The sequence below is a fragment of the Colias eurytheme genome, chromosome 6 (assembly GCF_061535395.1).
Source record: "Colias eurytheme isolate Ceu_HAF_F1 chromosome 6, ilColEury1 Martin Lab GWU primary, whole genome shotgun sequence".
NCBI lineage: Eukaryota > Metazoa > Arthropoda > Insecta > Lepidoptera > Pieridae > Colias > Colias eurytheme.
Genome location: NC_142985.1, coordinates 6,215,766 through 6,359,944, shown reverse-complemented (window position 1 = coordinate 6,359,944; position 144,179 = coordinate 6,215,766). Strand labels below are relative to the sequence as shown.

General features: G+C 32.5%; 3 protein-coding genes and 1 long non-coding RNA gene across 5 annotated transcripts; all 4 read right to left on the bottom strand.

The window, feature by feature from the left end:
• Positions 1 to 40,264: 40,264 nt before the first annotated feature.
• On the bottom strand, positions 40,265 to 42,212 carry LOC149907700 (secretory phospholipase A2 receptor-like). The gene is made up of 4 exons (XM_090102448.1): positions 41,924 to 42,212; positions 41,440 to 41,640; positions 40,685 to 40,933; positions 40,265 to 40,437 (listed from the first exon to the last, which is right to left on the bottom strand). The coding sequence occupies exons 1-4, from the start codon at positions 42,210 to 42,212 to the stop codon at positions 40,265 to 40,267; spliced, it is 912 nt and encodes a 303-aa protein (XP_089958574.1).
• A 6,104-nt stretch (positions 42,213 to 48,316) lies between these two features.
• Positions 48,317 to 102,830, bottom strand: LOC149907699 (lachesin-like). 2 transcript variants are annotated; one of them, XM_090102741.1, is made up of 9 exons: positions 102,550 to 102,830; positions 83,199 to 83,365; positions 68,913 to 69,046; positions 66,423 to 66,608; positions 65,923 to 66,115; positions 60,761 to 60,889; positions 54,981 to 55,100; positions 49,809 to 49,979; positions 48,317 to 49,587 (listed from the first exon to the last, which is right to left on the bottom strand). In XM_090102741.1, the coding sequence occupies exons 2-9, from the start codon at positions 83,266 to 83,268 to the stop codon at positions 49,370 to 49,372; spliced, it is 1,221 nt and encodes a 406-aa protein (XP_089958867.1). In that variant the 5' UTR covers positions 83,269 to 83,365; positions 102,550 to 102,830; the 3' UTR covers positions 48,317 to 49,369. The 2 variants fall into 2 exon arrangements, with proteins under 2 accessions (XP_089958867.1, XP_089958868.1); XM_090102742.1 differs by having other exon boundaries at positions 68,940 to 69,046.
• A 2,769-nt stretch (positions 102,831 to 105,599) lies between these two features.
• LOC149907698 (uncharacterized) lies at positions 105,600 to 106,137 on the bottom strand. Its single transcript, XR_016456843.1, has 2 exons — positions 105,869 to 106,137; positions 105,600 to 105,760 (listed from the first exon to the last, which is right to left on the bottom strand). It is a non-coding gene; the product is annotated as an uncharacterized LOC149907698 (long non-coding RNA).
• A 16,852-nt stretch (positions 106,138 to 122,989) lies between these two features.
• On the bottom strand, positions 122,990 to 142,023 carry LOC149907697 (lachesin-like). The gene is made up of 9 exons (XM_090103384.1): positions 141,863 to 142,023; positions 138,185 to 138,293; positions 137,741 to 137,847; positions 137,271 to 137,456; positions 134,339 to 134,531; positions 133,964 to 134,092; positions 132,999 to 133,118; positions 126,704 to 126,874; positions 122,990 to 124,341 (listed from the first exon to the last, which is right to left on the bottom strand). The coding sequence occupies exons 2-9, from the start codon at positions 138,252 to 138,254 to the stop codon at positions 123,998 to 124,000; spliced, it is 1,320 nt and encodes a 439-aa protein (XP_089959510.1). The 5' UTR covers positions 138,255 to 138,293; positions 141,863 to 142,023; the 3' UTR covers positions 122,990 to 123,997.
• Between the last annotated feature and the right edge of the window lie 2,156 nt (positions 142,024 to 144,179).

The following is a 144,179-nucleotide window of genomic DNA, read 5'->3' as shown; positions in this document are numbered from 1 at the left end:
CGTTTTTCTGCTTAACTGTACAAAACATCGGTTACCAAGCTGCTAATTTGCGAAGATTACCCGTACGTACGGTGCAGTCGCTTTTACGTGACCTTTTCAATTTGGTCGGCTTATTAGAGAATTGCTGACATATTCTTGTTTTTGAGATAACTTTCATTAGAGCCGTAATTCAAGGCTGAAATTAACAGGAAAGAATTTTCATGAATCATTTTAATTTGTTTAAAGTATGCCATGTTTCTTAATGTTATGGGAACTGCGTATTCGATCGCTAAAGTACGACCAGTCTAAAATAAATCAAATTTGTTTTTATCTTCTTAACGTGTAAAGTATGAAATCTAAAATGTCTGCTGTAAACAAGCGTCGAACCACGGGTATTTTTTACAGCTGTTTATTTGGTTATAAGTGTATTGGTTTACATGTAAACCCGCTTCTTCTGATTTTTGAAACCATTTAATTACATTGGTTTACGTCAACCAAATCAAAAACTAATGATTAAACAAATTTAAACAAATTAAGGTCTTTTATTGGTATTTTTTTCAAACTTCTGCGTTGAGCCGTTTTCGAGATCTGGGAAATCCCAAAACGTTACCGCAGCAAAATCTTAAATAACTAAAGAACTATACCACACACAAATTTTGCTATTTATAAACATTTACTACTCAACAAAAGCTATCTATTCATGTATTTGGTTCCGTGCTGAAACTAATTTTTGAAAGACGATTTTGCCTGGGTAACGTTTCAAACGTTACTCCAGCAAAATTTGTTTTTCTTAAATAACTTAAAAACTACAATTCAAACAAATTTTGCTATTAGTAAACAAATTGCTCCTCATGATACACTAATTATTTGTTTAAGTCTCATCTCTCTAAAGCAAAACATTTTGCCTGGGTAACGCACACATCTTGGAAATGTACGCGATCCCACTTTGTCGTGACGACAGATAATCGTGTAGTTGTAAGTGGCTTATATTATTTTAATGGAGGTGTTCACGTCATATAGAACGATACGACTTATTGTCGTCTACGACATTTTTTGCATTAACCACACACGATTGTCGTCGCGATCTAATAGGAACACCTAGATACGATAGAATTTTCTATACGATAAAGAATTCTCACGACGGTCGAGTAGTCCACAAACAATCGTTATAATGGGAACAGCAGCTCGAGCCTCGAGACGACAGTCGTCCAACGATAAATTAATCGCTACGACAATGAGAATGTGCCTTAATTAGAGCACTACAAGGTATGAGAAATTCAAAGAGTAGGTATATATATTATCTATCTATATTAATTAAATTATAATAATTATCGGTAGGTAAGCATTTTGTTCCCATTTGTATCCCATTTTGCTAGAAGCAGGGTATTATTTTCATTTAAATAGCATGTTTGTATAATAGTTCGTTGGATTAATTGATGACCATTCAATGGAAACGAAGAATAAGTGCGTTTTAAAGGAAAAGTACGACATGATCACAATTTTACGACAGTTTACAATATCCAGATTAAACGGGTTTTTAACAATCTTGTGTGATGAGATTGTGTGTTAGAGAGAAATCTCTCTCCACATCAAGATGAAAATCATTATGAATAGATCGTAAAAAAAAAAATGAATCATTTTCCCGTCTAATTTGCACATGCTCAAGATGTTTTAAATAATTGAAATAGTTATTGAATAATGTATAGTAAATTTTTTATATCACAATTAACTATGTATAAGCAAATATCTTATTATTAGACAAAATCAGCATTTAAGTAACTAGTTATATTTTGAAATATACTTCAGTAAATAAAGTGGTTAATATAATATGTATGTTATAAATACGTAAAGAGCATATCCGTAAACGCGTCTTTCCAAACTATACAAGGCCAGTACGCAACGGTGTGAAACTAATCACGTATAAATTGGAAATAACTTTTTTACAAAGTTCTTCCAATCTATACAACAGCAGTACGCAAATACTCGCGTATACTTTGTAGTGAAGTAAGTAAGAATAGCGCTCCAAAATATACAGCGCCAGTACGAATGCGGACTAATCGTGTATGTTTCGGAGTAAGCGTAGCGTCTTTCCATTGCTCGCGTTTATATGTATTATTGTATTGCTGTTTTGAAATCTATTATTAAAATGCATGTGTATTGTGTATATAATGTTGCGAACTGATCGTATATTTTTTGTATCGAGGATGCTTGTGTCTTCGTTCCCGACTATACTGCACGAGTGAGTGCACGACTTACAATTGACAATAGTGCTAAAATGTAAGAATCTAATAAGTCCAGAAGAAGACGGTTGCGAGGCGACGGAGCCCCGCGAACCGGGGCTCCTATTTTTGTGTAGTTAAAAAAAAACACGAACCTAACCTAACCCATAGGTAACATCTGTTACCTATTTATTTTTCTATGCTTACCTAATAATATTAATATTATTTCATATTTTACTGAATCAATCAAGAAGAATAAAAGTAGATAGATATAGCTGTACATTGTACAAGTCTTTGATTGTCTTTATATTTATTATTTCGCTCAAGCGTAAGTGGTGTAGACGTGTAGTAGCTATATTTAGTTATACATATTTTGCGTACTGATCGTGTATAGTTTGGAACGTAGAAGTAAGCATCCGCGTTACAAAGTATACACGATCAGTACGCAAAATTCGTGTATATATTGTAATAACAAACTTAAAAACAGCATTACAAAGTATACACGAGCAGTTTCCTATGGTTGCGTTCTGGCTATGTATAGTTTGGAAATACGCTCCGTAAACAAAACTCGTATATTATTTTATTTAAAGTTGGCCGAATACTATTTCTTCTTACTTTTTACTCCGGGCTCTTGTAAATCATAAACAATTGAAACCACAAATCTTTTTATTTACATTATCAACGGTTTAGTTTAACATCATTTTTATAAGTTTTAAGACCGATATTAAAGATAATAATATAATGTAGTTATAAAGATTATTAATAAACAGTAATTTAAAAATATCTATAAAAATAATATAGGTACCCATGCTTTTGAAACAATCTTGCAACTGTGTCACGTATCTCGAAATATATACATATAAGTAAGACGAATGGACTAATTCACAAGATTCTAAAAGGAGACGAGACAGTACAGCAATCAGCATTACTGTCTCATGAGAAGGCTGACCTAAAAAATGTATTGTAAAGTTTACGTGGGATTGCATGCAGTAGGCGTCAAGCGTAGGAGGTTGTAGAATTTTTGAAACAACGGTTTGGCTTCACAATGTATGCACGTAGTTGTAATTCGGAAACTGGGAGACTTGTCTCGTAAATATTTTGTAGATGCAATTTACGGCAATGGCAATCCTCTTAACGGAATTGTCGGGCAGTTAGTATGGCTCGGATGTTTATATAATTTTAGCAGTGTATAAGCCGTATTTTGTGGGGATTATATTTGGATGCACAAGTATTAACAAAATCCTTAACGGTTTAGTGTTTGTTCGTATAGTTTGAATCTTTTAATATAGGTATAAGATCACAGATAAAAGTTCTACGAAATAATTAATAAATATAATACTTATTGTTGGTCAAATTAATTACGTTGTGTAAATTTATACTCCACAAACTTTCCTGACCTCTGCGCTGCTCACTCCGCAGCCAGCTTAAATTTCAAGATGTTAGTTTTGTCTGGCAACAAAATGTTCCATATTATTGTCGTGTTATACTTTTCTACTTAACGTCGAGAGTCGCAAGTGTCTCCAAGTAACATTGCTTCCGTTGTTTCCCAAACTTTTAACGAGTTTGTCGGACACGAGTGGAGGGCCGAAGTGCGACTACCGATGGATCCTACTGCACATAACACATGTTACACATAAACAATCTTAGAAATATAAAACCGACATAACTTTGCCCCTACGTAGAAGATATTACTGTTTTCGCTTCCTAATTTTAAGTTTCTAAGTGTATTGTACGTCTTGATTACAGAAGACATTTAATATTGTACAGCGCACAACTTTTATCAACAAACAGCGCTGAAATGTAATTTTATCGTGCTTTATTAAGTATTCAACGAAATAACTTTACCGAAAGGACTAATGTTTCTGTTACCTGTACAAATTTATACAAGTTGAAAATGTAATTCATTTTTATAATGAGCGGGACCCATTTGTTATTTTTTAGTAAGCGCCGAGATTGCGCATTCACAGAATTTTATTGCCTCAACACTTTAAGTCACAGTCTAATAGCTACTTGTTCGTAGTTATCGATTTAAATTATTAACTATCTATTCATACCTTTTTTTTGCAAATTTCATATCTGTTATTTTTATTTAATTTGTAGATCTGTGTTATTAAAGCTTGTAGACTGGCTGCGCTGTCTTCTTTAGGCATTCCGCATCAAATGTACGACAACTTATCTAGAACTACCATTGGAACTACCACAATGAGCAAAGTTGCATCCTCTCCCCCACTGAACGGTTGATTGTAATTGATTACGATAAGTAAGTGTTAAGTCGTAAAATAAACAATTACAATTTTTTATATAAATTTACTTTCATCTCTGTGAATTCATTCGTCGTGTTATTACTCGCGGTTGGTTAGTAACTTGTACTGAGTACATGAGCGATCAACAATCCTGGCTGGACCGCCACGGGTAGCACTTAAAAGTGCCGTTAAAAGGGGCATGGCTTCAAAAGCATCGTATAAATAACGCAGGCTCCGGCGTTTACCGTTGTGACGATATTTTACGATTACCTTTCATTTCCTCTTCCTGCTTCGTGAACAATATAATTTTATTGCAATATTTTTATCATTCCCAATTTGTATAATTTAAATCTTTGCTATGATTGCTGATGGGCTTTATGCTGATCTAAATTAAAAAGGCAGCTTTAAAAATAAAAATGCACAAATTTCGTAATTAATAATTATTTTCAAATTGTGTGAGCGTAACTACCTAATAGGTATAAGTCATAAGTATTGTATTTTATTTCTCTCTACTCCTACTGGATCCACAATGAAGAATGTTACTAGGTATGCCAAATCCCTTGAAATTGTGTCTCAGTAAAGCCTGTATGTATACAAATACACTAGTTTTTGTCGTAGTCAAAAATACCAAGTAGTTTTGATTTTATACGCATTCAAAGTTTCGAAAAATATCGAGTCCCGCTAATAGTCACGTGACCGCTTGTGACGTCACGTCACAACGCGCCGCGCGGCCGCGCCCCCGCGCTTAGTATCAAGTCGGCAGCGCTGTAGTAGGTGTTATAGCTTGCGCAGTATTTTGATGGGTTTTCATCCGCGAAATTCGTTAATAGTCCAATAATAGTAATTACTAATTATTATTCGTCATGCCAAAGTTTCATCTTTATTTAATAGTTTCTCAAAATATTCTATACGATTGCGTTTTTGCACTGCTGATCTCTGAGGTTTATATTCATTTTCCTGTTGACATTTGAATTTGTGTGGAACTAAACCCTGTTTTTGTTTAATTCTTCTCCCGACCAACTTATATTTTAGTATAGTTTTCCATATCATTCTCAACTTAAAACAAGAAAAAATCTTACTAGCCATCTACCTATACTTAGCCCATACGAGCAGAGCAGAAGCACAATCTAGTATAGATTAAAACTTGTATAGAAAACAAAGGATAACGCAAAACAGCTGCAATGTTCTCAAAATATTATAATATGTAGTACTAGCTTAGCGCCCGCGGCTTCGCCCGCTTTGTCTAAAACCTAATAAATTATATACTAAAACCTTCCTCTTGAATCACTCTATCTATTAAAAAAACCGCACCAAAATCCGTTGCGTAGTTTTAAATATTTAAGCATACAAAGGGACATAGGGACAGAGAAAGCGACTTTGTTTTATACTATGTAGTGACTATGTAAGAACACGGAAAATTCTGACACCAAAGGTTTTGCACCTCTGACCATTTTTTGTTTACGTCCTTTGCAACTATAAAATAGTTTGGAAAATCCAAAAGTGCACGCCTCATAATTTTTTGTTAATAATTATTTATTAATTATTATTTTTGTTTATTTAATAACAATTAAACCACATCGAATCAGACCCTGAAAAATGAAAGGGTTCTATTCCTGAGCATACTCAAGCGTAAGAGAAAAAAAAGACTCGATTAGTAAAGTATTTCGGTCGCTATCGTGTTAACAAGAAAATCCTCCGCACATACAGACACACGGACGTCCAAGACAGAACTTTTTTAAACTGTTTTTTAACTAGTTTAAATAACAAAAATGACATCAAAAATATCATGAATGTTAAAAATAGTGTTTTTTCTTAATATGTGTGTGTATGTATTATCTTACAAGTGCAATGTATGATACATAAAGACATTTTAAGTTTGAAAAATCAGATGTTTTGCGCGAAGTGACAGTAGTACCCACCTCAACGCTTCGCTTATGAGGCGTGCAAAACAACTTATCCGGCGAATTGGTAGTTGTATTTTTATATTTAGGAACAACACATGATTTTCTGGTATTTAGATTGGACATTTTTAAAAGTATTTAATTATAATTTCGACGGCACGGGCGCGCGATCGCTAGCGGACTGAGTGAGCCAGATTGAGCGTGTTGTGGTGTGACGTCACACCATCACCGGGCGTTTACAACTTGTTTTACTTCTAAATCGGAAACTAATTGACGTATCGAAGTAATTTTTTCACTAGTATTATTTATTTTTGACAGAGAATATGGATTGCTAATAATCAAAATTAGTGAACATTCTCCATTATTGGAAACTAAGCGACCGTGGTTTTCTTCTCTTTTTTAGTCTATTGTAGCACTTCCCGAACGAGCATAATATAGGGTAAAAGTGGGATAGATGCCGCACTAGGATAGATGCCCCATTTTCAAAAAACCTCACTTCCCAGAGTCCTGACTACGAATTAATGATTTAAATAGGAGCTCCTATCACCCCGCACCTCGTGTACGCATGAGCTGTTGTTTGGTGAAGACGTGTTTCGCTAGTGCGTGTTATAATATCGGCGGCGAACTTCACGAACACGTTAAAATTTAAAAAGGTTGATATTTGCCTTTGCATAACTTTATAAGTATTAATAAATTTCACTATATTTCTTATTATGTCTATACACTGGTTCATTAAGTACAAATCTAAGTGAAAATAGTGGCTCTTTTGTTTTTATTTAATAAAAAAACTACTGGGGCAGCTATCCTTATCAAAAAGGATAGTTGCCCCTTTTTTTTCGAGGGATAGATGCCCTTAGGGGCCTCTAAGGGCATCTATCCCTCAATACATATGTACATGTTAGTATCGATAATCACAGGTACTGTTTATATTTTTACCTGATTGCGTCAGAGGTTTTCTCTATGTTAACCGATTTTACTCGTTTAATTTGCTTTTTTTTTGTTATGTTTACTTACTTATTAATGATCTGCCCTTATACTGATTGTAGGAGAACCACGCCACGAAAATACAAAAGAAAAGAAGGAGTGCGAGCGCAAGTATATTCTTGGACAACAGAACAACTATGTGAACTTGACATTTGCTGGTTTATCATATTAATTTTATTAGATTTCGCGTTTATAGAGTATGTCAGGCATCTATCCCACTCTGCAGGCATCTATCCTCCTTAGTATTTTCATGGTGGGGCAACTATCCAACTAGGTAGGCATCTATCCTCAAAAAAGGTGTTCTACAAAAATATTTATTACACATTATCTATAAATGATAGGATTAAAAATATATATAGTAATTCAAAACAGATAATTAACCTAGCTATATTCATACAAAGTGTTCGTATAAGATTCATGTTTTTTAAATTATGAGGCTATTTCAAAAAGTGGGGCATCTATCCCACTTTTACCCTATTCGCTGACATGATTCCCAACCGTTACGACGTAATAAATATTTTTAGTAATAAATCACTAAATCACTATGAATTCTCAGTAAAGTATGAATTCTTTACTATAAAGTCAATATATTATGATTGATAAATGTCATCATTCAAAATAGGGTTTTACGTTAAGCTATTATTTTTAAGCTAATATATTTCATTCTCTTGTAACTACTACGAGCTCATGATGAAGCATTAAAATCAAAGTGTACCAAGTTATATCCTTTCACAGTGAATTATTATATAAATGAGCAATAAGAGCACTAACGTCAAGTTGATGTACGTCGTTGAAGGTTAGACACGGCTTCAGGGTGAGAGGGTCCCGTAAAAAGCGCTCAAACGGTGCGAATTATTGTCGATGTGCGTCTCGCTTGTTCTAGTGACATGAGCTGCCATTCAACGTCGATGCTATGATGCTAGTCGATTTCAATTTTGAACTATTTGATTTGCATTTTGGTTCCTTTTGGTTCTATGAACGTAACGTTTTCAATGCAGAGAGAGAGACTTACACAAGTTTTTGCGCTGTGTTTATGTAAACAATAATAATTAATTAATTGGTGTAGCGTAATCATTCAAAAGTTTTCATTGATTTAATAATTATCTAGTAGTTAATATATGGATTTAATAACATAAAAAATAATTATCTATTTAATGTAAGCTCTTTATGGTTATAAAAAATAAGCAACACCACCAATTAAAGAATGCCACTTTTAAACATTTAAATGTTTTTTCTACACACATAAATGAGAATCAATTTACAAAAGAGAGATAAATGAATATTATCTTACGCACTTAGCGGCTATAATAGTGTGCTTGACCAACCCATCTCATATCGTAAACAGAGACGAGAGATTTACGACGTGTTATCCATAAATTGTCTTCGTAGGGCTCTTCTGCAAAATTCGCGTCAGCATGGGCCTGGGCAGGGTCGGCTGATTGCTCCATCCATCTGGATCGCCGGGTTAAGGGTCCAGAAATAAAATAACTGCCAATAATCTCCGCCTTGGCTGATATAGATGTTCGAAAACAGCACAATTGATCTAGGTAAATGAAAGCCATTTTCGTGTTTTGTTTATTATTTTAACTCCTTATTTTCACACTTGTAAATGTTTGTATTGAATAACTAATAATGTATGTGAGAAATATGGAAATATACAGATTTATATTTTTAAATATTTTTTTGTACCTAGTTACTGGGCCTTGATAATATTAAGTAAAATATGAGTTAGGTACAACAATGCTCACAAATTCAGCACTGTGCTAGAATGTTATAATTTTTTGCTCATTAAACTTTTAAACTGACACAATAATAGACAAGTGCGTTTTCCACGCAAAAGACAATGCTAAAAGCTGTGCGCCATGTTTAAGCTGTCAATGGTATATACAATTTAAAATTATGAGCACTCTTGTGTGTATCCATTAGCTGAGAATATTGAAAGCTGAACAAGGAAAGTCGATAGGCTTCCACCATTGCGATAGCTACTTAAATAGCAAGGTTTTCAAAATCGCTTTCAGTTTAATGTCAGCTTTACGTGCGAGTGCATCAACAATGGGCAATTTTATAGCTGCTCCCACGTGCATTGAGCTCTGACGTAGCTATACTATGAATTGATTGTGAAATAATAGTACCTGTACAGACGGCTCAGTACTGAGTGAACATGGCTTTAGGCGTGCTTGCGTTCAGTCGAGAGAATGAGAATCTAAAAAGAAAAGAAAACTATTCGATGCTATCTTTTCTGTTTGGTTACTGGGTTATTTGTTATTTATGATACTTGGTTAAAAATGTATGTGTTATAGCGAAGAGCTTTTTTTGAAATAAATCATTTCGAAATATTGTATCGAATTTTTTAAGTTGTACATTGTTTGCTATGAAATCTATGACAGCTTAATAAAAGGAAAAATATGTATAAAATATATTACTTTATCAATTGTTAGATACGAGAGCTCTGCGGGACGTCTACGACGCTTGCTGAATCCGATCCGTTTCCGTTAGTGTCCTCTAGTCTTTATTATTATTTCGCTATATCAGTAAAATATATTAGGCGGTGAAAAGAAGCAATGATATTTGACTGTAATTAAATTTAGCAACTCAGTAGCTCTACATTATTTGGTGAAAATAAATATTAAGTGCCGTGTAGCTCTTTTATTTTAAATAGGATTTAAGATTGAACAGCAAATCCATTAATTTGAAGAAGACAATTTAACAAATCATCTGTTAAGTAGATATTTTCACCAAGATTTAAAATCTTTACCCGATACATAAATATTTATTAACTCAACAGTTTAACAAAGTGCTATGAATTCTCGTTTATCTTCCACATAACGACTAAAATGGCGCGGATGACGTTGAGGCGCGTGGCTAACTGCCACTTTTTCACTTCTTTTGCCCGTTGCATAGACGGAATGGGCTGAATTTTTATGACAGCTGAAGAGCAATAGAATAATTAAAAAATGACCATCAATTATCAATAATAACTAATCTTCTTAATAAATGCCAATTTTAATAAAGATCAAACAAACGGCACTAAAAATAGACCGTTGGGCTATCAATATTATAATATAGGTAACTTATTGAAGGTGTGTCATTGAGTTTGCATTACTCACATAATTTTTAATATTTTTAAAAGTGTACCTAATTGTATAATTATTTCTTGAAAAATCTTACCAACCTACAAAAAAAATATAGCAGTACTCTCTCGTTGTTGGCCCTACAGGTTAAAAAACATTGTTTTAAAGTTAAGACAGTGATACCATTTGTCTCCAAATTTCTATAAACTATGCTGAAAGTTCTTGTGAAACGAAAAGTACATGTCCTACTGGCTCAACATTAATACTTTTCACGTTGCAAATTAAACTTGCTCTACCGAGCGCACAGTAACGTAAAGCAGTTTATTTTCTAATGAAATGGCGTCTATGCGCTTCTATTTACAGTTTGCAACTAATAATGTACCTACGTTATGGATTCCTTTGTATGTAGTGACCTTATTTTAGATTTGTTGTTAATGTAAAAATATTTCTTTGGAGATTCAGTTCGTTAAGGTAAGTTTCCGTATATCAGAATTTTGACGCTTATTGTTATCAATTGATAATTGACAAAAATAGAAAATACCTCTAAAGATTTTTAAGTGGTGAGATTGAGCACGAGATATATTTATATAAAAATTTGTCTTTTAGACAAGTTCTAATAAAATACATGAGATTTAAATGTTTTTATCGTGTTTTCTACTTTAAAATAAGACGTTATAATACGAATAGAAATCGGAGGGTTAGTCTATTTAAAAGGAAGTATGTAGGAAGACTGTTTTGCTCAAGTATGAAGTTGAAGCATTATTCAAACAGCTTGGAACTTTTGTCGCAAATGAAGCGTTACAAAAATAAGAGAAAACTATCTAGAAAATATATGCATAGCGTAAAAAATTCTACTACAGTTCAACAACCTCAATTCAGATATATGTACCTAATTCCTTTGGGTGTAGGTAACTGTATTCGGTTTTACTTAAATTTGATCAGGATGTAACTTATCCTATCATCTATTATAACATACTTATATTATACATCATGTAAGTATTACAACGAGTATGTACGATAATATTTGGTATATTAATAAAAGAAAAATAATTAATAAACACAGTAATCGATGGAAAAGCCAAGTCACAATGTTTAAGGTCTCCAGTCTCCACTCGCCAGTAGGAATCCGGAAGACGAGAATTCCAGAAGCCACAGGCAATTTCTTACCCGCTTTTCAGTTTCGTTTTTCTTTGAAAAAAAAAACGATAGTACAAAACAGGCAAGACTAACTTTCGGGCAATCAGCAAGCCTAACTTTGGGCAGGGTTAAATCAAAGGGTTCCGGTTTTATGAAGACTTATTTTAGACTTACCTTCAAGTTGAAATTAGATTTAATCTGACTCGAAGCTTTAGGATTGAATTTTGTAAACAAATTCGAATACCTCTACAACTTCCAGGCTTTGTTAAAATGCCAATGGGAACTCGGGATACTGTTGTTTAGAAATTCCGCTAAAATGAATTCGTAAGTACTTATATGAGGTTTGGGTTTTGTGAGTGCGTCGGTTTTGTAAATTGGAAATGCCTATTTAATTGTGAATATTTTTGTAGCATATTTACTCAAGTACGAAACGGTTGATTCCCACGAGAATAAGGCAGGTTTGTATAAATTGAAGGCAATAAAGGAACAATTATTAAATTTTAATCAAATACATTTTGAATTTAATGACTATTTTATTTATAGCCTAAATTTAAATGAAGTAGGTATGATATTATGCAAGAGCGAAAATATTTTTTTCATTTGTCTAGTTGAATTAGGATATTAATAGATATATAAGTGTACTATAATATTTTCAATCCGATACAATCAATAACTTTAAATCACGTTGGAATTATCGGAGTAAATAATAATTTCATCAAAATATACGTCTTTTTATGACAATGGAATTACGACATAAAATGCCATCTTGTTGTTAAAAAAGGTTTTGAAGAACACAATTTTGGTGTTCATAAAAGTATGAAACTATCGTATGCCACTCACGAAAACTGCCATATCGACACAATAGTGCGGGCCGGATGTATGTTTCTCTTTTGTGCGGAGGCTTTTAACACCGAAGCGATCACTAAACCTTCAAAAGGCAATAGTGAAATCAGAAAATTCTTCTCGTTTCTATTTTTGCTTTTTATGTAAAGTTTCGTAGCTGTAAAGGTTGTACATTTTTAAGACATTATAAATTAAAATAGAAATCATAAGCTTATACTCTTATTTAATTGTTACCGTGTTTTTTGGGCATTATGCAAGACAATCAACTGTAAGGCAGTTCAGTATCACCATCCACAGCTAAAAACCTCTGTCTAATATAGGTAATTAGTAAAAAATAGACAAAATAACGGAAACGAACGTAATAATATAAAAATTAAAACGTGATCTAATGATCTACGTAATTAGTTTATTACACAAATGAGTGGGATGCATTTACTCGCTGAATATTCTACTATTGCAATAAAAAGCTCTCTTGGATATAATGATCGTTAGATGAACAGGCATACAGTATGGGATCCCATATACAGATATAAAAAAGCTTTACAAACCGGGCACGTAGCAGCTAATTATCCCTTCGAAATCGTCTATCAAGTGTTTTGCTATAAAAGCACATGAATCGCTCGCTTGTATTTATGAGAGGAGGAGGGGTAACGACGTGCTGAATTAAGCCAACATTTTTTCTGAGTGGGTATAAACGTTCTGCTTTCACCCGTATATATTGAAGTGTCGTATATTTTACGATCTATCCCGCTCGAGGGCACTTCCAGGGGGTGAGCATCCACGTCGAGTGGACAAAATTACCTTACTCATGTTTTACAAACTGGATCACTTTGTTTTAAGATATTTGCCTTGAGAACATTTATGCGCATGGGTCGTTTTCGCTTTGTAGTACCGGATATTTACATGGGGTAGTAAAAATGAATTCTTTTAATAATTATTTTCCAGATATCAATTTAAACCTTCGTCTAAAAATGTAGTTATTCATAGATGAAGAGATAAGGAGAAATATTTTATTAACACCTATTTATAAAATGTAAGCTCTGTAGAAATATTGTTTTAAATAGTAGATAATAGTTATTCAAATTGTTTAAAGAAATGAACATGACTACATGGTCCCATACGGAGTTAAAATTTTAATGAAATTAAATTTAAATTCGGAATTTTTAACAAAAGTTCATTGTGGTCAGTCGGTTGAAAATTGTACACTGTTAATAAATTACACTAGTTCTGCTAATTGTCACACTAACAATACAACGGAATTCACTGAAAACAAATACAATTGCGGCATACTAGCGAATGTTTTATGTTTGTTTATTTTATAGTTAAATGTTTGGGAAACTGTAGACCTTCAAACATGCAAACGATTAATTAGCAAGGTTATTAATGGGGGACATTAGTCAGGGCTGGTCGTGTCAGCGGTTTGAGCTACGAGCCTCCCTCATCTTACAGAATATTAAAATTTCCCTCGCAACCCTGTTGCTTTATCTACATGATTATCATATGTGAATATGTTTTATTTAATGACACGTGCTTTTCATAACTGTGATTATTTTAATGAATACCTTACAATTTTTTTGGTTACAATTTTTCTTGATTTATCTGATCATTCAAGTTTGTTTTTACAATAAAAGGAAATAAAGAATAGCGGACAGTTACTTTATATTATGATATATCACCAGAAATTCTAATAACTATGATTTTATGGAACTATCCCGCTAATTGATAAGTAATGTTTATCGAATAGAAAAGAAAGAAAGAATGTTATGTTTATCCCAGCATCTATAAGCATTAAGTAACTGACTGTGATGAAAATATTTGATGCTATAAGAGTTAATTAACCATCGATGGTCGAAGCGTGTACAGGCTAGCGTTGATAACGTATATAATCCGATAAAATATATCTTCTAGCGCTCCGCACTGCTCGTTAGTTGTAATTACTCTATGGAATTGTACCGCAACAGAAATGGTAAAGCGCATCTCGATCGCTCTTTAATTAAGTGTGTTTTTTGATATACATGCCAGCATTCGTTAGTCATATTTGTGTATCAAACGGAGAAGAATATTTCGTTGTTTTTGCTTTGATTTATAAATAGCGTAGTTAGGGATACCTTTGTTATTGTTATATTTTTTAATTCAGATCGAAAAGCTTCGATAAAGCTTATGCGTGAGACACATAGGTGCTAATTAGAAAAACATACATAATATTAAGATTATTGAGGTTGTAGAGAATCGACAGCCACATTAAAAATATACAGACGTATATAATGTATAGATAGTATTCCATAATTATGTTATCCATAAGATCTTAGTAAAGTGCTTCCAAATACACTATGTCGTAACGTATAATGAGTGATTGGGTAATATACCCTGAACCTTGCCCATTCCCGTCCTATAATCCATATCCCAAATCTTATTGGAAATTGGGAACTAATTGCAGTGGATGCCAGGTCCCACGTGTATCTTGTACATAAAGTGTTGTGGCGTGGCCATTGTAGTAAAATAAAAATGGCAAGGATGCCTTAGAAATGTCAAAATGGGACTTGAACATGTTGATTTTATTTTATTGTTGTTATTTAAATTACGTTGCCTGCAACAAAAGTAATAAAACTAAAAAAGAGTTGTTAGTTATCTACTCAAAAATAAATATCTGACTACAATTGATATGAATAATGATACATGGTACGTGATTGTTGAAATAGTCATGTAATATGTGTCGCGAGAGAACCCGTAGGTTGCATCTACTTCAAAATAAACGTTTCCAATGCTTATCAAATTTAACGATCCATAAAGTAAGTTTACTTTTATTAAGCACGTAATTGCATAAGGATATTCGGGTCTACATTGCAACTTAGTAATAAAGACGAGAGGGGAAGCACTTAGGTCTCTATCCGGACTATCATGCCCCTCATTTATACGACCCGGGAAGTTGTTACAGTAAACGTATATCAAAGTAACCTAGCACATAGACGCGATCCAAATCCGTAAGTATTTTTGGAAATACATTTAAGTAAGTGAAAATTTTCGGAAAATAATTGAAAACATTTTTTTAACCAAAATTAGACAGGGTAGTGGGTAATTGATATAATACATACAAATGGCTTCAAAATTGGCATAAAAACGACTTATGTTTTTTTAAGCCTACGTAGTTACGTACTTGTGCCTCTACACTTCGCCTCTACGCTATATGGGTTATATTTGTGTTTATTTTATTACGTTTTTATTTAATTTATTAACAGAAAACAGACCTTATATAACTAATTTCAATGCTATTTTAAAGAAATATAAACTTGGCAGAAACATACGTAAATGGCTAACTGTCCTAGCCCATTCTCGCACGGGCTGCGGCCTGCGAGTCAGCGCTTTGTCGCGGCTTCAATTTCACTCCGTTTGATGTGTTTAATTACTTTGTTTGTTCTTGTTCGGCTGATGCTTGCTGCGGTAGCCCGAAGTCGAAAACGTTACCAAAACACTGTTCCGAAATTAAATGTAACCCACGTCAAACTAAGCGAATAGTTTTATGTTGAAACGAAATAATTAAAGCGGAATTGAAGATTAAAGTAATATGGCTTACGAAGTTTCCAGAATTGATACATTTGATATGAATTTTGTAGACTGGATTGCGTTATGTTTGTTTTTTTTAATCAGCATTAATTAATGAATTTCCATGTTAAAAGCTATATTATAAACATTTCTCGGTAATCTTTGTTTTCGCGGAAAGAATAAGCAATTGCATGGTTTCATTCATATTATATAAACAGATATTAATTAAACGGATAATTTTAAATGAACGTGGGATTGTTTCGGTAGGACCATCCTAGGGTCTACAATACATCTTGTGGGCAGGCAACCGCGATTTGACTGACGGAAAGCTCTGAAAGGACATTTATCAGCCTCACTAGCGGGTTACACTAAACCAAATAACAATGAATCCTCATTGACAAATTATCCCGCCATTTCTCATTCTTGCTCCTTTCTTTTGAGCAACCAATGTTAATGATTCAAACGTTTATTTACATAGTAAACGTTATATTTGATTAATGAAATATATCAATAAATCAACTTAATACTATTTGTATTTATAATATATTTTTTTATCTCACTTGTATCTGTATACGAAAAAGTTATTGTCTGTGAGTTCATCCGTCTTAGTAAAGATTTAAAATATTATGTACTATGAAATGTTTATGTACATAATATTATCATTCCTTGTTTAATAATATTTAGAAAGCTCTCCTTCAACACATATAATTTGATTGAATGTTGATGAAGTTTCTGAGGACAATGATAATAATGGATAGATGGATGTTATTCTTTCATGCAGAAATGGCTAATTGGACGGAAAATTTATATCCGAGTGGGAATTTATACTACGCGTGCAAAGTCACGGAGTGAAGCATCCTGAATAATTAGGTAATTGATCTTTAATTAACTGTACTTAATTATTGTAAATATATTAAGTATAATAATTTAACGACGGCCAACATACACATTTACTAAACACATCTCTATAAAAGTAATATTATTTTTAGATACTCGATTTAAAGATACTCGCGATATAGGTAATATTATAAATCAAATTCAGAAGGATAACATTATGATTAGCTTTGACATTGGAAACGTTAAGAACTTCTGACACCGAGACATCAATGAAGGCAAACGTAAAACAGAGGATAAACCAAAGCTCATTTTCCGCGTGAAGTAAAGCGGGCGGTTACAAATTGCTTTGGGCAAAGCGTAAATTTTAATTTTATCTCTAATACCCAAATGAGCACCGTGACTCGACATAATAAATGTACTCTTCTCACGTTACCAGCTCACTCGATTCAGTTACATTGTACGCGACTTGCGAGTGCAATCGCGAATTTCATTCATATATTCGCCCGTTATTACTTGTACAAAGTAACGTAAAGAAAAATGTTCGATGGCATTCTTTTGTGTGTATTTTATTTAATTATGTGCGATTGGATTAGATTTTTCTTTCTGAGGAAATTATTTAGGGAACTAAGAGTCTAAACTTCAATACTTTCACTAAATAATTGTTAATAAATAATTCTTAAATTTGTGACGTGATTCCGATTATGCTAATGCTTACGGATCTTCTTTTGTTAGAATTGAAAGTTCTCGATCTATTTCTTCGCCCAAATCAATAAAGTGTGTAAATATCGATTTACACGCATGGATGAGTCCGATTGGTGTGCGAGTCACGACAAAACAGTTTATTTCAACTTCTCGACTTAGCCGGGAGCGTTCGAATGGCGCATAATTTTCATAAGAAGCGCGTTACTTCGGTTCGACGCAAAAATTAGATTCATCAGCCTCGCAGGCACATTTGCTCGAAACATTCTCCTTGGTACAAATTCAATTCCGACCTATAACGAGAGTGTGAACAGTACAATAACTTCTGCTGCTTAACATTCCCTTTATTAAATAAGGCTCGTTCACATGATCAATGTATTGTACGTTGTAAATGTAATTTTTTTCGATCGCATAATGTAATATCTAACTAATAATTTGAATATTTTATAAACATCTGATGAATTCGGTGGATTAGTTAGTAGAAAAAAGATTGAAGCTTAATGAAAAAGATTGAAATTAAATAAAAACATTACTCACCTACTTATTCTCCGTATATTTTTGTATTATTTTTTTTGGTTTTTAATTTAATACATTCCCAAAAATCTTTTGTTCTTTAAGACAATTCAAAAACAACGATAAAGTAAAAATAAATTAGAGTGCTGAAAAACTTGAAATAATGGCGGCTGTAATAGATTGGAAAATTATTCTAAAGCGGAATTATTTCATAATTCGTTTAGGAGAATAAAAGGAATGATCATAAAATACTGTAAGTCTTTATGCCGGTATAATTTTGCAATCTGCCCTATATATTATGTTTTATGAAAGACTCGTGCGTTTCTCCAGGCCAATAAACATCGGTCCGCGTCCATGCATTATTACATTGAAATAAAAATGAAAAATTGTTTCGTATACTGTATGCGTGGGGGCGTTCAAGGCATAAACATAATTTACTTATCTCACTTGAGACCAGAAAGTTGTTCAAACAAATAATATAGGTTTCCATCGGTGCGGGGAGCACCTGGGCGGCGCTACGATCGGTGTGTCCCTGGGGAAATAAAAACTTTGTCGCACGTCGCTTGTCCTAAAGCCTTCCTGCAGTCGCTCAGCTACATGACACGTTCGCCGATTTGCTAACATACACTTCACGGCACTGATTCAGGCATTTAGTTTTGAATAAATAACATATATTTTTGATTCTATGTTTAACAGGTTTTTAGGGTAGGAGATTATATCAGCAAGCCTATTATTATAGAGCCCATAAGTTTCAGATTAAAAAGGTAGAGAAGCAGAATACATAACAATATTGACTATAACTGATATACTAGTCCCGAAGCCAAATTATATCATTAAAGAAATCTCTCGTGCTTTACAGCACTCTATCACTAATGTCACTTATTAGCACCCTAACTGCAACGGGTGAGAGGACATCCTTGGTGTATGTATTAAAAGTGACAATGTATGTACCTCTTCGTATCTAAATAATAAAACGAAGAACATACTTACGAGTTGTAATGTTACATTGAAATGCAACATATAATAACACTAAAACGTCGCGCTCTTCCCCTTTAAAAAGTTTAAAATTCTTCATTATTACGAAGAATTTAGATGAAGTTAAATTGAAATTAACACTCCTACATTCTTAACGTCAGAATTTCTTGGAATGACATCTCTAATATTACTACAGCACTGAAAGTTTCCGACGTACCGAGTTCGATAACTGCCTGGATCTTTGCTGGATTTCTTAAATTAATTCAAGAGAAAAATAAAATTAGCAAAGTTCGTAAAGCTCTAACTATAGTGACATAATTTGTGTCCAGAAACTTACAGAAAATTAAATTCTTCGTCCGTTTTTGTCATATGCGAGTTTTACAAAAAAATATTCACATTAGGAATTTACTTCATCTTCTTAGTTTTATATTAAGTTTAAAGAGTTACATAATATGGTTACTTTGGTAACTTAATACAATTTACCCAAAGTCTCCAAGTTGACTTGAAAGTTAATAAGTTCGTAAAGGATTTCTTTTTATTTTTCCGTCGTATACAATCTATGAACCTTTAAATAAACATTTACCTTCTTCGCAATCGTAAAAGGGATCTCAAAGTTCGCCCAAAACTTATTTAAATTTTTCTCTAGAAAATCCTTTTGGAGCACTTCAAACGTACAATAGAATATGTATTAGGTAACGAGTTGCGTTAACTCTTTAATAATAGTAAATCCGAGTATAAAAATCAATCATGGGAATTTTATATGCAATTTTCTATCTATGAAATATATACACTTACAAATTTTAGTTAAAAGCTTATTACTTGTATGAACGTTAAAATCAGAGTGGTCCTGGGTTCGAATCCCGGTGGCAATTAATAAAAAGAAGATTTGACAGGGAACATTATATTAATTGCTTAGTTTCTCTTTATGCTACTCACTTGTTGCTCAAAAGAAGCATATGCAAATTGTAGGAATGGAAGGGTCTTAATTTGCTTTTAATTTATAATTTACTTATTATATAAATGTGCTTTTAAATTATGAGTGCTTTTCTTACCAGCTTAATCGTTCTTTTAAATAATAGCACAAACTAATGAATCGTATAAAATCAAATCAAATTCAAGTAGTTCATTGATTATAAATAATAACATAGCCTAACGGAACGATCAAAATCATAAAGTTTATTTGACTTTGAATGTTGTTCTAATGCCGGTACCGTAAAATAACAACTCCTGAAATGTTAGTCAATATAGTTACGACAAGGGTTCTCAAAAGCCGTCGATAACCTGTATCATATCATACTATTTTCAAAGGGCCCAAACTTAGTTTGCCCCAGGGTATTTCTTGATGCGGCAAGCCGTTTTCCAATTTTAACTTTCAAAAGCTTAGCTGGCGGTTTTACTCGTCTCCGTGCTGACAACCTCATCAAATTATGTTCGTGTATTAGAAGCTGCTTTTGGGAATTATCGCAGATTTATTTGTAAAAAAATATATTATGTCCAAAAAAGGATTTTAAAATGGCGCTAACTGCTAAGTCAAAAACATGTGTAAAATATTATCAAATGTATATGTTTATTGATGTGGCGTGTTTATTAAGTTCTGTATTTTGAAAACAAATTCTATCGAATATTATTTGAATACTAGCGGTCCGCCCCGGCTTCGCCCGTGGTACATATTTACGTTTTCTCTACGTAAAAACCATCCTCGTACTTCAAGGAATATAATAAAAAAAGAATTATCGAAATCGGTTCAGCCGTTCTCGAGTTATGCGCTTACCAACACATTTTGCGATTCATTTTTATATGTAAGATTATTTTACAAATTAAACTCATGTGCATATATTCCATTTTACCACGAATTGTCTAAAAAATGCAAACCGCGCTACGAAAATGTAACACTCCGTGCATGTAGTGAATTTTATTTTTAAAATAAAAGTGTGGATTCTAAATTTGGTGCAAGGAAACTGGAAGTCAGTGGCAGCATGGCAGTGTGTGTCATTGTTTAGAGATCTCGGGAACGTCGCTGGAGTCAATATGCGGAACATTTCCTATTACACGCCCACTTCTTCCCGTGAGCGTGGATTTATATAGAACGATTAATTGATTGTTAGATATGTTATTAGAACTTGATAACGACTGGAATGTAATAAAGTAAGTTCTGTATTTTACTATAGATTATTTACCTTGTTAAAAGTTCAACATGTTTTAGTCATTACGTAGGTACATATTACACTAATCGAGAACGAAAACGGGCTAAATATTTTTTAACATTCTTGCCATTTAAAATAAATATAATTTTCCATATTATTTTCCAATTTTAGGTATGTTAAAAATAGCTAAAATTATTTTCTAAGTAACATAATACCAGAATTTCATGTATCTCCTCAATATATATTAAGCAGCTATTTCTATTATTCGGTTGTACTCAAGATCATTACAAATATATTTTTATAGGCATCTACACATAACTACAATTCTTTTATAAGTTAAATACCAACAGAATTCCATGTATCTCCTCAATTAATATAGATTTGCAATTTATATTACCTATTCGGTTGTTACAACTCGAGATCATTACAAATATATTTTTATTCCAACACAATTTGTAATGGAAGCGAAACGCGGAGACAAGAGAGCAAGACGAGGGCGGGAGGGCATCGGGTCGATGTAGGCGACAAAATTACTTGCAAATTCCATTTACCAACCCGACAGACGCCGTCAAAAGAAACGGTTGAAATGGCCACCTTCTGTACAGTCCTAACATAACCATTACACATCAAAGAAAAATAAACAATAACACATAATTATCCCTCAGGTAATTAAAATGTTAATACGCCGTGTGTTAAGAAAAATAGCCATTGCAATCAACGAATTGTTGAATTCGCTCTGAAGGATTAGGTACAAAATGTTCTCTTTTATATTGCTCCGTAATAAATGTAATAAAAACATAATAATCAAGTACATTGAAGTTTTCCAAAAAAGTATTTCACAATGTGTATGTATAATTTATATTTACGTACTCATCAACAATCTATATATATATTATATATATGTATTTACTAATGTATGAACCTTTTTCTATTTTTTTTTAATTTAGTTATTATTTATTTTCTTATTAGTGTACTTATAAACTTTGCCCAATTGGAATTACAATCTTCCCCATGTCTATCTTATTAGATAGAGATGATAGAGCAACTTGTATTCTTGTCGCTCTCACCAATAATTTAATCAGTAGCAGGAATCACTTTCATTTTCCCGATTATTATTCTTCAAGTTTAAAAACTTATGGAATAATCCAATAAGTTCACCGTCCTTTGGGGTACAAACATGATTAGAAGTTTTCTGTTTTCAATGTTTGTGGCATGATTACCAATGGCTGTGAGAAAAGTAAAGTTGGAGTCCGATTGGTATGTAAGTTACGAGATGTTACCGTGAACTTAGCTCATTACCCGTGTTACGTTACCGGCATGATAATGGAACAATTTTTTACTTTATTCTTATCGAGTTCTTGCTCAACGGGTCGGTTCATTTGTATTGAAATAACTCGTTTGACTAGTTCTTTTTGTCTTCTATTGTTCTTTTGGTTAATTATCTATCACCTTGACCTGGGTACAAGTTTGATTTAAATTCAGTGCTCTGATGAATTGTTGATTATGATGATATAATATGACTAACTTCATATTATGATGTTTCTAATTTGCTTAGAAAGCTTATGAATAATTATCTTGTCAATTAATATAATATGCTAGTACATAATATTAACTTAAACCATCCAAGTGTCAATATGTATTTATAAAAATCGTAGCAGTTTACATATAAAAATATTATTCTGCGCCCATTGAGATGGTTATTGTCAAAACACGCTTGATTTCACATCAAAACTGCGGTCTCGTGTGGAATAAAACACCTAGATTTTCCTCTCAATCTCCAGAGATATGTCTGCGAATTTGACGTAAAGAAAAAGGTTACATGTATGAAATATATATATGCGAATTTGAATTATATTGCAAAAGTCATAGGTTGAATCTCTTATTGGTTTTGAACATCTTTAGGGTCGCTTGCTTGTAAAGTCGTATTTAGTAACAGAACCGCATATCTCGTCGTGAAAAGTTTGCAATTTGATCACGAATAGAGAAGGAAATAAGGTTGATATTGTAGTAGCAATATTTGGGTGTTCGAGTTCGAATTGAAGAAAGGCGGCAGTAAATAACAAGTGAGATCGGATTATTTCGATAAGATCGTAAAATGAAACAAGGCGCGCCTTGGCGGGACGTTTGCCTTTTGAATATGTTGTACTGGTAATCGGCTAGCCGTATTATGCCATAAAATATGTATTTTCATATTAAGATAAGAAATTACTTTCAAACTATTGCAAAATTAATGAAGTGCTGAAAATATTACAAAATATAAATAGCGGCTAAGTTAACTATATCAAAATCAGAAGATACTTCTTAAGGATTAGTTAAGTAGAGAAAGGATTAGTTAAGTAGAGAAAGAAAAACGAAATCGTTCGTGATTTCAAAATAATCTTATTTCCAAGCATATTTTAATCTCTACTGTACTCGCTGCTTAGTAGGTACTCAGACGGTGTGTCGTGCAATCGTATATCAGAGCACGCACGGGAGGTCGCAGCATCCGAGTGTGATCTTATTTTTCGAGCGGCCTGCCGGCGCTATGCCAGCGGCTTATTGCCTACGTGCCGGCCGACCGGTCGCGCTCCTGTCATATTATTCTATCGAGCGGCTATCGGCTGCTCCCACACGACCGATATTAGTATACCCACCGCTGCCTTCTTCAGATATTGCTCCCGCCGTAAATAAAACTGGTGCCGCGCAGTAAACTATTCGTTCTAGAAAAGCTCTCGCTACTTATCACCTTGAGACGTCTTAGGTCAAGCGGGAAAATTGCTTCGGTATCGACTATCGGAATTATTCGAATGCAGGCCAGAATTTATGTGTTTGCTGCTGAATTCATTTAACCGCTCTTTATAGCACTGCATAATTTGTATTCTTACAACTACGACCTTTTATAAAGAATCACTTTTTACAAAAGAACGCTGATTCTTTTATGTTAATTTCGCTAATTTTATAAGAACGATAATCCGAGACATGTATATCCTCAGTGAATTCAGGATGTTGTCGCTATAAAATGAAATAGAGACATTGCTTGTGTTGCCTCAAATGTGACCGCAGAGAAACGCGAAAAAAGTGAAAGTTTTATCTTTAGTCGGTCCCTGGCCGCCCGTTCTCATTTTCACGGAGTCACTGTTGATCGCAATCGCTCGTAGTAGGGTTGAACCACGCCGTTGCTTAATTGCTGATCTAACGATACACGATGTACCTATTGTATCTAGACTGCAACTTTAGTAGCATTTTATTTGGAAAATGTCGATATTGTTCGAGAGAAATAAGAAATTTCTACGGTATGTTATGACATGTGGAAGTTTATGATGTTTTTTACCACTGCCGATGATTGCATTTATATCTGTCCCATGGAAATATAAATATTACATTCCAATCGTCTATAGTACAAACTCTATAGTACATACTCTGTTGTTGTACGTTAATGTTAGAATTTTGTGTTATTCTTCCTACGCGACAACCCTAGAATAATAAGGTAAGGAGAACAAAGAAAAATATGTACACCCCAGGGCACTATAAGTCAAAAATTGTAAGCACGGAGTACTTTATATGATTTTATAGGAGAGACTAAGCTAGTTTATGATGTCTTTTTAAACAGTTTATTTATTATCAATTAATTTAATTTACGCATTTTAGCTCTCTTGCAACAAGAAGTGGAATTAAATGAGAAGAAAATTGTCGTTTTGGAAATTGTCGTTTTGATTGAAATAGCCTGAAAATAGATATTTCTCTGACCAAATATTTTGACCTGTTTTGATTGATGTTTGTAAAAAGTGTAAAAGTTTGAAAAGCTATTATTTATCAAGACCAAAAACAAGCCTCTTAGTTCCTAAAACCAAAAAAGTCTTTTCCACTACGAAGGGTCATCAAGTTTATTACGTTCCATCTAGTGTAGTAATAATAAATATCAACAAAATGACATCGATTGATGCAGTGTAGGACAAGCGTGCGGTTTGAAACGATCTACTTAGGTCATCAGCACTAATCCCTGAAACTGTCGTGTACGCTACCGTATTAAGTACACTGTTATTGTTTGCGAATAATACGATAAATGAGAATCTAAATGCTTCTCATAGTACGTAACCTACACAATGTTTAAAGTAGTATTGTAGTTTTACAAATATATCTTTAAGCTCTCACTCAATTTGTCTATCGCACCTATTGTTTGTAAAGTGTTTACAAAAAGTCTGATCGAATCAAAATAATGTTATTATCGTCTATCGTAAATCTAACTGTGCTACAATGTGGTATATTTTCATTTGTCGCTCGTAGTTCAGCGTTACAGCCAGCATAGCTAGAAAAATTTTGAAATCATATTAGCATATCGCGTTAGTGGTTAGCGGCACATCGGACCCCTAATAAAATAAGCCGAGGTAACGGCGTGTTTGCGAGCGAGATGATAGATACGGCACGCCGCTCCACAGAGCTAGCTCGTTCTTATGAACTATACGCCGCGAGTATCGGCCACAGAGTAGATGTATTATATTTGAGTGTTCTTTTACAGCCAGTTAGTACTTTAATAATAATAACAACTTTAAATTCATATACATTATTTATCTGTATAAAAATACGTGGTGTACGAAGGTATTGATTGAGTTCTATATTGAATAAGCAGATTGTATTCAAGTACTGCTAAAGATTTCAATTAATACTGTGAATAAAGAGTTTAATTATTTCATATTGGACATCACAATGAATTTTATAATTATAGCACGGGGCTTTGAAGTTATTCAGGCCGTCTGACCACGCGTTGCACGTTAGTACTTTCTTTCTTTGTTATGATACGGCGGATGAGATTGTTGTATTTATATTTAATTGTTAAATTTATGCTGCGAATGCCTCCGTTTTAAATTATATTTATTCAATAAATCAGACATTTCGAATACCGAAAAACAACTTCAGTCACGAAACGTTTATTTTAATAATGATGGAAGATGAGTGTGTCAAAACAAGGTCAAAACACATTTTATACATTTATCTTGATCAGTTTTCCATATTTATTTTATATTTACTGTTGTAGCCAATATTTGTCCAATGTATTCCACCTTTATAGACGTTTTCCTCATACTAGGCTAGTTACTATAATTTATAATTAGGACATTATATGCAGGACTTTATTTTAATGAAATATTTTAACTTTTGCAACATTTATCATGTAAATATTAATGTTAACACTCACCTAGTAACTCTCATTACGTGAGTATTTAATAAAATATAAGACATCTGTTATAAAGGAAATTGTACAGAGTTCCCACCCAACACCTCGTGTATATAAATCAGCAGTTTATTAACATTAAGCGACTGCGCCCAAAGTGCGCTTTAAACTTCTTACTTTTAATTTGCGAGATTTTAATTTAGCGTAAGCCTGTTCCAAGAACTTGATATAATGCATTCATAATATTAAACAATGAACGTTTGTTATATTGGAACGGTAATTTATTAACGTAGTTTGATTCATGTTTAACTTATTTTAACTAGACAGGTGAGAAATTAAATCCAACAAAAGTGGGCTCAAATACGTAATGGAATTTCGCAAAGAACCAGCAAACATATCCGATTTCAGTAAGAGTTTCTACCTAGCAAATTAAGTTAGATTTATATTACTCATTAGCCTATAGTAAAGGGCTAGATCGTAATTTTCAATAATGATACCTTAGGTTCATTATTTTAGGTAAAAAAAAAAAAAAAAAGTAAGAGTTTGAATTAGTTTTAAATTTGCGGTCGGAACGAATCGTGCTCTAAAAGAAAACATTATTTTACACTGCATGACTGCAGGGACATTTTTCTTTACGAACTCCTCGCCTCGTTTTCATTAATTCCTTTTCCCTCGAAATAAAAGCTAAAGCTACGTTTTCATACTTTAAATACCTACACAGACGGATATGTTGGCTAGCAACCAGGAAAAATACGAAACGCTTAGCTAAAAGGATTAAAAATACACCTAAGTGCATTCTGAATAGTCTCAACGTGTGGAATTTTATATGGGTCGCGTTATAAAGGCTTAGTTGACAAAAACAAGTCTGCGTCTAATACCTAACGTTGTATAGGATTACAAAATATTACAGTTTATTTTATTTATCAAGATTGTTGCGTAAGTGTTGTATATACATACATCCCTCACAAAAAGATGTAAATTTAAAGTCAATATGAACTTTAGAGAACATTTATATAATAATTGGATATGGCATACGTCCTGTTCTATTTGCCGACACCGTTTTAGTTCGAGCAATTTCAGTGCTCACGACGAATTGATTCGACATTTTAACGACTCATTCAAGAAGTCATAAAGTTGGCGCTGTCTCACTGCTTAATATACCCGCGTTGCAAGAAACAATTAGACAGGGGTACGCTCATAGGTACGACAGTTTCACATTGATGTTATAATACTTGGAGTTGGATGAGGCAATCTTGTGTAATTTATAAGTATTATATGAAATTAAAACACTCGAATGCATAACAATTGAACATACTAATCTTTACAATAATAGCTACAGCCAATGGTTGGCCTTATGAAGTATTTTTTCAGTTACCTAATTTAACATTTCCCAGATAACATATTGTGTAATTAGTTAAGAGTATTTAGTATTTACGTATAATTAAATTTAATAATCCTGTTTGTTTTTTCTCGTTAATTATCATGTGCATTGACCGATGTAGGCGCGCGTAGCATTGCGTAGAGCTACGTAGAGCGCGTAGTATTCTACGAGATATAGGTAAATAAAGAAAACATGTTTCGATTATTCTGTTATGTACAGCGAACACATTTTCGAAAATTCTTTAGTTTAAATATAGTAGCATAAACATAATATTTATATAAATACAAATACAAACCTTTTATGGGTGATAATTATTTGAAGTACTGTTCCATTTCTTATTGAGAGTATCTTGGGAATTTCGTAGCTCCATGACAAAGGTACAGTAACATGTCGAATGACATGTAATACGCGAGTATAAATCGTGTAGACACGGTGACAAGAGGCGCACTTACACCCAGAATGGGAGAGCTCCACGCTTAACCCGCGTTCTTCTCGACGAAATTTCCTTTTAATTGCTCCCTCGAACATACGACATTTTCCATTATTGCAATACAGCTACTACTAAAAATTGCCTAGCATTTTCTATATCAATTAACACTATTTCCATATTAATGTTTAAGATACTACTTTTATGAGCACTTTGTATTTAAAGTGCTCAGTTAGAACGATAACGCGGGATAACAGTCGACTTGCACAATATTCAAATGAAATTGCATCTTTGCCAAAACTAGCGAGGGAATGGCGTCGCTAACATTAATATATAATTGTATATCAGACCCTCTTTGTACCGTGGCAGGCTCTTTGTTTTTATAGGTCGTTGGATACCTAAGTATCACCTGAGTAATTACAGGGACAGGTAAAAATTACACGTTCTACTTTAGCTGGTATAAACGTTAAAACATTTATATTACTTTGTATTATTAAGTTTAGTGGATAACTAGATACCAAGGTACTTGTTTAATCACGTGATTGTGCCGACGTTTAGTTTATATTATTTCAATTTATTTCACTACATTTTACCACTTCATTGAAACAATATTTCAGGTTATATTTATTAAATTTAAAACATATATCTAATATTCTAGTTGTTATGATTTTATTAATTATAATAATAATAAATAGTCTTAATTTGATTAAACTTTTTACATAAGATATGACTTTTAAACTTCTTTTAACAGATTTTTTGCAGCGTTTCAATGTTAGTACAGAAGGGAGACGCAAAATGTGTAAAAATAAAATATATTGGTGTTGGCACCGAAACCTTGTACAAAAGGAATTTGAACTATTTGGAAAGTGGGCGCAAATTAAAAAAAATATGTGTATTTGTCGCCACTTCCACTGTGAGCTTCATATTTTATTATCTTTACGATATTGTATGTACGTATTGATATTACTCGTGTTGGTATTAATTTATTATGTATATTTTTTAAAATATATACTAATTATTTTTCATGTTTTCGATGGTAGAGTTCTGAGTATTTGAATATTTTCAAATCTGATAAGTCGAAAAAGGTTTTGGAATCATTGGTTTTGGATAGAATTCTTTAAGACTTCATAGTGTAAACATGACCCAATTTTTAAACCCGCTGAAATTCAAAGCAATTGTTGAGCGAGGATTATTGTGCGATCGTGGTTTACTTATTTATCCACAAACGTAGTCGAATTGGCTATGTATTGTATTACTGAATATCACCCGATCGTATTAGTCCGATTAGAATAATCACAAATAATTTGCTAATGTAGGCTCATCGCTGTGAGGATTCATTGACCCCGCGTATAAGTTAGCATCAATGGCGAATGCAATTAGTTGAAGTGCATCGTTTTTGATGTAGTGCCGTGTGCCGACAGCGCTGGGACGCATGTGAATCGAGAGCAATCCAATATAACTAGGTTTTACCACTGACCCCGCATATTGCATTTGCTAAATATATTAAAAGGGAAATGTACATTATTGCCTTTTTGTATAACTATGGCATAGGGCAAAGACAATTGATAAAGATATTATATACATACTTAATTATCAATAGTAATTGAACATAATAAATAGTTAGAGCACTAGGGAAAAACATAAAAACTTACTTAAGTGTTTTTGTACATATTTGTAGTTTTCATATTATGTACTAGCTTTCCGCCCGCGGCTTCGCCCGCATTTTCAAAGATAAACCCGCATAGTTCCCGCTCCGTGGGATTTCCGGGATAAAACCTATCCTATGTGTTAATCCAAGTTACCCTCTATATGTGTGCTAAAATTCATTGTAATCGGTTTTGTAGTTCTTGCGTGAAAGAGTAACAAACATCCATACAAACTTTCACATTTATAATATTAAAATAGGATGTTTCATTAGTTGTTTTAACATGCGTATTATGCAAGTTTTTCCTTACAATGCAATGTTTTAAATACGCTTCATTTGTACAGGGTATTCTTCATAATGAACAATTGTCCTATCGCGTTAAATTTATGAAAAGGCTTGATGATGCCAGGCAGATGCTATTATTCATTATTTACTTAATAATAAAATAATAAAGTAGCCTTGAACATTTTGAAGAAGACCTAACTAGCCTAACCCTCATCGCGGCTAGAGAGTCATCATCAGCATCGTTGGTTTTATAATTCTTATCCATATTTTTTAAGCCATGACCCATGACTCCAATCGGGAACCTTTCTAAACATGCAAAAATGTTAAGCACTGCACCAACGAGACAGGCAAACTAGGTCACATGATATATGGACATTCATTACATAAGTGGTGGAAAGGAAGAGAGCTGATGCTATTAGCAAAATGAGTAAAGATAAAATATTATTCAAATCATTAAATGGTTTCAAAAGACATAATAACATTGTTGAATCAAATTAGATACGATGAGGGTTAAAATCTTAACGCGGTCAACAGTTATTTAAATAATTAATTAAAGCGAGATAAAGGCTCTCCATTTCTAAACATCGTAATTCACATAATTTAACCTTTATTTTTAATACATTAACAGAGATTCCGTACTTCAAACCGCTTTGATATAATTGAATGCTCGGCTTTCTATATTCTATTTTAAATATTTTACTAAAAATAGAATATGCGGTAGTTAGCTATTAATAAGTTTATTGAATAGGCAGCGTTTATGAACGATTTTAAAATAGTTATCATACGGTAGAGACTTGTCGGTACGTTTTAATTTCATTTATTATAAAATAGGCACTCGGAAACATACGGCATTTGAGGGCAAAATATTTTCCAGCTGAAAATCTGTCGATATGTGTTCAGCACTGTTGATTTACGATTTCATTAGTTGGAACTTGACGAGACGGGGCGCTAGGTGCTTATGTAGCAACTATATCTGGTCTCGATGTTGACCAATCAAAATGCAACATGAAACTGTCGGGATGTAGGAAAATAAAGGCTATTTCGCGATTGTTAGTGCTGTATGTAGTAATTAGGAATGAACATTCTGTTTGTCTCTTTTAAGTTGGGGATCTTTAACGTTATCGGAATTAGCTTGTTATACATTCTACTTGCTACTTTCTATTCTGCCTTTGAGTTCATTTGGTTCTTGAAATACTTTAAAATGTTGTATTACTTTGCAATAAGCTGATTCGCTGCATGCGTTTCTTTTGTAACATAATTTGACTACATTATAAAAATGGTAAAGAACGACACATAATATAATTATATTAGGGAACTGTTCTCGCTACGAGGGCTTACGGAATTAACTTACACAAATTGATGTCTTTGTTAAAAGGCTCATAATTAGTTTCCGTACAGCCAGTAAAAATGGTGTTTACGAACGGTAAGATTATAGCCGCTATCACTGTACTATCACGAAGATTAAAAAGTAAGCGGCTTAGGGAACGTAAGCGTGGATCGATATTAATTATTCAGTGGGTTTTAAATATATCAATTATACCTATAACATATTATCGGTTTAACTTGGGTAAGCGTTAGCATCGGTCATTGACGTTGTGTAATGAAACAAGTGTCTTCTATAAGGATTAAATAAAGGTTTTGTCTTTGAAAGCAAATCACAGATAATCGAGCACTCTTAATTCCTATGACAAATTGGTTACTAAATAAACGTGTGATGTATGTTTTAAAAATACAAATGTTTGACCACAATGCAATCGAATAAAAGGATGTAGGATATTGCATTTAAACCAATAGGTATAAGTATTCATCATCCGTCATATTATTTGTCAACGAGCCGTCATCGGCAGGCGCTACCGGCCGTCGAGTGCGAGCGACGCATAGCGTATCCAATTACGCATTCGCAATATTTTCTATGCTATGACGCCTGTGGAAAATGCAATCAATCTATTGAAAGCCTAAAAATATACAGCGAATTGTCGACGCGATATATTTGTATCATTTTAGATGGAAATGGAAAACAAATCCTAATTTATTTGCGTTACGGCATTGGATTTTACATCGACATCTATTAAATAATATAAGTTATATATATATGTGATATTTTTTTTATTGTTTATAAAAAAAAAATTCTTAATGTTTTCAATGAAAACACTGTACATAAAAGTATGAATAGAGTATTCCAAGAATTGAACAAACCACAATGCCACTAAAGCTAAAATAGAGGATATAAAAATTTCCATACATTCTTTTTTAACAACAGTTTTATTTTGTTTCGTGTTTCATTCTATTTCTGACCATTCAGTATGTCCCCAATGTGCTATGGTAAAAATATTCACAAACACTTAAGCTGAGGTGGGTCTATTGAATCCAATATTCTGTTCACTGTTGTAGTATGGCCCTGAGTAGTTTCGAGTTCAAGCTGACTTAAGATTCAATTTCTGATTATTCGAGAGCTCATGGTATATTGATAAAGCATGAGTAAAATAATATAGAACTTTACAATACAATTATTATATGAACAATGTGATCGTTTTCATATATAATTTCTACACATAATTGAATAACGATAGTCATTTATAATAAACTAGCTGCTCCGCGCGGTTTCACCCCCGTGGCTCCACCCCTGTTGGTCGTAGCGTGATGATATATAGCCTCTTCCTCGATAAATGGGCTATCTAACACCGAAAGAATTTTTCAAATAGGACCAGTAGTTCCCGAGATTAGCGCGTTCAAACAAACAAACAAACAAACAAACAAACAAACAAACTCTTCAGCTTTATAATATTAGTATAGATAACATACATGCAACAAAATTTGTTCTAGGTATTACATAGTACTGATTTCGATATCCGTAATATTGTGTTCATTAATCATGCTGTTTATCTCGTTGGGATCATTCGAGTAATGATTAATATTTGGATTAAAATTGTATGCGCAATGTTAAATGTTAAGCGATAAGCAATGAAGACTACAAAGGCTTCGGCGGTTATTTAAAACAACAGTCGACCCGAGGACGGTTGTGAGAGCGGTACCGGTATTTTTCAAACTCACATAGAAATGTTTTGAAAGGACCGATTTTTACTTTATGTCTGTAGGTCCCCGGCTCCCACATGTCTCGGCGCCGAGTCGTATTGTAAAGGCAACTACAATCGCACATTATTGTTTCGACGGTATACCCTTTTTATTTCAGTTTTCATGAAAAACCGTACCTTTAAACATTTCAGTAATGGAAATTAAATTAAACAGAGTTTTATGTTTTGTTTTTACATCGTGCGAATTTTAACATGCGTTAATATAGTCCTTTTTCCAAAGGCATGTAAACTGTTTTGGAGAATTATTCAAACATGATCTCATTCCATCTTTATTCCTCTTAATTAAGAAGCTTTTACAAAAGCATATTACCAGTATAATATTACGAGTTGTTTACGTTGTTGTAATTGATGACATGTTATATTGTCATATTACAAACTCAAACCTCAAACTCAAAAATTCATTTATTCAATTAGACTACTATTTAGTAGCACTTTCGAATCGTCATTACATATAGGCCAGTAGAAATCGACACTAAAAAACCCTAAATTCGCAAAGCACGATGTAGATTTGAATTTTTGGTATGTTGTTTGGATCAGTTAGGGTGATGTAAATCCCAATTTGCAACTTCGAAAAAGTTGTGCTCGCTGCGCACCACGTGATAAACTGCGAAAATTTTGGACTTTTTTCACTTTTTGCTCTAAAAGTCATAAACTATGCGTTTCCGACAAGTATGATTCAAAACATAAATTAAGGTTATTAAATTTGCAACGATTTAAGCCTAACCGCAGCTCTCTAAACCTTATAACGACTAAACTGTAGCCATTCGAAGATGGTTCATTTTTCCGGAAATATTGAAATTTTTAGTTTTGCTCCCGTTTGAACCAAAATATTGGCAAAAACCGCTCTTTCTATGAGAAAGTCGTATAATAAAGTTGTAGTGCATTTAATTTTCTTTCATTAGAGCATAGAACAAAGTCTGTGAGACAAATAGTTCACTCACAATATCTGAAAAACAAAAAGAAGGTAGAAATAGATTTTTAAATAATTGAAACTGAGGGCATATAAAATCATAAAAAGGATAATACTTTTTCATTTGCAGGATAGGTAATTAACAAAATTACAAAGATAATTAAATTTGCAACAATTTAAGCCTAACCGCAGCTCTCTAAACCTTATAACAACTAAGCTGTGGCCTTTCAAAGATAGTCAGTTTTTCCCGAAATTTTCAAATTTTTAGTTTTGCTCCCGTTTGAACCAAAATATTGGCAATACCGCTCGTTCTATGAGAAGGTCATAAAATAAAGTTGTAGAAAATTTAATTTTGTTAATTACCTATCCTGCAAATGAAAAAGTATTATCCTTTTTATGATTTTATATGCCCTCAGTTTCAATTCTTTAAAAATCTATTTCTACCTTCTTTTTGTTTTTCAGATATTGTGAGTGAACTATTTGTCTCACAGACTTTGTTCTATGCTCTAATGAAAGAAAATTAATTGCACTACAACTTTATTATACAACTTTCTCATAGAACGAGCGGTTTTTGCCAATATTTTGGTTCAAACGGGAGCAAAACTAAAAATTTGTAATTTTCGGGAAAAACTGACTATCTTTGAAAGGCCACAGCTTAGTTGTTATAAGGTTTAGAGAGCTGCGGTTTAGCTTAAATTGTTGCAAATTTAATTAGCTTTGTAATTTTGTTAATTACCTATACTGCAAATGAAAAAGTATTATCCTTTTTATGATTTTATATGCCCTCAGATTCAATTCTTTAAAAATGTATTTCTACCTTCTTTTTGTTTTTCAGATATTGTGAGTGAACTATTTGTCTCACAGACTTTGTTCTATGCTCTAATGAAAGAAAATTAAATGCACTACAACTTTATTATACGACCTTCTCATAGAACGAGCGGTTTTTGCCAATATTTTGCTTCAAACGGGAGCAAAACTAAAAATTTCAATATTTCGGGAAAAATGAACCATCTTCAAATGGCCACAGTTTAGTCGCTATAAGATTTAGAGAGCTTTAATTAAGCTTAAATTGTTGCAAATTTAATAACCTTAATTTATGTACTGAATGATACTTGTCGGAAACGCATAGTTTATGACTTTTAGAGCAAAAAGTGAAAAAAGTCCAAAATTTTCGCAGTTTATTATTTGCGTATAATCTTTTTTCCTACTTTCCCAAATTTTGTAATTTTGTTAATTACCTATACTGCAAATGAAAAAGTATTATCCTTTTTATGATTTTATATGCCCTCAGTTTCAATTTTTTAAAAATCTATTTCTACCTTCTTTTTGTTTTTCAGATATTGTGTGTGAAATATTTGTCTCACAGACTTTGTTCTATGCTCTTATGAAAGAAAATTAAATGCACTACAACTTCATTATACGAACTTCTCATAGAACGAGCGGTTTTTGCCAATATTTTGCTTCAAACGGGAGCAAAACTAAAAATTTCAATATTTCGGGAAAAATGAACCATCTTCGAATGGCCACAGTTTAGTCGTTATAAGGTTTAGAGAGCTGCGGTTAGGCTTAAATTGTTGCAAATTTAATAACCTTAATTTATGTACTGAATCATACTTGTCGGAAACGCATAGTTTATGACTTTTAGAGCAAAAAGTGAAAAAAGTCCAAAATTTTCGCAGTTTATCACGTGGTGCGCAGCGAGCACAACTTTTTCGAAGTTGCAAATTGGGATTTACATCACCCTAACTGATCCAAACAACATACCAAAAATTCAAATCTACATCGTGCTTTGCGAGTTTAATGTTAATTTCCACTGGCCTAATAGTATTTTTAACATTTACAAAAGACTATAATTGCTTTATTGTTTTCTGTACAATTATTTAAATCTTAAAAAGTCAAGTTGCTTCGTGTTTCTATTCTCTGTATATAATATTATGTACCTAGATACAGTTTATGCGATTTGAATATGCTGTAAAAATGATACCTTAGTTTAGGATGGTCGATTGTCTAGCGCGTTTGTTCAGCTCCACTGCAAATCATTAGCTGGATAGAGATGGCTGCGGCGGACCACACTCTCTGTTTGCATTTGTAATTAATACACTGTTTGCACTTCTGATTTACGATAGCGTTTGTTGTGCTCCTAATGTGTTAATGGTTTTGAAAATTAACACCATTGTTCTTAGCATGACGACACACATCGTATTTATTTATCTTTACTCAAACAGTCGTAGGTTATTAAAACAAAATGAAATTTCTTGAGTGAGTTCCATTGCTCGCAATCAACATGCGTGTTATGAACATAATATTATTGTTCAAATATTTTTTTGCTTTATTGTAATATCCCTAGTAGGCGGTATTTAAATTACCTTGAATGATGTTTTTTTTTAATTATAAAAAAGTAAACGCTGAGGAGTTCAGGGTGTGGTTTGACGTTTTGGTTCCGTGAAAAATTATCTTCCCGCCCTTCGTTCCGTCAGCTTGGCGCGACTCCGTATAGACTAAGGGCGTGGTGTCAGATCGACAGAATTTGCATTTTTAGCGAAAGTACAAAGACGCACGTCCCGCGCAGACAGATTGTGTTGGAGACGAATGATCCCGCGAACGATGAACGAGTTTCCTCTGTGAAAATTCTTACGAGATTTCTCCATAAATTATGCAGATTTGAGAAAATCTAAAACTTTTATGATTTAACATCGAATCCCTTAAATTGTTGGAATACAAAATGTATTTACAATATTTCATATATTTTGTATCTATAATAACAAATAAAAACAAGTTTGTTAAAGAATTGCAAAGAATCTTTCCCTATTGATTTTTGTCCAAAAATATGGTATGTATTTTCAAACGTTTGTTCAAGTTTGGGGCTGTAATCATAAACTCATACACGTAGTGAAATTTTAATATTATTGCGTCTCACGTCCTCTAAAAGCAATAAAAATCCAGAAGTAAGTTTTGCGTGGAAAGTTTGGCTTTGCTTTAGCGAGGCGAGACGAGTGGAACGCAACCCGCGCTCCCAAGCCCTACAAGGAATAGGCGTGTGTGGAATGTATAATAAACAGGGAGATTAAAAACTAGAAACCTTGTCAAGTGCAGTGTCACATCACCTCCGACAGCTACTCGATCTAGTTAAAGATTATCGAATCTTTAAAAAGCTCAACTTATTTTCCAAATTCTTGTTCCTTTTATATGAAAGTAGATTCTGATTATAATACACCAGAATAGTTATGCTCAAAATTATTTGCAGGCTTATTATCGATCTCGAATGTAATTTAAGATTTATATGAGCACACACATAGGTACTAGAAACGTTTTGTTATTTGTAGATAGATACAAAATTTTCTATAAACACAAAGTATAAAATTTAAGCAAACAACGTTACTGTGCTGTTTAAGTACCTCTACAGTATAATTAATAAGTAAAATGTGTAAATTGTCATAATTAGTGAAATACGTACTCCTATGACTTTTTTTTTGGAAAACGAACGACGATGCCATTTTTAGTTAAGAAAACCATCCCAGTAAGTGCATGTTACACTGTCCTGATACAACCTTCTGTTTGAAGTCAGTTTTAATTTTAGATTGTTATTTTGAAAGTCAACTAATATTGTTTCATCGTGAACATTCTTTTTGTTTTTAAGTGCTGGATTTTAAAATCTGTTCAGTCGTTTGTGTATAAATTGCTAAGTCCTGTATTTATCATCAATTAAATTGTATTAGATAACTTTGTAGCATAGTTTACAATAATAACATATAGGTATTTTTATATTACTTGATAGTTGATACTAACTAGCTAAATATTGCAAACTCGATACTTAACATATCCAAACAACTCCTGGTAATATTATGAGACTAAAAAATATTCCAAAAACACTTCCAAGTTAATTGGATCGTTATGAATATGTTCACGAAATAAAATGTGTTTTCATTTACGAGAAGGCAATATAATAAGCATTTTTCAAGCGAGATGCGATGTCTCAGGTGCTGGCCCGTATCTGAATATTGGAACGAGTGTGATCAGAATTGAGATGCATTTTTATTGTCACCTAGTGCCAATGAAGCTATGAAATGTTATTGATTCCATCGACATTCCTTATGAATGTGAAGGTACGCTTGGTTACTTGAATAAAGACCGAGGTCGAAAGATGATTGCGTAAATGTGTATAGAATATGAAAAGTCAGAAACATAACACAATTCTAACGTTAAATCAATACATTTATAAATTTCAATGTCAAAATATTAAATAAATTGACGAAAATTACGCCAAAGTAGGACTTTTTCTATTTTAAATTGTTCTGAATTATTTCTTAATAACGTTCACCGGACAAGTAACAACTGTTTTTAAAATTTACTGAAAATATTAAAATCTGTTCATCGATTGTTGTGAGACACTAAATTACAAACAATTTTGTTACCGCACATAGGTATAAAAAATTGCTTAGAGTTAATTATTCCGACTATTAATAGTTGTATTATTTGCTCGTGCCGTCACGGGAAATGAGAGCCTGTATCTTAGGATTCACACGCGACTGAACTGTGCAGATTGTCACGAAATGTGGCGTCACTAATGTACTTAATGTCGTATGAAAGGGCGTTATTGCTTTATCTGTGTCGTGTCATTTCATGTGAGCAACTTAATCGTGATCTATTATTAGGATTTTTAAATTTGTATTTATTTTTTGAACTGAATGATTTTTGTGAAACTCAATATAGGTACGTATTTATTTGATAGGATTTAACTACGTAATTAATGTAATTGTAAAAATTATGATCAGTACGAATACACACTTAAATTTAATAACCTTCACAACGCTAATTAATTATATGGTCCAAAATACAACGATTCCAATATAGCAAGATAGACATGGACTTGTATAAATTGATTTATTACATAAAAAGATTCCAATCATCTCCAATTCCACGGAACAAACGAAATAAATATCAAGTGAAAAGAAACTAATTTGGAATTTCCTTCGCAATATGTAAAGAGACCATGAGCGGCTTCATCATATTTTAAATGAAAATTGGTAATTTAATTACGTACGCTTTTCATAGTAGTATAATCTTTGACGGCAGCCCGCGTATGGCAATACATCAATCAGCTGTTGTCAGCGTGACGGGAGGTTCGCAATCAAATAAAATTTAACTCGAAACCGTTAAGCCCTCCCATAAGCTGTTTATTGCAGTTGCCGCCGTACACTACTATACGGAATACTAATTGCATTATTATCCCGGAATGCATTTGCAAATTGTGCTTGATTAATAATTGACCGTTGAAGGTGATGCGAAATTTCATGTCCCGTTGTGATTTGTGTTACAATTATTAAAGATAGCTCGAAAGAGTATTATGTAGTACCTATTTAGTAATATGTGATATTATTATGTGTTTAGATTTTATCTCTACAATAATTGGCGTTAAATATACTTATAAATATATAAAAATATTTCTATGAGTAGTGTTTATTGTATAGTGTTTATTTGATTGTGATTGGGATTACTGCTAAATACATATTATTATTTGATTAATATTTTCAAAAAATATTTTAAGGAAAGCTGTGATAAACTTCGTTATATTATTTCATAGATAATTATATTTCAACTAGTGGTCCGCTACGGGTTCGTAGGAATTACTTATAAAATGTCCAGCGATTTTTTTTTAGTCGGTCCAGTAGTTCCTGAGTTTAGCGCATTCAAACAAATAAACACTTCAGATTTACATTATTTCTACATAAGTATGTGGCGCTATATTTAGACTGAGTCTTGCAATTATGTAAAATTACATTACAATCTAAATAACGACGTGAAGGCGGAACCGTATGTTGGGAAAATTTCGGAAAGTCGCCGCAAGCGAGGATAGCGGACATCCTTCTAATCATGGACAGCTTCTCTCGAAAACTTACCTCAATAATTATTGTACACGTGCTTAAAATTTTATCAACCGATATTATAATAAGTTATATTTGAAATAAATTACATTAAAACCAATCTTATTCCTGAATAACATCAATTGAATGGCAAGTGATAATAAGCTAGATAGAATCTGTTTCAAACTCTGAGATAAATTGTCATTAAGAAATGAAGATAGGATAGACGCTTCTTGAGAAGATAATAATGTAAAGGTATAATCTTGGTATAAGGGAATTTAAATATAAATAATCAATTGTACTGTCTCATGATTTATTTAATACAAAATTTCTACATCTGTTACATATATTTTATCCAAGCGCAATTTTATAGAAACTTCTAACCTCGCAAATCTCGTATTTTCTTATTGTAAAAAAGTTAGGTAATCTGCTTCAACTGGTTGAGTTAAGAAGTTTTTCACACAAGAACATAGCCGGACGGTCACAGTACGTCACTTCAAGAAAACCAGTTCTGGAGATGGCACCACAACGCTTATCTGTTGAAGTTTGTAAACTCTCTTTTAGTGGACTCCATGATGCGTATCCAGCTTCTTCAAGAGTTTCACCTAAAATTTAATGGCTTTTGTATTATAATGTTAAATGATTCGTACATGTTGGTTTTATATTCATTATTTTATTTACTGAATTAGGGTCGATTTTCTTGTAGAAAAAAATAAGAACACATGCCATTAATATAGTTCTTTCGTAATTGACAAAAATACCGATATTTGCAATGCATAATATCAATATATACACCAAAAAGATAAAAAGTGGTGTGATGGTAATAGTTTTAAAAAAGACGTGACTACGTACCTGTTATAGTTCGATATTGATATGGAAACATCAAATCACTGAAACCTATATACAAGATATTAGGATCCGGAGTGTTACTGTTCAGATGTTCGCCCAGGAAACTGACAAAGACATTAGCTTCTTTCGGCGAGTTAACGATAGCCAAGCGACCTTCTTCCAATTTGCACGCAAGATATGCGTCGTGCCAAGATAACGGTTCTGAATGGAATTTATAGCATTTATTCGTAATGACACCGTGCGGTGAATAGCCTGAAATATTAAATGTTTTATAGAGCAATACGACTAGCTAATTATATCAAGTGAATAAAATATAATGATATGTTAAATTGAAATACGTATTTCGTATACGTATCTATACTAATATTATAAAGCTGAAGAGTTTGTTTGTTTGTTTGAACGCGCTAATCTCAGGAAGCTAATAAAATAAAATTTGAAAAAAAAGTGCTTTCGGTGTTAGATAGCCATATGCTATTTGCTATATACCATTAAGCTAAGACCACCAGGAGCGGAGCCACGCGGGTGAAACCGCGAAGCGCAGCTATAGTATTAAATTAATGAAGGAATATATTTAAATTGTGTAAAATACATTGAAAAACAAAAATAAAAACAGAAAAATAATTTGCGTTTACATTTGCACTTTATCTCGGAACGCTCTCCTAATATTAATATTCTGTCTAACAGCTCTAGCCTAGATCAGTTTTTATGCAATTGTTAGTGAAAGATAATATGTAAATGAGTTTGCATATCTAACTTACCCAAATCAAAACCATCACACGCTTCATTATATTGCGTATCATTTGCTAATATTTTGCACACGAATGGAAATATACTATCACAGGGTCGGTCGTCGAACAAGCCCTCTCTAGACATGACGACACAGTGCTCCGTGCCATTGAAGTTATCCGGTCGACCTTCTGCCCACAAAAGTTCTAACACTGTCCCGGTTATTGGCTCGCCTAAAATATGATTAATTTGGTCACATTTTTAAAGGTCCTTGAAGTGTTTATGGAGGCGTTTTTTTGATATAAATTACATGAGATTTTATTGGTAGTGGGTGAAAGTTCCTACTTTCAATTTAATTTCTAAATTTGTTCCTACAAATTTAGAAATTAAATTTCATATTACCTAATAATTTTGCATTTTTCAAGGGTCACGAGTAAAATTATAATTAAAATCTATCTAGTATAGATAACTTGTTGATTGCATAAGTGCTTTCAAATGATTATTTGTATAACAAACCTTTGACAGTGACATAGTGGCCATCAGCGAATTGGTCATGGATGCCTATAAAAACAGCCGTATAATATGCTTTCATGTTGCTCATTAGCAATTTAAGGTTCTCAATTTCTTCCAAACTAGAAGGTATTAAAAGTGTTGTTCCTTCAGCTTCACACATTTGTCTTGCTTGGTCCCAGTCAGTGGCTAGGTCATGGAGTCGATAAAAAGTCTGAAACGCATGAGCCCACATGTAGTCCATGCGAAATTTCTGGGCTAGAATAATAACACATTTATAATAACTATCAAACATTCATTTCAAATTTGAGGTCTATAAAGTGAAAAATAAAATTTGAATATTTCTTACCACTTATTTTGTTTTTTAAACATATTTGCATGTATAATAAAATCGAAAATAGTAACATAGTAAACGTCAAAGTAATGAAAAATTTACGGTTGGTGAATATTATAATTGGAGGAAAATGAAATTGTATTTCCCTTTGCAATTCATTGGTTAGTAACTCAGTTTGCGATTTAATATCATTCCGTAAAACATGCTTTCTGATTACCTGTAAAATAGAAATGTTTTGGGCAAACAACCGAGACAAATTCAATTGTCTGATGCTCGGTTCCAGACGATCTAATCCTCAGATATTGGGTATCAGTTATTTTTACCGCGATAAAGCCACGGGCCGACCGCCTCACTTGGTCCTCGTGAACGCTTATTTGAATCTCTTTTCTAAGTGACTTCCTTTTCTGTGAGTGTCAGGTAATTATCTATGTGGCATTCCAATTTTCCGATCGAACGGCTAATTCACTTTAAATCTCTTCGTATTATCTAATCCTGGTCCCTCAGAACCAGTCAGAGTTGAGAAGCGATTTCGGCCAAAACATATATTGATTGTGGACTTTTTTCACTCGAATATACTAATGAATCGGACTTAATATCTGAAATTGGAATTGGTAATTAAAACTTTGCTTTAATTTAATATTGGCATAACTTTTATGGTATTCAATATTGTTACAACTTTTATGGTTTCAAAAACGAGGCGTAGAACTTGGTGTACTTTACATTTATTCTGGTTAATTGAGGAACAATGAACGGAAATAAAGGGGTTTCCTTATTTATTATATTACCTATGATGATATTTTAAATACTCGCCATTTGTTGTCTATTTTGTTAGCTTAACATTTATGCTGCATTTTATATTTCTGTGATTGAAAAATGAGGTAAAATGTTTTTTAAATTAGCTTAGATTTTGTTTATTTAGAGGTGACAATATATGAATGATGAAATGTAGAATTGATGTTTATTTGTTACGTTCCTTTATCTACAGTCAATTCAAATGTTTATCCCGTTTGTTATTTAAGAAAATTTTAAAATTTTTAATTGTTAAGGAGAATAGTGTGTTCGTCATACCAAAAAGTTAGGTTCTCTACAATTTTCTGCTGAATAAAGTGAATCATTTAAGGATTTAGTGCTATCTAGATGTATGTAGAGTTATAGTAAAAATGGCATACAATTTCGTTGTAGAATCTCTCGCAAAATGGCCATTATTTTAAATCGAAATTCATTTTCATGTCAAATGATGCGAATGAAAGGATTCTAAAGTTTTTATTGAACGATCGAAAGAGTAAATAACTACGAACACTTTCAACGTTTTCAGTCGGGTTAACCCGTAAACCATCTCAGTTTAAGGAGGCATTAAATCGCAACTCAAACAAGAACCGTTACACTGAAGTTAACTCACATATTGCTTTGTGTCACGAACGCTGAAGCGAGCGCACGGACGTCGGCTAACCTTTGCGAGAGAGAGACGCCTGCTTCGGATTCGAGAATACGAGTGAAGGGTGTAAAAGGAGAAAAACTACGTCGCTAAAAGTGAATGCGGTCGAAAGCCACGCTTATTTCATCGTTAAGTGCATGGATTTTTTTCGAGTACTGTGAGTGCTTTAAGAAGTGGAAACAACGGGCTGCAAGGTAATTAAAGTATTCCCTTGATCGTAATAATCAAATGTAGCTAGGGGAACTCCTGATCAGATTTCGGCCAATGCTTTTTTAATGAATAATATGAATTTGATTCAATCAGTTAATCAATTGAGTTTTTTTTAATTAAGCTGTACTTTTGTTGGATAGAGATATTTTTTACGGTTAATATTTTTTTTTAGTTTATCGAAACTATATTTTCAATGTTTTGTAGAACTCTACATATTTTGTCTATATGAACTAAATTATATTTTTCCACTTATCTATACTTAATATTATAAAGCTAAAGAGTTTGTTTGGTTGTTTGTTTGAACGTGCTAATCTCAGGAACTACTAGGCCGATTTGAAAAATTCTTTCGGTGTTCTTTCGGTAGCCCATTTAGCGAAGAAGGCTAGGCTATAATATCATTACGCTAAGACCAACAGGAGCCCCGCGGGTGAATCCGCGAAGCGCAGCTTGTTATTACTTATAAAAAGCTTACCCGTCAAAAATACATCACACAGTAAATGAAATTAAAACCAATAATGTAACATGTACACAAGTGTTTTTGTCATGTTATTACTTATAAACGAGTTTACACAACATCTGGTTAATTACGGACAATGTAGTGTGTGGTCGATGGGCTGTGACATCAGTAATTATGCTTTTAAAGTTGAATCAGATACCTAATTGATCAGACATTAAAATTCGTGGCTTGTGTTCGTATTATGAGGCTGACGTTCGATTGCGTCGCTCAAATAATTCAATTTGTTTATAATTAAACCGTGATACTCGAAGGAAATTCAATTATTAACCTTTGAACTACCTACTTTATGATTAAAAATAATTTTTGAATGTGTGAATAATAACTGGCATTTTTATTTAAAAATAATTTAACGTATGTTATCAAGATATTAAAGTCATATTTTCATAAAAATATTGCTAAAAATAAATGCGTTAACTTCGGTATGAAAATGATGGAGTGTCAGCAAACATCGACTCCGTTGTATCGTTCAATGATTGTTTCCTGAAAATCTTTTATTCAACCATTTTATCGGTAACGGTACGAGGTAAATAGAGGTGTATTTTTACATTTATAAGGTTATTGTAAGCGAGTGGATAAGGGCTGGCACAGCTGCCGCCTCGATCCGCAAGGCTCCCACACAATTCCCTTACACTGATCTGAACACTTTATATTACATTTCTAAGTTATTTATGTAACACGTTTGCATGCAGGGAGTATTTTTAAATATGTATTTTTTTGTAAACTAAGTATATCTAATACTTACTAATATTATAAAGCTTAAGAGAAAGTGTTTGTTGAAGTGAAACTTCTTTATCGGGGTTGGAAAAAAAATTTAGTGTGACATTTTTTCGTTACGCGCCATCTTTTTCTTATCCCTACGTGATTCGACGTATTTCTGTAAAGTTGCATATACTAAATTATTTTTTGAAAAATAAGCTCAAAAAGAAGCTTCACTTCTTACGTGTGTACACTAGTACACGCACACACTTTTTGTTTGAACGCACTAATTTCGTTAACTACTGGTCCGATTTGAAAAATTATTTCGGTGTTAGATCGCTCATTTATCGAGAAAGGCTATAATATATCATCACGCTAAGACCAACAGGAGCGGAGCCACGTGGGTCACTGGGTGAAACCGCGGAGCGCAGCTAGTGTAATATATTTGTAGAAACAATGCATACATAAATGGAAACTTTAATATTGTAGAGTCAAGATAATTTCGTCTAATGTATTTAATATGATTTAAATCACAATCAATATCATTTCCTCCTCCTTAGCACACTTGAAATAGGGTTAAAATTAAAAAATAAAACTTTCGCAATCTCAACTCCAAGTATCTAAATGTTTAATAAAAAAAAGTTCATTTATTTGCCTTCACAACTTAAACTATTGCAAAGGAAATAAATATGTAAACGTGTTTAAATTAAAGTTTTTATTATAAAACTATCCAGGTATAATAACAAAAGTTATATATTTCTCGTGTAAATGATTAAAATAATGTGAATCGCTATTCACCTTTACCACCTTAAGTCAAATATAGGACACATTCTATATTTAGCAGGTGAGAACTGAGATAAAGAATGTGTGAAAGTCTATTTTTAAGGACAGTGTTGAAAATGTCTATGTCTATATTTATTTTTTCATTGCGCTAACAAAATATTCATATTTTTACTAGAAGAATAATGTACCAAATATTGAATAGCTGAAGTTCACGGCGCAAAATTGTTTAAATTGTTTTAATTGTTTAAATTGTTCAAAATGATCGAGAATATTCGTGTCCCTCATTAAGACATGAATTATGAATGGCAGGCATTATCATCCATCTGTGGAGAAGGAAACAACCACGATTGTTATGCAGATTGTAGCCGGACGTCCACGCTAAGGGTATTCCCACGATAGCTTGTAAACAAATATGCGATGCCAGTAACTGCGTTCTCTTTGCTTTGCATACGATTATATTTTGTTTGTGCTTTTAAGCTTGTTTTTGAGAGTTATTTTCAGATAAGATATTAAGAAATAACTTGAATATTTGATGATTTTATTTATTTAAGTACTGTAAGATATTCTTAACTTACTCTTATCTGCACCAACTTAGAGTTTTTAAATTTAATAGAAATTTATATGTTGAATGCATTGAAAGACATTAGTATATAGAAATTACATGTTAAAAGTAAATGTTGAATTCCCAATATTTTCCAAAACCGAGACGAGATAGTTTCCCCGTAGTATTTAGAAGGTGTCAACGATAAATCCATCTGTGCTGTCACTGGACGCACGAGCACGGCAAATATAAATGTATCTATAGAGTAATTTCCAACGATTTCCTTTGAGTATTTGTATAGTGAGCACTTGAGATGCAAACTGTGACATCGAAGCTGTAACACTCTTGGGACACTCGGATGTGTACACACGCCTATATTAGGTTATCGTGGCTCTATCCCAGCTCGTTCGTAACAGTCTCTTTGACAAATATCCGATTTTATTCTTCGAATATCCCGTTGGTGACATTTTTGCGACACACATTTTAGTGTCTTTAAGATCTATTTGTTTTTAAGGGGAATCGTGTAATAAATATAATTTGCTGTTTGATTTTGCGTCGCGAATTCGCACAATGTTTGAATTGATTTCAGCTCTTTGTTAAAGTTTTGTTTGGCAAATATTTAGTATGTAGTTACAGTTACTGTTAAGTAAGTAATGAATGTTGAATATGTAGTTACTGTTTTTGTATTTGTTATGTTTGATTAACGGTATTTTAATGACCACTTATATAAATAGTATTGTAACCTGCATACACATAATGTTACAAACATAATAATCAAATATTATCGGCGATGATATAATATATCGACTGGACCCGAATATTTTCTTTCATTATCCCTGTAATAAAACTTAGCCTGTCTCAATGAAAATAATAAAGCGTCGGGTAATTTCGCTAATGCATGCGGTTACACACTATCTAGATCGTGCTTGTATACTCTGTGTCCGAAGGTACCAATTACGTGGGACAGACAATATTGCCAGACCTTTCGAGAATTGTATGCGCCAGTGTTACATTAATGTGACATTGATGAACAATGAGGAAGGTGTTATGTGTTGCCATTTAACAAAATATTAAGTACCTAAACTTATATTGTTTCATAATGGGAATAAATTTCGGTTACATGAATCTGTTCGAACTGCTATTGATTGTGACATGAAGGTCACAATTTGAAAGTGAATGAATACCATAGGTAGGTGTTCAAATTATTTATTGATTTCCACAAGGTAGGTGAATGATCAATTATTGACTGTGTCTATAACTTATTATATACGTGTATTCGTATAATTTTTTAAACGAATATTGAATCTTATGTTGTTCCTTAGTTCAATTTAACACTAATTAATATAGAAGGTTATATTTTGATGTATAGACAAAACATTTTTTTAAAATTTCAGTTACATGACGGGGCACGCATAACTTTTTGCCAAAATTTATGTAAAACCATCACAGCAAAAATGCACATCAAGTGTGACTATGATTTATCGTCATGTCACTCCTCATACATTCAACGATAAATAAAACACATTTTGTACGTATGTATATCATTTATATTTTATACTTCGCAGGCATTATTATACACTCGTTACAAGGTCGTTATGCAAAGTGGCTGATGACATTAAATAAATAGAAAAGGAATGTATAGACAGGTAGGTACATAACAGACATCTATAATAAGAGTCCTAAATTATTAAAGGAAACACAAAAAGAAACATACTGAAAAAAATTGGTTGTCTGTAAAGTCGGTTTACTGACGATAGTTGAACGTGACAACGTCCGATTGTGCTTCTTTGTGGCTCGTTCCGCGCTCTCGCTTACACTTCAAGCCTTACATGGAACGCCTCAGAGCGAGGTAACGCCGCATGAGTATGTTTTTTCGCGCGTGCAGCCGGCTCTATCGAATTAAAAGACGTTGTCACGTCAAAATAATATTAAATAGTCCACTGTGTGAAAAATCTATCACAATAATATGATCTTGCTTGTTAATTAGTAAAATTTTAATCAAATTAGGCAAATGAATGTCAAAAATATACACATATTTTTAAAACTGACTGGATATTTTTTGTGGGACTATTTTCGTTAAATTAATAAATTAGGACTCTCGTTTCAACTAAATCTACTAACGGTAAGGTTTTTGTTTACTGGTGACGGTTCATCATTCAACAACATTAACTATAACAATAAAATACATGTTGCTCTATTATTTGATTTATCATATTCAATATACAGTATTAAATATATATACCTATAGGTACATGCAAAATCTATTTTAAAACTTAATATTGTTCCAAATGTAACTTGATTTATAATTAATTAGGCATTTATTAAACATAGTTTACACAATATTAACGTGACTCTACATAATTATTTACAAGCACGATAATAAATTAATTCGAAGAAACAAATATTTAAATAATATCATTTGCGAATATATTAACATTAATCAACTTATAATTTTTCAATTAAATAAATATGCAAGCATGTTGAAATTACATATAATATGTTATGGATTTGATCTGTTCAGGGCATTCTATGCGCCTAACGATATTGTTCTTAGTCACACAATTATTATTTTATCGACTCTAGTAATACAGGTTCCTTTTTAAACTGCACAACATATACTAAGCATTTTACATTGCTAACAGCTCCTTTCTTAAATGTTTCAATGTCTGTATTGTTTATATTAAATTTAACCATTTACACTGGCACATTTTATTTTTACAAGCACACGAGCTTAGTCATAATTATATTGTACATCACACATACATAAACGGCTATGCACGATTACTTTATATTTATACAGTTAAACAAGAAGATGTTTTAAATTCGTTACGTGTCGCGTATGAAAAACATTTGGTTTTACGCAAAGAGCGACGAAAATAAGTTTGGGATATATGCTGAAATTTCGTTCGATGTAGCATTAAGTTGTTTAGAAAAGTTTAGCACACAAAGGCTACGGCAGATATTAAAAAGATTGCATGTGGAGTGGCGCGGTACGAGGCGGCGGGCGAGGGGCGGCCGCCCAAGAAGTCCGCGTCTTCGGCCCGGTGACCGCCTTCCCGCAGCGGGCCTTGGAGACTGGACCGAACGTCGTTTGTCTCTACGTAATTTGTTTCTGTGTCTTCTACTCTTGACTTGAGATATGGTAGTTCCATTTCTAGAATAAAACATTTTTTATTTTATTCAAGGTAAATTTTGCTTTGTTATTTTTACAATCATCTGCTTCTTCTTCTCTATAAAAAGCCAATTGAAATACTTGTATCTTTTAATGTAGAACTAAACCTAAAGTGTAATGTACTACTCATGTACTACTATTGTCACGCGACATTTTGGAAGACACGACGTTTAGAAGACTTAGAAGAAATAAGGTTTACTTACTATATAACCTGATAGTTCCTTCTGCGTCTCCTATGGAGTTCTTGGAAATGCACTTGTAGCCGCCCATATCGGTGTCTTGTATGTTGCGAACTATGAGTCGCATCTGCACGCTGTACGCTGAACTGTTGATCTCGCTCATTTGATATTTATCGTTTGTTATGATCATCTCACCTGTAGATGGGATAGACGTATATTAGTTTATTTGCTGTCTGGATACTGTTAAAGTATTTATAAGTGATTGCTCTTTGGTTGGACAAAATACCATTTTAAGTTTATTTTTTATATATGTATTACAGTCAACCTTTCAATCAAGCATTACTGACTCGTTACTATGAGACTTTAAAATTGTATCAGTTTGCAGTTTTAGTTTGGTATTTTAATATTAATTAATTTGAATTTTTAATATAATTAATTATCACATTTATTAACTACAATAGAGTAGGATCTGTACTCAATGTGTTAAATATTAATACATTATGTTGTGTCCTCTAATATATTCATTGATACTTATTCGGTATCTAGACATTTGATATAGTCGTTTCCTCACCCTTATTCGATAGGACCTTTCCGATCATTTATATTCGGCCACATCCGAGCATTGTTCCGATATCGTATGAAATATGTTGTTTCGACATGTCATATGAACTATAATGAATTACTGCATAAATATATTTGCAATTCAGTACTTTGTAACCATTTATTCTATTATAATCGTTAATAAAACAATGGTCGGTGAAAAGTTAACGAATTTTATGCGCAATTAAAAAAAGTATATTTTAACGATCTCCTAATTATGAAAATTAAGTGGAATATTATTCTAGTTTTCATTTAATAGGCACAAAAGAGAACAATAACTTATTTTGATGTTTTTTTTTTAAATCGTAAAATATACATACTTAAATAGAAAGGTTTTCATTAAGATATTACTATAGAAAGATCTCCTTCGAAAAGTGTACAGCGCTGAACGAATATAAAATATAAGCATTGGAATAAAAAATTAATCACAATGAGTACAATAAATCAACTTATCTATAGGAAACCCGCTTAAAATGTGTAAAGAGTGTGCCGGTTGGGAGGTTCGCTGTAGTCGCTGGCTACATTATAACCGCGGTCGAGGGTCATGGTACTCGCTCTACATTAAAAATTGCTTGCATTCTTCTTGTCCCGTTTATTTTTGCGGACGAGTTTTATTTTTCGTTTCCACCGAGCCACCGAGCCACCGAGGCTTATTTTATTACAACGGCATTTAATTGGAATTTCTCGTTTTTAGGCAATATCCGTTTCATAACGGAATTCTTGACAATTTTTTTCGAGTCATTTTTTAAGATGATGTTAATTTCATATAATAATATGTGTTTTGTTACACGTGTTTAGGATATAGGTCACATTATATTATGATGGTAAATGAGAATGGGCTAATAATACTTTTGTATGCTCGAATTACATAGTCAGGAAGTATCATATTACATATTTTATTTTCTGAGAATTGTTTGAGGAATATTATTTTGCGTCTTTCGAATATAAAATGACAATTTTCTAGTACAAAATAAATACAAAGATAAATAGAATATAAAAAGGAATACTGTTACAGATATCCTGTTTGCTAATGAATTATCGTTTTCGAAACCTTCTAACTCCATTTCAGCGTTTCCCCTATTTAAAAATGTTCACTTAAAAACGCAACCCGTAATTTATAGTCAAACAACACCACTCGGAGCAACTTTAGCAGATACCCGATGCATTAAAAGCACATTCGTGTTTTTGTCAACTATAAAAATGCTTGCCTTTGTTAGCTACAGTTGGTGAAATCATTTTCTAATGCACATGTACAATTTGGCCTTTTGTGGATAATTTTCACACACGAGACATTTATCATATTTATATGTCTATTTATTAATAATCACTGCATGAAAACTTAAAACAGTGTATTTTTGATTTTAAGGTCTTCAGTGTAATTGAAAAATTAATAAGCTTTTAACATTCAAACGCATTAGTTAATATTATTATGAATGTCAAATATTAATCAGGACCTAAAGATGATTAATTAGTAAGTCAAATACATCAAGTGAGGCCAGTAACCGGGGAGGTTTCGGCTTGAATTGACCACAAATCTGTGGCGCGTTCTGTGCAAGTGACACGTTGACGCTGCCCGCTTGCGACAGGCACGCCCTCTTTTGTTTATTACCATACAAATATATTAATATTCTCGTCAATGTGGCAAACTATATCAATAACTTTCAGAAAAACAAATTATTATTACTCCGAAAAACTTTTGGAGACACAAAAGCCTTGCCCCAAAAATTTATAAAAGGATCAAATAATTAATACAAGACCAATAGATATGGACGTTGAGGAGCGTTCAAGTTTTTACATAAATTACATTAAAGTCCCCCATTAAAGTTGGAACAAAAGCACATCAGAAGTCCGGTTGCGACATCGGAGACGGGCCCACCCATTCCGTGTCCGTCGTAGCCGCCCTATAGCTTGTCCCATCTCGTCACAGCTATGTATTACCTAATTTAATTTGTAACTCACCACAATTTATAGCCCACAGAAGAGCCAGCCGGCCGCCCGACCGTATACCTATTTACATGCGACTATACACGGCATAAATGGCTTTTAAATAAACTGTGACCGAGCAAGTGCAACCTATCAAACGTTTCCCGTTATTGAAAAGTGAATATAAAATTGAATTTTATTTGTTCGAATATTGTGGTATGTGAGAGTAAATATCGCGACTGTAGCCTAAAGCAATTTGAAGCGGGGCGGGCCAGCGGTCTTTGTTGCATATCGGGCGGTAATAGAATTTGGTTCGCTTTTTGCGCGGTCGGTCGCTCTACCCACGTAATGGCTAGCTCGGTTGCCTTTGTAACTGCATCTAAATCCTGTACTGCGTATCTGTCTGGTTATGTTTTATTATTACATTAGACGGTATGCATCAATGACTGGATTTTGCTGGTACTCCTACGTGAAAATTGAATAAGACAAGTTTTTGGTAAGGCAAATGCAAATGCTACCTTGTCAAAATATGAGTATCTATATCTAACTGTAACACATTTGCAAGTAAAAAATAAATATACGAAGAGAACGTTTTGACGGGTTTGGATCTCACAGAAGCAATTTGAAACTGTGTCAAAGAATTCGTTGTGGCAAGTTTTATTCGTTTTGTCGGCTAGCTCGGGCAGCTGCGGTGTCGGGGCACACATGTCGCGGCTGCTGCGAGCAAGTAACGTAAATCCATTCGTAACTCGACTTTAGTGGGCTAGGCGCGTTCCCGCTCAACGCATTATCCGGTAATATCGGTACTTGCAACATTTACATGTTTGCATTAACCGTATCTGAAAATGTCCTTCCACATTCCGAACGTGGCTCTTTTCGCATTGCGAGAACAATTTACTTAATACGAGTGCCGACCAGCGCATACAATTACGCGTAACGTAATTAAGTACGGTATTGATCGCGTTTCATTTTTGGTTCGAGTATATAATTGTGTATAAATTTTAATTGCGGGGACGGTAATCTTCTTATGCTGGAATGGCTGTATTTACTCTTAATGTTAGTACAAAGTCTAGTATCTTTTCCTTTTAGAAATACTAAGGATTACAGTTATAGAATTCCGACCAGTTCTGTGTTTCCACATTGAAGCTTTTCTTTAATAAATTATTTCATTTCATTCATCTTTTATGTAATATAACGTTCTTTATCCTGCGCATTACACAAAAATGAAAACGTATGCAAGTGAAAAGAAATAAATCTTGTAAGTAGGTTTAGTAGGTCATGTCTTTCTTCAACTGCATCATTTATTTTAAAATTTTTACATAATAAAAGCAATTAATACAAGATCTTAGCACTTCATTTTCCCATCAAGGTTTCGTGTACATCTGTCACCTGGACACCAAACAAACAACTTCCATCCTAAGGGTGTCGTTATAATGAAAAGTAATGCCTCCGACCTTCCAACGTTTTGTTAGGTTAAGTGCCTTATTTGTATTAGTTAGCACGTATTTTTACAGGACGGCAATTGTTTTACTTTTTCTATTATTTTTTGTAATTAGAAATGTGTCGTATTAATTTTGTTCATTATTCTTTGATCTTTTCAACATAATTACCTTACTTTATGCCATTGTTTCAAAATATAATACGACACTCTGACGACCTATATATAGGTCAACGACATATCGTATATGCATCCTTCCACATTATCACTATCACTGATATAAAACTAAAATTGCTATTAAGTAGTGAGAAAGCTTTTTTAATTTCAATTTTCATACATTTCAAAGATCTTTTCTACTAAAACTTATTTTACTGCGTTATCTGAATTCATCTTTAAAATTTTCTTCAAAGCAAAATCCAGGAATTCAAAGGATAACCAACATTCATTTTCTGATCTTGGTAACTAATTAGTATTAGTTGCTAAATGTAGAGCACAAAGAGATAAGTAAATACACTTTTCAACGGAAAAATAACTTCAACTCCTACCTATCTATAATTTAAAATCATCTTTATTAATATAAATTTAATTTCATATTTTCGTATTAAAATTCACAAACTGAATTCCATTGCCGGAACTTATTATAAATTCAGGTAGGAAAATATTCAATACTTATAATTAGCATAATCGTATCCAAGTAAAATATCTTTTTGTTTTTTAATTAACCAGAGCACAGCTATATTTCACTCTGTCCCTTAATAATTACACAGCCGTTAATAACGTAACATTGACGCTGCATAATCAATGTCTGTATAAATCTTGTAGAATCTAAATGAAAAGCGAACACGAAAACATTTCATATTTTTCTCTTTAAATACGGCGATAAAAACGCTGTAACTTGTATAAGGCACTAGCCCTGTCAAAGAAGGATAGTAGAAATATGAAAAACGACTCATTTAATGACTACTTTAACGCTTTCAATGTGCTTTATGAATAATGAAATTAGTTGCTTATTCCGTTCTTGAGTTCCGTGCCTGAGACTTAATAAGCTTTATGAGTTACGACTCGTTCGTAAAATATCTCGCTGGCCTTTCCGTTAAATATAATCACAGATTGTAAACCATTGCCTGTTTAATATTTTTTATGTATTTTTATTTGTTATGCAGAACGATAAGGAATAGGCGTGAAGGTGGAAAAGGAAGTTTTGGAAGGTTGGGGAAGTATAAAGGAAATCTTACCGTTTTCTCTTGTCCAATAATTGATAGCTTTTGGTGAGGCTTCGACGTGGCACTGCAGTGTTACATCCGTGCCCGTGGGAGCTCCCACCAGCTGATTTGGTACTTGCACCAATGGATGGACTGAAAAAAAGTACTAGTTTAAAATCTACCTTACCTATCGTCATATTTAAAATTGAAATAAAAACTGCAGCAGTTAAGTGTCACGTAAAAAATTGTATTGATTCGACGTTTAGCGAAACTTAAAATTTTAAAGCCTTTTAAAGCTTTTAATGATAGACGTCGGCATATTAATAGTTTTAGGTACATTAATTTTAGTACACAAATAGCAAAATATAAACATAAGTGAGTGGTTTGCGGCACAGCACAAAGTACAATTAACCGCGTACTACTATTAATAAAATTTGCGCACGCAGTTTTGATGTTTACATGAATAAAATACGGTACATTCTGGCGTGGACCGTTTTGATACATTTTAACCGAGTGCGGTGCCGCGATTCCCATATGCTGAGGTTTGAGTAGCATTTTTGTTTACACAACTTTCCATTTGCAGTTGAAATGTTTGTGTGCGTGTGTTACTATGCAGATACTGCAAAAGGTTTTGCATTTCATATAACTGAACATTTCCGTGCTTGCCGCAAAATATTTTAGCTGTGTGTGTTTTATAGTAATATATGTATCTAGTAGGTATTTAATTGTTTATTAGGTATCTAGAAATAAAACACTCGGATAAGTTCTTATAGGAATTTAAATAAAATTATAATTTATATTATGAAACATAATTTCATTTAAATTCAAATTAATATTTCTTAAATAATATTTTTTCACACACCGTCGAATGTAGTCAATGAATTTCTATTTTAAACATAGTTATGTAACTGTTTCAAATTCTCTACGTGAAAAGTTGAAAACAACCAACTAAAAATCCGGCGCATTGGAACCTATTTCATCAACAAATTAGGCGGTAGACCGGCAACTCGTGTCAATCCAGCCTACAATCGTCACTGCATAAAAGATTGCGCCTAGTAAAGTAGAGGAGGGAATTTGCGTAATAACCGGCAAGTGTGCACATTAGCCGCGCCGCTCGCGCATCGTGTTTGCACAGTTCCGCTACAGCACTTCGCGGGAACTCGTGCCTGTGTCAGGTATTTACTTTGAATATTATCTGAGAACTGGCTGCATTACAAATGTTTGTACTGAGTTGAGTTTTATTTGAGTAGTTTCGTAATAGTTTGTTCTCAATTAAATTCAAGTTTTCATGGTTTTAGTGTTTGCGGTAGGACTCGGTTATTCTCGAGTTTGCTCATATAAGTAAGTTTCTGAATGAAAGTTTTATTTTTATAAGTTGTGTTAAATTTTATTATTTTAAATGAGGTTGGGAAGTTTAAAGCGAATGTAATGTTTGTTTTAAATTTGTTTGGTATCGTTTTTACCTTAATAATTACTATTTAAATTTTAGTAATAATTTTACCTAACAACTTTAATATTAAAATTTTGGTATAGTTAAATACGAGAATATAGATAAGATAAAATATTATTTTATTAAAATAGAGCGATATACTGCAGATACGTTTTAATACTAATAATAATAATATGCATAAATAAATAAATCATCCAATTTTCTGCAAGAATAACGATATCAAGAAAGAGCAAGTTTAATAAAAGCGGTGAAAAGTTAGGCGACGAAAGAAACGGATTATTGTACAAATGTAAGCAGTGGTACCGACATCCCTTAAAGCCTGTTTAGAGTGAATTAAGGAAAAAGGAATTTTCTCCATCGGCCTTAGATCGCAGCTTATTTGCGGTTATTCTCTTTGACCGTCGTTAAGTTCCTTTGGACGGCTTTTACGAGTTCGAGTGGCCAATTTAGCGAACAAAATCTGAACGATCAGAATTTTTGTTCTAATTAATAACTCGACCCAAAGAGCGCCATTAAGTAAACCAGACTAATCAGCTAAGACTTAACTTGTTTCGGTATCTATTAGCTATGTATAACGAGAGTTGGCTAAAATTGGGGACCGACTATTAACAAAATTTCTTATGTAAGTAGATTGGAATTCTCTACAGCAATCAAAAGTTAGGGCGAGTTTTCCTCGGGAAGGATTTTGCGCGGAATTCTTGAAGTGACAGTTTGATTAACCGAACAGTGCACACGCTTTCCGATTCCTTGCTGTTTTGTAGACCTGCCTTAGATAGCTATTACAAGAATTCGTTACTGAATTCCTCCTACTCAGGTATTTTATTTGAATAGTGTGTTTACTTATGTTGGTATCGGAATAAATAACAAAATATAAATATTTGGGAATTAATGTAATATTATTTTTGTGATCAATTGATTGATACATTATTATAAAAAAAATGTGTGCGTGTACTAGTGTACACACGTAAGAAGTGAAACTTCTTTATGACCTTATTTTTCAAAAAATAATTTACTATATGCAACTTTACAGAAATACGTCGACGCGTGGTAGGGATAAGAAAAAGATGGCGCGTAACGGAAGAATGTCACGCGTAACGAAAAAATGTTACACTAAATTTTTTTCCAACCCCGATAAAGAAGTTTCACTTCAAAAATATAAGACATACCTAGATTGAACACGAAACTAAATATTACCGCATATAAATATAACAAGTTTAATTAAAGCCTTTATTTATAACGTAAAATAATTACACACAAAGTTTATACTCTAGAAAAATCCAATTAAACAGAAGCGTAAAAAATGAAAACGAGTACCTAAACACAATTTAACGTACCGTTAATTAATCTAAACAAGACGTATGCAAATTGTTAACGATTTGTTCACTTCGTTCTCGCAGTTTCTTTTTCTCCAACTAATTCAGCGCTCTTTTAAGGAGCCAGTGAATAAACTAAAAGAAATTTACCGCGTTACAAATTACTTAATATTACAAATGAAACTCCCGGTGGATGTGCGAGGTGTTTCAGACCTCGAAGGTCCGCGCGATGAGCTGTTATCATTCGTTTTGGGGAAAGGAAATTTAAATTAAATATTTGAGGGCGTTAATTTTGTCTCCTCATCGGGCGAACGCAACGCATTCTTTGTAAAGTAATTAAGCGGAGAGGAAGGGTTACAGTAGTTTGTTTGTTCGGTTCAAATTACGTTTTCTATGAGCTAAGTTTTCGTATAACATTTGGTTTAATTTTTCATTAACAAATTTATTAGTAGGCAAGGTCGGTTACATTTGTTGTAGTGGGTTTTAGTTTTGCTTTGAATAAAATAAGGATGTAAATCAACATCAGTTTTGATGAAGCCTTTAGAATCATATTTATCCTTGGTCTTATTGGATAGCGAGATAACTTAATTTTTTATTTAAACTGCTAGGTTCTTTATTTTCTCTACTCTCATAGAGCATTAAAACGATTATTAAAAAAAACCCTAGAATATAGTAATATTCTAAGTCATCCACAAACAAATTCAAATCATACTAATGTATTTCCCAAAGCGAGTAAACTCTCTATACATTATAACGCGACATTCTCATAGAGCTTTTAAATTTTAGATAAAATGTGCACGTTTTAATCCGTGTAACACATTACTTAAAAGCAAATCTTTGTGTACTCGGACCCGGGTTTAACTGTTACAGTTGCATAAATATTAGGATACACATAAATGTATTACCATAATGCAACTTTGTTTCATTTTACATAGTAAACAGAACAAAGGCTACGTGCGCAACATTTCTTAGCGTAAATAGAAAAGTCACGTTTGCACGGCTTACTTTTAAATCCATCTGTTTCTATATGCAAGCTGTATTTCTCATTTCTATTAACTATATTCAAGCTGCTCTTTTCATCGCACTACTGGTATAGCGGTAGATAGCGTACAATCCAATCAGACGAGTGTTTACATCGGAAATGCCAATAACAGAATGCAAATACCTACTGGACAACACGTTCGAGCGTCCGCTGGTCACCAGCAGCTACGAAAAACTTTTAATACATATTGAACTAAAACCACAGGCGGACGGAACCAATTCATGAATTTAGATCGATTAATTAATGCTGTTAATTGAAACGTTGCGCTACCATATTAGGAGCAAACATAAAATCTGTACGTTTATTGAAACAATGTTACAAAAATAAAACTCATCATACAGATTTGATTCATAAAACATATCAAATTATGAATAGTAGAAAATTGAGGTACAGCGCACGTGTTCGCATGGAGATGATTGAAAGCTTTGTCGATGTATAAAACAAAAATTGAATTTTACTCACATTGATTGATTACGTTAACATAGTACATCGAATACAACCCATGAAATGCTTTTAATTTTAATAAATTTAATTTAATATCCAAATGAAATGCTACAATATCTTTGTGTGATTGTTTTTTAATATTTCAAACTAACTGATTGTCTGTTAACAAGCACTTAGCAGCGGCATTATCGCTGCATCATGTAATCCACCTGAAACCTGATTAAAACAAATATTGTAGTAGGTTATTACGTCAAAATAATGGGGAATAATGTTGAGTACAGCTGTGGTTCGATGCACCTAATCACAGTTTCAAATTTGGGTAATGTTGTTACTATATCGTCATAGTGAAGCACCATCCATGCAAATGGAAAGCGTACCTGAATCTAGCACACTATTCAGCTTCCAACTCAACGTGTAAATGAGAATTGATCGTGAAAGATAATATTCTATCGCACACTGCCAAAAGAGAACATATTTTGGATTTAGTGTCAGTTAGATGCTGTTAGGAGGTAATAGGGAACTTGGTATTAATTTCGCTTCTGTGTTAACATTGTTAGTTTAATGTTATATTATTTGAGCGCTTGGTGTTTTATTAATTTCTAATTTCTTTCTTTCGTTAATAGAACTAGTCATGTCTGAACATAATTCACATAAAAATAATTTAAATCGAGTTCTTTTTCGTTTATAATGTATATCTACATTTTCCTTGTATTTTTTGGAAGAATATATACCCTCTCCATTAAGTCGACGTAACTAAGATTTTCACACAAAACCCAACATCAAAGTCGTAGAAAACCTCTCCGTGATACATCAAACAATCCGCTGGAATTCAATAATGCTGAACATCGCTGCACGAGGATATCTTTAGCAAACTGATAGTCAACAGGGCACTAAACACAGGGACGAATACAAACGTCCCAGATCCGATTCAGATGCAAGACACGCGTCGAAGATGATACGTGATAACACGAAAATCTCCCAATTGCTTACGTGTTTGAGATGTCGGGCCCAACAGTGTTTCCCGACCAACCGAGCATTGAATAGCTCCAATATAAATTACGCCGGGAGATCAGGCGATAAGCTCGCTCGGTACTAGCTTTTTGCTCATCGGTACACGCAGGTGAGTTGATTTTATCTATAGATGAATTGATTCATGTTTTGAATTCGTAATGTAACGATTTAGTTCATCTCTCATCGTTTTCACTTATTGAGATTGAAATGTAATTGGTCGTGTGGAGGGTCGAAATGAAATTGTTTTTTGCTATTTGTTTCGTATCTATTATTTCAATCTACAAGTGGCTTAACGATATGAACAGCGAAATGGTTTGCTACAGATTTAAAAGTGTTTTACCAGTCAGTGTCAGTGTATAAAATTATAATTGATATTTCTATTTTTTATTAATAAATTACGACAAAAATAAAACTGTTCATAAAAATGAAGAACAATTACAGTTAAAGTAGACGCAAGAACTTAAAATCTAAAGCATGTGCTAGGCCTCAGACGATAATTACTTTACAAGGAGGCTCGCGCTCTTAACATAAAAAGAAACGGTAATTTACTTACAGTGCACGTGGAGCATTATCCTCTTGCTAACGGACGGCGGCACGCCATTTGCCGCGATGCATAGATACGCTCCCATCTCCGAGCGAGTCACTTTCGTCAGGTTCACAATCTCGCCCTCCAGCGACATTACTGGGGAAATATGCGCATGTTAATTTTCATTTTTATGGAGGACTGTAGGTGCGACGTAATAAACACTGTCCGTTACATTTGCGGCAATTACGTCAAGCTGAACGCTGAAGGGATTTATGGAATAGGCATGAATTAGATGATCGTGAATTTCATAAATGTGGGACTCGTTGGGAAAATATTTAACAATAACAATGCACACATTATTAAAGGTATACAATATTATGATTTTTTACTGAAGTATACAATTAATTGATTAATACAACCAGTACAAATGAGTTAAATTTCTAATTAGAGCATGCTTAACAGTTTCTAAGAAGACAATTGAAGTTTTATAAGTAAACGCTACATCAAATTTAAAAGTTTATAAACACTAAAAAAATAACAGCTTTGTCTCTTTTGTGTCTCGCCATTGAAAATTTTGTTGATATCTTGTATAAATCGAAGTAAAGCAGTAATCGTAATATTTATTTTGATACTAGAAGCAGTTCATAACTGACTCTAACTCCAATTTTTATCAATATAAAACGTTGAGCGTTCTCAAATGCGACGATAAACATTTATACGCCATCAACAGTAGTGCTTACTTTACATTCCGCCGAGGAGCCTCTGAAAACACTTCCGAACACTAGTAGACATTCTATAAACAAATGCGGTTACTGGTTCAAATTCGAACCACTTCCCTGACACCTTGCCACCCTAGTACATTTACAACCATTATTCAAACAAGAGCATAAAAAGCTAGGACAATATTTTCAAAGGGAACTGAAGGGATGGAAGTTGATGGTTTAAAGTGTAGAGCTTTTGGCCGTTCGACGATGTCGCTTCGTTAGCAAACAACTTGAACAGCGACCTACTGTGGAGTGTCTACTTAATTGAAATAATTATAAAAGTTAGAGCATACTTTAAATATTCCAAGAGTTGTGAGAAATGAATTTATACGTAAATGACTAATTTTGGTAGACTTCGTGGTGGCTTTAAAAAATTGACTATTCATAAATGCTTTAAAAAGTTTGCATGAATAACGTTTTCAGTTCGATATTAAAAATCTAAGGAGTCTTTTAAGTCCAATTAACTATGAATAGAATTAAATATAAATATGAATAAAGTAATGGTTTTATTACAGTTATAATAATAATCAAGTCATTTAAAAAACTTATTTTAGTGATACTTACAATAAAAGCAATGCGACTCCAATGCATTTATGTCTCTTCGCAGGTCGTTGTATAAACTTGGCCTGTCGATGTGTCATAAGTCAAGTGACACTTGAGCTCTAGTGCTTTCTTGCGTATAAATGTTTAAGTTCTTCATTAAAAATACTTTTAGAATTATAATTACTTAAATAAATTATGTAAAAATACACGTTATTCCTCCAAGCACATACTTCTTCATTGTCGTATACATTATAAGTTGTAATATTATGTATTTCCTTTTTGTTAGTGTTTTCCTTATTTTCTGTTATAAGATTTCGTTACTCAATTTTATTGAAATGATTTCATTAATTAAAGTTGGCAATATACATAAATTACAATAAAGTTTGTTTTCCTAGAATCTAATAAGGTATTCATATTATCTGTATCTAACTTTGTTCAGTAGATGAAAAGCATCGAATGGAAGGATGGCGGAGTTAATTTGCATCAGTCTTCGAGTAAGTTTCCTCCATTCATTCGCTTATCTACATAATTTACGCTAGAACATTAAAAGCGACACGTTGTTGTCATCGAAATATGTTTTATATGGGGTGTTAAGGGACATTTCGCGACGAAACCTTTTGTACTGTTATAATGATTTAAGAGTTACTACAATGCGTATGTATTCAAATTCAGAAATGTGTAGTGTTTCATAACGGAAGAAATTACAATAAATTATTTGAAGGAATACTCAAAAAGTTTTGAGTTTGTCAATAGTTGGACGTAACCAAATTGGTTAAGTCTGACAACGTTCGGGAATATTTGTTAAGAAACATTGGCGCATGTAATAGATAGCCTGTATTGTTTTCCGCTCAGATTTATGGAGGTAACTTGTAACGGCTTCTTTAATTACAGTTCTTCACTCAAATTGATGATTGTTACTGACGTCAGGTAATTTAAAATTGGTCGGCAAAGGGTTTCAACTTGATACTCAATTATGGAGTATTTGAAAAGTGTTCCGGGAAATACTGATAGCTTGAACTACGAGTATACTCGCAGATAAATTAATAACTGCCGTGTTATTCTATAGAGTTTCCGGGTAAACGCTTCTTATAGGCGAGGAGAGCAATGGCAGCGTTTTAATCTCAAAGCCTGTGTGCCTGTATACATTCTGTGAAAGTCATTACCAGCAGTACTTTGTTAACTTAATGAATTGACTGATGGCAGACGGCGCTCGAACAGTGGTGGGGTTAAGTAGGACCTACCGATTAATCACCCTGTCACTACAGTTTCCAATTGCTACTCGTCACGAATCCCCTTTACTTATAACTATAATTAGTATTTCTACAAAGTATCGATTACCTTTCAAACGATATATTTTTCCATACGTCGTTATAACGTTAAGTATAAATAGATGAAATTCAAATCATACTCGATATAGGCCGATCATTTTAGCTCAAATGAAAATCTGATCAACAATATTTGAAATTATTAAACTCGCTCGCAATGACTGCTACTAAAATTTATGACTCAACAGTCGATATCTGACATTTATACATGATTAATATATTAAAGTAATTTTGGTCCATCGAAACATGATAATTATCGTGTATTAAAATTTCCACTGTAATTTATCAGAATAATTAAAAATTTCAAATTTGAGCACGATAATTTGTATACGATTGCCGTTGCTGTTTAATTTTATGAGAAGTTTAAATTAAAATTAGAGTTGAACTGTTTTTGAATTATTTCGTCGGCTCATGAAAAATTTGTGGGTTCGGAAACGATCTCATAGATATTTAATTGGACGATCGCAAGATAACCCTTATCTGGGTATTTATTTGACCGAATGCAGAGATGAGTAGGTAAGTAATTATTCCCGGACGGTCTCGAGATTGTAATCCCGTGGGATTAGAAAGGGCGGTGTGAATGGTAATAGGAGCTCTGAGGCAGTGCGGTCTGATTTACTGCTAAGATTCAATAGTGAATATTTTAAGCACTGATTTATACACCGACGTTTCTTAAACTTCTGCGCTGTCTATCGGCACTAACTCTATGATAAATGGCAAATGAATACGGTATGAAATTGTGTATTCATCTGAAATTGCAGTTTTATTTATTGCATGAACACTAGTCTGTGATTGTTCATAAATATATCATTCTACGTAAACTAAGAAATTGAATATTTTTGTAGAAAAGTTAGGAAAAGGTGAATTTTTTTACACTTGACAAAGCAATTATTTTAATGTTGGTTTATTAAATGTCTTAAGTTTTGTGCTGTACACGATGAACTTTTAAATATCTTTAATTTTTAATCTTGATAAATCTAATGTCTACAGGTGGACCAATTTAATAGTACGTAATAACTTTTCTTCGAACTACTATTCAACGAATAATCTTACATATTAATCAATGACTCAAATCAAATTCACAATTACCCAGTACGTACATCGACTATATCAAGAACGATTTAGTAATTTCGATATTCAGTATAGATAATGTTATATTTTATATTAGATCAGGCCACAAAGTTTTAATACAACTCCATGAAAAATAAATACAATAAATAATTTTAATACGTAAATATGGAGACTTAATAACCGAGAGTTCGTTTACACAAGTAACACAAACTTAATCAATTAATTTGATATACGACACACTGCATTTAGTAATCTTTTGCTATGCAAATACAATTATGTGACTAATTCAATTAAGTATCCCAATAATACGGCCATAGCACGCAAACGTTCAGTCATAAAATTTGCATGATATCCCAGACCTATAAATTTTACGTTATTTCATGATTTATTTGAAAATGACTACATTAGTTCCGTTCTGCATTAACTAGTGTACTATCTTTTGGAAAGGAAATATTCCCGTGTATTCAAAATATTGCTGTTGTGCTGGTATCAAAAAATATAACAAGGAACGTGTAGTATAATAATTTAAATGTATTCAATACACACAAGGGGTCCTTATGGTATTTGCAAGAAACAGGGAAGATTTCCTCTTTGCCCATATCCTTATCTCAAATGTAGAGGACTGTATTGAAATGGTTTTCGAAATGATTTTTTTATAAGTTAAATATTTATTAAACATTTAACTCTATTAACCAAAATAATGACATCCGAAGCAATACTTTCCATTGTTACTTATGTTTTTCATATATTATTATATTATAAAATACGCGTATATTATATTACGAATATCAAGTACCTAGCCTGAGCTACGAACATCGACCATTATATCGATATCGCTTATCGATAATACGTAGTTTGCATTAATTGTTTATTGAAGCGCTTGGACATTATTTTATAATGGAATCTAATCAGCACTTACGTTAATGATGTCATTTTAAAACCAAATTTTATTATTTTTCTGGGTTTTTTACAAACCTAGTATACGATTGAAATCATACATGAAATTACTCAAATATGAATCTAATTATTTAGTATCAATACTATTAAGAAGTTTAAATAGTTCTAAAAAAATAAATACAATTCAGGTAAATTTTTGTAATAACATTTTAACAAAAAACACAAAGAAGTTCCGGCTACGAGGGGAGAGAATCGCCTTCATGTCCGGTGAAAATTATATTTTGTTATTTTTTCGTTATTCGTGTTTTTTTTTCTTTCAATTATATGTGTTTATTCAGTAAGGTGGAAAAAGATTATTCAATGATATGATTATGAAGGTTGACAACAAGCTTAGCGCGTAACTTAACAATAGTTGTTAACTTCTTCAACTTAATGAAAAATATCACGACATTGCCATTCATATTTTTTGATAGATACATCTAAGTCAGATACATAGTGTATATTCTGCAATACAGATATCTTCAATTCTAATTCCAAATCTATCGGAAATAATTTAACATCTAATAATCAAAGTACATTAAAAAGTTACCTTTAGTTTTTCCTTGCGGTCCACCTCTAGAAATGAGATCGCCTCCATCTTCTCTCCGCCATACTATCTTTGGTGGGGGATATCCTCTGGCCTTACACACTAACTTAGCAGAACCGCCCTCAGGCACCATCATGTCTCCAGACGTCTCCTCATAAATGATGTCGGGCGGTATTACTACTTCTAGAAATGCTGTCTGCACAGAACAAATAGTTTAAGACACATAATACCGTTTCAAGACAATCATAGTACATACGTTATGTACATATGTATTCTGTTAACATTATAGTTACTTGTTTAATTTGCTAATTGCTTTTAAATACTTGTTTCATGACATAGCCCGAAAATGAGATTACTGTTGGCATATTACTAGTTGATATATGGTACCTTGAAACGTTTATTCAAATTCAATATTATAAAGATAATTAATTCGTACAATTAATTATATATAATGAAATTCAATATGTCGAAATTAATAGAACGGCATACATTATAATAATTACCTGCATTTTCATTGGATCTGTATTAACTTGGCACATGTATTGTCCCCTGTCCTCCCGCTTCACTCCGCGAATGTTGAGTGTCCAGGTATTGTAGTCGTTGTGGGTGACGCTCAGCCTCGCATTGTTCGTGATCACGTGCTCGTGTATAGCTAAAATTGCCTTTGTATCCGCCTTGATCCACGCTACCTGTCTCGGGAAATGTATCCAACAATCCGTCATATACATAAACTTTCGAACAACAAAGCAGTCGGACAGAAAGTTCCGAGTAAAAAGATTGGAACGGAACGGGCTCAGTCCTGCATATTCGATTATTCAACGATACAATAAAATTTATACTACTGTCGGATATCTGAGCGCTGAATTTTTGTAAGAACAAGTCTAATTACAAGCGAATTCTTCCCAAGAGGCAGTCATGACAACGATCCTTGAGCGAGCAACACTATCTTGTTGCGAGAACCTCGCAAAATGCTCATGGAATTTTTAATTACATTTTCGTCTGGTAGCCGCTATGAGGCGCACTGTGGGCGCGCGGTGGAAACGCCCTCGTTTCGGCCGTTTCACCAAAGGCGTCGACATCGCAATAGAACTTAATTTCCTGCATAGCTTCTTACAAAAAGTTACTGTCCCCAAAAATATGGCATAAAACTCTTCCAAAGAATGCTAGTGATGAAATTTATGGACTATGGGTTACCTTTTTAATTATTAATTATAATTATGAAATAAAATCTAAGTAATGTGATTCATTTTACGAGTGCAAAGTGCGCTACAAGAGATCAGTGCTATCATAAGAGTGAAGATTCTACTTTAGTTGCTTTCTTCATTTGAAAACAACTGGTGCAACACTAAATTGTGCTCTAGGGTACCTAAAGGAACTTTTACTACAAGTGTACATTTATATTCCACAAACAAAAGTCTTAGTGCAGTAACCTTATTTCATTCATATCTTAAACTCTTTATAATACCTATTTCATTTCATACGAACGTTAAAGAAAACTGAAAAGAACAATGCAAGTTTAGAAGTAAGCTTATAAAGTTTAACAAAGAAATTATATTTTTGAATACAAATATTGTAATTAAAATGTTAATACTCTATAACAACTAAAAATGCATTGCTCATAAAACTAAAACGATGTTATTATGTAAAGATATATAAATAAATTAGTAATTACCAGAAACTCATCCATACCAGCGGTGCATATCGAAGTTATGTTTAATGTTGTTAGTGCTTTTACAATTTATCCTATGTGATTTGAGAGCAATTGATTTTTAAAAAACATAATAGCGAACTCATTTTGGTAAATGAAATAAAAACACAAGGCGTTCAATGATGAAAATTGTCATTATAAATATCATGTACGATCACATAGAGATAACATAACAAATGTTTCGATAATAGCATAGGATGTAGATTAGCTGTGGGGACAGTTGAGAGCTCTGCCTCTCGAAATGATTGAACAGGGACCAAGGGGGTTTGTCCTGGCTTTATTTTAATTTCGTAAAGTGACTGTTTTGCAAGCCCTCCTTACTTAGATGGAATAACCTCGTAGAGGTTTGTTGAAACAATTAGTAGAAAACATAGATGCTATAATCTTGAAACTTTTATGTCTTGCTTGGTTATGAAAAAATACATTTATGTTGACCATATAAAAATAATTAAAAGAAAATACTTATAATAAACTAAAAAAAAATTATAAAGAGTTAGATCTAGTGCGATTGTGTTTGCATGCTCTTTTGAAGTTAATTAAATACTAAACTCAAGAAACGTTCCAGAAAGTAAGCATTTATTATGCTATATTTTTGCAAAAATGTATGCTTTAATTGTCCGCGTATAAAACGGCGGCAATTTTATAGTGAATTCTTGAGCTTTAGTTAATTTATGTACGTGTGTGTATACGGTGCAAGTGGTGCATTGTATTATTACCAACTATGCTGCTATTGTGAACAAAGTCTGTGCGAAAGTAATAGTGTCACACTCTATACTAGATAGAGACAGTATCTAAGTAGTGATGGAAAGTGCATAGAAAGTCGTGTGCTAAAGAAGTGTGCAGGAAGTGTGATAGTCAGTGCAGAGGTCTAAGTAAGATCTATAATTGAGACTAATATTATTTTATTTTATTTTATTATATCTTATGCGGAGAATTTAAAGCATTTTGTACTTTCTTAAAATTGAACTGAGCATTGATCAATAAATTTAATTGTAAATTAACAATTAAAAAACAAAACATGAATACATGACAGGTGAAGAAATAATTTACACGTGGTAAATTTAAAAAGCTGCTGCTTGATAACTAGGAGCAATACATGTATAAATTTTACCATTCAGCTCCTGTTTCTCTTCCAATAGTCCATGTGAGCTGAGAATAGCGTGATTTATGAATAAATAACAAATCAATAACGGGACCGTGTCTCACAATTATAGATCTTATCTCTGAAGTGCAGAGTGCTCCTCTATTCAGTCGGCTAGCTGTATTGAGTTAGTTTGATACACACCCTGGCAGTGGCGGAGTCGCCACTCACCCTGTAACCACCGAGGTTATTAACCACGCAGGTGAACGTTGCGTCTCTTCCTTGGGCGATGGTCACATTCTCCAGGGGGAACAAGAAGTCCGGCTCCAGACCTAGGGCTGAAACGGAAAATGATGTCATTAAACAGAAAACAGAAATTTCTCAGGCACTGAACAAAGTAATTGAGATGGTAAATGCTCTACATTCCATCGTGGAATATCTTTTATTCCTCTTTTGATAAATAATGTATGACTGACTTTTTACTTAGGATTTAGAATTAAGATTAGGTATACAGGCTTAGGATTACAATTCATAACTTTCTAATGTACAGGAAGATAAATTAATTCAATTTTTTTTTACATTGTAAACTAAAATGTAATCAACTAGGCTTAGGCTTTATATCACAAAATTTACATCTGTTCTAACGGAGAATATCAAAGACTAGTTTTGAATTCAAAACGTTGGATCTATTTAAACAGAAAGCTCCCGTTCATGTTTTGTTTAGATAATAGAAAACGTTAATGATGAATTTAAAACACTAAACGATTTAGTACCTATTTTGAAGAAGTACAATTTGCAGTTACTTAAAAATTAAGTATTGGAGGTGTAATATATTCATATAGATATTGTTTTATTCCAGCTACATAAATTCTTTCTTCAAGGTATACAAAATTAAAGAGGTATTTTTGGGAGTCGCTTAAATATATCTTGGCGGGTCTTTTGTATTGCCGGAACGAATGGATCGCTGGAAGCGTCAATATTCTACGTGACCAGTCGTGTGTCCAAGGAAACATGTGTCGGAAGTGAAGACTATCTATTTGCTCATAGAATAGCTACGGCTACTGATCATTTGTTGACATTCAAATCTAGCGACGATTATAGTAGAGCCATTTTAATAGGCAACATTTGACAGTTCAACAAAATTCAACAACGTAACCTAGTAACGACAACATAGAATAACATGATATTTCGTTTTGTTAGAACTGCACATTTGCTTAACTTTTTTCAATTACGACCACATATTTATAATAATAATGACCGATACAAGTAATTTTAAGATTTCATTTTACTGATAAACCATTCTAAACATAATAAACAATTTCTGAATTGAAGAACTGACGTCGCTACAATTTTGTGTCAATAAACCTTTTTTCTTTTTAAATACCAGAGACGTTACTCTAAAAATCGAAATTTGACATCTAGAATCGAATGCATTGACTACTTGTGAATAAAAATCATCATAAATTAATAAATTCGATTGACAAATGTTTCAAATCCGTATCGATTAATTCACTTTAATCGATGTTTTTAAGCAGGTTACCTCTCTTCGAAGATAAAATTGATAGACGTCAAATGTTGCCTATTAAATTGGCTCGACAGTACATCTGAATTTTACGGGATTTGGATAGGTACGTCTTAGAGCCAGCGCGCACGAGCAACTTTGTCTCCGCAACTATTTTGTCTCTCCCATCAATTTGTATGGGGAGTTGCGTCGCTACGTGCACGCACTTTCATACTAGCCCATGGGTGGGAGAGACAAAATAGTTGCGGAGACAAAAAAGTTGCGGAGACAAAGTTGCTCGTGCGCGCTAGCTCTTACATCTCGAATTGTCTGCTTTGAAAGTTTTTGATCTAAAATATTTTTTATGCTGGAAATAATAATATTGGGACTATAGTAATAAATACTTTTAAAATGAAATATGCTTAAAATTATTTATTAATGATAAAGAAATATAATATTACATAATTGATTAAAAATATCCTTAAAATTTTCAGAACATAAAGGCAAAAAACTACAAATCTTTTATACCTACCTGCAAAGTTGGATTGACTTTTCGGAATATAGAGCTCCGATAAAAATAGAGTGCATCAAAGCGAGCCAATACCGCCGTGTTTGTACGACAACGTGTGGTCCGCCCAAATGGGTCAATTGAAACACAAGTGCAAATGTCGCTACGCTAAAATGCCGGCGTTATAACATGTCCTACAAACATCTAGGCAATAGGTATGGTACGAATATAGAAGACGATACAGTAAGCTATTTACGGAGAGAATATTCGATATGGTGAGTGCCTCGAAATTAACCTTAGGGTATCGATTGTGTGAATTGCATCGCAAGTTATATAATATGCCTAGATGTATTCACAAGTTAGAGATTTCGCAGATCCTAGCTGGTAATATGTATTTTAAACTGGTATTGTTGTTGCGAATTTCTGTAACCGGCGTATTAAATTGTTTAGTGTCGTAGACAAAGAAAACTGAAAAGCATCAAAGAGGTCAATGTAATTCACAATATTTGTAAAAGTTAAAAAGGATCCAGTTAAAAAACAGAAAACATCATTATTCCAATAATTTTACGCAAGAATAATACTTATTTTATGAAAGTACAATGTTGAAAGTTCTTACGATGTTCGAAGGACGCGTGTATTTCGTGGCTCAGAGAAGTTGAATTTGTTTGCCATAACTAGTTAAATGTTGGCCTAAACTTTATTTAAATGACAAACTCTAAGAGATGTTGTAGTCCTTGTTATTGTAGTTCAAGTCCATTTTCGAGTTGGGTCAAGTGAACTCCACAGTACAGATAGTTTCGATAATTTTCTGTTGGAGATGGAGTAAATTGAACTGAAGCAATTAGGTTTTGCCTTTTTTTTCTGGGAAAGATTTGCGAATAAGTGTTTGTTTAGTTAGTGTGGAAATTAGAATGTGCAGTATATTTTAAAAATTATGTGGCTTCCTTTATTTTTTTCAACTTTCATATAGGTTTTAGTGGATGTGAAAAAAATATATTTACACTTTGTACACTGATACAAACTCAGATACAAAAGTGGGGTCATTCAACAGGAATGTAACGTTTCCAAACGATATAAAAGTTAACATTTTTTTGAAACCTAAAACTTTAACTAGTTACTTCCATAAATAAAAATTAACGTATTTCCATTGGATACAGAGAAAATAATTCAAATTAAAATGAATAACGTCGGACTGGGAGTAATAATGCTGAAACAATGTAGCAGAAAACCAAGAATTTGGTTTGGGTTTTGAGAGCTCGGTCGAAGTAAGTGAATTCTTTAACAACATTGTTTCTAAATTAAAACAATCTCATAATTGCACATTCTCTAACTTCTTTGATGCAGCGTATTTTACGCGGGGGTAGGGCGTACGGGGGTGCAGGGGCGGGTGAAGGGGTGAGTTGGCTTGGGGTAAGTTTTGAGGCGAAGTTAAGCCGATTAAGTGTCATTTCCGCCGCGGAACTAGCACTGTTCATTAAATATTTCGTGCGACTTAATTGCTAAGGTCGTCTACATAGAAATGTGGACGAATTCGATTTGATTTCGTAGGCGATAACATCTAAAATTATCTCTAGTTTACCAATTTAATGAGACGTGAATTATGTTATTTAGAAAGGGAACTATTTTCTTGAAATCTGTTTGCTATCGTATGTTGTGTTACCTATTCCAAGTCCTTGAAACTACAGTAGCGAAGTTGGATATTGCACTGCCAGAGTAATTCACATATTGTTATAGTTGTATTACTAACATTTACATATGTCTGATCATGTGGGTAGTAGTTTTGTTAAACCATCAATATATAATAATGGAAAGACAACTTCTAAAAGTAATTACACAAAGCCAGAACCACTTAACTTTTAAAGTTTAAACAAGAGGTAGACCTCAAAAGGCGAGTAGAAAATTCATTAAAGACATCTTGACCGAGGCACGTGTTGAAACTATTCTCACGTGTAAACGAATTACCAGCAAGATAAATAAGAAGCGCACCGACGAAACCGACTACCAATTACTCGAAGAACAAACCGAGAGCGGGCGGAAGAAAAATAAGATTTTTCCCGTTCTTTTCTGTTCTATCTCTAGATGTTTAAGATTAAAACAATGTTATAATGTCAATTGTTTTGTCGTCTACGCTATGATAGTGCTATTTTATGATTTGAGAATACGGTGTTTTAGTTAGATGCATCAGCCAGAAAGTTACTGGTAGTATTTGATTTAAAGGAAAATTTAAAATGATGTTTTAGATGCTTAGTTGTTAAATAATTTTACTTTTACTTCTCATTTACTACGTCGATAGAGTTGCACTTGAGATGATTGTTATGTGCATTATCACTTCTTCAATAATTGGATTAAAGCTTGTCTCTGGGGTAAAGTTGCATTTATTACATTTAATAACATTCATTAATATTTATAAAACTTGAATTTATGAAGTTTTGTTATATCCAGCTATGTTTATGAAAGATAAGATAGGTATTTGATACACTATTATATGCCCTAGGCAGAATATTACAGTAAACAGACAATATCTAAATGGAAAACCCAGATATTTTTAGCCGAAACATATTTTGAAAGATAGATACAATTATCATGATAAAATTCTCAATTTATCTTATGTCTAAATATTAAAAGTACATTATTTTGAAATAACACGTTGTTATATTATTGCAAAGCATAAGAATGTACCTGTTGTTTTCGTCTTTAAAACTTTTTTCTGGATAAGGTTTTTGTGTTCAGCAAAGTCAAACACGTTTTCCTTTCTTCCTGAGCGTCAGAAGCGAGTGGTCTAAGGTTTCATTTCAATTAGAAGCAAATAAATAGTTTGTACGTATGTCAGGTACGCATAAAAAAGTAAAGTCGACAATTTAACATAATTGATCAACTGTAAAGTTGTGAAATAGATAAGACTTATATTCCACACAATTTTATGATTTAATAACCGATACAAAGCGTTATTTTTACTGACCTTACCAAAATAATAGGATAGGTCTATTCTTAGCATATTTTCTAGCTGGGTTATTCGCAATCAGATTTTCATTTCGTTACCATTCCCGCGTCATTATTGGGAAATAAAAATGTTCATCACGCATATAAGCAGCGTGGGTTTCGCGGTACTTTTTCAATAACCCAAGCTCGGGACCTAATGGCCGCCAGATGGCAAGTTGAGCAAAGTGATGCTATCAAAAAGCGGTTGCGTCGGTTATCGGAGCACTTTGCGCTTTCACCCTGACGAGGGTCAACTTACATGTGTACATCCTCAGATTCGGCTCGAAATACCACATTTCTTCATTATCTTATCTACACACCACACCCAATACATAACAATTAACGAGGCGATTCAAATATCTTAGCCGCTTAAGACTAGAGCGCGTAGTATTACCCGCACTTGGGTATAATGCGATTATTTTAAATGTACTTCATAATTTTTCAGCTCGACATTTCTAACGTTTAACGCTGTATATAAATGTGGCATTTAAAATATAAGGTAGTGAACATTATATTTTAAATATTCGCTGACTTTCTTGCTTTTAAGTGAAAAATCTATGGAAACAAAAGATGATTTTGAAAAAAATTTGGCGCTCTTTGGCATACGAGTTAAATTGAAATAGGTCCCTGATTGAGTTAATGAAACTTTAACGTTTGTAACAAAACGAATTGACTAAATAAACTAATTTTAAAAGAAAATTTATAAAATAAAGCGAATAATTCGTGGTATTTCTAATCCGTTGCATTACATCACCATCTATTCAATTTTATTAAAATTTCAGTCGTAATACAATATCAAAAATCAACTACTAGATAAAGGTTCTTAAAGAATTTGAATATAATATAACTACTGTGAGTAAAGTGCATCATCAAGTTAAAGTGAATTACGTTCACAACATCTAGCTGAAGCGTCTCGTGACTCGTCTACTGTAATATTTTCCGCAACAAGCTACTTTTTCCCTTCTTAGCGGATTCTTTTAAGCATAATTCTATTAGGCGTCACAGTCGTGTCATAGTTCACGGAGCGGAGCAGCTCCGAGTTCATAAAATGCTACAACAAAAGACCTTTGCGCTGAACGTTTATGCTACTTTATTTGAATAAATTTTCTTAAATAAAAGCACCGTTTTAGCTACCCGCATGCATTGTTATTCAGTCGACGAGTCTGAGGCGCGCGCCCCTTAGCTTATCGTCGACCCCCAGCCGTTGTAAATTAAATAAATATACATCTAATGAGCGGAAATACAATGCATGAATAAGTTGAATAATTGCTCCATCCTGTACCTCACTTGAATTTTCTTTGAACGTTGATCCATAAAATGTTTGTGATGGAGGCAATAGTAATTGCTATTGCAAGTAGACGCAGGTAGTTATAAGAAGTCTAATTTTTAATTTTATTAATCGGAAAGGAAATTGTACAGCAGTGTTTTAAAATAATATCGAATATTTTATTCATAATAATATTTTTAATACAATTTGCGTAGGACTTTACAAATATAAGAAACAATGGATGTTACCTGAATGAATCGTATAACAGTTTTTATTAAACGAAAAACAATAATTGCTATGAACGCAGGTAAAAGTTTGTTTTGTTCGTTGTTTCATTTTTTTTGTTTGAGTATGAATACAGGTTTAGTATGCGGGCTGAATTGTTACATTTAAATAGCATTATTTGCTTTGTTTATATAATATATTTATCGCTAAGTAATGGAAATTTAATAATTTAGACTAAATGACTAAAAAATCTATATTTCACCCAGAAATTTTTATTATCTATATTTCATACAGAATTATGATGTATTAAATTTTTATTGGAAGAGGAACTAAATTTATTTCAATTTAGTGTTAATAGTGGCGTCAGTATGAGAGCGCAAGCAAAGTCCTTGCGGTAAGATTAAATTTGCCCCAGACATTTATGTTTAACTATTTTACTTCAACACCGCTCATAGAGAATACAACGGTTCTTTTAGTTTACTTTAAATAAAAGTATTTGCATACTTTGTTTCGAGTTACAACAAATTCAATACGACACAAGAGCCTTTCATTGTATTATTTATCATCAATCGTATTCAACAAAGGGTGGATGAATTCATTGTCACTATTGTGGGAGCTCTGCACGGTCAAACGCGGCGCAGACAAATAAGAACAGCCGTGAGCTCCATGTATAGAAGGATAGGAGACATGAGCTCTTATATTCTTGTACATTGATCTGGGAATGTACGGCTTGTTTCCTCTGAACAGAGCCTTTGAAGCGGTCTGACGGGTCGGCCTTTGAGAGTTGCACGGACGCATTTTGATAGTGCTATCGATTTGAATTACTCTGAATAGATTTTTAGTTCGCTCGTCCGTTGCATTGGTGTAGTGTTTTTATTTTTCCGGTTGAACAGCATAACATCGCGTCCAATTCCTGTTTTGTCGTTGTTTATTGTCATTTAAAGTATTCTAGCTGATGTCGGTTGGATGTAGGTCTATAGGTTAGGTTAAAACTAGAAAATGAAAACTGGCAAAGTCACGACCATCACGACCTACAAGCAAATTTGATTAGAATAGAGATTTCTATATTCAGCAAATTAATATATTATCAATATTATATAAAATGGTATTAATCGACATTCTATTTGTCTTTTGGCTCATGACCCCGTCCCGCTTGCGAAGGCAGAGCGTTCGAGAATTTCAATTTAGGAGAAGAATGTGCGTACATAACGTGTGGCCCGAGATATTTTGATAGGACATGTTCTCCGTGAATAAATCTTTTTAATCGTGTTAAAACTTTTAATAGTGTATTTAATATATGATAATGCCATCGCGGCGTATAATTTCCTTCTAACGGCGGCTTATTCATTAGACCCGCAAAGAGCATGCGGTTGACTTTAATTCGGTATTCTATCACTAGTTATATTTATGTTTACTTATTATCTTTATTGTTTTCATAAGTTTCTTACCTAAAATAACCAGATAAAAATACTTATTTCTAATTTATTTGTCTGTATTGATGGAGATGAATCGATAGAGACAAAACATGACAGAAGTAAGGTTGTATAGTGTTATTAGATTAAAGATGGACTTTTCAATGCTGTATTTTATTACCTAGAGAAACAGAAAATTCCGTTTGATAAATGACAAACTATATTAAGTGCATTATGAAATTCCGACTGTGTGGAAAATAAAACATGTCTGTAACGCTAGCACGAAGCTTGCTAGCTCATATTTGAAATATAACTATTAAAGTACATAATAACATAACAAGGTGCATTGTTACCATCGCATCATAAACGGGATAATATAATTTTTATCAGATTGAAATCGAAATTACGGCCGTACACAGCGAGCAAGAGCAAATGAAACAGCCAGTTAAAATGAACGAACTAAATATATATAAATATGTAAAGATAAGCTTGTTTTCATAAGCCATATCAAATTCATTACGACAATAAACTCCCAAATGTATTTACAAGGGATCACGTCATGAATAAATTTCGTCAACGGAAAGTTTGATGCGTGAAATAGCGGTGCCAACTTAGACAAAGCTTTAAAATTGAGTATATTTATGCGAGTTTTCATCACATTGTACGACAAATTGCTCGTTTATACGTGGGAATCGGTGTACAGATAGCCTTATGGTTTATTATCATCAAACTTAATATGTTATATTATGAGGAACAAAATAGGCCAGTTCTGCTGAAATCTTTTTTTATAGTCACGCATTTTTAACAGGCTTCGTATGCTTGTGTGTATCTGACTCCTTGATTCGATATCGACTCACTTTAAACGGACAGATTTGGGACAAATGAAGTCAATATTTTTACACTTATTTGGGACCGGTGCCAAAACAATAATTCCATGAGTTTATCTTACTAAAGGGTGTTTTTTATTATGTTATATATTTATTGTACGCATATTAAAAACAATATTAGAATAATTATTCCATGAACATTTTGCACGCAGTACGTGTTGTCCACTTTGCCCGGGTATAAAGTGTCCAATATACATTGGCCTCGCCTGTTATAAACTATTTGTAACCTAAAATATGCATTCACCCAGAACCGTTCATCCATGTAGGATATTATATTCACAACCTTATTTTTATTAAGATTAAAAATATTCAAGACATTAAAGCACTCCGCTATCATTACCTCTCCGAAGATAAAATTCATATCGTGCCGCGATTCAAGATACCGTTTACATCTACAGATCCAATTATCCATAACAATTTTACATCTCGTAAACTCGTTTGTCACATTTCGCAGTTACGGCTCTATAAACGCAATAGGCGAAATAAAAATATTGGAAGTCCGAATTCGGTGCTTGTTTCTAATAAACAAAATCGTCGGTGAGAATGGTGTGCAGTAGATAAAACCCTTATGGGCGGCGGACAAGTGACGACGGTCACGTTTTTAATTACCTCAGCCTCATCCGTAATGTGTCAACTGAACTCTAATGTCTACACGGGATCCGACTCACGAAACTTTCGATAAAGTATATTTGTAGACGTCGATTCATTAATTAAGTAGGAATATTCCGGTGTTGCAATGACTGGAAAATATTCAAAGCTCATTCAGCGTCCTTTAAAGAAATTACTTTGCACAGTATTTTAAAAGTAACTAACTGATATTTTAATTTTGTTTTCATGTTATTTTAGATGCAAATCTTTGCTCATATTATGATTGATCGTGTCTTGTATATTATATCATTTTAAATTATGTATTAATTATCCGACTAGCATTATGACAGTATTATTAAGCTTCTTGCTCCAGCCCCGCCCAAATTTTCTATAAGTTTTTCATATTTAAACAGGTTCCTTATTCAAGTAAAAATTTGTCTCTACTACACACCGTTCTTGAAATCAATAAATCCATGTAGCAGCTAATATTACGAAATACAATCAGAAATAAAAACGAATCAAACAATTCGATCGACGACTTTATGTCTCGAACCTTTCTTGAACCGCTTTCACAAAGTTAAAAGAACATAGCTGAAGGCAACTAAAAGTCTTAAATATACTTAGCAGTGAGTTTAAAAGCGGATAAAGCATTAAACGCAACAGACTGACGCAAAATATGCTGTTATGAGGCGTCGGGACGTTTAACTATTTCACAGATTATTTGTGTAACTTTGCCGGGAAATTTTCAAGAAAAAAGTTTTTTATTCAAGCCTTGGATAAGTTATTAAAAATTCTGTTTGCAGGATAACTATTTGTTTGAATGTTGAATTAAATTGTTGCTTACTTCTCTAGGGTTACTTTCAGGAAAGTCTAATATTAATTTATAATATTTTTCTGAATAGTAAGCAAAGACCAAACTTGAATAAAACATAAAAAAAGACTCTCATATCAGCTGAAACATTATTATTATGCAACAAATTTGCAAAACAAAGTAAAAAAGGCGAAAATAAAAGCGTTGATAACAGAGACAGAACAGATTATTATTATTTAATTTTGACATAATAAGAGGAATTTCCAAAGTAAAACTTTCTGTAGACAACAGATAATTTCATTTTATAACAATCACTAATTCAATTTTGTGTACTAAAACTTTGTTACTAAAACTGTATTTTATATTCGAGATTCCTCGTGACAGAATAGAGCCTTTCAATAAACCATTGTTAAATTTCTCGTAAAGGAAAGGGCTTTTAAACAATACATTATGGCTTATGAGCCACAGCACTATAGGCTAAAGGCAAAATTTTAATTCTCATATGCATTTCACGCAATCTTTCACTGTCACGCGCCACCAAGTCAAGAGGGTAATAAATAAAATAGCTCCCCTTTCTATATTTTAACATAAAAAACGCGTCCCATCCGCAATCTGCATGTTTATGAGTAAATATTCTATAAACATGCCGAAAGGCGGTACGACATAGTGAAGCTGGGGCAGCAATACTCTGGATTGCATGCAAATAAGATAACAGTCATAAATACTAGCTTTGTTTCCGCGTCTGTCTCCTACACCGACCCCACACGGAATCACGAGTTCGTTGAACTCGATAATGTAAAATCATCTATGCTTTTTATAGAACATTTTGTTTGTCAATTATTATTTGCTGGGTCATTATTTAATGTTCTTTGGTAAGTCACAGGGGAAGGATTGCTCATCAGATAAGTCCAAACAGAACGGCTCATTGACTCGCTGATTAATTACAAGAAAAACCGTAGTGACATTTTGATGGAAAAATTACGCGACGTAAGCACCACCAGCTAATAGGCTCCGGTAATAACTTTTTTAATGTATTAAATTTATATGCATTATGAGAAGTTCTTTTACCAAAAATAAAATGGATTCAGAGAAAAGGTTCGCTCAAAGTTATCACGTCCATGCTAACTCGTGTACTTAAATTATCCTAGTATGTTGTATTTCGCGTTCTGCAGACTCCTAAGTAGGGATTTGGAAAAGGTGGCAATAAGATATGCAAGCCCTTTTTCCTTTGTCGGCCACTCGCAACGTGAGCGGAATCTCCGTGCCAGCGCGTGTGATTTTCTAACTCATATGCAAAGAATTCAAGAGGTGTAGCGTTCACGACGAAATCGTAAAAGTGTTTGTTTACGCATTCATACGCTCGCAGCGAGGTGAGCTTTTTGTACATTAGTTTTTAAGGGTGCTCCAATAAAATTCAAATATATCGGATGGCACAATGTATTCTCGAAATAATACGAGGCCCCGTTTATTATAGACAGTCAAATTTGTATGATAGCGTAAAGGTAAGGGCGGGCGGGATGGCGAGGTCGAATAGCCGCATCATTGTGTGGGCCAGCCACGGGCGCGCGATTACAATGCCAGCACTGTGACATTTTCGCTAATGGTTTCAGGGTAGGCACAATAAAATGACAATACGACGCAAGATAAGGTGGCGAGTGAAAATTTTACAGCGAGATTAATTTAATTTCTCTGTTTGCAAGTAAACACGGTCTGCTGATCTCGCCGCTTGTTTTGGTAGTTTAAGCACATTTCTAATCTACTGTTTGCAAACACAAAATTTTATTCGAACCATGGAAGGGTTTGCGGAAACAAATTTAAGTGTCTATTGATACTGGAAGTTTATTTTTGGTTTATAATTGTGAAGGATCATACTGTATTGATATATTTTGGTATCAATTTTACCATGAATTCGGGATTAAAATAGCAATTTATGAAACATGTAAAATGAATTCAGAATGAATAAAAGCATAAATAACAAAAGTAAGTTCGAAATAAAATCGTAGTACACAATTTTTCTATCAAAATAACAACGAATGAATCAACGAAAATCTTAATGTTTATGATGGTTAGGATATCAAGCGTGTTTTTATAGAAAGCCGTGACCCGTGGACCGCTTTTCAATGAGTACTGCGAGAACCTGCACTTTCAGTCCTGAAAGGGTTCATCCGTGTCACGCTAACGTGTTTTTATTTTTATTCGAGGGTAAATTTGTCTGAGAGATTCGCAACTATTATTGTCTGATGTGTTTTTCTTTGAAACTACCAATATAGAATAGAATAGGAGAGGATATTTTTTATGTCATTTATTTATTTCAATGTTAATTCAAACTAAACAATTTCACAAACAAATCAACTCATCAAAAGTTTAATGAAATCCAATACAAAATAATTAAAACAACAACAAAAGCTTGCATTGTGGTATTGTGGTTTTCTTAAACAAACTATTTCGTCAAAACTCAACGAATTAATTATTTCGGTAAACAGGTATCTATTTAAATGTGTGCACTCTACACAATAAAACATAGTTTAGTTATATTTTTAAAATGTCATAGAAAATATCTTTGAAAAATCTAAAACCAAAGCTTTATCTTTATTACCTGACCTATAAGACTGTATGGTCAAATAAAGGTTAATTGAAGCTATTCCATAGAACCAAGCCACTAAATAATATTAATTGTTTTAATTTCGCGAAGATATTTCCACTACCATATCTTTCGTTAATCGTATTCTAAGCGCTGGTACCTCGAGCACGAGGTCGGTAGAAAAGCGTGAAATTGAAGCCATGCTATATTCCAATGTGCACAAATAGTTCCAATTTTAGTATAAGGTAATTTTATTTTTATCGAAAATGCGCATTTATACTGTATAAACAAGCTGTAACGATAAGTATTATATTTTCGGACTATACTAATATTCGAAATTATAAGTCAGGTTCAATGTTTTATATTTTTTTAATAGGTACTCAAATTATTAAACGTCATAAGTTTTATAGTTTGAATTCAGTTAATCGTTTCGTAATATGAAGTAAGTACACCAAATTTTTTTTCTTATTTCTCTCATTTTAATAATTTATCTCGATGCTTGTATTCCTAGTAATTCTGTCTGGTTTTGGTCCCGATAATGATTTCATACGTTTATAAATTACTAATACAAAAGAAATAGGATTCATGTTAGTTTTACAAGTAGTCAATACCATAATGTATTTTCCACCAATCTTTTATTGAGATTGGGTAAACATTCTATTGTGATGATTTTAATTAAGCAAAACGCAGACGAGCTTAAATAAAAACTTTTTTTTTGTTTACCTCTAGTGCTATGCTAATAAAAATATTTCAGTTAAAACTGGAGTTGGCGTACGTCCATCCATCTTGGCAGTTGGATAGACAGATGGCCACACAGAATGAATTTATACCAGAAGGTATATTACTTACGTGTTGAATATTTCAAACATAAAACTTTGAATTCCCATTTCATATTATCCTTATTTAAATCAGGGCATGATGTGAGATGAAGAACATAATCCAAACGAAAGTTTATCGATGTGATATAGTCCGGGATACATCGCCCATTTTTGCAAGTGATTACTATCAAGCTAATTTTTCGTGAGTAGCTTTATTTTGATGAGATGCCCAATAATTTCATGTACGAAACTCTCGATTGTGGTAGTTTACAGAGGTAACAAGGATAAAAATTTTTGATTTGACGGTTCTCAAATATTTATTACGCAATTTGTAGGACAATATGTCTGTTGAATTATATAAGTATTAAATAAGTGAAAATAAAAAAAATCAGCTGGTTAGTAATCATTTATGATGACTTCGTTATCGATACACATTGGAAAGGGGGACTCTTTGATCAAACCATAGATTTTGTAGGACAAATATTTTTTCGAATAATTTAGATAATTATCTTGAGATTGAACAAAAAAAACATTCAGTTAGTAATTAATATTTGAGAACCATCAAATCAAAATATTTTATCCTTGTTTCCTCTGGTAGCTACCACAATCGAGAGTTTTGTACATGAAATTATTGGGCATCTCATCAAAATAAAGCTACTCACGAAAAATTAGCTTGATAGTAATCACTTGCAAAAATGGGCGATGTATCCCGGACTAATAACAGAATATTAGAAAATAATTTTAAGTGGTTTCAAACCACGTCATTTTCCGCAATAATAGATTGAAGAGTTTGTTATTGGTAGACGTAATATTCTAAGTCCGTGGTTAGTTAAAAAAATACAATTGAATGAATGTACATGAAAAGTTTCTGAATTTAAGTTCATTGGATAATTGCATATTTAAAATGATTTACCAATAAAATTCACATGTAACACGGCCAAAATGAGAAGCCGTGAGAGCGGCCCGCCCCGCACGCGCGCCATGATGCTCAGCGTGTTACTCTTCGATGCTGGCCACTGTTACAAGCCCGTGTCATGTTTATGGTGTTCTGCTGTTCCGCCTGAGCCGCGATGAAAATATCTGAAAAAAAAATTGTTTTAGTTTTTTTGTCATTCGAATAATTTAGCTGGATGTTGTTGGTTAAACTTCAAATTTTATGAAATATGAGCGTGAAGGAAATAATTTGTTGAAGTGAAACTTCTTTATCGGAGTTGGAAAAAAATTTAGTGTAATATTTTTTCGTTACGCGTGACATTTTTCCGTTACGCGCCATCTTTTTCTTATCCCTACCACGCGTGATTCGACGTTTTTCTGTAAAGTTGCATATAGGTATAGTAAATTATATTTTGAAAGAAGTTTCACTTCTTACGTGTGTACACTAGTACACTAGTTTTTAAGTTTATCTGCGCATGTTATAACATCACCACTGCTCGGATGGCGAAGGAAAACGTCATGAGGAAATCGACATGTCGAAGAATCAAAAAGTTCATCTACCGACCCGTACTTGGCGTGGTGGATTATGCCCTGTAACCTCATAGGAGGCCCGTGTACCAGCAGTGAAATCGTATATGGGCCGATGATGATGAACATTATAGAAACGATATCTTATGTGTAATTAATCTTATATGAATGTAGTTGCTAAATAAAATATATTTGAAATCATTATATTTTTTTATGCCCAAACATTAAATTACATTCACAAGACTTTGAGCTTTGATTAACAAATAACAAAGGCGATATCGTTGTATTTTAAGGACTTCTCTGAATAACCACTTAATGAGTTAAATACCCACGTTCTCAACAAGCCATTTTAAAATATACGGGCATGCCATTTTGTTCGAAATACATGAATTAATTAATGAATATCCTTTATTTATACTTACTCAAAATAATAAGGAGAAAGTACTTATTTAAATTGACGAAATGATGGCATACTTAAACTATACTTTGCATTTTATAAACTGGACATTTATAAATGCAAAATAGTAGGGTAGTTGTTCATTTAAACAAGTTGTTATTGTTTAAAATTTATAGTTACACCCTTTCAAACCTGTTCAATTTCGCAGTTGGCATTTATATTCATGATTTTCTCTTTCTTTTTTATTCTAAGCTCATGTGTGTCATGATCAAAGTACATACAACAAAAATAATCTATATGGAACAAGTTTTGTCTCTATTATTCCTTCAGGTTATAAAGAGACATTTAATATTTTAACCCGATATTTTGCATACATTTTAATGTACTGTAATAAATCAATTACGATTAGCGAAACAGGAACGGAATGTAAAGTCTGAATTTGGCTGGACATACGTGAAAACAGATTAAAAGGAAACAATCCAAATCCAAAAGCAATACAACGAAAGCTTTAATATTATTATTTTTATTTGCACAGTCGGTGTCATGCCTCGTACAGTCGAATGTTTTGAAATAATATGAGAGAGTGTTATACGTGTGGTCGGCTCTAAAAGAATTTCATATCAAAGATGTCGCGCTTTTCCGACACCTACGCTTTTATCCAGTGACCGAAATGTACTAAAAGCAAAACAATTCCGGAGCAAGTCTTTGTTGTAACAGTTAATTAATTTGGCAATTAGCGATGGATAGCTCGAAGTGGGCTTATTTCTAGGTTAGCTATCTAGTTTTTGTGAATCGCAATTGTAAAATGAAAAATATATATTTTTTAATAATACGTTTTGTTGAGAAGCAATGATTATGGCATGATTTAATAAGTATAAATTTATTGCTTTACTTTTATCAGTTAATATAAATATTTTGACACCATAAAAAGGCTGTATAACTGTGAAATTTTATATTTATTTTGTTTTATATTTTATTTTATATAAAACATAATATTCATCGCGTTTTATTCGACAAATGAAGTTAGTTGTAGACAGCGTGCCGACGAAACGAAAACTTCGTTAACCCAATTTGTGTTTCGGAGTATTTGATTTCTTTGGGCAGTTAATCTTTTCTCATTACAACTGAGATTTATTTATTTTCATGTTACATTTATCGTACCTATTACGACATTATACCTTAATTTTAGTTTGTTGTATTATTTATACAACAATATGAATTTTCACTTTTACGCATTATATGAACTTGAGCTCTCCTAGACTATAATATTTATTTTAAAGTTAAAGGAAGATACAATGCAATGATGTAACTCTGTAAAGATTTGTATGAAACAATAAGTCTTTATGTCCACAGTGAGAATTGCGTTGTAATTTTTCAAAGCTATTGCATCGCTACGGAGCACGGTGGTCGGTGTACGCAGGAAGTTGTAATTAACGCCTGTAGCGCATTACGCGCTTCCCTTCCTGCCGCGTGTACATCAAGTGACATTATCGCTGTAACCCCGATGGTGCGCGATCATAAGTTACTTTAAAGTTATGCGCTCGGATAGGGTAAATTATTTCAATTTGCGAGCACTGGAAATAGTTTCCAAGTAATTAAGTTTTTAGGGTTGTTTCGCATGACTTGTTTTACTTGGCGCGTGAAGAAGTTTAAGATTTTGCATCTTTATTACTCGCGGATTGTTCGGGGTTATTTGGAATATTTAAGGCTGCAGTCTAGCAAAATTGCGTTTTCAACAAGTTATTTGACAATTTTTTCCCGGCTAATGAAATGATAAACTGATTTTTTTTTCTTGTTTATCAATTAGTGTTATATACGCAATGCGCGTGAATTTTTTCACATTTGTAAAGTTACTTTATGTTACCTTAATCAGGCCTTCAAGATAAGTCTCTTTCCCCCGAAGACATTTCGAGCTAAGTTTGTGCACTCACTACGTTGCAACCGATTACAATTTACACAATCTGATCAGCGCATTATTATCCTTATATAGTCGTTATTAAAAACTGCTGAATACAATTGCCGAAAAACTTATGATTTTCTTAATTAGAACGTTATAAATTCATTAAATTTCCCATTTTTTGCCTTACAAAATCTATTGATAAATACTGCTAAAAGTTATTTTTTCCATTAATTTATTCGAGTTGGTTGAAGACCAATGAGTATTAATCCTTTAAAAAATTTTTTTTTTGAATTTTGATAATTCTTTAAATATTAAAAAATATTTAAAATAATTAGGAAAAATCCTAGCGAATTTCTTTAGTCGCGCTCCTTGGGCCGGAGCGTTCTGACGTGTGCTCTACGCTCGATTTTCCTTCATACCGAAGTGAAAGTTGCTCTACTTCATTAAATTTAATATTTTTGTTAATTGATTATTTTTATCTTAGTTTTGTGCAAATATTCTTATTTTTAAACATTTGATTTCGATATGGAAAATAAACGAAAAAAATACGCGTGTAACTACTAGAAAAAAAATTATCTTCGAACATAAAGTTAATGAAACCAAATAGATTGCAAAGGTGATTGGCAACAATTTCTTTATTTTACGGGGTGTCAGTAAAGGGATGTATATTTCTTTAAAACTAAAGTAAGCTCATAAATTTTCTTATAATATAATTTTTTTGAAGTTCCAAAAATGTTTATTTTTCGTTTGAGAAATACGAAATATAATATAAACTTGTATTGAGAACTTGAACTTCCCAAGTTCATCCGGGGAAATCCCCATACGGGGAAAATGATTTGTTTACTCCAAAATTGATCCGAGGTGTTTTAATTTTTTCTTCTAGTCATTTTCAACGTAGCGGCATGTTGTTTGATTATTAATTTTGTAACTTAAATACAGGATGTTGGTTTTATATTCTGATCTTACAGACGCGCTGACAAATTTAGTCCGCCATTTCTAGTTTAGTCCACCAACTCTAAGTACCAATATTAAAACGAATGGATTATCATCACATCATCAAAACTCAGATTTAATGGAAGATCACAATCACATAGAAAATTCAGTGGGTGTTGAGAACTAAACAAACACAAGTAACAGAGACGCGAAGAATAAAAAAAGAGGACGAAAACGATAATTCGTTGATGCTTTCCCTTTTCGACGTATTGTTAGGGTACATCACCTATCTGCAAAAAACAAAACTGATGATTCCCAATTGCTGATTAAAAATGAAAAACAAATAATCGACAACAGTGGTGAAAATTTGCTGATCACAATGAAACATCCTTCAGTGGTAGCAGATTTACTCATTTAAAATGTATCGGTGAACAGCGTAAAGGAGAGGAGGACAGGAAAACATTATGAATGTGGATGGTGGATTGTATACAGGTTGTAATCGATAAGTATGTGCAGGCGATTATGACGTTATTATTGCAGGTATCAAAAAACTTAAAACTGATATCGAAATTACTTTACCTAATGAGCAAAATGACAATAATAACTTTTTAAAAGTATAACGAGAAATATCTAAAAAATTTACTTTATACACTCCCATATCAAAAAGGGAAAATGGGACTAGTAGAAGTTAAATGTCTAATTCCGGCAAAAGACATGAATGCGGAAGATGCGGTTAAAAAAAATTTAATATTTGAAATACAATGCAAAAAATAGCACTTTTGTCATAGATAAGAATCATGACTATTTTTTCCAAATTCAGGGACAACTAAACGTTGCAGAAGCAGAAGTCTGCTTATTTGCTGTTTGGACTGGAGTGAATCATTCGTTAAAAAAAGAATATATAAAAAAGTATGTAACGTTTAGGCAAAATAAAATGATGGACCATTATCAAGATTTTACATAAATTGCCTACTGTCAGAATTGATTGATTCGAGACTTCAGCATTCGATGCCCATCAAGGACCCATCCTATATCATTCAAGCGATTGAAAAAAAAGAGATAAATCCAGTGCAACCGATCATCAAGCATCAGAATGCTAGCAAAAGATTTATTAGGTTTATCAATATAAATCTATATATTATACATAATATAATAAATCTGTAGAAGACGCGAAGACTGACATCCGCGCGGACGGAGTCGCGGGCGGAAGCTAGTCAGAAATAAATATCTTTTGTTTTCATTTGCGTATTTTTCTATTTTATAATTTTTTAACAAAAACATTACATTTTTTTTATCATACAGGGTGTCCCACTGTTGGTATACTAAGCTCAAAGGAGGTTATAGTTTTGCATACGCTGAGTACGTAAAAAATACTTATAAAATTCCAGACGCATTTTTTTTCAAATAAATGAATTCTTAAAACTCTATGTGTACACCCATAACAAGCAACCCGCCCAACTTTGCCACCAGCACGTGAGCTATCGTTTAAGATTATGTTTTCATAGACAAAATGCTCACATTAGATAAGCGGTATATGCCGGCTGCGCGAAGCTAGAGAAGAAAACATGAATTTTCAGGAAAAATTTAGCAAAAAATTTTTGACGTAATTTTGTTGTTTAAGTATTTTTTACGTGATCAGTGTATGCAAAACTACAAGACCCTTCGCGCTTAGTATACCAAGAGTGGGACACCCTGTATATGTACAAAATTTGTTTATCCGCTTTATTAGTTAAACTGAACAACTTTCACTAAGAAACTTAGGTCGAAAAAAATGTATAGAGTTATGCATTTTGTATGGAAAGCTTATTTTTTTTATATTTCGCCCAAATTTCTTTTTAAAAGTGATCAGTTATATAAACATGAAGTTGAAGATATCAATAGAAAGTATTCGCAAATTTTGTGTACTGATAAAAAAAATCACCCGGTGTAATTTTCACGAAAATTGTTTCAAATTGTCATTTTTGGTACTTATTACGAATATTAAATTATACGAATGATTTAATTTTTAAAAATTAAGTGGAGCAACTTTCCCTTAGTACATTTGTATTATTTACATATAGGATGACAGGATGCATTTGTTTGCATTACTAGACCAAGCCCTTAAGAGGCTGGGCGCTAAGCGATTTTATAGTGGGTGTTTTTTTTAGTACTTCATGTGAATAGTAGGAAGGTACGCAGTTATAGACGTAGGAACGGCCATAATTACAGATATCTTCATCATCTCTTTATCTATACTAATATTATAAAGCTGAAGAGTTTGTTTGTTTGTTTGTTTGAACGCGCTAATCTCGGGAACTACTGGTCCGATTTGAAAAATTATTTCGATGTTATATAGCTCATTTATCGAGGAAGGCTATATGCTATATATAATCACGCTTCGACCAACAGGAAAGGAGCCACGGGGGTGAAACCGCGCGCAGCAGCTAGTATAAAATAATCTTGATTTGAATAATTTGTTTGTTTACCGGCTTACTATAAGAATACTTTTACTTAGATAAAATCTTAAAAGCGGGATTTTTAAAGGCAAGGAATCAATTACCTAATGGTAGGTATTATTAATAGAAAAACATGTCGTTGAATATTTAGAAAAATGAAAATAGCAATAGATAAAATACGTCTGTTTTTTCTACGGACGTTGTTGCAAACTAATAACCTTAGAAATACAGCAGGATCCGTGGGCTACTTTTAATTAACATTTTTACTGCTTTACTTCACAATATTTATTAGAAAATTCTGAGTCAGTAAATAAGTTTAGTTGTTTAAAATGGAAATAATGTTTCATTAGTCTGAGAAAGGTATTGTGCTGACGGCACTGTATACAACCTCTTTATATTGGAGCCAATTTACGACTGAAGTACAATTAGTGACACAATACATATTAATGTTATATGATGCCTGACCTAATATGTAACTGTAATGTGCTGACGGCACAGTATTTAATTGTTAATAATTATTATTATCATTAACCGACTTCTTTTAACCCTAGAAAGATAGTCTGCGTCAAATTGACTCCTGCGTTTTCTAAATATAGCTGTATCTTTTTAAATGTCGCGAATCCATAACTGTGCGTTTAGGACATTTCATAAGTCACTGAGAGCTACCCTATGGTATACGTGTCAATAAAGTTAATGTAACCGATTTTGAAATATAACGACTACGTGAGTCAAAATTACGCATGACTATCTTTACCGTGACTTTTAAGATTTTGACTTCTATGGTAGTTTGAATATTTTTTGGCTTATTATCACTGTATATTGTGGCTTATGTTAAAATTTTATTTTTATACATATTGAAGCAAATATAGAAAACAATTGGGGATAGAAAATTGGAAGAATATTGTATACTGGCCGCTCCTATGCAAAGCGATGAGGGTCCTTGTGAAGATACCGATAGTGAAGTAGAAGGACCACGAAATTGAAGATGACGAGCAAAGTGACACAGAAGAAGCTTTTACCGATGAGGTACAAAGCAAAGATGATATATTACATTCAAGAAAAAGGCGGAGTAGATGCATTAGACCGAATGTGTTCCGTGATGTCCTATAGTAGGAAGACAATGAGATAGCCAATGGCTTTATTTTATGGAATCATTAAAATTGCCTGCATATTTCATATTATATTTAGAGTCACAATGTTAACTACAAAGCACAAAAACATCTGAGTCAAAAAAACATGAAACATAGAAGCATGGAACTGTCTTCTTTGTTTATGCGTGGGCGTTAAGAATAACCAGCTTTGAGGAGATATTTGCGTGATAATATCTCCAATTTGTTGCCAAATGAAGTATCTGGTACATCGTAAGAAAGAACTGAGGAGGCCTGCAGTAAAAAAACGTATTTACTATACTTTTTGTCCTTCTGAAATATGACGAAAGGCAAATGCGTCCTGCAAAAATGTAACATAGTTATATGTCGTGAGCATACGTTGATATGTGCTAAAGTTGTTTCTCACTAATTTTTCATATAACTATATGTACAACATATATATAATATATGAAAAAGTCTGATAATTATGGTAAAAAATAAGTTTTTATTAGAAATAATACTTGTTACAAGAATTGTAGATTTAAAGCAGACGTTTAATGTTTTCGTTTTTTTATACGTATAAAAATAATTATAAATAAATTATTTGTAGTTTTAATTATTCTAATATAACTGAAAATATATAATAACTTACAATTTATAGAAAAACAATAATATATCTTGACTTAGAGGTAATTAAAAACATGTGTAAATTTGACGCATGACTATCTTTCCCGTACTACTCAATATGATTATCTTTCTAGGGTTAAAAGATTGTATAAATGTTTTCAACATTTATATAATTTTTTGGGACACACGCCACATGACTGCAGTATATATAGGTATTATACGTAGAAACCGAGACAGCCCGCGGCCTATGCATGGCAATAAAAAATATGGGAATGAAATTACTGCGCCTATGGGTGGAGTTTTAGATAAATCGGTACTAGTAAACAAATGTATACGACTATAGCACTTGATTATTCTGCCTCTAAAATGTTTCTTGACCATTTCCTTAAAAACGATAAAACGTAAAAATGATCACTGAAACGGATGCATTTTTTTCATTATGTGGGAAGAGACTTTTTTTTAATGTGAACAAATAACATTTCAAAGTTTTTAATTTAGAAATAGGATACGTAATTGTTTCATAATAATAATTTGATTATTAAAAGATAATAAATATTAAAGGAAAGACTGAATAGGTGTTTCCATTAAAATCTTTCAACATCTTAGAAGCGGCTCCTGAATAAAATATACTAATGTTTTTATCATAATTCAGACATCACAGAAACATCTCAAATCAAGATCAAATAAGATAACGAGTCACAAAGTTTTAAAGCAAAAGGCTTTCTATAAAAGTTCAAAGACAAATTCAATAATAACCGAAATTAGATTTACGTAATGAAAACATAAATTTGAAAGATTAAACATCAAAAGCCGCAACATTTCTAAATTACAATGCGAAATCAGCACAAAGCAGCGCGACATTAATCAGACAAATGTTGAAATTGACAAAATATACACAAATTAATGAACGATCAACCGAAAACATTTTCGATATCGTCGTGTTGGCAATTCGGTCTCATTTGTAAGAGCAGCAATTATAAACCAGCGTAATCAGTCGGCTGCCGCATGTGGCCGCGATCCCTGATTCACGGTGCTGCAATAAAGTGATTAGTACGACGGAAATGTTGGCTTTCCTCTACGTCCAAACATCGACTATATGCCGTCACTCATCAAAGCATACTAGTACTTCTGTTTTTCATATTGCTATTTTGCAGTGACGCGTTTCCATACACTTTTGTCGGACGCGAGAATTTGATGGGATATTAGTTTTGAAGTGAAAACTTCTTTAGCGGCATTGAGCACTTTTTCAGTAATGGGTATAAAATCTTAAACTCGGGTCAGGACACGTGACCTGATCGAAAAAGCGTGACGGATGGATATCAAACATGCTCAACGTTAATAATCAAGTTTTCACTTCTGCCGGCACTCACGGAGTGCAACCAGTCTTTTTTTTAGACGTAAGCTTATGGTAGAAATAATAATATTTAAAAAAATAACATTTTAAAATATAAATAAATCCAAACTATTAATTAATTAAGTCTGTTCACTATAACAATTTATACCATATGCTTCAATTAATTCAAAAGCAATTTATGGTTCGCCATTAATACTTTAACACATAAGACACACCCAAAACTTAGTTTAGAACTCACTTCTAGTTTCGGCGAGTGTCAATATTAGATAGGTTTGATATGTGTAGATGAATGTTCAAGATTGAGAGAGATCTGTAGCAATTCTGACGTAGCGAATACATCCTAATCCCTTCACTAAGTTCAGATCAAGGATAATTCCTAGTGTCACTTGTTATCTCCGTAGACGAATTTAATGTATAAACTAATATAATTAATCTCTCGCAATATGTGATAACATAATTCCTATATTGATTTAAATAATAGATACACGTGCTGCGTAGCTATAAATATACAGTAAATGTAGTAGCAGTATTTTTCGGGAAAATTCCTTAATATTAAACATCTTGTATATTAATGTATAAGGCATGCAAAGTCTTCTACGAGACATTGATATGAGAAAGTGCTTTATTCAATCACTCCGAAAATACTGAGCTTTTTAATATTAAACAGGGAGTTAGTAACTTAGATCGGTGGCTAAATTTTTGCGAGGAAAATTCACTTTTCAAAGAAATTCTGTGATTTCTAGAACTAGTACATATTAAAAATTAACTCTTTCAGTCTGGATTCATTTTTGTGTAGATTTAAATGAGAGTCTGAGTTATAATGTGTGTGTGTGAGTGTACAATATGTATTATATTATGTTATGTTACTTAATTTGTTATTTTTGTTGCTGTCATTGAAAACATGTACACTACAAAACTGATAGTCAGACAGTTTATTTTATGAAAAAGCACAATGACCATACAATAATCATGCACTATAATAAAAATTTACGAGAAATGCCACTTATAATTTCACTTCCCACTTGTTATTGTACAGCTCAGAATATATTGTATGTTTGGTATGGGTTGGGTTGAAATTGCTCATATAATATACCTACGGATATATCAAAACTATTTTCTCCGTCAATCCTTTCAAACTCCTAATCCATTTTGAAGACGCTAATCTATCCACAACTCAATGTTGCATATACTTAAATATTGCCCATATTCATTTGCTTTGCCTCTCATACTAGGTAATATTATTAATGTTAAAGTTCGTGAGAATGGATGGATTGGTGAATGGAGGCTTGTGACCTTTTCACGCAAAAAGTGTTGGTAAGATCTGTATGAAATTTGGTATGATTCATTTCAGATCAGCAAAGCTGTTTTTTACCACGCCAGCGAAGTCGTTGACTGAATGTGTCATCTTGTAACAGATCATTAAAAAATGTAGTGACTTCGATTGAATACGTGGATAAGATAAAATATGTCATTAGACAAAAATTATAAAATAAAATAATTTAAACGATACTTTATTAAAATATTGAACATGAGTAGAACCGCCAACACTACCTGTTCTGATAAAACAATAAAGCACTCATGTTCTTGCATAGCAGCGTTTACAGGGTCATCCTGTAATTAATGTCAACACGGACAACGTAGGTCTAATGAATAGCGGGTGTGACATGTCGCGCAAAAACTGGTCCGTCATGCAACACGCGGCTACAGAGAGGAATAACCCAGTTGGTATAAGGCTACGGTTCCACCAGAGATGTGCGAGGAAGCGTGCGAGGGATGTCTTTGTAAATAATCAATAGAATCGCTTCATTTACCTCACCTTGGTCAGCATAGCTCTAATTGAAACGGCTCAGCGGTGCTAGATTTTTGCGCATATAAAACAAGAGCTGAAAGATATTATGTGCGAGGGATATTTACGAGGGATATGTGCGAGGTAAGTCGCACAGCTTTCAAATTCAAATGATTTATTATGATTCAAAGGTTATAAGGGTAATTACAAGCTAAGGTGGACCCCCACAAATTTGCACAGCACAGCTAGACATCTTCGCACGACACATATCCCTCGCAAATTTCTGGTGGAAACGCAGCCTAAGCCGAGCGAAATTCTAGATGTCAAAATGATAGGCACATATTGGCTAGCTATTGATTTTCGACGGACACTCACTGACGCTGCGATTTTATTTTCGTTGGGCCCATTTTGACGACAATGAATAATGGAGACGTATTTCATTGGTGTTTGCTTGAATAGATTGTAACATGTCGTGTTTGTTGTGTTAGGTTTAGCGAGGTTATTGTTTGTACTGCCGGATTTAGTTTAATGAATGCAACTTTATTGAGTTTTCATTTTAAAATTGATTTAATATGTAAGTTATGAAGAAAGTAGAATATATGCAACTAAATCTAAGTCGCTGAAGAAATGTATTATGAAATTTTATGCATATTATTAACGCAAATAACGAATTAAATAACAAAGATACTTAGCGGTTTAATGTAAATTGATTATCTTAAATTTATAATAATTCAAAATATATATTGTTTTAAACAATTTATCTACCTTAGGATCATTCACGATCCATTAAATCTCATACGAATATTCTTAAACTAACATAACATATTTTCCCTTTTTTCCCAAAACATATAGGAAATATTCCACCTTATTGTAAATCAACGTATTCATTCTTATAATTTACGAGCTGTTTCTAACCCTTTGTTGGAAGGTAATGGATGCGTCAGCAGATATCAGACTACCGTCTTTAAATTACTCACCGTTCAGGAAACGTAACCTCACTTACCTGCGAATCCACTTAGCTGTAATTTACACACTATTAAGATAAGGGATAACCTAATAAAAATCACATAAATCACTGTATTGTACGTACATTTTGAGAGTGATAACGCTTTATTTCGGATTTTGAAGATTGTGTTTAGGATAAGGAACTCGAATTTGTTATGTAAAAAATTGTCATCTTAGACTTTGTTTGTCTGGATCTGTGTGGGCGTTATATCATAGAAGCCAAATTACATATGAGCATTAATCTTGAAATATAATATCGATGTTAATAATCTTATATATAAAAATGAATCGCAAAATGTGTTGGTAAGCGCATAACTCGAGAACGGCTGAACCGATTTCGATAATTCTTTTTTTATTATATTCCTTGAAGTACGAGGATGGTTCTTATGTAGAGAAAACGTAAATATTATGTACCACGGGCGAAGCCGGGGCGGACCGCTAGTATTTGATATAAACGTAAATACAAACCGCTTATATTATTTACAATCTCGTTCACACAGATTTCATCTACGTCTGAGGAGTCAAAGAGTGACTACGCACTATTAATATGTTCTGCCTCTCAGGCCTATTCGTTTTGTTAGGCTGGGTTATTAATCCGTGTCCACGCTCGATTTGAAACGAAAAAAAAAGCGTGGGTTTTTTTTCAAGTCTTACAATATGAAATAGGGAAAGTTTTAATAATGCTAAAGTACACTGGTGAGCGGGTATGTTACATACGAAACGTCTGCCATAATCAATTTAGTATTTAAAATAAAAAGCAATGATTTGTATTACTGGCTCAAAGAGGGTCTATTGTGCCTATTTTTATAGTATAAAACGTCAGAGGTAACTTGTATGGCCCAACATTATATGAATCTATTTTAGGCCAACCCAATATATTATACTAGCTGCTCCGCGCGGTTTCACCCCCGTGGCTCCAACCCTGTTGGTCGTAGCGTGATAATATATAGCCTATAACCTTCCTCGATAAATGGGCTATCTAACACCGAAAGAATTTTTCAAATCGGACCAGTAGTTCCCGAGATTAGCGCGTTCAAACAAACAAACAAACAAACAAACTCTTCAGCTTTATAATATTAGTATAGATGTATACCGCATATTTAGCCTAACAGATTTAAAAAATAATTTCACTTGTGTAACATTTCATTACAGCCAAAATATGATATAATTTTAATTAACCTATTTATAAAAATTTGAAAGGGAATTTAAATGAAGGAATGCGTAATAACCTCGAAGGGCGGTATTTTTTACCAAAAGCTTAAAAATTTCCGTATACACAGACACTCATACAGAAAATGAATGGAATATTGAATTATGTTGGTCCTCATTTTTTATAAAACTGACGAAGCTTCTTGTTAGGCTCTCAAGAAGCTTTTAACTTAATGAACAACTTAGAAAATGTATTGACTCTTTTGCAGCGCATTTTTATATTATGACACTCAGTTTATTGTACGTTTATAAGATATATTTCTGTTATGATTACTTTTACGTGGCATAATAGATATAAAATTAATTGAAATACACGGAAGATAATATTTTCCTATTTAAGTTTACCACTTAGTGTAATCTCTTCGTAGCATTTATTTAATCTCTTGTAGGATAATTCTTATTTTACTTTTAATAATGGTAACGTAAATAAATGTTTATAAAAAGTGCTTTAAAAAACTGTGAGGGTAACGGTTAATATAAAACTCTCTCTCTCTCGATCCATGCATGTTTTATTGTATTGAAAATAAAAATACTTTGAATTAATATAATTTTTTTGTACTTTGGACCATCAAATCTATATTATTGTGCTAACATATTATGAAGTAAGCATAATATTTTCCCTATACCATCACTAACATGTCTCTTACCCTTTCATTTACATATCTAACTCTATTTTAGGAGGAAGATACATTCTTCTGTAAATATTTCTTAATGTGCTGATCACCATATTATGTTAAGTTTATTATTTCCGATTTCATATATCACATATCATAAAATTTGCATTGAAATTTAAAATCAATTTCATTTATTTATATGAATGTAATTTACAAATTAAATAATTGAGTAACTGTTAATTGTTTTAAAAAATACAGCTGAAATCGAATCAACTCTCGTTTCAGAAGTCGATTAAAAATAATAACATCATGAATAATTGCCAGTATCATAAAGGCTATAAAACATTTGCAACTACATTTTTAACAACGTGGATTCCACGTCAAATTTTATTTGCCCTTTTTTAAACTTCTTATCAAAAGTATTAACATCTATAATTGGGTGCCCTCTGGTTACCCGATAAGCTTATTAATTAAATTCTCTTTTCCAGGTTAAATTTAAAAAATTCTACCTTAACATAATACGTGGACCAAACACTCAAACCGTATCCGTTTCGCTATCGGTTAAAATAGATTTCAGTGGTACTATTGACATGGTAGTTAATCAGAAATTCCAGATCAAAATACCATTAATAATCCTAAACCTATTGTATATTGAACCCTATCTTAAAATCGCTTGAAACTAATAATATGTATACCCACCTGACGTTGTTCGTAAATATTTTAAATGTAAAATATTTGCTGACACATTTGGAGTGCTACAGGGACCTTATTTGAGACCATAGTATTTTGTGTAAAGATTTTTTTCATTGTTTTAAAATTTTTACAAATACCTATTGAGATGAGTCAATCACATCAATCAGTCTACTAAAAGTGATTGAAGTTAAGAATCATTTGGATAATAAAATAAGAATAGTTAAAACTATTTATTCAAATGAGTCGCAGAACTTAGGACGAATAATAATTCATAGTATACTTCTTGCAATAGTTTCAATATAATAACATTTTCTGGAACAACTACAAGGTATCGACCTAGGTGTTTTTTGACAAAATAGATTGAAAAAAATTGAATGCAAAAAAATTGAAAAAAATTGTATGCAAGAATGGGCAATCGATATTCGCCCGATGATAATTGCGATCACCACGGACCATGAACATTTCCAGAAGTAGGACCTTAGCAAATGCGTTGCCCATATTTAAGGGATGAGCAAAGGCATTAAATTGACTAGAAGAATGTGGAAGAGGATACGGCAAACGTACAATGGTATCACTTATTAGATATTTCACGCCGATCTTCTTTTGGGGGTGTGTTACCTTCCCCGGGCCACGGCGCGAGCTAGCCCAATTGCTGACTTGCTTGAATCCCACATTAATAATATTAGGTAGCTATTATATTCATTTTGATGTAACTATTAAAATAAAGCAGCACAGATAACTGGGTTTATTGGAAGAAATGTTTCATATTTGAAGATAAACAAGATTAATTTCAATGCATCACCTGGTTCGTAGCTGATTTGCAATGTTTATCTGTATTTCTGTCTGTTCATAATATGTTTGTACATGCCTTGCGCAAATTGAATGTAGTTTCCAAAGCTGCATTTCTACCTCAAAACGCGTTGTATATTTTGATCCACGAGTCCCACTGACCAAATGACTAGATACATTTTATAACAGGAAATAAATGCTTCACTATTGATTAATAAAACACTTTTGTAATAAGCTGTTTCATTAATCATTTAATTTATTAAAATTTATTATCTGAATTTGTATTTATATAGGTAGGTACCTATTACAATTTTATACGGTACAAGTAGTTTATTCATATTTTTAGAATACATACTAAACATTAAGATATATCTCATATCAGTTTAATAGCATAATAATTCTTGAATAGCATTTCACAATAAACATTATAAAGTAATTTCAAGCAAAAGAGCTGTAGTTCTGATATAAATTAAAATCTCATTTACTATGTAAATAGATCTCCCGATTATATTAAATGGAATCGTCGAGTGGATCTCCGAGTAATCTCTTCGTTTATCGGTAAACTTTACATTGATAATAATTAAACTGCTCATAAAAGTGCATAATATGTAGAGACATAGTAGAGATAATTACTACTTATAAATGTTTTCATATGAACTATCTGGCCTGATATACTGCCAATTTTACATTTGTTTCAGATGTGTTTGTTGGTCGATGCATAAATAGATGATTTATTAGAACGGGTTATAATAACATTTTATTAGGATAATTTAATGTATTAGGTAACTTTTATACACAAAGTGATGTGTGATGTCAAATTATACAAAACAACATAATTTCTAATTAATTATTATAGGTATATAGCGCTTTTTATGTAATAAGTGTAACATCTATGAAAAATTAATAGACTTAGTTCTTAATAGCTATAAGAAGATACGATAATACTGCATATTATGGTAGAAGAAGCATCCTGCAAGCTCCTGCATATTCTTCTATCATTGAAATTAGGAATAACTTCATCCAAGTATATTGCATTCTCTACAATATTTGAGCTAGAAAACCTTGAAAAACAGTTGTTTTGTATTATCTACAGAATAGCAAACTTTATAAAAGTAATGACGCAATTAAATAAATTTCATCCAACTGAGGGAAAATGAATATCACAGCATCAGTTATATTTTCAGTTATAGAGATCAAGTGACCCGTTCCTCTACTTCACGTCACTGTTTTTGAAAAAAGGCCTCTCTGAAAATACAAGCTCGTCAACACGGGGTTAAAATGTAACAGAGCGTACTCGTAACACTGTAAGTTCATTTAATTTTATATAATTGTGTTCGTATTAGTTAGTATTTACAATTTTATAATTTATGGACCTTTATTTTGATCTTTATTTTTCAGTGTTAGTGAGTATATTTCATGAGAAAGTTAAATAATTATTGGGTCAAAAAAAGCATTTATTTTCCAATTATTCTGATTCTGGTTCTTCCTCAAGTGTTCATAGAACTAATTTCCTTTATCGTTGTACAACAGGAAAGTTGACCTGTGAATTCGTAGAAACTATTGTGTACCTATTGTACATCGCTTGTAGAATTTTAAAAACGCTCTCGGTTAAGGGAAGTTATATGAAAATTATTTTATTAGAACTGTAATGCACTGTGCAATAAGGCGTATGTTGAATATATTTAGAAAAATATCGTAGGACACTGTAACTATACCGGACCCAAATCTGGATGGTAATTCGTTTAGTTTACAACAAAATATTAGAGTTCCATAACTTGACATTGGCAGAATCCGTCCTCACTGGGATCGGGAATTGCCATTAAAGAAAGAGAAGAAGAAGAAGAAATATTAGAGTTAATAAACAGAATCTCTTATTATGTTGGCATAAATATAGGTGGGGTAGATATGAATGACATGGAGTGTCCACTCCAACGTCCGTTCTACGCTATTTTTATTGATTTGTATACTTTACTATAATTATGTTCTTTCGAAGAATATTCACATATTGACAATTAATATAATTACGCTTAGTGTTAATTAAACCGCTAGCAGCATTGTTCTGCTAAAATGTCTAATTGATAGTGTATTAAAGTTTTGTACACATTTAGCAAGTTACGCTATTCTGACGTCAATCTCTGGCTTTCAAACTGTAACATTTTCTCCCGAACTATTTATTCAATTTCTATTAAATTATATTATTAAGCTCCTATATTTGATCAAGACTGATAGTCTAATTCCTCTTATAGTCTAGTGTTAATAAACTGGTAATGAATGTATGAATATTAGTGATTTATCGTCATTTGATATAATATAAATTATAATCTTATTAATTAATAGTAGCCACTAATATAGATTATTGTATAATATTATAATGTACATATTAATAATAATTATAACAAGTGTTAAGAATAAACTATTTTATAACAAGTCTCTTTATTTTCTTATATCATAGTTATAAGATGTTACAAGTGACTCTTTCATAATATTATATGATATAAATTGACTGACTTTCAGTTTATTTTATGATTTGCGGTTTATATGTTTTAGGAGAGTATTTCAAAAATAAATCAGAACATCTAAGTTCACGAAAAATATAACAAACATTTTAAAACTACAGTTCATAAGTCACAAAACAGGGAAGAAAAAAATGTTTAAATATGCTTAAATAAAGTCTATGTATAATCGTTTGTAGCTCTTCATTATTTTCAAATAATATTTTCATCGGTAGAACTAAATTTAAAACAAATGCAAAAGACATTCATGATTATTTTAATTCATTTAAAAGCTACGTAGTTCATTAACAAAGAATAAAAATAGAAAGGAGTTTCTATTTGTGTTGAATGCAAAATGCAATGTTTTCTCATAATATTGAATTAATAGTTAATACTACCATTGACCCCTATTTGACTTCATTCAACTGGATTGAGGATAACAACGGATTAGGATAATGGTTTTCAGGATGAGAAATAAACCTCTCATAAGAATTGTATGTTTATCGATATACATATTTTAATAAATTATATTGAAAAGGTTTTAAAATAATTAATTTAAAAGCTTTGTTTTGGATTTAATCTATAACCAATAGTATGTAGCGACATCTATTGATCGTACGGTTCTATTTCAATTTAAAATGTTTTCTTCAGTTCAGTTTCAGAAGATTCTTTTTTTGTATAAAGTTTGTAAGTTGGTTATAAATTAATTAAGTACTCTATAAATCCAAATAGTATTTTGTGCTGCATTAAAACAAGTAAAAATATTATTGCTCTTCTAAAAAAAATGTTAATACAAACATTTTATATGTGCTAGATATGTCATAAAATATTATCAGGTATAATAAATATTAAGTACCTACTTAATATTTATTATACCAATTTCAAATTTCCCACAAACACGTTATAAAGTGTCTCACTGTAATAATTATTCGGCCACAAAAGCCACTTTTAAAATACTGACATCACAGTCGATACTGTTCAACTCAAGCAAAGTCAGAGAAAGCATCTATAGTCAAATAAACGAAACTTGCAAGTTGAGAATGCAGTTAATTTACTAGAATAGAAATTCATTCAAAAACTTTTCTTTTATCAGTCTAGAAATAAACTTAGTTAAATTGATTTGTCTCTTCGCGAATGTGTTTTTATCGTGCCCTTTCAAAGCACGCTTATTACACCAATAAGAACATTCCTTTTGAAACACTTTTCGCCTATTATGACACAAAACAGTTTTTTATTTTGTTAATTCTACTTTAAAATATTTAATACTTTTTTATAATGCTTATTACATACGATCCAAAATTATTAAACTATTTCTATGTTCCATCAACAATTTTTAGTTGTAGTAGTAATGGAACTTCGTAGTAACCTGCTACGAGCACGAGCTACGAGCTACGAGTCTCTATTTATTTATGGAAATATCTTCACATAAACTTAATAATTACGCAATTATGTTTAATTAAAACATGTTATTAAAGTCTCACCTTTTCAAAAATCATCTGACTATTCATGTATACGTAAAATTTACAGCCACGTTACGTCCTTTTCACCGAACACATAACGAGTTTTTCACATAAAACCTTTCAGATTAAGTATTAGCGTTAGACGATTTCACAAACAGAACCGCGGTAAAGTTTCAATAAACTTTGTCCAAGTAAAACACTGGAAATTAATCTGTAGCTCGGTCCACAAAACAAACGAAAAGTGTACTCGTTGAAGTTGTGAAGTTCTCTGCGCTAGCGACACAGGCCCGGCGCGCGTTCAGTTCCGCACTGGGAATGTTTGCCGCGAGCGCGTCTGAGTGCCGCTCGAGCGAAGCGATGTGGACGCGATCCATGCGCGAAACACTTTGTAGGAGGAGTCGCGGGCAAAACCACGCCTACCAAGGAGCTACACATTTCTTTTTCAATATGTGTAATTCAATTTCGCTTATGTCTTCGCTGGGAAAGTTGATGCCCCGTTGTCGTTCAACACAATGTTTTTATGTAAAGTGTAATGTAGTTCGTGAAGCGAGTCGACCCGCGAAACTACACCGTGTGATTTTCCTGTTCCCCTTTTAGCAATTTCACGTGCTGTTGCTCATATCTTGTTCTATGGTTGAATTAAATTGGGCGCTGGGAACTTTATAATACAATTGATTCGGTAAACACTGAACAATTTAAACTTTTCACTGATATTTTGAAAACTAATAGACACAATTAAACATTGTATTCAACAATGGTCTGTTCCTAAATTATTTATGCATAATACACATAATAAAGCATCTATAAATCTTATCCAACAACCTGCAACTTGTGGCCACAGTGACTACGGAATATTCCACTACAGCGGTTCTAAAGGAATTTACTAAATTATAACAGTAAATTAAACGCTAGTTTCATTTGCGTTACAAAGTGAATAATGTTTTGGTATCTTAGCTCTGTCACCACTAAAGTTACTACGGTTCAAAATTAATACAGTGCCATAAGCCAGCGAAACACCGTTACGCCCTCTAGACGTCTATTTCCCAGTCTCAAATTTACAGATTTCACTTATTGAACTTAAAACCTTATCATTTACAAAATAGGGTATACAGTTTGTGTCTTATTTTACACGTGAATTTGCTTTTACTAAAACATTTTAATGATTATTAAGCGTGTACTTACTTGGTTATTGTCACACGTAACAAGATCTCGAGGAAAGCTAGCATACATAAATTTAAGGATAGTGTTGACACGTCAATAGAGTAAGCTAAGTAAGTATAATGTAACGTGTATCCACAAAATTAATAAAGTGTGGAATTCGCAAACTCGTCGTACATTATAGATACTTAGCTTACTTTTACGAGCGCGGAAATGAAAGTTAATCCCGCATCAAACAAAAATAGCACGTTGGCTCTGCATTGTTTTAAACTAGCTCGCTCTTTAAGCTAACGTTTTAAACTCTACAAAAAATACGGAAACACTTTAACGGGTGAAGTTTTTCGTTTAGCCATAAGAGCGTAAGTCTATTGTAATCCGGATAAGTTGGCTACGCTAGACCGCTCGGAGTTAAAGAAAGCAAAAGGAGGCCGATCGCGCGACTCCTCCCAAGGGTCTCGTTTCACTCGAAGCGATTTTCGCGGCTCGTTCTTATTATTAAGTCAACTCTTGCGGGATTCGAAACTAAGGCTCTAGCGCTTCGTCAATTTTAGCAACGTTCGAAGAAATAAATTGCCACTGTAATAAATACCAATCCATTGCATTATAAACGTCGATTTTATCAGTAATTGGATTTGTTTTAAAACTAAAGATCTCTTCAAAATGTGTCTGAAGGTAAAAGACAGCAATTCACAACGATTTATATCCTATAATACGAATACACAATGTTGGAATTTTAATGAACTGACATGATTAACATTTAGAAATAATAACAAATGAGCGTAATATATTCGAATCATATTTATGCAATTATATTATTTGATCGAATTGCACGAGCGTATTACGTAATTAGCTAACAGCAAATTCTAAAAATCAAATTAACGTACTGACCAAGCAGTAGGACAGAATTAATATTTAAATACATGAAAGATAATTAGCGCAAATCAAACTCACCGACATTAATTATAGCAAAATGGCAAACAATCGTTTAATTACCCACCGGCATGGAAACCACCAAATTAAGCGGCAACAAACTCCCGTTCGTGATTATTGTTCATTTTAAAACCGAACCAACAGCAATATTTATTTTCAAGAATCTGATAGAAATGTCATTATTGCCGCAATTGAACAACATGTACATTTCGATGTCATTATACAATTTACTAGCTGTGCCCGCGACTTCGTCCGCGTGGAATAGTGACTGCATAGTAGGTAGTTACTACTTAACTTTTATTGAATAAACACGTACTACCATAAATAATTAAACGAACTGTTAGTAAAATTTATTACTAAACTGAGCTAAAAAATAAAAATAAATTCCTTCCTTGTATGGATGTTTTTGACAATATATATAACCGTTTCTACGAAAAATCTATTTTTTCATTCGTTGATCTCAAAAATAAAAATTCCAATCACCAGAACGACAGGAAATTTTAATAATTTATTTTTAATTGTGTTTTGCACAATTTTGTTAAATTACGACTGGATGAAAATTTTGTTCGTGGTCGTCGTCGTCGTTGGTAAGATGAACAAATCCTTATCAAAACATCATACGCTTAAGACAATAATTAGTATCGATAGCGGATTCTATTCCTTTGCGTTTTGACGTTTGTCTCAGCGCTCAGATCTTTCCTGTCTCACGCCGTATAGGTAAACCAGAATCTGATGGCAATTAGGGAAATCAAAATTTTGAGTGTGCAACCCTAGGGAAAATGGACTGAACGATCTTGATACTGCTTATTTTTTATTTTGTCCTCAATATCATTAGTCACATTACATAAGTGGACAATACTGTACTTAATAATGAGATATCCACTTAATATTATGTAGGTACATACTTACATGTATAATATACAATTATACAAATTACTTTTATACAGGTAATACATATTATTATTTACACATACATGTGAAAATATCGATATAATGATAATGTAGATCAAAACTGCTTATAATTTTTTATAAAATAAAATAAAAATAAAATAACATTATGTTTATTTTCGTAAGTATTAACAGACACACATTATAAAATTGACTTGGACAGCTTGGACTTGACGAATAGCCGTATTGGAAACTCCTGTAATAAGTTTTCATAAAATTATATTCTAATCAACAAACAATATTATAGTTACCTACATATAATATTTTTTAATTTATAGTATCAAAACGGGTAAGTCCAATTTACCAATAAAATCTTCAAAATTGAAAATTGTGATGTGTTTGACCCTTCTTCATCGAATGTTTTTCTATACACATTATAAACAACACCTCTTGCTTGTGATCGCAGCGGCTTTTTCGACATTTTCGAAGATTTTTTAGACAAAATCCTAAAAATTATTCATCAACTGCAAAAAAGACAAATAATTTGACATCCAATTTGATAGTTGTCAAATAAGTTGCCACATAAAAATCTTTTATTTCTTAAATATAAATATGCCATCAGATTCTGGTAGACCTATAGTAACTAAACCGTTTAGACCGTGCAATAAAAATTAAATAAAAATAAACTCAACGCAACGAAGAAAAGTGCATAGAAAAAGGAAAAAATGTTGTGTGGTTTTATGAAACCACGGTAAAAGTGAAACTTAGGCACAAAATTATCGTATTTGTACGATAATGACTCCGAACACTGCTTTATACCTACTCGGCAGCCGACTGTCACGCGACATGCGCTACACAGACCAAAAAGTTTGAGACGATGTAATAAAAGTTTCACTAATTTTACAAACTTCCCGAAGATCTTTAAAAATAAATACCATTTTAAATATTTATAAAAATAAAAAAACAAAGTCATCGGGGCTGCCATACCATCATTATCATATCATATACAATTATATTTTTTTTATAATGGTACTTAATTTTAAAGATCGTCGGGAAGTTTGTAAAATTATTATTTATTCCTTTTCCTTCGTTGAGTTGGGTTTTTCTTTTTAATTTTTAAATTTTTAACTTCGGTTTCTTATTTTCATGTGATATTTTCAAGTGAGCGAGACCTATCTCTACCTCCATATTACATTCCTACATCATATGGATATCTATAAGTTTGTTGCTCCTTGACATCTTTTAAGTTGGGCCGTAACCGTGCACAAATTGTAATGGATCACAGTGGCAAAAGAAGTGGTATCTTTAGGAAAAAAAATTGCCAAGAGCCAGGCCTATGTGGCTTTGAGTAGAGTTCAAAATTTCCAGGGTGTGGCTATCCTCTCGCTCCCATATCCCCCTCTTCTTTCACAGACTTTCAACCCTTCTCTTTCCACACCTAGTAAATGGCAGAACCGATTTTGATGTAAACCATATTATCTAATTATACCTATATGTACACGTCATATCCTGTCGTTTGGTGCTCCATTTGGTTTATTTATCTAACCACTGTCACCCCTAAATGTAATAAACGGATGAACCGATTTCGATAAAACACGTTGCTCTTTTATATTTTGATATGCCGCTTGAGTATATTATTTGACCACATTCGATTATTGTTCATTCCCACTTTCACCGCTGTAATCTAATAAATGGATAAACCGAATTGGATAAAAATATAACTTATATTTTTTCCCACATTCCTACTTTTACCTCTATATACCTAGGTATAATAAATGGATGAACCGATTTTGATACACTTTATCTAAGAACCAGCGTCGGAAAATATGCTGCCTAACACGCATCTAATTCGTATTACCTGTTAGCGAGCTACGGTGGCACAAACAGACAAACATAGCGGTCAAACACTTATCACCCATCTTTTTGATGGTTAAAAATGGTTAAAAGGGGTTAAAAATATAATACGACATAATTTAAAGGACATTTTATGTATAAAATTTACCTAGAAGTAAGCATAATTCTAATTTGACCCCTTCCCCCCCTACTACCTCAGCTTACCCCCCCACCCTTGGGGACTTTCGATATGATCACCTGGACATTTATAAGGAATAATTACTGTAGCGTATAACAGATAACTTACGTTTTATCGTACACTGTATAGTGTACAATAGAATGCCTTTGCAAATGTTCGCCGTGAATACTTAAATGGTCATAACTTTTTTATTTACAAACCGATTAACATGAAATAAACACTTTCAATCGGATAAGCCGTTTCTGAGATTAGCGTGCACAAACATACAGACAAACAGACAAAAAAAATTATAACTACAGTTTTGGGTTTGAGATCGATTTAATAATAAGGTCCCTGCTATTTTTTTTACATATTTTCATTGTACAGACATCACTTTTCTAGAATTTTATTATAATATGTATTGAATATTGATTGACCACGCGCAAGGTTACTATAATTGCCACTACATCCTCACGCAAATCGTCAATTTTTATGAACATTGAATCTGTAAATAAAAAAAAATCAAAAGATAAGTGTACCTTATTTTAATAAAAAGCTACTAACAAATAAAGTTTTATCAAGAACTAAAGTGACCTTCTTTGGGCGTATAATATAGTCTTGTAAAAGTTATACATGATAAAAATAAAATTTCATCATTTTCTTATTTTGTCATAACTTTAACTAATTAAAAACATGAGTCTAACTATATAATTATAATAAACAATAAATATAAAAGCTACAACTTACCTTTTGTGGGAACGCAAGAAGGCGAAAATTAAAAAAAGCCGAAGATTTTTAAAAATGTAACCACAATTTTAAAAATCTTCGGCTTTTAAAAATGAACACAATCACTGTTATCTGCTATTACCCAAAGAGAATACAAATACTACGTCTATTACCTATATAACTGTAACTAACATCAAATAATAAACATCTACCCTCACTTATAAAAATTTAGTATATTCACATGAAATATAAGCGCACCTGAAATTTACTCTGGGAATATATGAATTATTTATTTAACTTTAAAAAAAAAAACAAACTCACCGACATCATAATATTTAAATTATGAATTTCCAAGGAGCGTTAATATTATGTAAATTGATTTAATTTTAATGAAATCTCATAGATGGCGCTGTTTTAAATTTGTCTTTATACTACTAAGATTCATTATACTGTTTCTCTGCCAAAATTACTTAAATGATGTAGTTTTTATAGTGTAAAGGTAGACAATAGCATGGCTTACTCAAAAACAACATTTAAACATGAGTCTTTATATTGTACGCTGTCGTAGTACACGGAATACGTAAGAAAAATAAAGGTTCACAGCTCCTCCCCCGAAGGTGATAGCATGATAATATGTATATAACAGCCTGACCCGACCTGTTAGTAATATTCATGCAAAATTTGAAGTAAATCCGTGCAGTACTTTCTGAGATTAGCCTGGACAAACATACAGACAAACAGACAAACAGACAAACCGACAAACAGACAAACAGACAAAAATTCTAAAAACTATGTTTTTGGCTTCTATATCGATTATAGATCATGGATTATGTATTCTTTTAAAAAAATATTCAATGTACAGTTTTGACTTTCCTACGATTTTATTATATGTATAGATTTTATCTATTTGTTACTAGTGGTGGTGCTCACAATACGTTAAAACTAAGAAATATAATTTGAGGCATATTGATAAGAGTCTTAAATTTCTTGTTCTCGTATCCATATTCAATAAACATTCTACTAGCTGTACCGAGGATGTTTCTAGTTCTATCGTTGGAGAAAGAATAAAGTCTTGAATGCAGATATAGATACTTGTACACCACATCTCCAGCGCAGCAAACTAGCTTTTGCAAAGTTGAATGTCCTATCATAATGTCACAATACTTATACTGAAATATTCTAAAATCTTTTTATAATTGTAATCATGTTCAATATTCATTCATTCAACTGATTTTCTTCTTAAATAATTTTCGTGATTTAAGAAAACATTTATTGATTTAAAACTACTACACGGACGGTCAAAAACAACTGAAAGTACCTAGGTATTTTATGTTGACTCCGAAAAGTACCTAGGTATTTTATGTTGACTCCGAAATACAAAGTTACCATACAAGAAGAAAGCAATCTATTATGAATGTAATTTGAATCCAATTACGTACATCTCGCGTGGGTTGCTCTTGTTCAATTTTAGATATATTTCAGTTTTCATTTTCATTTCATTCATCTAATTCTCTTACTGTGGTGTTTATATTTTTGGCGGAGTACGACGCAGAAATTGCAAAAAAAATATTTTTTTGTTCTTTTGTCTTGCCAATTGGATCGTCTTGCAGTCTCTATTTTTCAGTATATATAATAATTTATGTATCACAGTGTTCGTTCAGTCCAGTGAATCTCCGTTAACTCAAATTTGTTGTTTTTTTTTTTCAGGAAATATCAAGCAGATCTTGCGGCATATCCAAGAACCAAAAGTTGGACGACGTCGACATGTGACATCCACAAACGCGCACTTGGCCAGCGTAGAGTTATGACCTTCAAGAGCTGTGTCCTTGCAATAGGAACAAAACTGAAACGAATGATGATAAATATTATACATAATAATTACTTAGCTATGTAGTTTAATTTCGATCGCTAAAATTTTACCACACACGTATTATTGTCTTAAATAAAAGAATAAAACAAAAATTGAAAAGCACATTTAATTAAATCAAGCGTGTTTTCGTATTGTAATAAAATTCACACGGGAATTCGAAATGTTTCACTTTTGCAACGTATCATATCACAGCTGCTCTTTTTTCATTTATAACAAGTTATTGTTTATTTTCCTTGTTAATTTTACTCTTGTTACGTATATTATCTGCTGAACAAATTGGGAAATTCAAGAAGAGCCAAACAGTTTTTGTTTCCAACTTCCTATATTATTAGTTACATTATTAGTTTTCAACTTAACAAGTTTAGAAATTTCGGGCTTGCTTTGGTACGTCCAAATTAGATGTTAGATCGGATATTGTTTCTGCTTTTTGTTCACTCAACCTCTTTACTAATTTAAAGTTTTAACAGGGTTTTCATTAGCTTTAATTTGATTCCTATTTTAGAAGTGTCAACGAGTGTGTAAAATGAGTTTAGTGTTTAATGTGTTTTGATTAATGATTTATTAATGTAGAATTTTCAAAGCATGTTAGTAATTAGGTACCAGTTATCTTATTAATATATATAAATCTCGTGTCACAATGTTTGTCCTCAATGGACTCCTAAACCACTTAACCGATTATAATAAAATTCGCACACCATGTGCAGTTCGATCTAACTTGAGAGATAGGATAGTTTAAACATGTAGGTTCCACGGGCGAAGCCGGGGCGGACCGCTAGTATATCTATATAAGGTAGAATCTAGAAACTATTTTCAACTATAATCATCACTCATTTTACTTAAAAATTGTACAAACAATTTTAATGTTCTCTAATTTGTTGTTTTCTTAATAAAAATATAGAATATAAATCTGAACTGGAACACAAAGAATTGAATATTTGGTAGTTATAGGTATCAATTTTATAAGTAACTATAGCTTTCCACCCGCGGCATCGCCCGCGCAGTCAAGGAAAAATCCGCATAGTTCCCGTTCCCGTGGGATTTCCGGAATAAAACCTATCCTATGTCCCGGGCTAAAAAGTAGCCTATGTAAAGGACATAGGGCATCAAAATATCTCTATACCAAATTTCATGCAATTTGGTTCAGTAGTTAAGGCGTGATTGATTAACAGACAGACAGACAGAGTTACTTTCGCATTTATAATATTTTATATTAGTATGGATTCAACATTGTAATCTGTCTTAGCCTTAATTTCCAGAAGAGCTTAATAAGCTTAAACTATATTCGCTAAGCAGGTGTAAACTTTACAATTTGGTAGACTCAGCTGTACTTAACTAACCAACAAAGTAAGTTTTCTGTTCTCTTTTTAATTGTAATTATTGGTAAAAAATCAGTCCATACTAACTGGATTTTGTATGAAAGATTATTATTTTAATACAAAATATCTTACTTCATTGTTCAATACACAATCTCTATTTTAAATTAATATGTGAATAAAAGGAGCAAAGAGTGAACTGTAATATTTAGTAGCGGAAGAATATACAGTACATTGCCTATCAAAAACTCAAGGGCTGCTGGTTGATGGTTCATACGAGGAGGTGCTTCAGTGCAATTAACTTGATTTATTCGGGGCATTTACTTATTCAGTTCTACGGTTACTACGCCATGGAACACGCAACCGTTTTACTGTTTAGAACATACATTCTTACTTCGCTCACCACACGATTTTAAATTCTATGCAAAAGCATTAAGAACCATTTTGGTTCGGCCACTATAAAGCTTTTTATATTAAAAACATTGTAAACTATCTCGATAGATAGCCTGAAGGGGATCTCAGTATTTAATATTTAACCATATTTCTTAAAATGGTTTAGTATATTCAAGGATTATTTGACACACTGCAATTTTAGAATATGTAGTGACAGTGGAATTGGAATAGGAAATGAATATGCTAATAATATTGTACTCGGCGTGTCTCCTATCGACGAACATTCCAGATGGGAATTTTGCTTGGATATGGGTTTTAAAATTTTCAGCATATTCTATTATTTCCAAAATCAAAGCTTTTAGTCATATAATCGTTATAATATTCTGTTCTCTGGTTCACTTTTATTTCCAATTCTTATTAATAAATAATCAAGCACTGTAAATGTATGAACATTATATTAACAATAATAACACGTGCATGAAAGAGTTGCGATACATAAATGCACGTTCAATTAATTTCTAAATTATGTGACCTAATATTTCAGTAGGTTTACTTACTTGATTTTGAATCAGGAACAATGAATTATTTACTACCTAACGTGGCTTATAATAATTGCATGACTAAATTATTATTTTTAGAACCCTAAAATTATATAAAATACAAGAAATAAAAGCTACAAATAAATTTTTGACATTAAAAGACTGTTCAAAAGAAGTTACCTAATACACGAACATTGTGAAATTAACACTATGCGAACATAAGTTACAGTAGACATGTGTAACGTCCTCAGAGAGCATTTTATGGATATACTAGCTAACCGCCCGCGGCTTCGCCCGCTTTCTCTAAAACCTCATAAATTATATACTAAAACCTTCCTCTTGAATCAATCTATCTATTAAAAAAATCCGCATCAAAATCCGTTGCGTAGTTTTAAAGATTTAAGCATACAAAGGGACATAGGGACAAAGAAAGCGACTTTGTTTTATACAGTGTACGATCTGCTCAAGCTATAATGGTTTGTTTAATAAAGCGTATTTTATTGAACGCTAACACGGTTCACGTATCTTTTTGGCCAGATTTTTTGAAGGTTATAATATTATGTGATTTATAAGTGCGAATCGGATTACGATTGGTTGGGTAACATTCTTTGAAACGAGCTGGCTTTTATTGGGAATTTAGGAATACAGAATACTATATTTGATATTATTCATTGTGTATGCGGTAATTTCATTCAAATCTTTTATCTGGTTATTGAATGATCAACAGTAAATAAATATTCTATTATGTTAAATAACGACAAGGTCACTGATTTATTTTTCAGTTATGTATCCCTTTAATGAAATGAAAGTATTCGGATATCTCGGGTGCCCTAGACTTCACGGAATTCGCTGGCAAGGGAAATAGAATAAATTATACCTCCTCACCCCGTTTCAAACGATTACGCTGAACAACTTTTCTGTATGAAATTTAAAATTTGTGTTCACAGCGGCGGAATAATGATGCTGTGTTTATAAAAATCCAAGTGGAACACGAAAAACAAACTAAATGAGGTCTGAGTTCTGTAGATACTTTTTTTGGTATAATTTTTAACTTTAATCAACAAAAGATGAATGAAATAGGCGGTCATGGAAAAGAGCCTCTATACATATTGTATAGTGTTTGTAGGTAACGTTTTTCAGAAACTTTTCTATGGTTAAAAATAATTAGTCTCATAATATTAATACCTACTTATAAAGAAATATCAAATTTTACTTTTCCATTTATTTGATGTTGCTTGTGAATTTGTATGAAGGATTCAAGAAGATAGTGCGTTTTTAATTTGATTGTAGCGACTCAGTTTGTACAACATGATGTTGATTGTAATACGACTGTAATTTAAAAATTATGATATTTATGTAGTAAAATAATTACCAACGAAGAATTATAAAATTGATCCAGTTGTTCCAAAGGCTAACTCCATACATAACTAACAATTAACACAGTAACACGCACAATTTTACATTTTACTCTATAATTATTTTATGAAATTGATTGATTTATACATAGGATAAATTGTATGGAAGTTGATTAAGCATTTTTTCTATTCGATTCGATCTTGTGTCGTATTCCGACAGGAACTCGGTTCATTTATCGAATGCATTGTGAATTTTAACACGTATCTACTTCTTCTTGCAATTTATTTGAAAGGATCCTCGAGATCGATAATTTGCGTCTGGGTTATTGATCATTGGTTACATTGCTGTTGTCAATTTGTTATGAAGATTAGGATAAATTGTATTAAGTATTATGTTTATTTAAAATGTTTGTCGTAATTGCTTTAAAATATGATCTTTTCACCAGTTAAAATAAGAATGTATGAGTAAGTGTTAGGATTCTTGTCTTTATTTCTTTTATTTCTTTGTCTAGTTATTATTATGGTAAATATGCGAAAAAGCCTCTTCTTCTTGTTCCTTCTAAAAATGAAAACATTACAATAGTTTTTTCAGCCCAAAATTATGAATACATTCTATTTGACTATCTGTAGCTTCAATAAAAGTAAATGCAATAGCCGCATTTTATCTTTCCTTATCGACTTGACTTTGGATAGATTTCGTGCTAGCTACGCGGTGACGTTGAAACCAAAATTCAAACTTCCAGATAACTATAGATTATGAGATCTTTAGTCATGCCACAAAACCGCTTCGCTTGATAAACTATACGGTGTTATTAATTTTCAGCTATTATTAGTTTATGATCAAGATGAGAACAGTTTGAACCAATTCGTATTAGTGAAGACTTCTTTGGAGATTTTGGTTTTAAATAGTACCTTGTATGAAAAATAACAAAGTCATCAATTTTTTTTATCTTACGATGTTGGCATTGAAGCAAATAATTAAAGAATAATATGCAGTCAGCTATCTGTATTCACTGAGAACCTTTTTTCGGTTTCTACTTAACGATTTTAATTTTTTGTACTATATTTAGTGTTCACTATAGAATTTTTTCTTCAATCGTTCATTCAATGTCACTCACTGATCGTGGTAAAAATTTATTCTCAAGAAGCTCAAAAGCTCAAGTATGACATTAAAATATTTATTTTATAGTCTGCTAATTATTTTAATTGAAACAAATGAAAATATTAAATCAAGTACCATCTACCATCTCTGAAACAAGCCTTTTCTATTCACAAAGTAATTCCATAGAGCACATCACGGTGCATTACGTTAGTTTCTTTAAAGAAGACAAGATGTCGCTTGGTGTGCAAAACAGTTTAGTTCAGAAGCTTTCAGTAAATATTTTTGTCCCAACAATTTGTGCTGATTTCAGTCCCTTACTATAGATGTCGCCACAAAGTGCTTTGGAACATCTGAAAACAACTGTAGATGGCGCTGTAAAAGAGATGCCATGTTATATCAGAATTTCAAAACACGATGTTTCAGCTAGTTTTTCATTAGATTGAAAGGGTGGCATTGATTTAAAATTAAGTGACTAACTGGGTATTGCTTGTGTATATATATATTTTTTTATGATTCAATATTAGTAAATATAAAAGTAATTACAAAATTTTTGTACTACTGTTTTGTTACCTTATTAGAATTATTGTAAATCTCCTAGGTTTCCATATCATATAATACTTTTAATAGTTAGATTGTATTTATGATTAACTAGTCTAGTTTTATGCATTAATCCTCAATTTATATGTATTTCATAACTGAAATCATTATTTAGTTTTTACTGGGTATATTACCCAGCAACATTCTTTACTTTTTCCTGGTTTATTTTTAGTTCAAATGAGCTTTTGAAATAAGAAGTTAGTAACAGAATTAATACATCGAGATAATATGTAATGAATTAATATGGTTCATTGTTATTTCTTCGAAATAGTTTCAGGATTTAACGATTAACAGGAACTTGATAAATAATAAATAATGATAATATTATATAGATAAATAATCTTAAAAAAATGTACTTAATTAACTTTTTTCGACAATGCCTATATTATTTTACTAGATTTCCGCCCGCGGCTTCGCCCGCGTTTCAAAGGAAAACCCGCATAGTTCCCGTTCCCGTGGGATTTCCGGGATAAAACCTATCCTATGTGTTAATCCAAGTTACCCTCTATATGTGTGCTAAATTTCATTGTAATCGGTTCAGTAGTTATTACGTGAAAGAGTAACAAACATCCATACATCCATACATCCATACATCCTTACAAACTTTCGCCTTTATAATATATATTAAAAAAATGTACTTAATTAACTTTTTTCGACAATGCCTATATTATTTTACTAGATTTCCGCCCGCGGCTTCGCCCGCGTTTCAAAGGAAAACCCGCATAGTTCCCGTTCCCGTGGGATTTCCGGGATAAAACCTATCCTATGTGTTAATCCAAGTTACCCTCTATATGTGTGCTAAATTTCATTGTAATCGGTTCAGTAGTTATTACGTGAAAGAGTAACAAACATCCATACATCCATACATCCTTACAAACTTTCGCCTTTATAATATATATTAGATATTAGATATATTAGATTAGATATAAGATATTAGATAATAGATCGTCGGTAAAGCAGTTTTCAAAACTACATGATAATCGATTGAGTAGGTACTTATGTTTCTTTCTGCTTCTAAATAACAACAAAAATCACATAAAATGTTTGTGTATAAACCAATAAAACTATTCTATACATTATATTAATTTACCATCGATAAATTGAAAGTACAGCATCTGCATCTAAAATGCTCACATCTAGCCGTGTGCATAGAATACAGGAGATGAAGGCAGTGTTGGCGCAGATTCGCCTCACCATACTAGCGCTTATTGTTTTGGCAATAAGGTGTTTTCAGATGGTTTAAAATGTTTGCAATTCATACAGTCGAGTTTCGTATATACGTGACAAGTGCCGTAAAGTTGTCGCATCTTGTTACTGTTGCGTATTTGGCAGATTGGATTTGTTGCCTCGAATGCTAATGTGGGCGGGAGTGTCACACCGTTGGATTAACACGATAATGAAGAATAAATCCCTTGTTCATCTGAATGGACGGTAAAAAATTCACACCAATTTAAATATCTAACGCTTCGGTGATTGTTTTCATATTCGATTATGGCAGGCTCACGTGTTTCTTGTGGGATATGATTGATTTGAAATCTGTTTGTTTTATGTGTGTTATGAAATTGAAGTACTTGCATTTATGTAAATCTATCTACATAATTTTATTTGCTTAAGTTGTATCTATCATCAATGCCAACTTAATATTATTTCAATTTCATTTGTATTGGGTTAATAGATATATTTTTTTATCGGAAAATGTCTGTTTTTATAATATGCATGGTATTAATATTATTCACAGTAAGATACCATTCTTGTATTAAAAACGTGATCTTCAGAATATAGTCGAGGCTTTTAGCCGCTGAGCTAACGCTACTAAATTATTTATTTGAAGACAGTTTATTCATGATAAGGAGCGATGTTTTTTCTTGAGACATCCGATTGTTTCCTTTTCCCTTAGATAAAACGTTACATCTCAATATTATTGCTAACGAAATATCAAAATGATTATGTTCCACGTTTTCATAGAAAATTTATTATATAACTAGCTTTCCGCCTTCGCCCGCTTTGTCTAAAACATAATAAATTATATACTAAAACCTTCCCTTTGAATCACTCTATCTATTAAAAAAACCGCATCAAAATCCGTTGCGTAGTTTTAAAGATTTAAGCATACATAGGGACACAGGGATAGAGAAAGCGACTTTGATTTATACTATGTAGTGATTTGCTCATACCTTCCAATCTAAATACACGTGTACTACCTACATGTTTTTACGCATAGTACTATAAAGTTTACAAATTTCTGATTAGAGCTAAAAATATATGAGAATTTATTTCGCGCACACAACAATTCCTTTCATTTGCATCAGAGAGTTTCTGAGCAGTTGATCCTTACCCCCCAAGAGTTTGAGTTGAGTATCGTCAGTAAACTAATCGTAGTTACGGCGGCATATGTGCAAGGGGACGGGTGCCGCCCGTGTAAATTGTTAAAGTTGGAATTGTGGTTGTGATTTTCACAGCTGCATAAAATATTGTCAGACACAGAGACGGCTTAGGGAACTAAATAGGGTGTTTCATAATATATGGAGGACGTATTTGGATAATTTTTAATTGGTAATAAAATATAATTAGGAAAATAGGTGCGTAGCGCAAAAAGGTGTGCTTTCTTCTTTTACATGACTTATTCTATGGAAGTAACTTATGGTATGCACACATGATATTATGAGCTTCAAAAAGATTATGATAGAAGACTCAAGAGGTTTTCGATACTCACTATTGAGTTGGTTATCATATTGTGACAAGAAAAAGCCCACAAACTATATTCTCGCTCTTGAAAATCTCTTATGAATTATACACTCTTTTTTATTAGCCAAGTTGTGAAATTCACTGCTGTATTTGTTGAATTGAAGTTAATATTATTAAATACATAATATTTTGAAGTTAGGTTAACATTTTCAAATTCAAAACAATATTCTTAAAACTGTCAAACATACTCTATATGCAAATTGAAATATTCTTGAAGCTCCAAGTTCTTCTCTGGCCACACACAGGAGGGAGTTGTAGCGATGGATGCTCTCTTTGGCTTTTTGGCACGTTTTCATAACCCCAATATCATTCAGTTAGCTTTCAGATGCTAATTTTGTTTTCACTGTGATACTATAAAATTTACTAATATTCACTCGCTGTTGCTATTGTAAACAAGACGTCGACACCATTTAGTAGAACTAAAGGTAAAAGGATTTTAACTATACTTAAGCGGGTTTAACCAACATCATGATACCGTTGTTTATGTATAATTAAAATAATATCGTGCATAGTTTACCTTGTGTATTTTACTAATCAATATGAGTCGACTTTAATAACTTCTTATATTATTTAATCATAGTAAAAATAAAAAAAAATTGTACAGATGCGCTGAAAATCAATCAATTTAAGTGACCTCCTGGTGCGGTGTTTCCAAATGGTTACAATTTTAGAAGAGAATACTTACTTTAAAGATCAGTAAGATACCCGTATTGTCTCTGGCATTGTGGGTGCATTTGGGTGACGTTGAGCTCTTACCATCAGGTGACGCGTCCACTCTGTTGCCTACTCTTGCGTAAAATATTAAGCTTGGTGGATTTAGTCTAACATCAATTTATATTTGTACCTACATCAAACGTAATATGCGTAAATTGTAATTCCAACAGTCATCGCACTTGACAATCTAATTATTGATTCGGAACGTTTGTAAAACCATGTTGTTTAAGCGAAATGAAAATATTATTTGACATCGAATACACATTACTGAGCATTATTTTAGTTCAGAACAGCTAAAACAACGGAAGCAATTACAGGATAATTATATTTTGATTCGTATTATATTAACGTAGTCCGCAATTCCTAAATTTGATTATAGGTAATGGGAACAAAACAATTGTAAACAAAGCGATAGAAAATATTTAATAAAAAGGCTTTTTTTACACTGCCTCTTATGTAAACATACAATTTGGCTGAGTATGCGCAGGAGAATTTTATTGCACAATTTTGTAAGCAACAAGTGCACTCTATTCCATTACTCGCATAGTTTAACGAAGATTGGTTGTTGTATAGCCCACCCTTAGTTGGCAACATGGAACAATACATAAAAATTGGCATATTTTCGTTTGGTTCAGAAAATTCGTGTTTTTCCCAAAGACCTTTGTGACAGCCAATTTCCAAAAGCGGTATATGGATTATTTTTCACGCTTATATACATTTTGCTCTACATGGTTCTTATATCTGTCATTTTCGTGTAATACACTAAATTTTAGTAGGAAAACCCGCACAGTGCCTTATCTATTTTGTAGTTCTGTACATGATTGGGAAGCTGAAATATAATATATGGAGACAACAGCTGTCAATTTTGGGCAAATACGCATGTGGCTTGTTAGAGGGGGAGTAGGATCTCTATTCCTCGCATTAGTTCTATCTCAATGAGCTGCACTTGCCTTGAACAGTTGTATACAGTTAAACTAGATTGTTTTGTGACACAAACTAGAATAATATTGTTGGAAACTTAATCAATTTTGAATAATTGAACTGTACCGAACATCGTGCTACAGTAATTGAATAAGTTCACGCATATTGTCGATATTTCAACTTAATTCCATTTGTTTATTTAAAACTAATTGATTGCAAGCGTAGATTGTTGTTTTTTTCTGGTAATATTCATAGAATTAAGATATTGCTTATAAAAACAGTAATTAGAGTTTTTTTAAGTTTAAATTTGAGCACTATGTAAAATTAACTCTACATAAGATATAACAAAGTTAGTAAATCAAATCGAAGTGCTCGAATACATTTTAACTTGAAATCATACAATTAAAATTCCATCATATTGATATCATAATAACAGGATAATAGTTAAAATATACGAACGTAGGTAACAACGTAGATAAGAATAAATAACAAAATAAAAGAATAGCTATACTGTCTATACTCTATAGAATAATAGAACATATAATATTATATCGATACAAAAATGGTATATAACAAATTGCCTAATTTCTCGTAACGTGTGCGAAAATTAGGTACAAGCTGTTCTAATTGGCCGTTATACACTAAATGTTTCTGAAGCCGGGAACTTTATTAAAAGGTTTAATCTAGTAGATGACTAAATTATAATAGAGAATCTGCCCGGATTTTTAATGAAATCTTGATAAAATATGTGCGAGTGAACTTTCTACTGTTTAATTTTAATAAAATCTTGATAAAACGTTAGTGGGAGTTAATCAAGAATACACTATAAGTGGTGTTTCAAAATTGCTTGTTCTGAATTGTATTTTTATTGTAAAATTTGTCTGCCACGACTATGAAATTTTAGTACAAAATATACACACAGAAATCCAATATAGATGGCAATGCTTTGAGTGTGACGCCCGGGGCACTAGATGGGGCTTTTAACAGGTAATTGCGTTAATATATTCGACATACGACACCTACAAAATTAGACAAGCTTGCACTCTTCGGGTCGTATATAGCGATATATTTGAAGGCGAATTATTAATTACTCAAGGCCTTTTAGCACGATCCGTGATTGAACGTGATGAACAGGAAAATTGGCTGATATTGCTATTTTTGTATCTAGTCTCAATATGTTTTTGTAAATTTCAAATTTATAGAATAAATGCAGCGAGAATCACGCTCGGGTCTGCAACAGCCACTTTCATTTAGATCTCTGTGTCCAAGAGATAGCGCATTGGCTAGTAATTGAACCGCGGACGTCTTTGATATATCGGCTCTTTTATCGGATTGGACGGACGCAATAACAGACCGTTGATTGCTTCCAAGTGGACTTGGGAGATTGATTATTTTCTCGTTACATCTCCGGTGTCTTGTGGCATTGTTTTCTCTCCGACATTTTCGCCTATTCCCTTAGTTTTAACGCAATGATGGATGGGTTAGGTGACAAGCATTCTCGCAGTTGTGACATTACAGATACAAATACAAAATAAAAAATCTTGTGTACAGTCATAATATAGACTTAGATTTTAATGTTAAATTAACTTTATCTTAGAATATACAGTTGCAAAAACAACAAAATATGAATACTGACAAAGTTAACCGTATGCTGCTAGCCAATGCTCATAAATAAACAGAAAACTGGATGCCTCGTTGAAAAGTTGTGTAAAAAACTCACAAACGGAAAATTTATGGTCACGAATTCAGACGTGTTTTAATTGACCGAAACGCTACCCTGTGAAACAACCAAAATAATATATTTTTTTAATTGTATTTCTCCATGTAATTGTATTACGAATAATTTATGGTAAAAATGAGTCGATATTTCATGATACTTACGTGTAACAAATAACAAATCTAAGATATGAGCAGACTGTAAAATTTGAAATGTAAATTTTGACTCTATGGAAAACAATCTGATTAGTATGGAATATTTTTATTAATACACCTATACAAATATTATAAAGAGGAAAGGTTTGATTTTTTGTTTGTTTGTTTGTATGAATTGAATAGGCTCCGAAACTACTTGACAGATTTGAAAAATTCTTTCACTGTTGGAAAGCTACATCATTTCTGAGTGACATAGGCTAGGTTTTATCCCGGAAATCCCACGGGAACGGGAACTATGCGGGTTTTTTTTTGAAAACGCGGGCGAAGCCGCAGGCGGAAAGCTAGTTTTCTTATATAATAATTACATAATCATGTACGAATATGAGGCTTTATTTTTCACATTTATTTATTTTCATGGATTTTATTATACATTTGATTTTATCTTCAAAGATAACATTGTCTGACGCTCCAAAGATTACACAACCCGTTGCGTAATTACATTGAATTTGTAAAACACAATGCAGTAGCTATATGAATATATTACGAATAAATTTAAAAGTTTTGTATTTGTTTGTGAACAGCGGCAAACAAATTTGCATACATCGCGCACATGCGTGTACTTCAGAAGTGTTAAACCGAACTTGTTCGTATAATGAAGATGAGCGAAGATGTTTCGTAATCCGCCTTACCTCCGCAGAAACTTGGGAACCACAGCCAAGTGGCTACGATTCGACTTCTTGCCTACTTACCCTCGTTTGCTTCCAATATTGGAAACTTGATCAGTTAATGCATTGATCGCATTTTATTTTAGATATATATATCATTATATCATGTCTTATACATTATGTAGATTTTTAACTAGAAGAAATTTGCTTCCTAATTACATAGGTTCTTTTATACATAGTTAATGGATGTTAAAAGACAGTACAAGATTACTTGAGTGCGTTAAATACTATTAAAGTACGGTGGTTTGTTTCCCTGCTAAATAGAAATGTGATTTATTACAGATCATCACAAAAAGAAACGAATAAAATATGAAATTAATTATACACCACATTAAGCTTTAACGGACGCCATCAATCCTTCCTTATTTTGCTCTTTAATTTCTTGAAATATTAAGGTATGGTAGGAAATAGAGAATTTCCATCGAAAACAGAAATGTTTTTTATATAATCTGACCCATTTTCTTAACATAATTATATTAAATAGTTGGCTTGTGTTTCCTGTAAATGAAAGACATTTTAAGTGTTCAATATAATATATATACAACACATAAATACAACTTATATTAATATGTAATATATTTACTACAAAAAGCAATAGGACATGGTTAATTTAGCTTACACACGTTTTTATAATCTGTTAGTTATATTATATTATCTGTTATGTAGATTTAGTCTTTAGAACATAAATTAAGTCATCATCAATGTTATTAACTTTCAAATCATAATCATAAATGGCCTTAAACATGTAATAAATAAAACTAGATAAATATTTACAATAAAAGTATTTTATATAACCATTAATATTATTAATGTAATATCCTTTATCACATTTATGGTTTATTTACCAAAAAGCTAAATCATTTCTCAATGAGGACTCGTATTTGTGGAACATTTCACTAAATAATCTAAATAAATAAAACATTATTGACACAGTAAACTTATATCACAGTATTATGTATGGTATCAAACATATTTACATTTACGCTAATATTTAACATCGATATAAATATTTTATTACATTTAGATAAATATTATGGAGTAAATTCAATAACATGCTCGATTTTCTAACTATAATTGATTCTGTTTTTAATACGTGTATTACAATTTAACTTTAGAGATTTTTGTTAAAGGCGTTATATTTTCCAGATCTATAAAGCATTTATTTGCTGTTTTTACTTTATTGGCGTAGTGGCCTATATTTGTTGCTGGAACAGAATGTGTCGACGTATGTCAAGGCATTCCGGTAAATCGTTCTTTAAAACTTTGTCTTTTCTTAACAACAATAAAATTTATAGATTACTGTTTAACCATCGCATATGTTTTAAATTTGATTATCTATGTTGTATATTCAAGTATAACTAATTTATACTTTGTTGTAAGTTATATTTTAAGACTATGTTATTAACATTTTATAATTGTAACGTTCACTGTTCTTGAAACAATTTAAACCCATAAAGTTGTAACTTGTTTATCTAGTTAAGGTTTCAAAAGAAAACTTTTAATTGTTATATCGTCTTTATATTTTCTTAATGTTTAAAGCGTATAAAACGGAACACATCTTAGTATTTTCTATTAGGTACATAATATAAAAAATTAACTTTATTATAAACTTACTTCAGGAATGATATAGTAACAGACAAAAATAAACAATAAGTGACCGTTTTAAAATGAGAAGCATTGTTAACTGCTTCTAAATTAGCAATTACTTTCCGAACTTTATTACTGACATTTTGTTTTTCTAAATTGTTTGTTGAATAGAAGGTTTTATTCTTGGAGAAGGAGTTGTGGGTTGTGATCTGTATTTTATCTGAAAATTCCGTGGCCGATTCGGGATCGTCTTCATCATCAGAGCTCTCCGCTGAACCGAATTGGTTATCTGGTCCCTCCATTGGTGACGAAAAGTCCTCGTTTCTGCTCGATGGGCTGGTATTTTTAATAAGTGGTCGTGTTATTCCTGCAAAATTTATTTTATTTATTTTCTCTGCAATATAACTTAACGGGCTAAGGTAATTAAATAAACAAAATAAAAGCAAGAAACAGTTTAGTGTATTTAGTAGCCTTATCACTTAGTAGTGATCTGTTCCAGGCAACCAGGATTAAAGTTAAATTTAAAATTTTAGCTCAATGAAGTTTCAAATTAATGATAATTATATTTTGAAGTCGTGTTGTTAATTAATACTCGTATGCGTTTGGTACAAATTTGTATTAGATAGAAATTCGTGTTCACACGTAGATGGGTGTTGAACATCCAATTAATTAGAAGTTAATTGATAACACGATCAAGCTTGATATTATAATAAACCTCCTCCTCCTGTATTATGGTCATATTTAATAATTTCTCCAAATTTAAAATAATCTTTTGAACATGCGTCTTAATTTTTACATAAAAATTGTAAGCTTTTGAACAAATTAGCACAATTTTATTCTGGAAATCGACCATTTAAATTTACGTTTTGTAATAAATGTTGTAGGTACAACAATGAATGAATTTGAGTAACGTGGCTTATTATAATCTGTAGAACTAACGTCTAGCCATAAATAATAAAATAAAAAACAATTTTTTAATTTCCAAAGTACGAACCTACATACCTATTATACGTGAGTGTTTATTTATCATATTTTGTAAACAGATAAATTATTATTATCAAACTTAGCTTTGTTATGCATAGTTATGCATACTATGTATTAATCGCGAATAAATAGTCAACTAATAGGTTATCATGTGCCAATAATAGATTCTTACATTGATGCCATTGCTTTAAGTGTAAAGATTATTACTTATATAATAGATTACTATGTTAATAGATATGCAATATTCCGTCCACCAACTGCGTAGTACAAAAACTATTAACAATTCTATTCGTTTCCGTCCTTTATTCGGTAAAGCAAAACACGTTAATGCCAGAATCGGATCTTAAGCATGCCTTATTTACACACGATTGCCTATTTAGGTCACTCGTTGTTGTGGAATTAGTGTTTGCTTGTATAGCTCAATTCGAATAGAAATAACAGAGCTATTGAGAATTTAGATTAGTTAAAGTTTTAGAAACTAATACCACATTTCTCGGAAAACTGTGAGTTCTATGAATTCTATGTTAAAAACTGTTTTGATAACTTTCAGACGCTATATGGAGAACGTTTTTATAGGTACCTCCTAGTTATTGTAACTTCCTAAGATATGAATTGAAACATGATATAAAAACTTTAAGAAATCTAAGAAACCGCATGAATAAATCACCTAGCGTAGCCAAACACTTTTGCACGCCTCATAAGCGAAGCGTTGAGGTGGGTACTACTGTCACTTCGCGCAAAACATCTGATTTTTCAAACTTAAAATGTCTTTATGTATCATACATTGCACTTGTAAGATAATACATACACACACATATTAAGAAAAAACACTATTTTTAACGTTCATGATATTTTTGATGTCATTTTTGTTATTTAAACTAGTTAAAAAACAGTTTAAAAAAGTTCTGTCTTGGACGTCCGTGTGTCTGTATGTGCGGATCCTTTTTCTTGTTAACACGATAGCGACCGAAATACTTTACTAATCGAGTCTTTTTTTTTCTCTTACGCTTGAGTATGCTCAGGAATAGAACCCTTTCATTTTTCAGGGTCTGATTCGATGTGGTTTAATTGTTATTAAATAAACAAAAATAATAATTAATAAATATTTATTAAAAAAAATTATGAGGCGTGCACTTTTGGATTTTCCAAATTATTTCATAATATGGTTGAATAAGAGCAAAGAGTGAATTGGCTTCATTTCGAGTCGATAATTGCTTTCATGTACTTCTAAGATTCATTTTGAAGCAATCAAATATTAAAATCACTGACACAGTTTATTCAAAGAACAGAATTATTAATACTGCTTCTTCGCAACCAATGTACTTCTAAAGTTGCGAGTTTATTTCTATTTGATTTTGCGTTCTTAGAACAAAAAGCATACATGATTTTGACCTTATTCTCATATATAAAATCTAGAATACATTTTTACTTTGAAGTTTAGATTTAACTGTTATAATAGAAATTGTCTATAACAATTATTTAAACAACATACAAAAACTGTTGCAAAACGAAAATATGATTAGTGTTAAGAAACAGATTCTAGGCCATAAAGAATGAGAAGCTACAATCTAGACGATACATATTATGTAAACATGTAATGACAACAATCAACAGTAAATCAACAATCAATAACAAATACAATGAATCTACAAAACAAAATATGACCGAAGAGCTTAAATATCAGTACTACTTTTAGTATACTCTAAATTTCAATACACTCCATAATCACATAATAGTCACAATACCATAGATACGTATGCTGCCATCGACTTCTCCAAGCGAGTTCTTGGCGATGCATCGATAGCCGCCAATGTCTGCGTCTGTCAGCCGCCGGACCACCAGCGACATGCGACTCTCGAACGAGCTGAGCATTGTGTTCACCACTTCGTACTTGCTTGATTGTATCACCATTTCATCTGTTTATGGAAGTAATATTGTTAATTGACACATCCTTGTTCTATAGTGGGTAGAAAAAGTAAAAGAGAATGGAATAAGGATATTTCATTTAATGTTGCTGTGATATGTGTTACATAATAATTAAACCAAAAATATTCTTCGTTATGAAGAAATACGTGTTAGTTACCCAAACACCAGAAAATATTTTTGAAGTGAAACTTCTTTATCGGGGTTGGAAAAAAAATTTAGTGTAACATTTTCTCGTTACGCGTGAAATTTTTCCGTTACGCGCCATCTTTTTCTTGTCCCTATAAACCTCGTGTCATAATGTTTGTCCTCAATGGACTCCTAAACCACATAACCGATTATAATAAAATTCGCACACCATGTGTAGTTCGATCCAACTTGAGAGATAGGATAGTTTAAACATGTAGGTACCACGGGCGAAGCCGGGGCGGACCGCTAGTATTACACTAAAACTGAGAAATTTAAATTGGTAACATTCATTCACAACTATCGTTACCGCTTTTAGATTTCTAATTGTGTTGTAAGTAACAAAGAAAAATCGAAATTAATATACAGCTATATAATTGCGATTCTCAATCAATGCTTCAGGCATAAATATTATATCCACTTCAATCATATTATATCCACTCCCAAAATTTCAAAATAATCAGTTTTGATGAAAACCGCCCAAATGAAAAGAAATGAATTTTAAAGAGTCGTAGCATAAATTATAATAAAGATACATGAATATTATTCTCTCGTGTTTGGTGACCTGTCAAATTTAATATCACACTAAAATATTTCATTATTTTATGTAATTCATTATGGTTCGCTATTTTGGAAACTTTGTATTTCACGTATAAAAAGCTACAATAACTAGACGTTACCCACATTACAGTGTGCCCGATTACAATCTATTTTGATGAAAATAATTATTTAATTGGCTGTAGATTAACCCCCGAAGAAACGTTTGAAACGGAAAACGTTTTAACCGAAAAGACCATAATATTGAGCCGAAAATCCTATCCTATCCTTCCTCTATAAATTAAAAATGCGAAAGTTTGTGAGGATGTGTGTGTGTTTGTTACTCTTTCACGCAAATTATATTGAACCAATTACATTGAAATTTAGCACAAATATAGAGGGAAACTTGGATTAACACATAGGATATGTTTTATTCCGAAAATCCCACGGGAACGGGAACTATGCGGGTTTTCCTTCGAAAACGCGGGCGAAGCCGCGGGCGGAAATCTAGTTTGTTGTATAAATAAACCATAAGGAACATTTATCTATATTATAACCGATTCAATAGAGTCTGATAAACCGTACCTAAACAATGGTTCGTTAGTATTTAATATTGTTACAAGTCGAACTCCACAATCTACATGTAGGAAACATTTTCATGTAAACCCTAAACTGTAGCAATTTGCTAGTTTCGTCGAAACAATTCAGTACGTCTCAGAGCTGGGTAAGCTCTAGTGTCCGTTGTCCGCCAATGATAAAGCGGGGCTCCGGTTACAACGCATTGTACTCATTTCGAATCTTTATTGTGAATCTTTTGTATTTATGCCCCGCTCTAAAACGAAATACTTTTATATTTTATATAAGTAATGACTAAAATAAAGTTAAATCCAAATATATTTTCAATATGATAATAACTTATATGATGTATTTTCATTTATTTTTTTATTTGAAAATAAATTACTCTACCTTATTTTAAGTCTATTTGATTATATGTGAGAAAGTTTATTTTAACCATGCCTAATTGGGTAGGTCAATTATTTAATTATCGCGACCACGGCCACATCAACAGTATAAAATATACTTCATTAAAAATAACAATTCCCTCTTAATATAAAGGCATTCCAGACCTTTTCAAAATCGCCTTAAATTCATTGAACAATGTTCTACATCTGTAATGAAAGCATATTTGAAGTTAAAACTTATCTGACGCAGAACTTTAAAAGGAAACGATAAGAGCGGCAAATGTTTTGCCTAATCTTAATTTCGATCGAAACTTCAGTTTGTTTAGGTACTCTCCAATGTTCCCGGCTTCACGACGTGCGCAGCGATGACCTTCGTAGGAAATTACTTAACAAGCTCCCGCCACTCGTTTCATAATAACAAGAAATTTCATCTCAATTAATGTCTAAAATAACACTGTAACACTCTTAATTACGCTCGAGTGAGGGCTGCTTAATTAACACTTACATGTCAGAGGTCCTAACATAGATTGATGAGAAACGAAAATGACAACCTTGTTCGGTTCGCCCCTTTACTGTTTGGGAGTGAAAGCGCTAGTCACTCCTCACTCCCGGGAAAACAAAGGCTTGATCGACGGCCAGCTACACGCTCATGATCACGATATGATGAACAAGTTCCGGCGGTAATGCGTTTTAATAATTAGCATACGACGCTTCAGCTGATCATTAATATATTATATTAAGGCTATGTTCCTATTTATAATCTCACATATTTAATAATATTTGTTAAAAAAACCATAGGCTGAAAGTTAATTTAGTACCATCAGTGAAACCTAAGATATATGAACTAAGCTCGAATTGAAAGGTTTATAGTTTAACTGTGTCATAAAATGTATGGTAAACCTAATATAATATACCTCTATATTATCATAAAACACTTTGTAAAACATAATTACAAATTAAATTATTAAACAATGGGTTTTTGTTTAAAATGAACGTTTCATAAAGTCGCGTTACAACATGTATACTACATTATTCTACGATAAACGAAGAGAATACTGCAGTCTCCTAAGTGTTGTGCGGACCAGTTTCTAGTAGGTGTGAATAACAAGCCTTGAGGTGAGTATCGGCCATTCAAGTTGTTATGACTGTAACGAGCTCCCGAGTGTTTTGTAAACTGCGCCACGTAATGGAATAAAGGGAAATGATCATTTCGTATGTACTAGAATGTCATATTTCGTGTGATGTTATGTTGAGTAAGTTGTATTAATGGGATTGAAGTAAACGTTAAAATGTTGCATTATAATTGATTAGACTGTTTATGTATAATGTATGCTTATGCAAAATTTTCAGAGCTTTTCTTAACTCGCAAAATTTTGATATTTATTTGTTATGTTATGTTATGAGACATAAATAGTACCTAACTATATATGCTGAAGATAATAAAGAAAAATTCTCGAATACTAGTGCTTTAGAGAAATTCGTCACGATTGGCGAGAGATCAGGTGCGAGACTGATACTACTAAAGTACGTGCTTTATGAATCGCACTGTACCAATACCAACTTCCTCGGTTCGGGCACGAACTACACAGATTTTTTGAAGAAAATTTGCACTTTAAATTTATATTCAGGATGAATGCATAGATCTCGATTTTTGCTTCGATTATCCGAAAACATTTACAGATTAAGACTAATAAATTTGAATTCTACTAGATAGAAACCACAAAGATTATTTTGAAAAATAACGTCTTCTCCTATATTAAAGTAGATCGTATTAAAACCGCAGCCTGATTCAACCCTTTCTGTCGCCACCGTCACACAAATTGTTAGCCGTTAAAATAATGCGTCACACTTGACCGGCTAACGAACCCCTTGAGGATCTAACACTCTACTAACCTTTTTCATTTTGTATTGTCACTGAAATACATTGCCTCACATTTTCTTTCAAGCCATATTTATTTTTTAAAATTGCGGCGCATCCGCTAGTTTCTTTCTTTTATACACATTTTTATCAGTATAAGCTGTAAACTTGCTACAATTGAAAATTAACCCGTAAATTTTACGCTACAACTGCTGAGCTGGGAACTTTCTGAAACCGCCGTCGGCTATGCGAAGAAATATGAAGTAAGCCGTAATCTGCAGTTTTTTCTATATAACGTTTTTCTAGCATGATATTACTTCATTTATAACAAAAAATATGCTACTTAATAGATCTGAATATTACAGGCATACAAATTAAAAATTGATGGAACAATATTAGGTAAAAAAGTGTCAAAATATTCCACAATTTTTCAGCTCCACAGTGTGGACTTGTAACAAATACAATATCATCTGAAATATTACAATTTCGTGAATAAGTAATAGAATGATTTGGGGCTGGTTACGTGCACAGATTTTCTTGACACATACGTTGTTATGAGGCCAAAGTATGTATGTTTGAGAAAATGTATTATTTTATTACGTAACTTTAGTTGGTTTATTTTACGCTCGAATAGGTGCTAATGGATATTTCAGAGTGGATCTGCCGAAGTTTTATTATGATTCCGCAGTGGTAAACTTTTCTACTTCAAAATGTTATTGGAACACATTCTCGTTTTATGCACTCGAGATTACGAACCGAAGCTTCCGTGACTCGCTTGATTATTGAACTATCTGCAATTTATAGTTCTACATTTCATTGGAACATCATATGCTAATGTAATATGTGAATATATCAACGCCTGTAATATTCTTTTTGACGCTCTACAACTTATTGCATTTTATTTCGAATTGGATAGATTAATTTAAAAAAATGTACGCATCACAAACAATTTTAGAAAAACTCAGATAAGTTTAGGAAAACATCAATACGAAAGTAGATCAGTAGTTCATCAGCAGTCCTTTTCTTCCATACATGTAATACATTACTCGTAAGCTCGTAATACACTTAACCATCTGCACTATATCCATTAACAAAAACTAATTTAGTTTGTACCTAATTCTTAAAAATAAGAAAATTTGCATTTATAATCACTAGTTATCAGTAAGTAGTTGCAGTTACACAATTGTGTCTTAAATGTGAAACGATAGAGTTGCGATAGTGAACGTGTTGCTCGGTCCAGTTGCTTGAGCGGAAACTTAGCGAATCAAAAGCCTGAATAGTTAGCGAAATGTTTGATCTGCCAGCGAAACTTGGCTTTAGCTTTCAGCACGTCATTTAAGTATTCATAGCTGGCTAATGTACTGACGGCAAGGCAATATTCTTGTTATCTCAGATTTCTAACGAGTTAAAAATAACACATAAAATGTTTAATTGTGACCTCCAACGCAGTAAGTAACATAAAGTAGAATCTTTTGAGATAATAAAATGTAGGAGCGTATATAGCGCATTCTAGAGATATAAATTATAAAAGCATTGTTGGGTCCCTACAGAGAGGTCGTAAACGCCACGTCCACTGAAGTGGAACTAACGAGCATTGTCTTATTTTACCACAATAGGTCAATTTTCTTAAGACTTAAACCTCTTACCCGTAAATTAAATCTAATATCTCATTACTTGCAAGCTAAACTCCGCCCAAGTTCGACGCTTGCCAAAAAACTACACCAATTTCAAACAGACCGCGTAAATTGAAGAATCTTAAGAATTTTATTAATTTAATTAAGAAAGCTCTGGATTATATGTGATAATTAGCTACAATTACGTCTGGAATGATAATATTCCGAATATATAATTTTTTATTAAATGAAGGTACGTACAATAATTTAAATAATTTATCTTTCTACTCTTACAGATGCGGGCTATATCTATAAGAATAAGACATTTTTTCAATTAAATTATCTACGATTCTCGACTACAGTAAAACCAGTATACATCGATTTATCATATCCAAAAAACCGCTATATACAAAATTACGTGCGAAACCTCAGAGCCGTTTGGGGGATACATTTTTCATTGTATATTGATACGAATTTAATGATGTTTAACAATGCGTCGATATTAATTATGCAATCACGAACATAATTAAATAGAATACAAGATACAGGCATAAGTAAATGGATACTGAATCTTAATTATCTGGACTAAAAGTTGCAATTACCTGGAGTCAGTGATAATAGAGGTCGTTGTCATGACAACCAAGTGATGCTCTCCCAAAGGCACAATAAGCTCACATTAATTAAAAGCTTCTAGACACGAGAAGGGCTTTCTTAAAATGTTTAGCATAATGTATTTGACAATTTCATTATTCATTTAAATTAACTTATGTAAGTCATGGGTCATAATGGTTATAATATTGAGATATAAGAGTAAGATTTATAGAGATTATAAGAAAAAAAGAATATAAATTTAAAGTTTGTAAATCTTTACATAAAGTCATAATGTTTTAAATTAAGTTTTATAGCATTCAAATGCTTTATAAATTTAAAGTTAAAAGTATAAGGTTTATCTTCCACTTACTTGATTCTCTAACCCAGTAGTTGATGGACTTCGGGGAAGACTCCACGTAGCATTCGAGCGTGACGTCAGTACCGAGGGGTGCTCCTACCAGTTGGTTTGGCACTTGGATAACCGGGTGAACTAAAGGGACATTAATACATTAGTTCTATGGTAATCGTACTTGATGCGAGTTAACATTAATAAGTTTACAGATTCGAGCTTCGTACGATCTCTTCGTAAATCATCAAGATATGAATTAAGATTGACAAATGAAAAACATGGGCAATTATTGTTGTAACAGACGGCCGGGGAGTGTCTACTTTCGCTATGAAAAGCCTCATATATATCGTGAAGAAAATAAAATTTTTGCAAAAACATTAGGTAGATACCTCAAAAATGTTAGCTGCTAAAAATGAAAGATTAACGTTGTTATTTCGCACTTTAGAAACGAGAGAAGCAAATAGTCTATTCTCTCCATTAATTTTTTGCCTCAGAAGCAAAGACGAAAACAGCCCAAGCAGTGAAAAATAATTATAATCAACAACTAACTGACGGTAAATAAAACCATTAATAACATGAAACCTCTGAAAGTAGCGAGATAAACAACAATTATTAATTTCTACGGTCAATTAAGGTCAAAAATAACTTGAATAAGAGCTGTATTAAAAATTCAGCACAGATGTTAATTGTGAAAAACGTGTTCAACGACAGTTTGATATTAAAAATACAATTGTTTCTTTATATTGAAATCATAATTGTTCACACATTTATATAGACGTTGTAATGAATTAATAAACACTTTATGAGCTTAAAATGAATTAAAAATTCACTTTTACTTCAAAACATATTTTACTTATTCGATTTGCCCCTATGTTTTATTTATGCTTACGTTTTAACTACCTATATCAAGTAAATTATATTACAAATACGAGGGATTTAGTGAGACTTAAATTCAACTTTTAATACATTTATTTTATTATACTTACAGTGAACTTTCACGACAATTCTCTTGCTCACAGATGGAGGTACGCCATTGCTAGCGATGCAGAGATATGCTCCCATATCAGACCGTGAAATTTTATTGAGTGTGAGAACTTCATCTTCATACACAGGTACTAAAACAAAGTTATTGTAATAAAACATACATCCGTGGCGCTTGAAAGTTAAAACATTAGTAAATTTTATACATAAAGTGTACGTGCAATCTCTAGTAAAAATAGGAAAAGCCACATGAAGTGAACTTAGAGCTAATAAGTTTATCGTATATATTATTTTTAATTATATAATATTTCTAAGCCTATTAGATCGTAATTTTTTTTTTGTTAAATAGCCTATTAACGCGGTATTTAACATTTCCTTACCTTTGCTTTTACTACCATTTGTGTGACGAATAACAACATCAGAACCATCTTCTCTTCTCCACATGACGCGAGGTGCAGGCTGTCCTCGAGCCCTGCAAGACAGCTTAGCTGTTCCACCTTCAGGTACCATTATGTCTCCAGATGTCTCCTCTGCTATAAAATCCGGTGGAACCACTACTTCCAAGTAACCCATCTAAAAGTAATGAGAAGTTTAATTAAATACAATAAACAGACCGCGTGTACTAATAAAATACTATTTTGAACTTACTATTATTCTTACTATTTCCTTTTAAACCTAGAGAAAAACTTATATTTAAGAGAAAGTAGCTGATCAAATTAATAATAGCTCCACGGGGTGATGTATCTCAATCGAAGGGTGAGTAAACAAGCCCATCAAGACAATGGCCATAAATTAGTACAGTCCATTTGGAATACTTTTTGAAACACATTGCATCAAGTGGCGTCATGCCGCGTCGACGTCGCCGTCGAAGCCTGCAGCTGCACTGTCGGCAGCGAGAATTTATGCCGTTATCAGACCCGGGTATAAATTACAACGCAGTGCAATAATTTAGGAGAACTATACACGAATCATTACCCGCTGCGACGGTCGCTTGCCGCTTGCTGTAGTTTAATTCACTTTATACCCCTACGCTCACTGTAATCGCTACTTTATTTTCAATTATACGTTCAGTGGTGTTTGTATTGAATCCGGCGGTAATTATTATCAGTTTATTAACTGTCAACGTTATTCAATTATGTGCTCTATAAAATAAGTAGAATGCATTTTTTACTCTGTAATTGAAAAATAATCTAGTTGGCTAAGCTCGAATGGAATATTCGAAATTCATTCAAGAAATTAAAATTTAATTTGTGATTTTTACACATTCAGATGAATGCCAAGTATTGTCCGGAAATTAAAAGTCGGTGGAAATGTTACAGCACTTACAAATTCATTTTGTGGGCGTGGATGATGAACGAAATGGCTCTAGTGTTTGCCCCTGTTGACATGTCACATAATGGTTACTATATTCATTCAATCTTTCATGTGGTTGCTGCTATTATAATGGGTATTCCACTGGTTTATTCGGAGATTTGTGTTTCGCAATACACAAATTGTAACGTGATTACAATGTGGGATTTCTTTCCTCTATTTCGAAGTGTCAGCTACGGCATGATATATTTGGATATTCTCAAGATGATATATATGATGGTCCTCACTACATGGTATTTAGAATACTCTTTTTACGGAGCCTTAGATCCACCGCCTTGGTTTTCATGTGAAGAATTTGGTGGAATGAAGTGCATGGTAAAACGAATAAATGTCTCTATATTTCAACATTGCCTAGAGGCTCAAAACTTATTCGATGATGACTGTGGCATGAAAACTGCGAGCAGTTGTTTTTTCGATCGAGAGATTGGTGATAACAATACGTTACGAAAAAATTGCATTCACGTTTGGAAATTGATAATTGCGAGTTGCACACTCGGCATCGCCTACTTCATACTCTCGTTGAAAATAGATAAGTGTATGAAAATAGTGGTCAGATTTTTGGCAATTTATATTTGTATTGTGATGTTCATTCTGTTTTGTGTCGCATTGTCCTCCAGCGGCACTTGGTACGCGACAAAAATAACTATGAACTGGAGTGAATTCAACTACAAACATTGTTTTTACACGTTCACGCGGGGTATTCTTTCTTGCGGAACAGGATGTGGAATTATTGGTTTTTTGTCTCGTGATGTTTCATTTCGCAGTCCAGCTACCATGACTTCGGTTACTATTTCTCTTTTTTCCGTTTTTATAACACTCGTGCTTGGACTTATTATTTTCAGTGGAATCAAAACTATGTCATATTATCACGGTGAAGAAGAAAATGTGTTGGAGATGGGTGAAAGCCTTTTCTTTTCACCTTTTGCTTCTGTATCAGAAATTTTAAGTTATTTTAATAGTTTATCAATATGGGGATTTTTGTGGTTTTTGTCTATATTCTTTAGCCTTTTTGTCAATTTATGGATATTAATATTGTTTTTATACGAAATTTTGTACACTCATTTTGAATTCGTTCGCGATTATTATAATTGGAGCTTAGTTATGTTGATAGCATTCATGTGTATATTTTCAAGTCCATTTTATTGTTCCGATCTTACTGGGTCCCTTGCAGATGCTACTAAAATTATTCAGATCACGAGTAGTTTATTTTTTTCGGTTGCAATTTATTGGATATACGGCTATAAAAAACACAGTATTGATATTATTTTCATGATAGGGGTTAAAGCTAGCTGCTTTTGGAAATTTCTGTGGCTTGTTAATCCAATATTGCTCCTATTAATGCTCTTCATAAAAATAAGGAAATTTTTAAGAAAAGACTATACGAATACTTATATTATTGAAAGTATACATATGCGTACTGATTTTCTGGTGACTTATATATTGATCAGTATTTATGTTGTTATCGTATTGGTTGGTATGTGCGTCGAAATAAAAAAGTATTATAACAATTCTAATGTACTCGGAATATTCTTTCCAACAGAACATTGGGGTCCACAAGATAGAGTACTATTTAGGAGTAGAAAAATGTTTGTTCCTGAAATAATGACTAGAGAATTTCTGTATCGTCAAGTAAGAATTAGAGGGTATGGCAGGAGCAAGAAAGTTGTTGAAGATCAAAGCGATAAGACATCAGAAGAACCTTTTATAGAAAAAATGGAATGGAGTGCACTTACTTCTAATTGACCTTTAATAATATCGTTTATCTCTAACAAATAAAGCATTAGTTCAACAACAACAAAATATTTCTTTTATTGTAACAATTTTATTTAATGTTAAAATTTTTACCAGATTATTCGACGTAGGCATGTTATATGTTAATCTTACTCGCTCAAACGCCAATCAGGTTTACACACAGATTACATATTTCTATTGTAAATTTACCTGGCTTTTCATGGGGTCGGTATTGATCTGGCACATGTATTGACCGCGGTCGTCCTCCTGGACGTTCCTAATGTGCAAATTCCATATTGTCTGTCCGTTATGGGACACTCCTACTCTATGGTTGTTGGTGATCACGTGGACATGTATCGCTTGTATTGCCTTTGTGTCCGCTTTTACCCACCCTACCTGTGGAATTAAAGCGTGTAATGATGTTGTTATTTGGGATTCAATTGATGATGATATCAAGAAAGTTGACAGTCGGTAAAATCAAGGACTTACATGATTTAGATTAAAGCTTCAATCTTTATTCATCGCAGTATTTTTTTAATTATTTTAGCCAAGTAATTTGATACCGTATTTCAAAGTTTAAATTTAAATAAATTATACTAACTCAAAACGAGATACACGCGTAATTTATCTTACCTATAATTATTTTTTTTAAACAATAAATTTATCTAAATTTTACTTACTCTATATCCACCTAAGTTTTGCACAAGACATCGAAAAGTAGCATCCCTTCCTATTGGTACTGTTAAATTGCCAATGGGTTCTGCAAATTCAGGCTGAAATGCCTCTCCTTAAAGATGCAAACAAATATTTTATTATTACATAGGTAAGACACACTTAAAGTAGCTAAATATAATTTATCATTTGAAGAAAGTACATATTATTATGAACATGATAATTTGTTATTTAAAATTATAATAGTATCTATCAAAGGAATCCAAAAAAATGATAGATAAACACTTTTGTTTCTTTCAAAAATATGTTATATAATTTATTTCCATCCCAATTTATCAAACACATACATAATCTCTACATTAGAATGGATATTTAGTTTATTTATAATATTCGGAATTTATATGAACATTATTTTGATCTATTTATAATATTAGCAATTTATAATACGTTACCTGCTAATTTGGAATCGAGACTCAGCATTAATATACCAATCATGTAAATCGACGATTGAATGCTATTCATGTTGTAACGCCTCTAAAAGGCTAATTCCTCCATATATTACTGGAAACAAGTACTATAATTAATAAAATAATATACATAAAACTAAATCTACATTAATGATTAACAGATTAGGTTATAATGCATATAGTTTTTCTAAAATCTTCCTTGTAATAATTACTTTTGAGTGCTCTTTTGTAGTTAATTTTCTGACTCTTTTTTCATTATAGCCGGCACCGTTTCAGTATGATTTACCACGTATAAAAATGGACAAGCTATTCATCATACCAAACAGGTGTCATTATAAACACATAAATACACATTGAAATGCTAATATTTGCCCAAAGAGCAATCACGATACGTTTACATGTAGAAATGTTCGCAGAAAAGCGATTCGTGGGTGCGATTTGCGATTTCATCAGTCAATAATGATTCAATATACCCAGAAAGCATGTATATTGAGTAGGTACGTATTTGGTCATAACTGAGCTCCATTGAATATGCGCTAAAGGAGGATGCGATCGCGCACCGGTAACTACTTTTCCGAAACGGTGCGATAATGCTTGGGAAAAATTCGCGCCACAACCCTATCGATATGACGTTTGGTGAACATATTGGAATTGGTAACGGCGAGACCTCGCCTCACACGGCTCTATTGAAAAAGCCGGTGAATGTGTTATAACTCGGAGATAGGTACTAACATGCAAAATGTCTTGGTATACGTACTAGGTGTAGGTACATCGTTGCATTGATATTATCAACTCTTTGCAATCATTGACTTAGCTAGTACAGAGCAAATATTCTGCATTTTTTTCAGGTGACGAGAGAAATAAATTTGCAATCATCGTAATAAATATTAACTTTTATGTTGTTTTTAATAAAATAATAATTTATTTTTAATTTATTATGTCATTCGTGAAATCTAAAATTTAAATTGGAGACTCTCATTTTTGTTTCTATAAACCTAAGACTTTTTAATTATTTTGTTAATCCGATTGTTAAGCGTACCTATATACATACTTGTAATCACGCTACGCATTTCGTATTCTTTTCCTGTAACAGCTACGCCTCTACTTAGTCCTTAAAAAGGTTCCGATTACATTATTTGTTTTCAGCCCCGATAATATTACGATAAGCTGTAGATACATTCAAAAGGCAAGTTAAAGAGTATGATGATATTCGTTGCTTCAATTGAAAATATCGGGAGGTATATATTTTTTGGTATATTGTATACTTAGTACAATTATAATTTGTACAAGTTAATGTATTTGTAGAAACTGCATTTTAATATATTAAATATGTTAAATTCAACACGTTGTCTTTGTTGTCTGTTTATTGTTAACATAAAATATATGATAACAATAACGTCATATTTATTAATTCAGCAATAAATTAAATTAAATAAAGTGTGATAAGTTGTAATTTAATAATATATTCTTGTACCTAATAATTTCTTGTCATATCTATAACAATGTCATATTTAAACAGTTCTTGTCATAGTTAACTTGAGTCATATTATCTTTCTTAGTTTTTTTTTATCTTATTTATGTTACTATGTAGTATTACTTTACATATCGAGAGCTTTACAACAATTAAGTAACCACAAAAGCTATTCACAATGACGTTGATCATCCTTAGGCAATTAAATTACAATTATAATTAATGTTGATTTACTCACATGTGGCGCGTGAATATAACTAGCTGCAAGTGCATAATTATTCATAGATTACCTATACATATTTTATTATGTCACACCACGTATAATTGCTCAAATATTAGCATTTAAATATGTATTTACAATTTACAAAATTATAATATTACTAGCTTTCCGCCCGCGGCTTCGCCCGCGTTTTCAGAGAAAACCCCGCATAGTTCTCTTTCCGGGATAAAACCTATCCTATCTCTCAATTTGGATCGAACTGCACATGGTGTGCGAATTTTATTATAATCGGTTAAGTGGTTTATGGGTCCACTGAGGACAAACATTGTGACACGAGATTTATATATTAAGATGAGTTTCCTGCACAAATTACATATACATATACATATTATAACTGGTACAAAACGAAGTGTCTATCTTAATATATATATAAATCTCATGTCACAATGTTTGTCCTCAATGGACTTCTAAACCACTTAACCGATTATAATAAAATTCGCACACCATGTGCAGTTCAATCCAACTTGAGAGATAGGATAGTTTAAACATGTAGGTACAACGGCCGAAGCCGGGGAGGACCGCTAGTAGGTACATAAATTTAAAGTTATGTAAAAGTCATTTCAAATTCTGCCTACTGAAATATACCGTCTGTTTCGTAGGCATAAATTATTTAAATTATGTGTTTTTTCCTTGTTTTTTCAGGTCATCATAAAATACAAAAAACAAAGTTATCTAGGTAGTCACAGAGAGGATACATAACAAAAATTTACATCTAACTTTTTTTTATAGAAACGCATTTTATGTTGTAAATGATCCAGATTTGATTGGTATTTCCCTTCCGCTTAACACTATCCTTTGAGCGCGTTTACTAATTGTAAAATGTAAGAGAACAATACTCTAAAGTCGGATGCTCTAATTGTTTAGACACTTCTCAGCTTGAAGTAAAGCTACCGGCACCGCTTCATATAATTAGCACTGAACACGCTAAATTCCCTTTAACCGGAAACAAATATTTGACTTTCATTTTGTTTACTTACTTATTTTTAATTAATTTGTGTATTGAACCTAATGTAGGTTGCTTTTTCGGTGAAGGAAATATCTAGTTTACTAAGAAGATAATTATGCAATTCAATACAATTTAATAATTAAATATAATTACATTTATAAGTAAGATATAGATATAGTAATAGGAAAAAGGAAACTTTCTCAAAGTTTTTTATTTCTCTTTATTAAATTAATTACCTAGTTGTTAATTAATGAATTATTATTAATTGCGGCGTCATCAGTGGCAGTGATTTTTTTGTCAATAAAATTGTGTTGAAATTTGCCTATAAAAATATATATATGTTTCATCTAATTAACAGATGAGGGTATATTTTTCGAATCCATGATTAGACTGTACGAAAATTATACCAAATAATACTATGCCATTAATAATATTTAGTCAATATTATCGGAACACACGAACATTAAAAGATATTCAGTGCATAGCTTTCTTCAAACTCCCTTCTAAGTAAATATTCTTCAAAAATAGAGCTTTCTAAGTAGAGGCAAACTTATTAAATACCCGTTATATATATTGTAAATACGTAGTTATTTAGAAATACATTCAGATAAAAACACCATATATAAATACATAGTAATATATAGAACCACATAGATTATTTGTATATTATTTAAATACTATTAAAACGATTACTTACAAGGTAATATTCAATACCAATAAAATAAAATATTAATATATTGTAACAATATGTTTACATTTTAAATAAAATATATTAAACTCTACGTAAAGATGTATTGTATTAAGCTAACACAATTTTAATTATCTAAAAGCTATTAAAATAATACAAAAATGTAACATAAACAATGCTAACAAGTGTAATGGCGCAAAAAGTGAACGCATGAAAAAAACTTATTTAATTCATAAAGCATTCAAGTCTTAAACAATGAGCACGTATATCCAACTCACCCGTATATTACAGGAACTAACTGAAAAAGTAGCTTGGAACTTCATATAGTTCAAGTTAAGGGATGTTTATGTCATAAGCATCGTAAAACACTCGGGTATTCGCGTATCAAGTTTCACGTGATAAGTTTGGGCGGTCCCCAAGGAGCGTGCTATCGGCTATGAGGTCGTACCACACACTGCAGCCGCTGGTCCATTCACCGCGTACCCTATCGTTATTCCGCATCTGAGTCCGATACGCTGATAAGGATATGATTATTTTTTAATTAAATTATTTAAGAAATTTGCAATTATGTATATACTGGAGAAATGTTTGGTGGGTGTATTAGGGAAATCTTATTACGAAACGCTTTATAAATTTAATATTATATTATTTTTGGAACGGTTATTGCTAAGGGAGAAATTTAATATACATAATGTAAACAGATAATTACTTTTAATTTTGCTTATCGGCCAATAAACATTGCTCCGATTTTTAATTTACTAATGGATATGATATTGACGCTAGTCATTTCATTTAATTAATTTTCCATCTAGCTAGTTTAGAAGCGCAAATTCATAAAGTAACCATAATATATAATATTTTATCCATTAGAGGTAATAACGGTAAATGGAGATAGAATAATTAGTCTCTTCGCAGCTAATTTGGCAAGTTATTAATTGAGAGGCGTTTAAAAGGACCGTCATCTGGTTGATTATGAGATGGAATTGGAGGTTCAAATGAATGCATGCTAAATTGTATAGACTATAGACTGTTAATATACTATTACTAAATGAAAATATTATATTATTTCTTTAGACTGTTACCGATATAATTGAATTTTGCTATTGACTGATATATAAAGCTAATTATAAAATTAAAATTTTAAGACACATTTAATAATAAATAAATAAATATTTCAAGACAATTTTCACACACGCCACGATCTGATCCCATACTAAGCTTTCGCTTGTGTTATGGAAACCAGATGGCTGATAAACATACATAATTATATAAATTTAAATAAATACTTATATACTTAGATAATTAACACCCAGACACAGAGCAAACATCTATGTTCCTCACAGAAATATTTGCCCCGGGTGGGAATCGAACCCACGAGCTTTGAAGGCAGGGCCACTATACCAACCAAGCCATCCGGTCAGTCAAATTTAAACATTTTTATTGGTCTTTGGTAAAAATGATTTAGTTTGGTACTTTAATGATCTATATTAACCCTAGAAGTTAACATACTGCGAGATACATACAACCTTGACAATACAAGATAACCTTGCGCTTAGAAAACGCAAGATTTTCAAATGCCTCTATTTTAGAAAATAACTTAGGTTCTACATCTTTTTAAAAGTTTACTATCAACGTTGGAATAAAAATACATTTATAGTATAGTCTGTTTATTATTTGTTATTACAACTAAAAAAGGTGACCTCTAGAAATGAAGCTACAAAAATTAACAGTTTCTGATCATAGGGATAATTATTCTTCGAAATCATTACAATAATGAAAGTTTTTCTTACTATCTAGACATTTATAATATAACCAATTTGAAAATAATAAACATTATTATACTAAATAGGCTTAAAACCATCGAGATATATTACTAGAGGGGTTATTCCAAACAAAAACATTGCGCGCGGCCGATGTGGTGGGGTACGTGTGGAACGAGCGAGGCGTGGCTTCAAGTTCAAAGATTAAGCAATGCGTGCAGATGCGACACATTGTGCAATCTGTTTACGCGGTACTATCTGGTGGTACTGATACTAGGGAATTAATAAAACGAGGATTTTATATTAAACTATGTATTTTAATTTCCTTTAAATAATATCAATTTATTAAGCTTTTGTCGTTTTGTGTAGTAATCAATAGTTTTATCAGTTTTTGCTTCATGATGTAATTTAAATGGATACGATGATTCAATGTTGATGGCGTTTACGTATAAGAAACTCACATTTTGAAAAATCTCACGCGAGATTCGAGGATGGGGGAGGGGTTGAATAAATTCTCACGACATCTCACCAGGGGGGGAGGGAGGTGCAGAAAATTTTAAAAAACACCTCACGTAATTTATGGACGCCCCCTTACTCGATCACAATTTTTGTAACTTTACTATAAACGGAACTACATTTAAAAATATACTTTATTTATTGAGTTATAAGGTTGCTTCCATTCTGTTTATTTACATTCTCAAAAACATCAATCGCTGCAGAGGTGGCTTGCGACAAAGGCGGCTTGTGTCAAAGGCCTCGGCGATATCATTTAAGAACATAATATTATGTACTTTAGGCAAACTTGTTATAAGATCTATTTTACTTTCTTATTAGT

Coding starts and splice junctions, on each gene's coding strand:
- LOC149907700 (XM_090102448.1), bottom strand. CDS start 42,212: ATGTTTGATAGTTATTATAAATGTGTTATTATTCTAGCCCAGAAATTT. Junction 41,641..41,923: donor CCACTATGTCACTGTCAAAG/GTTTGTTATACA, acceptor ATCATATTTTAG/GCGAGCCAATAACCGGGACA. Junction 40,934..41,439: donor GTGTGATGGTTTTGATTTGG/GTAAGTTAGATA, acceptor TTAATATTTCAG/GCTATTCACCGCACGGTGTC.
- LOC149907699 (XM_090102741.1), bottom strand. CDS start 83,268: ATGGCGCGCGTGCGGGGCGGGCCGCTCTCACGGCTTCTCATTTTGGCC. Junction 69,047..83,198: donor GTTACATGTGAATTTTATTG/GTAAATCATTTT, acceptor TTTCCGTTTCAG/CCCTAGGTCTGGAGCCGGAC. Junction 49,980..54,980: donor TTATTGGACAAGAGAAAACG/GTAAGATTTCCT, acceptor TCCCATCTACAG/GTGAGATGATCATAACAAAC.
- LOC149907697 (XM_090103384.1), bottom strand. CDS start 138,254: ATGAATAGCATTCAATCGTCGATTTACATGATTGGTATATTAATGCTG. Junction 137,457..137,740: donor AAAACTTAGGTGGATATAGA/GTAAGTAAAATT, acceptor TTAATTCCACAG/GTAGGGTGGGTAAAAGCGGA. Junction 124,342..126,703: donor TGGCAGCATACGTATCTATG/GTATTGTGACTA, acceptor TAAATTTTGCAG/GAATAACACGACCACTTATT.